Below are 117,366 nucleotides of genomic sequence, written 5' to 3'. Positions count from 1 at the left end.
TCTTGGGATGGCCTGGAGTTTCTGAGCTATAAACATTGCCATTTAAATTATTGAAATTACTGAGAAAGTTTGATATGTGGCAGCTCAGCCTTCAGGGGTTGAAGTTCCCAGAACATCTGCTTTCAACTCAAACCACTCATTAGTGGGATTGTGGCATGGAAGTCTGGGAAATGTTTCCTAAAAGGCCAAGTGTTGGAGAGAAAAGAGGACTGGACTGCGGGTTGGGAGACCTAGGATCCAGTCTGGGTGTCACTCCTCACTGGACTGCAACCCTGAGCAAATCTCTTTCTTTCTCTTGACCCTGTAAAATGGGGAGAATAAGGCCTGTGTGTGAGGGTCCCTGTAATCACTGAGTAATTATGACCAAGCACCTTTAATGAGCTAAGGAGTGTTCGAGGTTGCTGGGGGTACAGTGGCGGAAAAGAACGGCAAGGCAGTAGCAATCAAATCCACCAATGCACCAGGCACCTTTAGGTATTGATAAATACCATTAAGAAAACAAAATAGGGTGGCTCAGGGGAGAGTACTGGGGGCAGGGGAGTTAAAGGTGATCAGAGAAGGCAATTGTCCAGGTAACTGATGCCTCGTCCCAGCTGATAGCAATGGACATGGGGAAAAGTGGGTTGACTGCAGATAACGGTGGAGATAGAGCCCTTAGGATTTGCAGACTGGGAGAATAGAGTCACCAGGATGATGACCACCAGGGTTTCAGGGTTGAGCAACATAGTCAGTGACGCTGCTGAGTCATTGAGCTGGGGAAGAAGTAGGTCTAAGAGGAAAAATCGAGAGCTTGGTCTTGGACATATTAGGTCTGAAGCCCTAAGTTGACACCCAAGTGGCACCAAGTGAAGATGTGATGCAGACAGGCAGGCACATGACTGGGGAGCGTGGTGCAGAGCTATAGCCAACACAGGGACTCACAGGTGGTGAGGGGCTACCGGAGGCATGGCTGCAGGGCTCTAGAACTCTTTACTGTCTCCTCCCTGCTCTATTCCCTTTCAAATACACTCACACTCCTCTCTGCCCCCAGCCCCTCGAGCCTGAGCCTCTGCTGGCCCTTAACTTCCCCTGCAGGTGGCTCTGGGGCCATTCCCAGCCCTCTGCACAAAATCCACACATAAGTCCTGGGCCCAGAGGCCGGCTCCAGTTAGCTGACAAATAGGAAAGCAGCCAGTGGACTTTCTCCAAGGGCTCAGCCACACTGGGCATCTTATTTTCTGATAGGGCATTTCTGCCTTTCTTTTTTTTCTTTGAGGGGGTGCTGTTATGTAGGAGCAAGAGAACAATGTACCAATCCACAGGCACTATTGACAAAGTTCCTGGGATATTTTTAGAGTGGGGCCTAGCTTTGAGTAGTTGAGAAACCTCTGGAGGCCTCCAAATAGCTCAGTGTGGGAGCACCTCCAGCAGGGAGGGCTCCTTTCCCTGAGGGAGCTTTGGAAGACAACAGAGGGTGCCAGCTCCTGGGATGGGTGCCCCTGAGATTCCACATGGCAGCTCTTACACTTATATCAGGGCTTGAAAATGAGAAGTTTGGGTTCTGGTGATACAGCCATGGTTGGTGAACTCTGGTATAAAGAAACATCTTAGCAAGCCCCAGATACACAGAGACGAACTCCATTGTCCCCAAGTGACAATGGGGTCCAAACAATCAGGAACCCTAGTGAGCACCTGCGCCTTGCTCAATATTAGATCAGCTCATTGTTCACACACACAGTCACTCTGTCTGGTGATGATTGCTGTCTCTAACTGCAAATTGACAGGGCAGGAGGTCAGTAGGGAAGCACTCCAGATTGTTGGCTGAGTTGGCATCTGTATTAGTCCTTTCTTGCGCTGCTATAAAGAAATACCTGAGACCAGGTAACTTATAAAGAAAAGAGGTTTAACTGGCACAAGATTCCACAGTTTGTACAGGAAGCCTGGCTGGGGAAGCCTCAGAAAACTTACAATCATGGCGGAGGGCAAAGGGGAATTAGGCACGTCTTACATGGTGGGGGGAGCAGGAGGAAGAGACAGCGGGGAAGGTGCTACATGCCTTTAAGCTAGATCTCAGGATAACCCACTTACTATCATGAGGGGATATCCATCCCCAGGATCCAGTCATCTCCCACCAGGCCCCATCTCCAACACTGGGGATGACAATTAGATGTGAGATTTGGGTGGCGACACAGAACCGAATCCTATCAGGATCTTTATCTCAGGACAGGGCCTGGGATCTCTGCAGTTGAGTAGGTGAGCTACGACCTGTCCAAGGCCCTGGGAGGACACAGGCTCATCTTCAGGGACTTTGATGGGTCCTCATAGCCCAGCCCCATCTCAGTGCTGCCAAATGAGGCCAGTGCCTTCCACTAGAAAGCAGAGTAAAGGACATCAGCATCACTCTGTGGAGGGTGTGATCAAATAGGATGGATCTGCTGCCTTGTTCTCCCAGTGCTGTCACCGTGAACCACTCAGCGTCTGTCCATGACTACACACAGGACTTCTCCGTGTCGTCGGGAAAACACCCACCAGCAGCCAGAGCTTACTGACCTCCACGGAGGGTTTGGGCCGTGAGGTGGGGCTCTCTGGCTTGCCGCCCTGGCTCAGCCTTTTACTAACCTTGTGATTTTGGACAAGTCACTTAACGTCTCAGAGAACAGTAAAAGAAACTGCAGTATCTCACTGAGTTGTCTGAGAACTAGAGGAGATAATACCTGAAAAGAAATTAAAACAGCAGGTGGTCATAGTAACAGTGCAATCAGTGTTAGCTGTTCTGGGTATTCTCTGCATGGGAATCCCCCACACGGCTGTAGGGGGCCATGCTGGGGCCACAAAACCACTCCATGGAGCAATGCCTGTCATCAGAGAAGTGGGGCATTATAATCAGCAGGCGCCAGGTCATTAATGTCCCTTGTGACCAGGGAGCACTGTTCTTACCAGAGGAAGGGGGACGGGGAATTTTGAAAGGTGGACAAAAACACCAACCAAACAAAACTCTGAGGCAAAACTAAAAACAACAGCATCCACAGTCTTCTACAGATTGCCCCCAAACTATTTTGTCTACGGTCTCAGAGAGTAGGCAGTCGGCTTAAAGTACTCAGCCTATGGATGTCCATGGAACTCTGTACCAGTCTGCTCAGGCTGCCATAACAGAATGCCACAAGACTGGGCGGCTTAAACAAAAGAAGGTTATTGTCTTACAGTTCTGGAGGCTGGAAGTCCAAGATCAAAGTGCCTGCTGGTTTGGTTCCTTCTGAGGCCTCTCTCCTTGACTTGCAGACAGCTGTCTTTCCCCCTGTGTTCTCACACTGTCTGTCCTCTGTTCATACACATCCCTGGTATCTCTATACGCTTCCTCGTCTTATAAGGACACCAGTCAGGTTGGACACAGGCCCTCCTGAAATAACTCATTTTAATGTAATCACCCCTTTAGGGCTCTATCCCAAAGTATAGTCATTCTGAGGTGTAAGGGTCAGACCCCCAACATATGAATTTTAGGGAAACACAATGCCCTTCATAACAAACTCTATCCACAGAATTTCGAGATGTGCAGAATACAGACTTTAGGAGAACTTTAGAAATAATTGAGTTTCCAGCCTGGGCAACATGACGAGACCCTGTCTCTATGAAAAGTTTTTAAAAAGAAGCCAGGCAAAGTGACATGCAACTGTAGCCCCAGCTACTTGGGAGGCTGAGGTGACAGGGTCACTTGAGCCTGAGAGGTCGAGGCCGTGATGAGCTATGATCATACCACTGCACTCCAGCCTGGGCAACAGAGTGAGAACGAAAGAAAGAAAGAAGGAAGGAAGGGAGGGAGGGAGGGAGGGAGGGAAGGGAAGGGAAGGGAAGAGAAGGGAAATCACTGAGTCCCTCTGAGTCCCTCTTTTACCTCAGTTCAGAATAAAGGAGCCTTGGTTCCCTCCTGACTGTCATTCATTTCGTGTGTTCAGTCACCATGGCTACAGTGACGACGGTAAATGTCTCGTATGTTAGAAACTATTCTAAATGCTTTGTATAATTCAGCTTGTTGAATCCTCACAAAGAGATAGGTATTACTACTATTCCCATTTTAAGGCAAGGAAACTAACCACGGCTAGGTTGGGCAACTTTTCCAATTCTTGGAGCTGTTGAATGTCTGTGGCAGGGTTCGAGTCCAGGGGGTCTTGCGTTAGAATCCAAGGTGTCAACCATTAAGCTTTTTCAGAGACACATGAGGACACACATGTAAAGACCCACACTATTCATGCATCTTGCCTTTAATTGAAAAGAAAAGGCAATGAACATTTTCTGATTGCCTTTTGAGGGCAGCCACTTTACAGCCTGCTCTCACAAGAACTGTAGGAACTCTTGTAATCTCAGTTTTGGAGAAAACTGAGGCTCAGTGGTGAATTGACACAGCTGGAATCTCACAGCTGGTAAGTTTATGAAACTAAAATTGCAACTTTGAGATGCATGATGGTAAAGTGCTCATCCTGCTGGACTCAGTTGCTTCCAAGGCTGAAAAAAGTTCCTTCTGAACACTCCACACCAGTGGTTTTGGGGGGTTTATTTTTGTTTTTTGCCCTCTGAGACTTGATGCCTGAGTGGTAGTGAAAATCAACTTAGTTGGTCAAAACCAACTTTAGAAAATGAAATAGAGATGAAGTGGTATCAGCAAAAAGGCAGACTAGGCAGTCCCACCCCTGTTCACCCATAAAAACTATGATTTAACAACTACCCATGTATGAAAATGGCTCTGAGAGAACTCCAAAATGTAATTAGGAAGCTGCAACACCCCAGTGGATTGCAATAACAGAGGACAGCCACGTAGAAAACTGCTGGAAGCATTTCATTTGCATCACCCCAATCCCACGCTGGCACAGCTCAGATGCCAAGAGGTACACCCTTGGTCACAACTTCCTCCAATGGGAAAAAAGAAGAGCAGGACCCTGGAAACCTTTACAACTGAGGACACTAACAGCCCTTACTGCTGTTGCTTGCTGCAACAGGCACCCGCAGCCTTTGCCACTGAATACCACAGAGTCTTCGCCAATGCTCAACCTAGCTGACAGAGCTGCCCAAAGTCCATAGCACTGTGCCCCTCCAGAGCCAGAGCCATCACTGCTCCTTTCCTGGGACCTGAGTCACCACTATGCCTCCCCCAGGGCTGGAGTCACCACCATGTGCATTCTTGCACCCCATCCCATTGTATGTGTACCCACCAATCAGACCCATCACTAATGGTGGCCATGTGCCCACTGGCCAGACCTAGCATCACCATGTGCACCCAGAAATGGCACCTCTGCATGCCTTAGAATCAGCATCCCTTGACCTTGTGCCAAACCCAGCACTGCTCACATCCTTTCCAGCCAGTGCCCTTGTGCCCACCCATAGGTAAAGGCCTTTTCCTACCAAAGCTGGTTTGTAAAGTCTGGAAGAGGTGGCTACTCCTTTATGTGAAGGCACAAGGCAAGGGTAAAAGGTGCACCAAAAAATCAAGGAAACATGACAGCAACAAATTAACACAATAAATGTCTAGTAAATAACCCCCTCAAAATTGAGATCTATGAATTTCCTGACAAAGAATTCAAAATATCATTTTAAAGAAGCTCAGTGAGTTACAAGAAAACAGAGTTCCTGACAAAAGGAGATGTTCAGGAGATAGAAATAATTAAAAAAAAAAAAAAAAAAAAGAACCAAGCAGAAATTCTGGATTTGCAGGATACCATCAATGAAATGAAAAATGCAGTAGAGAGCTTCAACAGCAGACTTGCGCAGAAGAATCAGTTAACTCGGAGACAAGTAATTTGAAATTACAGTCAGAGGCATGAAAAAGAATTTTAAGAAATAAAGAAATCCTATGAGATTTATGGTATAGCATCAAGTGAACCAAATACACATTCTGTAAGTTCCAGAAGACGAGAGAGAGAAGTAAAAACTTACCCTCACTTCTAATTCCTGAAATTTCTGGAGATTCTGTGATGAAAATAGAATCTTCTCTTTTCTTTGCTGATAGCTAGTTTTATCAAGCCCATATTTGGTTTCATTGATTATATCTTTTTTTATTTGTCTTCTATTTCATTGATTTCTGCTCTAATTTATTAATTTCCTTTTACTTACATTGTGTTTCACTTTTTCTTCTTTTTCAGTGATTGTAGACCAACTTTGTATTTTTTCTAGTATTAATATTTATATCTATAAATTTCCCTCTAATTTTTTAGCTGCTGCCATAAAATTTTATGTGCTATACTTTCATTTTGATTCAGGTCAATATATTTCTTAATTTTTCATTTAATTTCTTCTTTGGGGTTATTTAGAAGTGTGTCGTTTAATTTACACCAAACAAATTTACACCAAATAAATTTAACGAAATTATTTCTGTTATTGATTTCTAATTTAATTCCATTATGGTTGGAGAAGATACTTTGTTTAATTTTACTCCTTTTATAGTCATTGAGACTTTCTTTAAGACCCTACGGCTTACATAGGGTCTATCCTGGTGACGTTTTCTGTAAGCTTGAAAATAATGGATATTCTGGGTGGATTGCTTATATATGTCAGTTTAATCAAGTTGTTTGATAATGTTCTTCAGATCTTTTTTATCCTTTCTGACTTTCTCTCCACTTGTTCTATCAATTACTGGAAGAAAAGTATCAAAATCTTCAACTATAATTGGTATATTGTGTATTGAACTTTTTAATTCAGTCAGATTTTGCCTCACACGTTTTAGGGCTTTTTAAAAAGGGACATGAACATAATTCTGACAGCTCTGGCTATTGCTTGCTCTTTTCTTATTATGAAGTCACCTTTTTTTCCCAGTAATATGTGTTATCTTAAAGTCTATTTTGCCTGATATTAATATAGGCACCCCAGTTGTAATCTATTTATTGTTCACATGGTATGTAGTTTTTTTGGATCCTTTTACTTTTAATCTGTTTGTGTCTTTGATTTTAAAGTTTATTTTTTGTAGCCAGCATAGAATTGGGTCTTGCTTTCTTTTCAGTCTAACAGTCTTTTCATTTTGATTGGAGTGTTTAATTCTTTTAAATTTAATAAAGTTTTTTATGTTTGGATTTAGATTTAGAATTTTGTTATTTTTTCTACTTGTCATGTCTTTTTTGTTCCTCTGTTATTTTTTGACTACTTTTATTATTTTATTTTTAATTTATCTTTGAGACAGGGTCTCACTCTGTCACTCAGGCTGGAGTGCAGTGGCACAATCATGGCTCACTGCAACCTCTACCTCCCAGGCTCGAATGATCTTTCCATCTCAGACACCTGAGTAGCTAGGACTGCAGCTACTCATGCCACCATGCCTGATTAATTTTTGTATTTTTTGTAGAGACAGGGTTTTGCCGTGTTGCCCAGGCTGGTCTTGCACTCCTGGCTCAAGCAATCCTACATTAGCCTCCCAAAGTGCTGGGATTATATACGTAAGCCACCATGCTTGGCCAACTACTTTTATATTAAAATATTTTTAGTATACCATTTAAATTCTTCTGTTTATTTTTTAACTCTTGTTTCTTTAAATCTTTTTTCCTTAGTAGTTGCTGCAGGGATTACAATATGCATCTTCAATTTATCATAATCTACTTTAAATTCATACCGATTTACTTTTTTCGGTGAAAAATAAAAACTGCACAATTATAGCTTCATTTCTTACCCTCCCTCCTCTGTGCTGTTATTGTCATGTATATTGTATTTATACATATAATGCCATACTGTGTTATAAACCCACAGTTATAAAACCACAGTATGGCATTATAATTTCTGATTTAAATAATTGTGTGTGTGTTTTAAAATAAGAGAAGAAAAAGTAATGTATACATATACATTTTATATTTTTATTATTATATTATATATTTTCACTTTACCTACATGCTTACCATTCCCAGTGCTCTTCTTTTCTTTCTGTGAACTGGGTTACTATCTGATATTATTTTCTTTCATTTTAAAGGACTGCCTTTAACTTTTCTTGTAGTGTAAGTCCAACAGAACTAAATTCCCTGTTTAGTTTATCTGGAAAAATATTTATTTCACCTCAATTTTTGAAGGGTAGTTTTATCAGATAGTAAATTTGTAGGTGAAATTCTTGTTCTTGTTTTTACTGTTCTTTCAGCACTTTAAACATGTCATTCCACCACCTTCCAGTCACTATTATTTCTGATGAGAAGTCAACCATCAGTCATGTTGTCTTTAATGTGATGTATCTCTGTTTCTCTCTCTTTCTCTTAGTGCTTGCAATGTTATCTCCTTTATTTGGCTTTTGGCATTTTGACTATGATATCTAGGTGTGATTCTCTTTAAGTTTTTCTTGTTTTGTTTTTGTTTTTTACCTTGGATTTATTCAGTTTCTTGACTCTGTAAGTTAATGGTATTTACTCACATGGAGACTTTTCAACTTTTTAAAAAAATAATTGTTCTGTGCCTCTTTCTCTTTCCTCTCCTTTTGGGACTCCTATTACATTTGTGTTTGAACACTTTATATTGTCTGGCAGGTCTCTAAGGCTCTGTTTATTTTTCTTAACTTTTCGTTCTCTGTTCTTTGGATTGCATAACTTCTGCTCTATCTTCAAATGTACAGCTTCTTTCTTCTGCCATCTCAGATCCGCTCTTGAACCCATGTAGTGACTTTTTGTAATATTCAGCTGTAGAAATCCCATGTGATTCTTTTTTTATAATTTTCATCTATCTATTGAAAGTATCTATTGGTTCACTGTTAACAAAATTTTCTTTAATTCTTTGAACATTTTTCCTTACTTCCTTGAGCATAGCTATAACAACTGCTTTGAAGTTGTGTCTTAATCTACTGTCTGTTTTGGTTTTTCTGGTCACACTTTCCTGTTTCATTGTATGTCTAGTAATTTCTGGTTAAAAACTAGACATTGCAGTGATTCTAGATTCCATTCACTTTTCTAAAAGTTGTTGGTTTTCTGTTTTAGTAACTTTTCTGGACTTAAATTGCAGAATTAATCTCCTCCATGGTGTGCAGCCACTGATACTACAGTGCAGTTTTTATTATAATATTTTTCTTTGTTTTTCAGTCTGGCTCCCTAAAGGTGTCCTCTATTCTTGTATAATATGATGATGAGACAATTATTTGGACAGAAGTTATGTTCAGATACCTTGAACAACTCAGCCTCCCACCTTCTGCTGCCAGAGCTGTGTGTGGCTGAAGAAACACATTCACACGTACAAGTCCTCACGCAAGGTGGGAGGGTGAGACAGCGGTGAGGGTTGAAAAAGTACCTATTTGTTCCAATAGGTACTTTTTGTGGCAAAACCCTGTCTCTACAAAAAATACAAAACACTAGCTGTGTGTGGTGGCATGTGCCTGTGGTCCCAGCTACTTGGAGGCTGAGATGAGAGGATCACTTGAGCCCAGGAAGTCAAGGCTGTAATGAGCTGTGACTACATTATGGCACTCCAGCTTGGGGGACAGAGTGAGACCCTGTCTCAAAGAAGGAAAAAAAAACTACCTATTGGGTACAATGTTTACCATTTAGGTGATGGGCACACTAAAAACCCAGACTTCACCACTATGCAATATATGCATTGTAAGAAACATGCACTTGTACCCCTTAAATACATAAAAACAAATAAATTTTAAACTAAACAAAAAAATTTTTGCACATCATCAGGTCTCCCTTGGCTCTCACTTTTTGCTGCCCTTTTTTTGGGGTTTCTTCCCTAGTCAAAGATGTGCAGGGAGTTTATTGTCCCAGCCCTCTCATGGCTTGCTTACTTCCAAGTTCTCATCACAATTCTGGCTGATCTCCTGTCTACCATGAACAGAAGCTATAATCTCAAGCCAGTAAAGCTGCAGATTTTTATTTTCTCCCTAGAACTGATTCCATGAACTTTAACCCATAAAACTGCAGATTCTCATCTCCCCCATCCCAGACCAAATCTACCAACTTCTGCTGGTATAGCTACTAGTTTTCTTTTTATCTATTTATTTATTCATTTATTTATTTAATTTATGTTTGAGGTAGAGTCTCACTCTGTCACCCAGGCTGGATTGCAGTGGTGCGATCTCAGCTCACTGCAACCTCTGCCTCCCGGGTTCAAGCGATTCCTGTGCCTCAGCCTCCCGAGTAGCTAGGACTACAGGTGCCCACCACCACGCCCAAATAATTTTTGTATTTTTAGCAGAGATGGGGTTTCACCATGTTGTCCAGGCTGGTCTTGAACTCCTGACCTCAAGTGATCTGCCCCGCCCTTAGCCTCCCAAAGTGTTGTGATTGCAGGCATAAGCCACCACTCCCCGCCTAGCTACTGGTTTTCAGTGACAGCCCTCAAACCAAGTCCACCATTCCCATTAGGTAACCTGTGCTTTTCCTCACTCAGGCCAGGGGCTGGGGAGCTTCAGGCAAGATGTTCATAGACTCATGGCCATACTGATGCAGGAGCAGCTTTTTAAGATTAAACACTTATCAGATCATTGTCTGCTTTTGGTTTTTCTAGTACCCAGAAACATTTTCGAGTACCCAGAAATTGTTGTTTTTGGCAATTTTGTCTAGTTTTATACTTGTTTTCTTCAAAAAGAAATTGGCCAACTTCTTAGACCCTTCTGAGGTGAATCTTGAACTGGATTGGTTTCATGTTTCTTCCACTTACTTTATTGCCTACAGCTTTTGATTTTGATCAGAGATGTACTGATATTAGGAGGCTGGTGAAGGAGAGCTGAATTTTGCATAAGTCACCTCAAATGTACAAAAATAAACGGCAGAACCAGTGATGCTGAACGCTGAACTGGGCGTTTTAGAGCTAGGGTCTAGTCTCAGTCCAGCCTTGAGAAAACCGCTTTGAGGTTTTCTAACAAAAGACTCCCCAAGCCTCCCCTAACAAGTGTCACTGTTCCCATCTTCTCCCTGGGGTCCTTTCTCCACCTCTCTTCCGCCTTTCTCATGGGCCCGTGACTGTGAGGGTGAAAATGGCTGAAATTAACTTTCACTTCTGCTCAGACATCTGGAACCCATGAGCAAAGTCATGTCCTTGTTTTCTCTCTGAGTGGCTGCTGGAATCGTGTGTGTGTGTGTGTGTGTGTGTGTGTGTGTGTGTCTGGTATTGTTATTTTCCAACCTCTGTCTGTTGGGGTGGGCAGAAAGGTGATGTTTTATCACAGATCACATAAGGGCCAGCACACCTCCCTGCAAACTCTCACATCCCCTCCCACTCTAACCTTGGGTAGACAGAACATGTATTTTCTTTGTAGGATGCTGGGTTTCCTGCTCTCCGCTACATTCTCTATACCCTCAAGTCCAAGTATATAAAAGTCGTCCAAACGTCAGCTATTTAGGCCCTATTGAAAGAATGTTAGAGGCGGTTCAGGCAACATCACAACATCCTGGTTCAGTAAAAGACTCAGCCTAGGGATCTGTCTCTGAGAGTCTGTAGGAGTCTTAGTCACGAATCATGTTCAAAGCCCTCTCCTTGGCAGCTTCCCCCAGTGACCCCTGATAGAATGATTGCCCCCGCCTCTGGTCTACCACTGTGCCCCGTTGAGGCCTCTCTGGCTACATCTACTACGCTCCACTGCAGTGATCTGCTTATCGGGCCCCTTCTCCAAGCTCCTTAGGCTGAGACTCTCAGAGGAGGATGGAGTGTAGCTACGTTGGTATCCCCAGCCTCCAGCAGGTGCTTACCACAGAGCAGGTGTTCAGAAAAATAGTGCTGCATTAATTGAATTGAAATAGGAAGACTAAGTTATCTCATCTCAAATCAGTCACTTTTTAAATCAGAAGCTCGCAGAGTTTGGAACTCATGTTTCATGTTTGGGTCCATGTAGTAGGTATCAGGAGGTGAATGTAAGAGTAAATTAACAGGAGCTGCCATGGACTGAGCAGGCCCAGGGTTCTGGACATTGTTCTGAGCCCTTTGCTACCACGTGGAGAAGATCAGCTTTGGGACTTAAAGCAATTAGCCACATTCACATCAGCTTCCAGGTATTTGGAGTTTATTATGTGCTAAATACTGTAATAGATACTTTTTATGCATGAATCTATTTATTCTCACAAAATCCCTTGGGGAAGTGAAACAGATTATTTACATAGTGTCTTAAAACCCCAGAACTCTGCGTTGCTGCGTCTATTGACATGAACACCTGTCAAACCTGCAACTCATAGCTCAGTATTGTCTCAGTCCAATCCAAGGAAATGAACTCCTTGAGAAAGCTGACATTCTGGACCGTGGGGTAGAAGCTGCCCTGTCTGCCTCCCACACCCACTCTCGAGGATCCAAGACTATGAAGGGAGAAGAGAGAGCCCACCGAGTGGCTTCCTCTTATAAGCCAATATCAAGACACTAGTGGAAAGGAACAAGCTGACCAGTGGCTCACTGTGTCTGGCTGGACCAGCAAGACTCTGAGGTCATCACAGAAGCCTTCTTGGTCCCATTGGTCCTTTGACTGCTGTGTACAGGATGCCACCCACCACTCCAGACACCACTCTCCACTCTAGATGTTGGGATCCTTCTCCTGTTACCTCCATTATTCTTGTTCTCTACTCCTCTGAGTTTTCATAGCCAAGCAAATTTCCACCACTGAAGAGGCTCTGAGATCCAAGTCAACTACTGGCTAGGGTACTGTAAAACACATGGGAAATTAGCTTTTACCAAGCACCAATTCTATGCCCACCATTCATACCCATTCCACCATTTAATGCTGATAGTATCCTGTGAGCTAGCTATTATTAGCATCATTTAAAGACAAAACAAAACCAGTGAGGCTGAAAGAACGGCTGCCCTGGTGCACACAGATGGCACATGGCAGAGCCCAAGCCCTCTCCATGAGATCTGCAGCGTTTGTCCACACGGCAGGGCAGATTACCTTGTAGAGTCAGTGTGGAGGTTTGCTAACTCTGCCGGACTTGGTGCAGGAAAAATACCAGCCGTGCTGTTAAACCAAAACCCCATGAGAAAACTTTCTGGTGACAGAGGGGCATTGTGACCCACGTTGCCCAGGGCCAGGGAAAGGGCAGCTGCTCATGGTCCTTCCTCACGAGTTTTCCTGGAGCAGAGGGACACCCCCAAGCCCAGGGAGCCCACAGGAGCTTCAGAAGGGCTCGGCTGGAGGGCGGGGCCCCTGTTGCACTTGCTCACTGGGGACTGGGGAGGCTCTGATCGCAAACCGGGGGTGCTGCCACCTCTGTCTGCTGCCGGCAGAAAGCCACAAGCCATGAAAACTGATTGAGATGAGAAGAATTCATCTGGGACTGGCTTTTGATTTAGGATGGTGTTGGAAGTTGCTCGTTGTCGCTAGGAGCCTGCTCCACTGTAAGGGTGTCGGGATCTGAAGAGCTATGGTGAAACACCACTGAAGCATTGCCAAGGTGAGGCCCTGCGTCTTCCGGGTTCTTTATCGTCTTCCTTTAAATTGTGCAAATGGTGCTGTAAGGCCTGTAGTGGGCCAAGCAGGCAAGGACATTGCTGTGGGTGCCACAGACGGAGGAAGAGGCATGAATGGATCGCTGCCTCAGCTATGAATAGATTGCTCCACGGTTTGTGCATTTCCAGTTTTGAGAATTTTTAATTTATAAAATTTCGTCCATCCAGGGTAGATTCTGCTTTTTGGAAAAGGCAGTGAATGTGCCACAGAGGAGAGAAGGGACGTGGGATGTAGAGAGGGGGTTGAGCAGGCACACACAGGCCACTGCTGCGCTCCCGGCAAATCATTAGGCCTCTTGATAGGAGGTGATATTGACTGCGCAGAGCTGACAGAGGTTAGTGGTCACAGGCGGGGAGCATCTGGCTCAAGGCAAATGACTGGTTGTTGCTTTCCTTTTATTTTGTTTGTTTCTGAATGAAGTTGTTCCATTTTTCAGGCGTTCGGGAATGGGGTAACTGAATAGATGTAATGATGATCTTCTTGGTTAAGAGATCTATTTCGCCAGGAAACACCAACTGTGAAAAGGAAAGCATAGTTGATCACATATTTCGAAAGGATTTGTTTGAATTGTAAGGTTTTGACAACGTTTCCACTTATCTGGTAATGTGGGTGGATGGAGTTCACCCTCATCCACCCACATCACCAAGGAACTAAGGAATTGTGTGTTTGCAGTAACAGAGAAGAAATTGCTGTGATATGTGCACATCCTCCTCCCTCGGGAGAGTGGGACTTAATTCCCCTCACCTTGAGTGAGGTTTGGACTAAGAGTATGGAAACGGAGAAATAGTAGCTCTGTAGAGGAGAAACCTGCAGATGCCACCTTCACCAAGGGACCCAGCTTAGCATCACCGGGAATAAGCTGGGCTGCTATTGTGAACTGCCACGACAGTGTGGTTCTTCCCGCCAACTCATAACCCCAGTCCAATCATGAGAAAACATCAGACAAATCCAAACTGGGGAAGATTCCACAACATATTTCACCTTCAAAAATGTCAAGGTCATGAAAAACAAAGAAAGACAGGCAAAGTGTCACAGATCAGAGGAGACATGATGGTCAGGACACCCAAACCCAGCATTCGCATCCTGTATTGGATCCTAAAGCAACACCGCAAAGGTCATTAGTGGAAAAATAGGTGAAATCTTAACAAGACCTGGGGTCTCGCTAATATTATGGCAACAATTACTCCTTAGTTCTGGCAAATGTACCATGGTTACGTAAGGTGTTCACATTAGAAGAACCTGGTGAAGGAAATATGGAAATTCTCTGTACTATCCCTTGTAATTTTTCTCCAAATCTAAAATTATTGCAAAATAAAGAGTTAAAAAAAAAATTAGACTCATTCTTCCTCAGAGCAGAAGTAGCCAAATCCTGAGCATTCTTGGGAAAACTGGCGTTCATGGCCTGGTGGTCACACCTTCTCTTTGAATATTCTGGAATATAGCAGGCCTTTTGAATTTTTGACCATCCATGATTCTCTCTCCCAACCCCTACCTGATTCCAGAATAGCTCTGTATTTGCCTCTCTTCATAGTATTTCTCATGGATGATTATGTTGTTGTTGTTCAATGGGTTTTGTGGGGGTTGTTTTTCATTTATGTTTTTTGTTTTTCAGAGATGGGGTCTTGCTCTGTTGCCCAGGCTGGAGTGCAGTGGCAACAGATCATCGCTCACTGCAGCACTGACCTCCTGGGCTCAAGCGATCCTCCCAACTCAGCCTCCTGAGTAGCTGGGACCACAGGTACGCCACTGTACCTGGCTAATTTTTTAATCTTATTTTTTGAAGAGATGGGGTCTCGCTTTGTTGCCTGGGCTGATCTCCAACCCCTGGCTTCAAGCCATCCTCCCACTTTGGCCTCCCACAGTGCTGGGATTGCAGGCATGAGTCACTGTGACTGGCCCAGCATGCATTTTTGAGCCTTTGCTCTGTGGCAGGGGCTGCAGGACTGAATACACCCTCATCTGCCCAGCCAAGCTCACTGCACTGGTGCAGGCTCCTGGCACCCCAAGCACAGGCCCAGCTACCCAGACCTGACTCCTCTCCAGGAAGGAAGCAGAAAGCCAGGAATGGAGGGAATGAGGACCCAGGCCCCTGGGGGAGTACAGAATTCCAGCCAGGAATCTGCCATCCTCTGGGCTCAACCAGCCCCACAGAATCTGGTCGGCCAAGTGGCTGTGAGCTGGGCTCGACAGCCCTTCCTCAAGAGTAAACTGTGGCCTCTAGGATGTAGAGAGGGGACTCAAAGGGCCAGATCCCGTTTGAGTGAGGATTCTGACCTTGTGAGCCCACCTGCAGCCTGGGGTCTGCAGCATTGGGGACTGGCCACCGGTGGCCAGCATCCTGGCTTCCAGGGTTCACGTGTGTAGAGAGGTAACAGCAAGACAGAGAAACCTGGCCCCTCTTGCAGGCCCAGCAGAGCAGGTGAGCCCTGCTCAAAGGTGATGCTGCGCCTGATTAGAGAAAAGCTTCCGAAGCAGGTGAGGAGGAGGAAAAAATGATGAAGCCGCAGGAAGACAGCACATAGATGGAAATCTCAACATACTGAGAAGGAAATCAATCACAAAACTCTTACAGGAAAATCACAGCTAAAAGGTGGTGATCACATGTGGGCCTGCAGTGCCTTTCCTGTCACATCTGCTACCCCACTGCCAGCCTGCTGCTACCCCACAGCAGCCCTCCCATTTGTGGAATGTTCCCTGGCATGCTCCTGCTTGCCTGAATCCCTTCCCCACCTTCCCACCTGGGCAACTTTCATTTGCTCTGACGTCCAGGGCAGGTGCGAATGTCTCCTCCCAGTCACAGTGCCCAAGCCCATTTGTGTGTCCCCAGCAACCACCAGCACACACCCAGGGCTCTGGTTTGCAGGCCTGCCAGGTTATGTGGACCAAAGCTCCTGAGGACAAGGACAGGCCCTACATGTGCCTCCAGGTCCCAGCACCCAGCACAGTGCCTGGCCCATCGGGGTATCTGGTAAAGTGGTTCTTGAGTTAAAGACACAAGGGCAAAACCTTAAATGAAAATCCAGGTTAAGACATGAGGATGAAAGCTTGAAAGAGGAAAAGCAAAGATAATTGAATGATCATCCCTAATCGTGGTGCACCCCAGTGCCATCAGCATGCTGGGGTTTTGACAGGACCCTTGGAAGAAAGAGAAGAGGCATCTGAGGCCTCTGGCACATTCCACTTCCTGCAAGACAGTGTGGTATAGAGGAAAGCACTGGGGCTTCCTGCCAGCCAGGTCGGTCTGGCTCTGCACCTGCCAACTGGGAGTGTGAAGTGGGAGCAGTTGCACCCACTCTCAAGCACAGACATAAGAACTGAACAGAACCACGGAATGGGGGTCCAGAGCCTAAGACATAGACGAGGCTCCTCCTTGTCCACTGTGGGGCTTGTGCAACCCCTTCATCAAAGCGCTGGTGCTTCCCACATTGTATTCAAGGAAGTTTTCTCACATTCCTTCTCATCACAACTAGCTGCTGGCCTTTTTGCACACTTTGGTACCTAGGATGCTGAACCTGGACCAGTGGGAGGCAAACAAGACACACCTGGGATGCAAAATGTAAGGAGGCTCCCATGCTCAGGTCGTTCAAGTGCAGGAAAAGTTTGTGTATGTGTGAAACGCACAATGCCATGTGGTGTCTATAAGGGCATTTGAGGTACTGTGCTTAATGGATGAAGTGGGTTCTGAGCATTGAGTCTGCGGATTCCTGATGAGTTTCCTGGTGCTCTGAGCTCCCTGAACTTGTAAACAAGCTTTTGTGTAGGTGGGTACTTACAGTTTTTGTCAGATTCCCAAAGGGGTCTGTGAACCCCAAAATATTTGGAATCACACAGTCAAATATCCAGGAAGAATACTTTAATTTTCTCTCTCAGTGTGTTGTGGATATGAGGAAGTGGAAAGGACTTGGACACAGAAGTCAGACAAAGCAGCCATATCCGAGTGGTCCCGTCCTGCAGTGTAGTGGTTAGATGGCTGGTGTTGTCAACCAGAGGGCTCCAGTGCAAGGTTCAGCCCTGGCAATGTGAGCAAGTCACTGTGTGCCTTCCTGAGATGACAATAGTTTGACCCCACTATATACTAGCAGCCTTACCTGTCTCAGGTAGGTTAATTATATCTTCTCAGTCTTATTTCTTCATTCACTGATAATAGCACACCACAGGATTATCAGAATTAAATTACAAAGCCCTAATTTTTAGGTGAGTTGAAGCTGAGGAGCACACAACTTTTCTTACAGGGTGCACTCAATTCTCAGTGTCAGAACCACCAGGGGGTCCTTGTACTTCAAAAAGACACATCTTCCATGACAACTTCTTTGATTTACTTTTATGCCCAATATTCATTTTGAAACCTCACAAAGGAGAGCATGGTGTTGTTGTTTCTCAGAAGAGAAAGTAAATTTAATAAGATTGAGAGCCATGAACCTAGACACAGTCATAGGGCACATAACAAGATTTCGGTCAATGACAGACTGCTTATATGCTGGTGGTCTCGTAAGATGAAGACACTGTATTTTGCCTGTACCTGTTCTATGTTTAGAGACACAAATATTCACCACTGTGTTACTATTGCCTACAGTATTTAGTACAGTCACAGGCTGTATAGGTGTGTAGCCTAGAAGCAACTGGCTATGCCGCAGAGCCTAGGTGTGGAGTAGGCTATACCATCTAAGTTTTGTATATGATGTTCGCACAACAACAAAATCACCTAATGACGCATTTTTCAGAACAGATCCCCGTAGTGAAGCAATACGTAACTATATTTTGGGAACTTCCCCTGTGTCCAGATAGTCAGTCCAAGAGCTGTGTGTTTGGATCTCACAGTGCTTGAGATCCTGAGAGAATCTCATTTCCTGAGTCAGATGTGGGCATTCTTTCTTGGCATGGGTACATTGCCGTGGCTTGTGCTGAAGGCTGCATAAGAAACAGAGGTTGGAAACTCACAGTGGAATTTATTGCTGAGATGACGTTAAGCTGTTCACATTCCACCCAGGACCTCCACAGGAGGAGCCCGGAGAGGATGACTCTCAGACTCCAGATCCAGGAAATCCATGCCTCTCTGGAGCAATGGATGTCTTACAGACACTGTGACTCTTCAGACTGATTATTTTCTTCTCTGTCCTTGGACTCCAGGACACTTAGAACCCAATTTGCATCTAACCACTAGCAGTTTGGTGACAGCATGTCACAGTTTGTATTTCCGTGCACCAGCTTTATATACATTTTTTTTTCTGCCCTAACTTACCCTTTGGTCTAATTTCTTTATCTGTTTTTCTTTCCTGTTGTATTGTATGTATTTTTATAAGCGGTCTCAAATCTTTTCTGGAAACACTAGGAAATGAATATATAAACAAATACAAGCAGGACAGCATTTCTGAAAGAGCCTGATATACAGTGAGGGTGCTCACTAAGGATTAGTTCCCTATCTGTGTACAAAAGAGAAAAATTCACTGAGGGAGCCAACCTGCAGTCAAATGTTCAGCTGTGAGTCTATTACAGTTATAGAAATAGCTTATTTTTACATATATTCCACCTTAGATTGATTTGGGGGGTTTTTGTTTTTGTTGTTGTTGTTTGAGACAAGGTCTCACTCTGCTGCCCAGGCTGGAGTGCAGTGGTTTGATCTCAGCTCACTGCATCCTCCGCCTCCTGGGTTCAAGCAATTCTCCCACCTCAGCCTCCCGAGTAGCTAGGACTACAGGTGTGCACCACCACGCCCTGCTAATTTTTGTATTTTTTTGATAGAGACAGGGTTTCATCATGTTGGCCAGGCTGGTCTCAAACTCTGGACCTCAAGTGATCTGCCTGCCTTGGCCTCCCAAAGTGTTGGGATTACGAGCATAAACCACTGCACCTGGCCTGTTTTTTTGTTTTGTTTTACTTTGTTTTTGTTTGTTTGAGATAGGGTCTCGCTCTGTCTCCCAGGCTGGAGTGCAGTGGTGCAATCATGGCTCACTGCAGCCTCCACTTCCCCAGCTCAGGCAATCCTCCCACCTCAGCCTCCCAAGTAGTTGGCACCACAGGTGTGCACCACCACTCCTGGCTAATTTTGGTTTTTGTAGAGATGGGTTTTCACCATGTCGTCCAGGCTGGTCTCAAACTCCTGAGCTCAAGCAATCTGCCTGCCTCAGCCTCCCAAAGTGCTGGGATTACAGGCGTGAGTGACCATGCCTGGCTCTACCTTTTATTGTTAAAGTTTATATAAATTATTTCATTTTAAGATTCTTTTATTCCTGCCATTTCTGTGGTGCAATTGGATTTTTACATAAAGCTAAATAATACTTTTTATTTTGGCCGGGCGCAGTGGCTCACACCTGTAATCCCAGCACTTTGGGAGGCCAAGGTGGGAGGATTGCTTGAGGTCAGGGGTTCGAGACCAGCCTGGCCAACATGGTGAAACCCCGTCTCTACCAAAAATACAAAAATTAGCTGGGCATGGTGGCAGGCGCCTGTAATCCCAGCTACTCAGAAGGCTGAGGCAGGAGAATTGCTTGAACCCTGGAGATCTCAGCAGTGAGCTGAGACTGCCGCTGCACTCCAGCTTGGATGACAGAGTGAAAAAAATTAAAAATTAAATGATACTTTTAATTTTATTTATTATTTTATTTGAATAAATAAAAGCATACTTTAAAAAGTATTACACATGAAAATAGGGTCAAAAGTCATAGCCCATTTTCTTGATTTTATTTGGTGCTTTATAGGAAAGGCTAAACTCTCTCTCTCTTTTTTTTTTTTTAACACATTAGCATGGAAAGGAATCATTTCTACTTTGTGGTGTCTGTCTGTCTATCTGATGGGCTCCCTGACACCTGCCAGCACACTGGGGGAAGTGTGAGGTCAAGATAGACATCTTGTAGATGAAGAGCATGGCTTGCTGGTAAACGTTTAACAACCAGCTTTCCAGGAAACAAATGTATTGTATACACACATAAGTTTATAGTAACATGTACTGATATAAAGGATGCATAGCACTTAATTTACAAATAATAACAAAACATGCAATAGTCTCTGTCCTAAATACCGCAGAGGCGGTTGAGTCTCATAGAAAGCTTTCGTGACTTTGCACTGTCATATCCGTAGCCAAGCAATGGTTGCAGCAGATGAGCAAGTGTGGTGTTGGCACAAACACTGAAACGTTCATTCATGTTAAGGAGCAGATCAAAGTGAAACAACAAAGACATCGGGCAGGCTGCAGCCTTAGTGCCATGAGAGCTTCTTTGTTGAATTGGATAATAGTTTTTCAATATTCAGAAAAGTTTCCTCAATGTTTTGTGCTAGCTACTCACAGTGTTCTAGCTGCAGACAAGGTGCTCTTTTAAGCATAGAAAACCCATGAAACAAATCAGTGCCGACCTGTAGCATTTGCCTGTTCCTGTTGTGTAAATACTCCCACCAGGGCCAATTTCAAGTTGCCAACATGACTTGCGTGAACATGGGTTTGAGATACGCAGTAGCACAGCACGATAGAGTACTTCTGCCTTATAGACACAGTCAATTAAAGAACCTCAAAGCATAGCTATTATTAAGATGCAGTAAAAATAATCAGGAAGTGATGAGGTTTAAGTATTTATAACCTTTGTTTTAATAGAATCCATTTAGTTATATCTTGTATAATTCAACATTAATTTTTTATCATTTTAATTTTACATAGTTTTTTTTTCTTTTTCTTTCTTTTTTATTTTTCTTTGAGAAGGAGTCTTACTCTGTTGCCCAGGCTGCAGTGCAGTGGCACGATCTCGGGTCACTGCAACTTCCGCCTCCTGGGTTTAAGGGATTCTCCTGCCTCATCCTCCCAATTAGCTGGGATTACAGGCACCCGCCACCATGCCTGGCTAATTTTTGTATTTTTAGTAGAGTTGGCCAGGCTGGTCTCGAACTCCTGACCTCAAGTGATCCGCCCACCTCGGCCTCCCAAACTGCTGGGATTACAGACATGAGCCACCGCGCCCGGCCCATATAGTTTTTATACCTTAATCTTGCATAATGATTTGAATAATTCAGCTCACAAAATTCCTGAGAATTTAACAATCGGCTCTTGCATACCGGCACAAGCTGGCCCCCAGTGCATCACTGACAGGGAGGCTGAGTGTCTTGAGGCCACACTGCAGATCAGGGTCCTGCCTGCAGCCAAGTGGGGACAAGTGGAGAATAACTTGCCTCCTGGGCTCTCCTGAGTCCCGAGCCTGACAGCGGAGGCATGGGTGGGTGACCCTGCTTTGGGCTCGGTGGCAGGGGAAGGGGGGGTGGGCCTGTGGGCCTGGATGGAGAACCTGTCCCCATGGCTGTCATGTCCCTACACCAGCTGCTGCCAGCCACTGTGGGGTTCGCAAGTCCCCACTCGCAAAACAGCTGCTGTTTTCCACAACCATGGGATACAAGGATGTCCCCTTGGGTGCCTTCTCATCTCTACTCTCTGCTGGCCTCTTTGCACAGATTGATACCTGGGATGCTGAGCCAGGACCAGGGGGAGGTAAAGACACACCTGGGGTGCAAAACTGAAGGAGGCCCTGATGCTTGAGGTTGTTCAAGTGCAGAGAATGTTTGTGTACGTGTGAAGCACACAACCACACGTAGCATCTAAAAGGACATTTGATGTTCTGCACTTAATAGATTAAGCTGGTTCTGACCTTCTACCCCTGGGCTTCTGATGAGTCTCCTGGTAGCCTGTCAGTTCCTGATCTCGGATGGGAGCTTGTGTGTACGTGGACACTCTTCTGCAAAGCGTGTTTATGGCTTTTATCTGGTTTCTTCTGATCAGAAAGATCTGGGGGTGCTGGCACAGGAGGGATTGACGACTGGTAACTCCCAAAGGGAGAGGTGCAGCTTTGTCTCCTGCCCCTGTGTCAGGTGGGACGTGAGATGCTCTATTTTTTTCTGCTCCATCCTGTGCCCAAGGCTTATGCAGGGTGACCCTTTTCAGAGAGGCCTTTGCCACCAGGTCAGTGTGAGCATGGGGCTGGGTGATTTCCTGCCGTGGACCAGGGATCTGTGTGCTGTCTGAAGTAAGCAAGGGTGCTCTTTCTTGGGAAGGTCTGAGGGCTGAGACTTGCAAGGAGACACCTGCTCTCTTGGTCACCAGACTGGAGGTTCCTATGTGCAGGTGTGGAGGATGGAAGGGGTCACTCTGCCCTCTTTCCTGCCTGGGCCCCACCTCTGCTGAGGCTGCTGGCTGCCCTGGGCTCGCAGTGAAAGGGACCGTCTTCCACCCTCCCCTGCTGGTCAAGTGCATCTTCCCAGGCTCCGGCACTCCACGTTGCCACCCAGACAAGTGTCCTGTGGGAACTAGCAAGTGGGACTCAAAACTACCCCCAGAGAGGCTCCTGGCCGGGAGATGAAGGGATCTACCCTGGGGCTAACGTCTCCCCAGCCTTTCTTGGAGCTTAGGTCCTGGCTTTAGAAAGATCCCATTCACAGCCAGGCACGGTGGCACACACCTGTAATCTCAGTACTTTGGGAGGCCGAGGCAGGCGGATCACTTGAGGTCAGGAGTTTGAGACTGGCCTGGCCAACATGGCGAAACTGTCTCTACTCAAAATGCAAAAATTAGCTGGGTGTGGTGGTGTGCGACTGTAATCCCAGCTACTCAGGAGGCTGAGGTAGGAGAATTGCTTGAACCCAAGGAGGCAGAGGTTGCAGTGAGCTGAGATCGCACCATTGCACTCCAGCTTGAGCAACAGAGCGAGATTCCATCTCAAAAGAAAGGAAGGAAGGAAGGAAGGAAGGAAGAAAGAAAGAAAAAGAAAGAAAGAAAGAAAGAAAATAAAAGAAAGAAAAGAAAGGAAAGAAAGATCCCATTCACCTGCACAAAAGCCACACCACTTTGTGGCCAATGAAAGGGTTTCAAACCTTTCTCTACAAGGCCCCCTGAAGAGGGATAGCATGGATTGCAGTGGGGGCCACATGCCATGCATTCATTGCAGTCACTTGGAACGGCTCCACACCATTCATCCTGGCAGCACAGAACCTTCTGTTTTGGAATGAGGTTCCCCTAATTGCTGTCTGCCATAAAGCCACCCTCTCATGATGGAGCTCCATCCTTCTCCGTCCCTCCTCCTATTTATTTTCAGACTGTCAAAATGGCCAATCTGTGGCCATTTTGACTGCCTGCATGTACGAAAATTGGCATCTTAATGTTTCGTCTTCCTTTTGTTGACTGAAGACCTGCTGACAAATGACTGAGTAAGAAGGCATAAATCTGAAGCGGGAGAAGTAGGCGCCTTCAGAAGCTGGTAATCCATGTGTAATGCCGTCACAGGGACGTGCGTTTAAGATCTTTTATCAATCTTCGTAGCTAAATACTTTTAGTTAATTGCAGGTGGGAGGGGCTGCCAGCTCAGGCTACATGGAGCATGTGCTCAAAAAATGTCTCCAATATGGCGACTTGCTGTTTGAGGACGGTCTAAGCGACTGAGGAGTGTGCCCCCTGTCCCCACCCTTGAGATGAGGCCTGATAAGGGTGCTTGCATATTTAGTGTTGGGCACCCTGGTGCTCTCCAGCATGTGGTGTTTGGCCTAAGTGGCCCATGTGGACTTTGTTTCAAGGATTTTACAACAAGAAACACCAAAATGAGGACATCTCTGTGGCCATGTTTCAGGCAAGGGGGTAATTGATACAGAGCATATGCACACACAGACACACATGCACAGAGACATGTACAGACACATACATGCACACAGACACATAGCTACAGACACACACGCATAATACACACAGAAATACACAGACACCCACACATATACACACATGCACAGACATGTAGAAATACCTAGACACAGAGGAACACACAAAGATACACGGGCACACATACAGGTACATCTACACGCTTATCAAAAACAACAGCAAAACCACCTACCATGACAAATACTATTGCAGCAAAACTGAACAAATAAATTCTGTGCCATAAAGTTTCCTAAACCTCATCTATTTTGTAGAAATCTATTCACTTGAGTACCATCCTTCACAAAGTTCTTTCTATTCTTTCTACTGTACAAAGTTTTCTGTTGTCAAATAGCAAGAGATCTCTGTTTTCTACTTGGAATGGGCGTGGAAAAGGGAGACAGAACCCGCTCCCTCCACCCCTTGTCCCTGAGCCCAGCATGGTGACCTGCCAAACCAGAGGGTGACCTGGACACTCACATCTCAATGCAGGGCCAACTGTAGCCTCTGGCCGGTGTCCCTGAGTGAGGGCAAAGTTGTAATAACACCTGTTCTCTCCTTTCTCCAATTTGCTCCCAAGCTCCATTGCTTTCATTCAGGCCCTCCTCCTTCTAGACTGGGCAGTTCCGCATCCTTGGAGCTCATTTCTCTGTCCAATTCATCCCATGTGTGGCTGGCAAGGTCTTTCTAAAACTCAAATGTGGCCCTATCACCCCCCAGGGTAAAGCCACCATAAACTCCTCTGTGTTTGAGAACAAGGGCCAAGTCTCCCATTGAGGCCTCCAGGGAGTGGACAGTCTGGGTCTCCTTTCTTCTCCAAGCATGCTGGGCCCATCTGTCCTGTCCCTGAGGACTCCCTGGCACACATGACACTTCAGAGCTTTTGCCAACTCCACTCCCTGCCTGAAATGCCCATCTCCTTCAGAGAGCTTCTATGTATCCTTGGAGGTCCAGTCCTAATGTCCCTGCCTCCGATAAGACCTCTCCCCATCTTCCTGTCGCCCTGCTCCTGTCCCCGCCAGGCATGACAAATCTCTTCCCACAGTGGGCCCAACAGGGAGGCAGATGGTAGAACAGGTTTTGGGCCAGGTGCCAGGTGCACGTGGCTCTTCATCCTGTTTCCCCACCACACACCTGGAGAGTTGAGTGCTTCTCCTGAGGTCACACAGAAGGTGACCAGCCTGGCTCTGGAACTGTCTCTTTGCCACATCGTGGGGTGTCTTTAAGGTGACATTGAATGTGCTTGAAGCTGTTTTATGTCCTGTTTGCAGACCTAGGGGAGGACAATGCCAGGGCTTTTTGCCTTCCCAAGGTCACAGCCTGAAGACACTCAGAAAGATGTAGTTGGCTAATTTATCATTTTTCAGAAAAAAAGAAAACAACAGAATGTGCTGAATCCTTGTAACTGTTGGCAACGGCACTAGTTTCATGGAAGGTGGAAAGGCAGGTTAGGCTTCTTATGAGGGCATTCCTGGCCGCTGGAGGGGTGTGGGTGGGCTCAGGTGAATGAATGACAGACTCCATTTACGTATGTTCAGTGTGAATCTCAGTCCACAGCTTGGTGTGCAAAAATAGAAAATCTATCTGGTAATAGCTACGTCTCTGTTGGGGAGAGGAAACTGACCTCTCAATTCAGGGTCTTCATACCTTTCTCCAGGGTGGGGTCTAAGTTCTGGGAGCCTCATGAGTCTCAGGAATTCTGGGGTGGCCTATTTGGTCTTTGTCATCAGTCCCTGCAGGGGGCCGCTAGGATGTCATGTCAGCCTCTGACCCTGGCCAAGCCCCCTCTCAGAGATTCCAGGCCACATCCCAGGTTGAGGGATGCATCCTCCCACTCTGGGGACCCCCGGGTGGGACTCTCAGGGAGGCCACTTGAGCCCCGGTTGCCCAAACTGACTCAACAAGATCTCTCAGTCACGGGCTGAAAGATCTGCATCACGGGCTGAAAGCAGGAAAGTTCTTTTGTCTCTCTTTCTGCTTTCCTGTGACAATGGGTGCAGAACCATCATGAATGGGTTCAGGTGTGGGTAGGGAAAATAATAAATAGGAGGAAGAACAATCTCAGAAAGGCAGGTAGCCTGTCCCATCTGCTGACAGAGCAGTGTGTAAGCATCACTGAGCTTGTGACATTGATGTTTTTTCCAACATGCAGTATAAATGTACACTGTGATTTTACAAGGCCAGGAGCCAAGTAACAACACCCTTGGCAGAGGAAGAGTGAAGTGGGGAAGGAAACTGAAGCAGGCTGGGGAGGACGGACAACTTGACAACTAGCTAGAATTGGAAGGACGATGGACTAGGATTGTAAAAGAATAAGGCAGAATGTCCTACCTTCCTACCTTGGCAAACCCTGCCCCTGGGAATGGTCCTGGATTTGCAGTGGCCCTGGCCTGGACCACCCTGTAGATGTCACTAATGGATCCTGCCAGGGGACGGGCCTGTCATGGCCCCCAAGAAAGGCAGGGATGACCACCCCAACTGCAGGGGAAGACACCACCCACCCTGAGGGCTTTTGGGAGCTTTTAAAAGAAGGCAAGTCAATACTTTAAAAGAACTTTGAAGAGACAGGAGCTTAGTGGACCCAGTGGAGATAAAAGGTCCAGGTAAGGAGTGGCCAAGCCCTTGGAATTTAGAAGAGGCCAATCAGAAAGTCCCAGTGGACCAGCTTGGGGGTTTGGGAGTTACTGGGTCCACGTCAACATACAGCTCAGTGGGTGCCAAAGATCAGCCAGGCCTAGGGTGCAGATGACAGTGAGACAGGATGGTGACCTAGATTAGGACTGGAGGGGGAACCTGAGGCCAGGAGAGCAGGGAAGAGATTGCTAAAGACAGTCAGCCCATGGCAAGCTAGCTTTCTCCCCGAGCCAGCATTTCTACACCTGAGCACTGGCCTTGCTGTCTGGCTGGGTGACTTCCTCTCTCTGGGCTTCAGGGCCCAGCGCTGCTAATCGGGGGTAGAGTCAATGGCCTTCCAGTGCGCCCTTTGGTGGCTCTGTGTGGCACATCAGGCACACTGGTCAAGTAGGGGGTCATCACCAGGCCTTGGGTGCTTCTCAAACCTAAAGTCATGTGGTCCTCACAACAGCCCCGTGATGTCATCAGGAACCTGCTCAATGGCCCAGGGCTGGGAAGGACCAGAGCCAAAGTGCAGGCTCAGGACTGTTTGACCCCAAAGCCAGTGCTCTGAACCCTCCATCTGTCTTCATTAACCACCGCCTCTGCCACTACTGTAAAGCAAGAGAAGCGTGTCACGGCGCGAAGGCTAAGCACATGCTGGGAAATCACCCGTGGCTTGCAGACACACGCACAGCTACTCGGGGGAGATCAAGAGCCAAGAACGGGTGAGCTCAAGCTGTGCTCACACAGGGCGTGTGCTAGGTGACTGTAGGCCTCAGAAAACCTGGGATCCAGAACAGCTTTCCTCTGCTAGGAGGCTCTGGCACAAGTTTGCCTGAAGACATGGCCCCATGGCGAAGCCATCATGTGTGGGACCTTCCTTGGCCCCCTCTTGGTGAGCCACATTCCTGTCCACGCAGTAGCTCCAGCCCCCACCTGTGGCTTTTCACTTCTTCCTTGCTTTCCACTTCTGACCACCCTATACCAGAAGGTACTTCATGTCAGTCCTCTCCCGCATTCCCTCTGCCTTCGGGTCTCCTGGAATTGGAACTGTCACTAGTCAATCGTTACTTACGGGGATATGCAGAAAGCCAGACACCGTGCTGGGCCTCGGGGGGCAGAAATAAGACAGCCACTGTAGTGTCAGCTGTGTGCACCCATCTCTCCTTCTGACCCAAACGCAACTGTGATGGGGGCCGGTCCTCCCCTTTGGGGCCATCAGATGAGGGAGCAGCTCACTTTTGCAGAGGCCAGAGGAGCCGTGGTGGAGGGGTTTTCTCAGGGCTCGAGGGAAGCGCCTGCCATCCACTGAGGGAAGGAAATGCTGGGGGCCTTTTGTGCCTCCTACTCATCACTTCCCCCCAGCTGCAGGCAAGGGAGGTCGTTAGCAGCCCAGCCTGTGGGGAGCAAGCAGGCCATGAGCTGCATGCAGCTGGCACTGCTATTACTTAGGAGGGAATCACAACACTGACTCAGGTGCTGACCATAACCCTTAACCAGGTCACAGTGGCTGCCTGACTGTTGAAGCTGCTACCCCTCCTTCAGGTTACACTGCACGAAAAGTTGGCAATCCTCTCTCGGTGGCTGCTGTGGGAGCAGCTAACCTCACAGCACCCGAAGGGATGTCATCAGGACCTCAGGTCTGTTTCCACCATCAGCTGATGCCAGCAAGAAGCCAGCCAGGCCTGGGGCTTGGCAGCCCAGGGACTTTACCACCCACCACCCACAGGGCTGTTGCCCTGGACAAGTCATTGATATCTGACTCACAGCCAATTCATGGATGACGTGAATCCAAAAATCAGAGGCCCACGTGGATTTAGACATGGAAATGCCTCATTAGCTTCCATGAGCCAGTCTCTATGCAGCAGACTTGAACTGCACGGGGGCTGATAGGAAGCAGGGTGGGCGCTGGGATGTGACTGTGCCCTTGCCACTGTTTCCAGTCACCCAGCTCGGGTTCTGTGGTTGTCTAAGCCTGGGGGTGATCTGCCGGGTCTGCGGCGGCCCGGCTGCCTTTTCAGCCTAATCACCAGAGAAGCCACAGAAAGAGCTGGACCACTTAGAGGGGCAGGCTGGCCACAGCCACTTGGAAGAACAGGCTGATTTTGTACAGATGTGTCATTTTCTCCTGACTTTTAAACTGTAAACATTATATAATACCCTAGAAAATTTTGAAAACAGATATAAACCATCAATAACACTGCCAACCTAACACTTTCACCTAAGAGCTACTCATTTTGATTTATCTGATGCGCAGTTTTCATTGCTGGAATCATAAAGACATAGCACCTTAGATTCTTCTCTTTTCTTTTTCTTTCTTTTTATTATAACATAAGCATCTTTCCCACTGCTACTTTTGATCGCTTTTGAGGACTCAAAATGATCATTTTTGGGCCTGCATAATATTTCATTGTGTGAACTCTATCACCATTTCAATCGGGTGTTTCGTTTGCTTCCATATTTTTGTATCACCATAGCAGGTGATGATTGAAAAAATAAATGCAGCTTGCAAAGTGAATTACATCGTGGAGCTGGAGAGTGTTCTTTCTTAATCCCTTCAAGGAATTACGATGATATGGGGAGATGAAACATTCATTTGGGGGCTGGCGTGGGGTCAGCTTTGAATTGCGTTTAAAGTCAGTGTGATAGTGACTTGAGTTTTTCATCTCTTTTCTCCAGCTCCTTGACGGCCATATTTGCTGGCCAGGGTTACTGGTGTGGTCTTTGGCCAGAGAGCAGACTTTCATCTCTGTGAAATGAAATGACTCATAAGGAAACAAACCCCAAGGCTTTGGCTGCATTTGTCCCATCATCTAAACCAGGGTTTCTAATCAGAAGTCCATGAATGATCGTGGGGCTTTGTTGGGGGAGAGGTCCTGAAGCTGAGCACAAAATTTGGCATGTTTGTGATAAGTATATTTTATAGGGATAGTGTCTGTAGTTCCATCAGGTTCTCAACAGGGGCCGTGGCCCCAAAAATGTTTTTTAAAAAACCCAGCTTTCTCTCTCTGTCTCTTTCCCCCTTTCTGGGAATCCGAGATTGAAATGAAAGGAATCGAAAGATCTGTGCCTACATGCAGAGGTCCAGTAATGGGATGGGGAATATATTATCCCCATTTTAAAAATGAGGAAACCGAAGCTCAGAAGTACTCACCAAAAAGCACATACATAGCAAGCATGTGGGGAACCTTGGATTTGAACCCAATCTGTCTTGCTGTCAAGTCTGTGTGCATGCACCCACTTTGCTAAAGTGCCTCTTTGTGGGCCGGGCGTGGTGGCTCACGCCTGAAATCCCAGCACTTTGAGAGGCCGAGGTGGGCTGATTACTTGAGGTCTGGAGTTCGAGAGCAGCCTGGTCAATATGGTGAAACCCCGTCTCTGCTGAAAATACAAAAATTAGTCAGGCATGGTGACACGCGCCTGTAGCCCCAGCTACTCGGGAGACTGAGGCTGGAGAATTACTTGAACTTGGGAGATGGAGGTTATGGTGAGCCGGAATCGCACCACTATACTCCAGCCAGGATGACAGAGACTCCATCTCAAATAAATAAATAAATAAATAAAGTGCCTTTTTGTTAAGGCAGTTGCTTCTATTTCTACTTTTTTAACCAAAGCTAAATGCTAATGTGTTAAAGTACGAGATTCTGCCTTGATTATGGCCGTCCGAGATTCTTAACTAAAGGAAATGCTTTGGCATTTTGAAACAGATGGATCCCCATAAGCTTTGCATTTCTCGCCAGGGAGTCAGACTGACACAGAAATATTTGTGGTTAGTTAATTGTTCTTTCCTGCTACAAACACTCACCATAGGAGGTGAGCTGTATTTACCAAACTGAAATGTTACTACTTGAGGCTGAAGGAGCCAAAGAAACCTTGAAATTCAAGAGACCAAACCCAAAAGTTCCACCCAAAGGAGTGGGAGACTTCAGCTCATTGACTTCCTGAATACAGCTCGGCCTTTTGGCTTCACACAGCAATGAGAACACATGGACACAGGAGGGGGGACATCACACACCAGGGCCTGCTGTGGGGTGGGGGGAGCGGGGAGGGATAGCATTAGGAGATATACCTAATGCTAAATGACGAGTTAATGGGTGCAGCACACCAACATGGCACATGTATACATATGTAACAAATCTGCACGTTGTGCACATGTACCCTAAAACTTAAAGTATTAAAAAAAAAAAAGTAGTTTCTATTAACAACAAACTCTGGCACCAGTCAGCGGCTTTGACTTCCTAAAAAAGTTTGATTTCCTTTCTCTCTTAGAAATTCTGTCTTAAATTTCCTTAAACGCAAGTGTGCTTACCTGGTGCAAAGAACATGGGGTGTAATTCAATTTCTCTTCTCCTTTCTTCCTCTGGGAATCTCTGCTAGGTTTCCCACTTATTTTTGCTGAAAACTGGCAGTCTTTAAAGGGGATGGACTTCCTGAAATACGGCAAACAGTCATGCAACAAAAAGGAGAAAATTATATTTTCATTTTGGGTGTCTTAGATGTAGTGCAACATTCAACATGAGATCAATGTGCCCTCTTGACCCCAAAGTATTGGCTAATGATCCATAATCAATATTTAGGATAACACTGGTTGGGAGTATGAATGACATCTTTCCACCATTGTCTTGGTAAATGAAACTATTTACTCTTTCTGGCAGTGGATGCTGTCGGGAGGTGGAAAAGTAAGCATTTTCTTACGTTTGGATTTCTGTGATTGTTTGATTATTTAATTTATTCGTTCAAAGAAGAGAAAGATTTACTGCATGTCTACAATGCATCAAGTGGTAAGATGGGGCCTGAAAATACAAAGATAAACAACCAAACAAACAAAAATGGCTTTTCCTTGAAGAGCTCAGGAGGAGTCTAGTTTAGAAGGCAGACACGCAAGTTCTATGCTACTGGTCTGTAAGAAGCGCTGTGGGATCAGAAGAAGGGATGACTTAATGGGTACAGAGTTGCTGATGTGTGGATGACCTTGTGAACGAAGACTAGTTCTTCAAGCAGACCCACGGAGGACACCACAGAAAACTGTGTTGTTTGTTTAGCTCTTTTCCAGAACTTGTTATGATCTCTTAAGAAGGTCTAGCCAATATCATTATAAACATGTAAAATTCCTCATCCTAAACCCCACCCTGAAATCACTCTGACGACATGTCAGCCATCTGACACAGATGTGGATAGTCTGAAAGCCCAACAGTTCTAATCATTTAGGTTCAATTTGGTCTCAACAGAGATTTTTATATGGGACTTCATGTTTTACAAATTATTTTAGTATTATCAATTTGATCCTTTAAGGCAGGCAGAAAACATATTTCCACCCTCTACTTTATAGATAAAGCCATTGAGGCTCAGAGAGATTTTAAAATTTTACTGCAAATTACACAGGCTTCTGGTTTGTTTGTTTGTTTGTTTGTTTGTTTGTTTGAGACAGAGTCTTGCTCTGTCACCGAGGCTGGAGTGCAGTGGCACAATCTTGGCTCACCGCAACCTCCCCCTCCTGGCTTCAAATGATTCTCCTGTCTCAGCCTCTTGAGTAGCTGGGACTACAGGCGCCACCCACCACCATGCCCAGCTAATTATTGTATTTTTAGTAGAGATGGGGTTTCACTGTGTTGGCCAGGCTGGACTCAAACTCCTGACCTCAAGTGATCTGCCCGCTTCGGCCTCCCAGACTGCTGGGATTATAGGCGTGAGCCACTGCGGCTGGCCAGATTATTCAATTTTAAGGTTTTATGGGCCACATAACATGATTGCCTTTCTAAAAGAATTATTTATTCATGGAAGTCTGAAGCGAGAGTCTCTTGAAGTTCTTTTTTGTCCTTGATAAAATATTTACTTTTCTTGTTTTATCCTCCTACGAGATCCCTCCTGTCCATGCCCACGGCCTAGATTGGTCTCTGGCCTTGAGCCTTACAGAGCATGCTGGGTCCCAGGGCTTGTCCTCAACGCACCACACACAGTTGGCTCATGAACTAGGACCTCTGTGTCTTGAAGTGGGAGTGGATGGTAGGAAGGGGGAGATGGAAAAGCAGGGGTACAAGGCTGATGCAGCAATGAAGACCTTGGTGATTCGTGGACCATAGTGGAGACTGAGAGGGAGTGGAGAGGCGAAGAGAAACCAGAGCATCATTCCTGATGGAGCCTTGTGTTACCCCCAGGCTCCTTTAGGGCGTGAGAGTGCCAGGGCTGGACCATCTCCAGGCTCCACACTCTTTCTCCGCAGCTGTGAGCAGAGCCCAGGCTGTCTGTCCCTCAGCATCGCCTAAATCTGCGATGCAATCATAGCCCCTGAATGTTAGGGCTGGAGGCAGCTCAGAGATCATCCACCCACAGCCCTCGCTGCACAGAGACAGAAGCAATGAGATGAAGTGACTCGTACAAGATTGCACCTTGGGCTGCAAAATTCATACCAAGTGATCCAGGGAGGCCTTTGAGGCATTGCATTCCCAAAGTGCCTTCTAAATAGTTAGCCAGAGTTATAGAGTGGTGCTCAGAACAGGTTGCGGACGTTTATTGAATTCCATGTGATTTAAGTGTGGTTGGCGGGCAGTCCACACCACCACCGCGCGCTGCATGAGGACCCTGTGTGAAGGGGGCTTGGGGTAACGGAGCAGCTGGGCCCGACCCGGGTGGATTCAGAGTCTCCCATCGCTCGGAGAAGCCTGCACCTTGGAAATAATTCAACTCTTTGGCCTGACTTTTGCAAGGGAAATGTTTGGGGCATTTTATAGGTCTCCATGGCTGTGGTGTTTAATGACATTGAACCCAATAAAACTCGTAATGACACAGGATCTGCCAAGGGGATCGGACCTTCCCTTCTGGCACCAGGAACCATTCTGTTTTGGTATCCCAGGAAATGAGTGGAGGAAAATCCTTGTTATTTCAAGTGAACAGGGTCTGGGCAAGGTCTCTGTCCCTGGTCACCTTGACCATGTGCTACCTGTCGCTGAGTCTAATGGTTGCTCCAATTCAGCCAAAAGACAGGACTCAGCAAATAGAGCCTTGATCTGTCCACGGGGTACTCCTGTCCACTGTTCCAGCAAATGTGAGAAAACCCACTTGTCCTTTGCGAGAGAGAGGCAATGCTGTCTTAGTCCCATCCTAAAGGCAGAAGGACGCTAAACAAGGGTGTCTGTGGGCTACAGGCAAGAGCCCCGCAATGGCCTCCCCGAGGGATCTGAGGCCCAGCAGGCCATCCCAGGTCTCAGAAGCCTTGTAAGAGCAGAGTGGAGGACCCTTCTTGCACGCTGAGCTCTGAGCAGTGAGGGGAACAGCTGGGAGAGAGGCTGGGGTACAAGTGACACTGTGCAGAGATGCTGCTCCCAGCCGAAGCTGCCACTGTGGGCCTTCTCCGTCCACCCAGCCCCTGTGATTGCACTGCCCCCACCTCTGGGCTCGAGTAGCCCATGATCCTGCTCTCTGGACCCATCCTGGCAAGTTGCTGGTGGATATGCCTATGCAGCAGGGCCACTGCAGGCTTAGGAGGGCTCCATTCCAGCGCTGGCTGAGCATCAGAACGGGGGTGAGAGGTAAAAAATACAGATTCCTGGCCCTGTTTCATACTTTCTGCATCATATGCAGGAGCCCAGGAAGCTATTACAGTCCCAGATCATTTCTGATCCAACCCACCAGCCAGCAATACCTGCTCAAATCTAGGAGTCACTGACCTCAGCCCCCTCCCCTTCCTGGGGAGCTCCCACTCCAGGGATGAAGCACGCACATGACTTTCACCTCTTCTGGAGTCCTCCCCCCGACATTCCCAACAAGCTGCTGCTCTGGGATTCTTCCCCTAGTCTCTCCACACAGGCCAGCAGTCACTGCAAACGCCCAGTTGCAATGCACCAAGAACTTTCAGGGTTTTGCCCTGTTTTGCTGGTTGGTGCCAGGAGATGGAAGCTCTCGAGTGGGGTGTGCTGTCCCCTGGGCTGGGTGGAGGTGGCCACAGCAGAGAAGGAAGATGGGTCCTGGAAGTACAGGTGGTCTGGGCTTGCATCCTCCCTGCGCCACTCCCGGCTGAGGGACCTCGAGCAAGCTTGACCTCCATCAGTCTTCATTTCTTTACCTGTAGAGTGGAGGTCTGGAAGCCGGCCTCCTGGGATGCTTTGAGGATGAACAGGAGCTGAGAGGTAGTGCCAGAGGTCAGCCATGTCAGTGGCTCCACCTGAGTCCTCAGGGCCTGGGGAAATGTCTGGGACGAAGTAAGCAGCCGGCGCACGGGGGTCCTCCCTGCTCCCCTTTAATTGCTTGCGTCTCTCTGGGGCATTCTTTTACTGTCTTTGGCTTCTTCCTTTGCTGCTGCCCTCATCTGGAAGCCCGCCTCTATTTCCCCTTTCCTTCCATTTTCTTTAACTGCATTATTTTTCTGTCTTTAGAGGCCAGTCACTTACCTCCTTAATTTTCAAAGTTTTCTCTTTTCTAATATTGTATCAGTGCTTAAAATGCAATTTTCCCCGCCACTGTAGTTTCTCATGTCGTATGCACTGCGCTGCATGTGGGGACGGCCCAGAGCAGCTTCCTGCAGTCTGTGTTCTTCAGAACAGTGGCTTCAAACAGGAAATCAAACAGGGAATTGCTTTAGTTGTTCATGAAATCAAGTGGGCTCCTGCTGGCATTTTAAAAACAAAATCATATAGAATAGAGAATACCCAGGGGCATTGCCTGTAGGAAAGGCTTTGGGAGGCTTTTGTATCCTGGTGTGGGGATGCGTGCGCACTCGCGTGCCTGGGATGTCAGGCACTGTAGATGGAACAAAAGTTCATGCCCAGATGAACTGATAAGCAGATTGTGGCCTGTACATTCCATGGAATATCACTGAGCCTTTGAAAGGAAGGAAATTCCTTCACATACTGCTACATGGGTGAACCCCGAAGACATGACGCTAAGAGGAGAGAGTCAGACACGAAGGAGAAACACTGCAATTCCATTTAAATGAGTCCCTGGAGTAGTCCCATTCAGAGAACAGAAAGCAGAACGGGGGTGCCAGGGCCTGACGTCTTTCTCACTGACAGCCACAGTAACAAAGAACAGAAAGCCCGACAGACACTGTCGTGGACGCTCTTAGACCACACCGCACAGTGGGGACTTCACAGACCCCGAGTCCTGCACTTGGTGGGTGGGTCTCACGACCGCCCTTCCCCCTAGCGGTGCAAAGAAAGTTCAGAAGGGCAGTGGCTGCCCTATTGCTGTCTCTCCCAGAGGATCTTTCTGACCTACTCAAGGAACATTTATTAATAATCTATTGAGAGAAAGACAATCTAGTAGGTCCTATGCATTTTCTATCTTCTCCCATTTTTCCATGAACTATATCTGTTATAGCAGCCCTATTAAACTAACTCGCCGACCCAGCCCCCAGCCCCTGACACCTGTTACTCTACCATCTGTGTCGATGAATTGGGCTGCTTTAGGGACTTCATTTAGGTGGAATCATACAGTGTTTGTCATTTTGTGTCTGGCTAATTTCACTTAGCACAATGCCTTCAAGGCTCGCCCATGTTGTAGCATGGGCCAGAATTTCCTTCCTTTGTAAGACTGAATTCCATTGTACATATAGACCACACTGGGCTTATCCATTCATCTGTCCATGCACACTGGCTGCTGCCACATTTTAGCCACTGAGCAACAGTGTTGTGGACACAAGTGTACAAATACCTGCTCAAGCCCCTGCTTTCTGTCATCCTGGGTCCACACCCAGAACTGGCATTGCTGGATCACATGGTAATTCTATGTTTAATTTGTCAAGGAGACTCCATACAGGACTTTGAATTTTACTCTGAATGAGAGGGTGACACTGGGGAGTTCTGAGTAGGGAAGCGATGTGATGGGACCTAACATTTTTATAGGGTCACAGTGGGCTGCCTTTGGGAATAGGCAGGTGGGAGGACAGGGAAGAGGAGAGCAGGGAGGAGTTGCTGTGTGTATCCTGGAAAGAATGAAGGTGGCTTAGACCCGGCTCTCGGCCGAGGCAGAGAGATGTCCATTCCTGGCTGCCTGTGGACGGGAGAGCCAACAGAAATCGGGGTTGCATGTGGATTTGTATGTGCAGAATACGAGAGAAAGAGCATGAGGAAGAGAAGATGGAGCTGCCATTCACAGGGATGGAAATTGACCAGGAACTCACCTCTGGCCATTTTAAGTCTGAGACATTTACTAGAAGTCCAAGTGGCCACATCACTTGGTGACATTGTCAGATGGTCCTCTGACTTCTACCAGCCACTTTCCCTGGCCCCTTTTTGGCTTGAGCCTCCCAGCTGCCAAGCACGCCTGGATGTTCCAGATATTTTCAGGTTCCCAGAGCCTCTTGCTGTGGCGGCTCAAGCCTTCCTCCCCGGCCTCATCTGCTTTGCCCGTGATGTATGAGAGCTTTTCTCAGGTGTGTGGGAGGAAACAGCATGTTGGGGGCCAGGAGACAGCCACCCAGACCTTGACAAGGCAGGGAACGGCTTCAACTCCCGAAGACCCTCTTGCGTTCCCAGCCAAGCCAGAGGCTTACAGGCTGCTGAACGCACCTGAGGTAGCACCCATGGTGCAGCCCTGGTGCTGCAGGCAAAGCTCTTGGTCCTGTCACAGGGAGAAAGTCTATGCCCCAAGGCCCCGACAGCTTGAACCTGAGTCAAGGGTCACCTTTCAGAGCTGAAATTGACTTCTGGAAAGCCAGAGAAATGCATTTTCCCATAGCATTGAGAGCACCCCAGCCCTGTGCCCACAGAGGGAGGGAAGGGGGCTTCTAGAGGCATCATCAGAGCAAGATGTGAGCTGGCTTTGCTTTGACCTCACTATCAGGGCCTGCCACAGATGCCAGCACTCAGAGCTCACTCTGCAGAGGAGGGAACCGAGGCTGGGAGGGGCGAGAGAGTGTGCAGGGTACACAGTGGGTGAATAAGTGAGTTAGGTAGAGAGCCCAGTTCTCCTGGGCCCCAGGTGTGCCAGCAGCCTGCACAGAGTGGCCTTGGCTGGGCGGTCTTTCCCCACAAAGCATGGACTCTCAGAATCAGACCCCAGCTGAGACGAAGCACCAGAGGGATTGCGTTTTAGACGGTGCATCCTGTTAGAGCTTAGGCTTCCCAGAGTGAACACGCACTTTCGTGTGAGTTTTTACAATGCATTCACTTTTTTAGAAAACTTCCCTGTAGATGTCCACTAGATACTGGGTTCTGATTCTAAACACAGACACCCCACTGTAGGTGGATTCATGGGGGGCAGAAGATTTTAATCTTTGGGAGGATTGAGGGGTGTCTCTTTCCCTTGCACCTCTGAAGGTCACTGTCACGCTGTTGCTGGCATCTCAGCATTTCCATCCACTTCTCTATTTCCACTAACAATGCCCTAGCTCTGCCATGGCCACCTCTCACCAGTCTCCTGTGGTGGCCTCCAATCTAGTGTCCTGCTTCACCCGCACCCCACAATCTCCTCCACACAACAGCTGCAGTGATCCCTTTAAAGGTAAGTCAGCTCCTCCTTAAAACCATACAATGGTCCAACACGGCATTTGGAAAGAAATCCCAACCCTTCCCCAGCCGGTCTCTGGGCCCTGCCCTCCTCTCGCCATCCCTGGCTGCTCTGCTCCAAGTGCAGGGAGCCTCTTCCTGCTCTGGGAACCTGCCAAGCCTGTGCGCTTTTAGAGCCGTCTCTCTGCTCTGCCCTCTGTGCTTTGCAAAGCCTCTCCTTGCCACTGAAGACTCCAGCATACGTCGCACTTTCTGGGAGAGGTCTTTCTCTTATCTAAATACCCCTGGGCCTGTGCGATGATTCTGTCCCGTCATCCTGTTTGAATTTCTTTGTGGCGCTTGCCTCTCCTAGAAATCAGTGGCCGTTTACTTTGCTAGTCTGCCGTCTGCCTTCCCCTCTGCTCTCCTCCCTGCATCAACTAGAATGTGGGCTCCATGGAGCAGGAGCTGCCTGCTGTGGCCTCCAGCATGGTGCAAGATCTATCTCAAAAGTTCTTGTTCAGGGGATAATGGATTCCTCAAGGGAAGGAATCAGACCGTCTCTGGGACTGCCCTGGGTGCTAGAGGACCTCGCTACCTTCATGTGGGGCTGCTGGGAGCCAACACTGTCACAGCCTTTCTGGACAGCAATTTGGCTGTCTAGACCAGAAGCTCCAAAGCAGTTCCACAGTATTGGACCAAAGCAATTTTTCTTCTTAGAGCCTAAACTGAGGGAAAAATTCTAAAATGTAGGCAATAATTCATACGCAAATATTAGGTGAAGCTATATACATACATCCACATGTGCTAGGGAAATGTCAAAAGTGGTATTTATTATAAGCTTGAATGACATTAAAAAGGTTTATGGTACAGTATTAAGTAATATGAAACATACAAAAGTTTATGTACAGCATCGTAACAGTTCATGCTTATTTAGAGGACTTGTGCCAGGCACAACATCGAGAACTTTATTTACATTTTCTAATTCTCTGAACAACCGTGTGAGGTAGTTATTATCTCAATTTTATTGACTGAGAAAATGAGACATGAACAGATCAAGGAAGCTGACAAATATGGCGTAGTTTGTAAATTGTAATGTGAGGATTTGAATCCGGAGACTCTCACTCCAAGCACTCCATTTAAACTCTACTGTATGCTGATTTGAGTTTCATAAACAACTTGAAAATGTGCATATCCCTTGCTGCCCCCACTACCAAGAAGACTAAGAAGAAATACACCAAAATATTCACAGAGATTGCCTCTGTATTGGGGTTCTGGGAAACGTTTTCTTTATAATTTCCTGTATTTAAATATTTTTCTGTAAAGAGCACACATCATTTTCATGTAAAGTTTTGAGTTTTATCAAAAGATTAGTAGTCACACACAAACCACAGATAACTTCGGCTAATTAATTTAGAGTCAGAAATGCTTCTAAAAAACAAGGAATTTCAATCAAACATGATGTTTAATATGATTAAGGAGGGCTCATTCCACTATGAAAAGACAACTTAGCATTAAGAACCATATAGCCGGGCACGGTGGCTCACAAGCGTAATCCCAGCACTTTGGGAGGCTAAGGTAGGAGGATCGCTTGAGCCCAGGATTTCGAGAACAGCCTGGTCAACATGGTGAAAACCTGCCTCTGTAAAATTTACAAGAACTAGCCAGGTGTGGTGGTGCATGCCTGTAGTCCCAGCTACTTGGGAGGATGAGGTGGGACGATCACTTGTGCCCAGAAGATTGAGGCTGCAGTGAGCCGTGATCATGCCACACACTTCCAGCCTGGGCAATGGAGCAAGACCTTGTCTCAAAAAAAAAAAAAAAAAGAAAGAAAAGAAAAGGAAAAGAAAAAAGAAAAAAGGAAACATAATCAAAGGCATCCCTGTAAAAGCTTGTTGTAACCTAAAGAAAAAGGAAACTTCCTAGATATCTTCTGCAAGCCTATAGCCAGATTCAGAAGTGAGAGACGCCTGGTAACATTGAGATAATTTAACTTTGTTTTGGGAATTCTTGCCAGTGTAATACAACAAGAAAAGGTAATACAACATCTACACATTTCGAAAAAAGGCATAACAGATGATCTGTTTGTCTTTCAGGGAAATCTAAGACAAGTAATTGAAAAGCTATTAGAGCTAATAAGAGAAATGAAATAGACAAAAATCAATAGATTTCTTTTTTTCAACAATAACCTTAGCAATGCCAGTTCTCCAAAAATTGTATATAAATTTAAATTTAATGCCAATGAAAATGAATGCAGGAATTTATAGCTTGTCAAAATTATAGCCTTAAGTTAAATCAGAAAAATGAATGAGAAAGAATAATGAAGAAAATCTTTTAAAAAAGAACTGAAACTGTATCATTAAACTGGAGTAATTAATTTATGTGGTTCTATGCAGGAAAAGACAGAGTCCAGAAATAGGCCCATGATTATGTGGGAATTGAGTAAGTGATAAGGAAGGCAATTCAAATCAGTAAGAAAAATGGCTTTTAAAAAATTTATTATCTAATATTTGATTTGTCAAGTCATTAAATAATTATCTATATCCTAAAGATATCCTGTATTTTTTCTAAAAGATTTAATTTTCGCCTTTGATTTACAATTATTAAAATTTTTTCTTGAGACAGAGCCTCACTCTGTCACCAAGGCTGGAGTGCAATGGCACCATTATGGCTCACTGCAGCCTTGACTTCCCAGGCTCAAGCAATCTTCCCATCTAAGCCTCCCGAGTAGCTGGGACTACAGGCGTACATCATCATATCCAGCTAATTCTTCTAATTTTTGTAGAGGTGAGGTCCCACTCTGTTGCTCAGGCTGGTCTCGAATTCCTGGGCTTAAGTGGTCCGCCCACCTTAGCCTCCCAAAGTGCTGGGATTGCAGGTGTGAGCCACTGTACCTGGACCATATTTATGTCTTTAATCAATTTGGATTCAATAGTCAAGAATGGTTGAGCAGTAAGGCCACAGTTTTATGTGACGAAAAAAGTTTTCTCAGCCTCATTTATGGAGTAGCTCATACCGCCCTGGAGACGCACAGTGCCTCCCCGGCATGTGCATGAGGGTCCGTCTGAGACTCTCCGTTCACTTCCTGTTCTATTTTTACACTCCCTGGTCCGCTGCATCTTCATTACTGCAGCTTTTAGTAAGTGTGGACATCTAGGAGGGGACTCCTCTCTATCTTGGTTTTTTTTGTCTTCTTAGATATCTTTTCCATTTTTGAGCCTTTTCTTATCCATAAAATTTTGAAAACCAGCTTGTAAAGTTCCTCAAAAACACCCTTTGGAATACAGATTGGAAACACATTTGATTTTTAAGTAATTTGGAGAGAATATGCCTCTTAATGATGAGTCCTCCTAATCATGGTAAATCCATCTTTCCTTCTGTTTCAGCCCTTCTTTAACATCGTTCAGTAAAGTTTACATCTCCATACAAGTTTGCACGTATTTTATTAGGTCCATTTCTATGTAAATTATGTGTTTAGTTGGCATTGGAAATGAGCTTTAAAAAAAACTACATTTTTCTAAATGGTCAAAATATATGAATAGGCCGTATACAGAGGCAAAGAATCCATATAACCCATGAGCATCTCAAATATAATCAAGGGAAAACAAATTAAAACAAAAAGATTTAATTTATTACCTATTCAACTAGTAAAACTAATGTTTGACAATACGAGTTTTGGTGAGAATATGGGGAAAATGAAAACTCTCAGGTATTGCTGGTGGGATGATAAATGGGTTCGATCGCTTTGGGGAGTGTTTTGGGAATCCATAGTGCCACTGAGGGAACATAGCCCACTGCCCTGTAAGTCCATAGGTAAATTAAATATCTAAATTCCCTGTGTTGTTCAGAGAAACTCTCACATATGTGCAAAAGAGGGAATGTATGAGGTTGCCCATCCCAATGCATTTCATCATTTTGAAACAGTGTCCCTTAGAAAATGAATGAATAAAAGGAAGTTTATTCACTTAATAGAAAAGGATACAGAAAAAAAAAAGCACTGGGAATCTATGTATTACAACAAACAAATCTCAAAAACACATATTTCTGAAAAAAAAAGCAAGTTGCAAAAAGGTTACATACATTATGAAGCCATTTTTTAAAAGTCTAAAACATACAGAGCAGCAATATATATTGTTTATAATTGCTTATACATGTCGTAAATGTTCAAAATCATACATGGTTAACACCTACTAACTCCATGATAATTATTAATTTTGGAGAGAAAGACAGGAGAAAATAATGACCAATCTTTAGTTGTATCTTCATATCTGGAACATAAAAAAAGAGAGGAAAAAAAGAGAAGGAAGAAAGTGTACCAAAATATGAATATCTGTTTGATCTTAGCAGTGTCACATTATTTTCTGTGTTTTTTAATACATTTAAAATATTCATAGCTAGTGGTGAAAAAATTTCTTAAATAGTTGTATATTTCTATCATCTTGGAGTGAGGAAGACATTAGCAAGTGTGAATGACAAAGGAAAGATTAATAGGAAAGATTAATAAATTGACTAGGTAGAAATGATAGCTTTTACTGCATAATACATACCATGTTGTAATACATAATACAAACACAAAGTTCAGTTGGCCATGGTGGCTCACACCTGTAATCCCAGCACTTTGAGAGGCCAAGGCAGGAGGATCACTTGAAGTCAGGTGTTTGAGTCCAGCGTTGCGAACATGGTGATACCCCGTCTCTACTAAAAAGACAAAAATTAGCGAGCATGGTGGTGGGCGCCTGTAGTCCCAGTTACTAGGGAGGCTGAGGCAGGAGAATCACTTGTACCCCGGAGAAGGAGATTGCAGTGAGCTGAGATGGCGCCACTATACACCAGCCTGGATGGCAGAGCAAGACTCCATCTCAAAACAAACAAAAAAAATTAGTAAGTTAAAAAGCAAAACCTAAATTAAGAAAAATATTTACATTTATGACATTAATGTAAAAATTAAATATATTTATCACATAAAGAGGTCTTCCATATCATTGAGAAAATGATAAATACCTTAATGTAAAAAGTGGTAGAAGACGTGGATGATCAAATCATAATAAGAGAAACACAAGTGGCTAATAAGTACATGATAAAATCAATAGAAAACTAAATTAATACTATGTTGTTCATCACTTTTCACTGAGCAGATTGACAAAGTTGTTTTTTTTTTTTAATTTGTTATAAACCATTGTCCAGGGACTGGAGAAATGGCTTCGTTCATCACGGTGAGAATGTAAACCAGTCTTACCTTTATAAACATTAATTTAGCTTCATAGATCAAGATCTTTAAAAATGTGCATATTCTCAAACACCGTAATTCCGGTTATGGAAACATAGCTTAAAAATACTGGACAATTGAATATTTACCTTACAACAACATTTACTGTGGGTTTATTTATAACAGCCAAAGGTTGAAAATAACTTATTTGACCATTAGAATAAGTTAATGGTAAATTTGTACAATAGCATGCAGTTATTCATATGGTTCAAAATTACATTTATTTATATATATACTGTACTGTTCACAGAAATAACCAAGTTATGACACAATATAAACAGTTTGGGCCATTTTTCAAGAGTATATGTATATGTAACACCTTTGAAAATGCATACACTGAATATTCACAATGATTTTCCATTGGTGGTAGGGTTGTAACTGATTTTTTTTCCTTTGTGTAGACGAGAATTTTCTGATTTTCTACATGTGCAGTACTCGCTTAATAAAAAATGAGACTGAAAAGTAAAAGACCACTTTTTTGTAAGCCAGCTCATAAAGGATGAAAACAATAATAACCCTTGCTAAAGAAAGTGTAGGGAACTACATACTTCCATACTGCTGTATGAAATGTCTGAAGGACAATTTGCCAAAATATATCGGAAGACTTAGAAAGGTTATGTATGCTCTTGAGCGTGGGAATTCCACTTGTGGGATTTTTAACCTCAAGAAAAATTAAGGGAAGATATGAGGAAAGAGAAAGGGCATGAGCGAAGGACATTTTTGTAGCAAGTTTATGATCTTGAGAAAATGGAAACAGCTGGGGTGTGTGGCAGAAGAAGTGGGGAAAATGACAACGGTTCATTAAACCTCACGATCAGATGCTGACAGCCCCTCACAGGTTGCTGCAGACAAAACAGGGAACGACAGGAAAAAGATGACCGTGATATGCTCTGCTAAAAGCAGGTCACAAAACAGGATGTAGATAATGATCCCATTTTGCTTTTTTACAAAAAAAAAAAAAAAAAAGGTCATGGAAAATTACATATCACGAATGTTCAGAGTGGCTGTCTCTGGATGATGGCGTTGGAGTTAATTTTTATCTTTCACTCTATTTTCTGAATTTCCTATATCAAAAGCAAATTGATGGTGTGAAGGGGAAAGCATATTTAATGTGATTCCTAAAATGCTCAGCCCTCCCTGCATGGATTGAGCACTGAAAGAATAGGGTTCTGTCACCTCTTTCGTCCTGACCCTTGCCTTTTCTAATGTTGCTCAGAGGCACGCAGACGTATTTGCTTTAAGTAATTGCTTGTCTGTTTTTAATATCACATTTTGAAAAGGTATTTAGACAACATGAGTTTGTTACTTTCTGTTTAACCCAAATCCTTCAGAGGTACTTAAAGCAAAATGTAAAGTCCTCTCATCCCTTTGTGAATTTCAGTCCCCAGAAGTCTCACTGTTAGTAGTTTGATTTTTACCAAAAATGTCCAGGCATTTTCTTTTCATCTGCAAATGTGTTAATAGACTCCTTTTTTTAAATTTCACACAACCAGGATTATATCATACAAAACATTCTGCAATTTACACTTTCATGTAACAATAATGTATCCTGGGTATTTTTCTTTGCCAGTTCAGATCTCTTTTATCCTTTTACTAATTTATTTACCTATCTATTCATTTGCTTAACTAGATTTTATTATTATACAAGTTATCCATGAATATTGGTTTCAAAAATTTAAACAGTCAGAAAAGGTATAAACTGAAAACTCAAAAGTTCGCCTTGCCTGCCACCACTGATGTGCCCTCCTCAGAAGCAAGCAATGGAGCAGCTTTTGTGGGGTTTTTTGTTTTTTTTCTGAGACAGTCTCATTCTGCCACCCAGGCTGGAGTGCAGTGGCATGATCTCAGCTCACTGTAACCTCTGCCTCCCTGGTTCAAGCGATTCTCCTGCCTTAGCCTCCTGAGTAGCTGGAATTACAGGCACCCACCACCATGTCCAGCTGATTTTTGTATTTTTAGCAGAGACAGGGTTTCACCGTGTTTTTATTAGAGACAGGGTTTCACCGTGTTGCCCAGGCTGGTCTCGAACTCCTATCCTCAGGTGATCTGCCCGCCTCGGCCTCCCAAAGTGCTGGGATTACAGGTGTGAGCCACCGCACCCAGCTGCAGCTTTTGTTTTTAAACATTCTTTTCATTACAGTTACAACTTCAAGAAATACTAATGCCAATATCTCTGAGCTAAATACACTGACAGATGCAGAATGCACTTTGTCATTCTGCCTCTTTTCTTACCTGTCTTTCACCTGCACACTCCCCTCTCCATGTCCTAGATTTTTATCAGCTGTTTTGTATCCTAGTGATTGGCTTTATGACTTTAAATAATATATTTAAATGTTTACATCTCAATTCATTAGCTTTAGGCAGTATCTAAAGTTAACACTTGCCCACAAACGCTGCTTTCAAATTCACATCCTACTTTTTTGTTATACTGTTATTTTTACATATTAAGGCTTATCATATTTATATTCTGGCTGGACTTGGTGGCTCATACTTGTAATCCCAGCACTTTGGGAGGCCAAGGCGGGTGGTTCACCTGAGGTCAGGAGTTTGAGACCAGCCTGGGCAACATGATGAAACCCCATCTCTAATACAAATACAAAAATTAGCTGGGCGTTGTGGCACATGCCTGTCGTCCCAGCTACTTGGGAGGCTAAGGCAGGAGGATCATGTGAACCTGGGAGGTGGAGGTTGCAGTGAGCTGAGACTGTGCCAGTGCACTCCAGCCTGGGGGACAGAGCAAGACTCTGTCTCAAAAAAACAAAAAGTTATATGCTGTTGTGTTCAGTGCTTATATAATTTTACTGTGTTTCATCAGTAGGTTAGTACTCAAAACTTTTTCAGTTGAAAATCAGGCACTACAATAATATAACTATGTAAATTTTGTTCTGTAGAATCAAGTGGGATAATTGAATACGTAGAGAAGGCCATCTGATACTACGTCATTAAAATTTGCCATTTGAGGGAGAATTTCCCAAATATCAAGGTTTTATGAAGCCTCTTTTGTTTTCTTTTATGTGCTTGGGGGTCACACTCGGCTATCCTTATTTCTTATAACTCATGTCATTCTTATTTGCAGTTTTGTTAGAGGATGTCCTAGTGTCACTTATTCTTTCCTGTATGCGCATGCTCGCAAGGGGCCTTTCATTGTCCTTAAGGCTGAATGTGGATGTCTAGACAGCAATAAGCTTTTTCTACCAGCTTACAAAACTCAACACACCAAAGACTATACAAAATTCAATACCCTTCAATGGCTTGCAAGTGCTCTTTTTAAAAGTCACCTCTAAGGCGGTGTAAATAACATTCCACAAAATTCTCCCATTTGGGGCACAATTATGCATTTTTGCAAATATATACTCTTGTATAAACTCCACCACAATCAAAATGGACAACATTTTCACCACCCCAATAAGTTTCCTTTAGCCCTTTCTGTTCATACCCCTTATGCTACCTCCAACCACTGATCTACTTTCTAGAACCATAGCTTTGCCTTATCTAGAACTTTTCTTTCTTTCTTTCTTTTTTTTAGTAGGGAAGGAGTTTAATTGACATAAGCCTAGCCCACACAGGAGAACTGAGTTGTCACTGAAATTAGTCTCCCCAAAGGTGTGAAGGTCAGGACTTTTATGGACAATTTGGTGGGCAGGGGAATAGAGAATGGATGTTGCTGATTGCTTGTAAAAGAAATCGTAGGGGTGTGGAAAATTGCCCTTGTGAGTGAGTCCTCATTTGGGTGGGGCCACACGACAAGTTGAGTCATGAGTTTTGAGTTTGGGTGGGGTCCATTGGTTACCAGAATGCACAAGTCTGGGTTTAAAAAAAAAAAAAATCTCAAAAGACCAATCTTAGGTTCTGCAATAGTGATGTTATCTACAGGACCAAATGGGGGAGTCAGAAATCTTGTGACCTCTGGCCACATGACTCCTGAGCAGTAAGGGATTACAGAAACTATGCCTACATTTTAGCAGAATTCAGGTCCCCCCATAATCCTATTCTTGTGGCCTTTCTTAGTCTTACAAGGGTGATTTTTGCTCCCTGAGCAAGGAGGGGGTTAGTTTTAGGGAGGGACTGTTATCATCCTTGCTTTTTCTTTGAGACAGACTCTCACTCTGTCACCGAGGCTGGAGTTCAATGGCGTGATCTCAGCTCACTGCAATCTCTGCCTCCCAGGCTCAGGTGATCCTCTCACCTCAGCCTCCCAAGTCATTGGCACTACAAGCACATGCCTCCATGCTTGGCTAATTTTTGTATTTTTTGTAGAGATGGAGTCTTGCTGTGTTGTCCAGGCTGGTCTAGAACTCCTGAGCTCAAGTGATCTCCCACCTTGGCCTCCCAAAGTGCTGGAATTACAGGCATGAGCCACTGCACTTGATGATCATTCTTGTTTTTAAGTTAAACTATAAACTAAATTTCTTCCAAAGTTACTTTGGTTTATGGCCAGCAATGACCAGGGACAGCTTGGAGGTCAGAAGCAAGATGGAGTCAGCCATGTCAGATTTCTCTTACTGTCATAATTTTGCAAAGGTAGTTTCAATCCCCCTCACACACACTTGGGCTTCAGCACCCCTCAATCCTGAGGTGTTAGCTATGGAGATGAGAAAAGGCTAACGATTGTTCTAACTTCTTCCTGCTGACAGGGGGCGTATTTGGGGGAGGGGTTGACCCCAGGGTAAAAGGAGTGGAAGTGTCTTGCAGTTGCCTGTATGTATTCAAGTGCAACTTGTTGGGGTCCAAGATGTGTATGACGAAAACATCGGTCTTCTTATCCACAGCTTTAGTACAGCATTTAAAGAAGAATAATAATGAGCCATAAAAAGGAATGAGATTATGTCCTTTGCAGGGAAGTGGATGGAGGTGGAAGCCATTATCCTCAGCAAACTAACGCAGGAACAGAAAACCAAGCACTGTATGTTCTCAATTATAAGTGGGAGCTGAACGGTGAGAACATATGGACACACGGAGGGGAATAACACACACTGGGGCCTATTGGGGAGCGGGAAGGAGAGCATCAGGAAAAATAGCTAATGGATGCTGGACTGAATACTTAGGTGATGGGTTGATAGGTGCAGCAAACCACCATAGCACACGTTTACATATGTAACAAACCTGCACGTTCTGCACATGTACCCCATAACTTAAAATTTAAAATAATAATAATAATAATAATTAGCCCTAATATAAGGAGTGAAAGTGTAAATCGCCCAGTGGGTTCACCTTGCCCGCTGCCTAGACAAAGCCAATTTATCAAGACAGAGGAATTGCAAAAGAGAAAGAGTAATTCACACAGAGCCAGCTGTGTGGAAGACCGGATTCTTACTATTACTCAAATCAGCCTCCTTGAGCATTCGGGGATCAGAGTTTTTAAGAATAATTTGGTGGGTGGAGAAAGCCAGTGAGTCGAGAGTGCTGATTGGTTGGGTCAGAGATGAAATCACAGGGAGTCAAAGCTGTCTTCCTGCGCTGAGTCCATTCCTGGGTGGGAGCCACAGATCAGATGAGCCGGTTTCTTGATCTGTGTGGTGCCAGCTGATCCATCAAGTGCCAGGTCTGCAAAATATCTCAAGCGCTGATCTTAGGAGCAGTTTGCGGGGCGGGAGATCAGAATCTTGCAGCCTCCAGCTGCATGACTCCTAAATCATAATTTCTAATCCTGTGGCTAATTTGTTAGTCCTACAAAGGCATCTAGTTCCCAGGAAAGAAGGAGGATTCTTCTGGGAATGGGCTGTTATTGTCTTCGTTTTTAACTACAAACTATAAATTAACTTCTTCCCAAAATTAGTTCAGCCTATGCCCAGGAATGACCAAGGACAGCTTGGAGGTTAGAAGCAAGATGGAGTTGGTTAGGTTAGATCTCTTTCACTGTCTCAGTTGTAATTTTGCAGCAGCAGTTTCAAAAGTCCTAGCTTCAGGAGTCCCTGTGGAACTGACCTGAAGCCTCAAGGAATCCAGGTGAATAACCCCAAAAACCAATAAAATATGGGGTCATGAGCAGAAGCTCAAGAACAATGGATGAGGCTGGAATCTAATAACAGGTGTGCTGTAGCTGTTTTGAAACATAATTTTTCTCTCTCCAGTTTATTTTTACTAAAGACAAGACCAATTTATTTGCAAAATAAGCTTGCCTTATTATACTTTGCCTAATTATTTACATAAAGTGCAGCAAGAATAATTATTGGCCATATAGGCTCTTTTTTTCTAACTGGCTTTGCTGGAATTTTTTTCATAAGGAATCTCAGATTAGACCTTTTAAAAGTCTCTTGAGCCCAGCCAAGGATTTATTTGTGCCTGCAGATACTTGTATGAATTGGGTGAATTCCTTTCTTCTTGAGGTTCCAACAAAGCTTGGAGTTCCTGGGCCTGTCAGAAAGTGACATTCTTTATTTGCCACAGGTCGGGAATCCTGTACAGGACAAGGTAGGAAGCCAGTTCCTCCAAGGGGCTTTCATCAGCTCTGTAGGTCAGCCTCGATTTCTTAAAGCAGTCTGAAAATATGTCATTTCAGTCAAAGCCTTGGTAAAATAAGCAGTGTCTCCAACTGTGTCTTGCTACAAAAGAAAACAGATTCTTATTGAACTTACTCAAGTAACTATATTGCCTTATGTTAAAAATACTCACAAATAATTTCCAAATTCTGGAGAAGGCAGGTAGAGAGAAAGAAATATGCTCTAAATTTTGTTTACAGGAGTATATTTTGCTCAATTGTTAAAAGTTGTAAATAGCTCAGTAGAAGTTTTCTTTACTCTGAAAAACAAAACAAAAAGAATCAGCAACATTTTAAGTGAAAAGTCGAAAAGATTTTTCCAGTTACTGAACATTTTGGTTGTTTCCAGCTGGGAGGTAATTAATATGAGAAACAATGCTAAGAACATATATGTCAAGTCTTTCTGTGGTCATATGTTTTTATTTCTCTTTGATAAGCAACAAGAAGTGAAATATCTGGGTCACAGGTTAAGAAGCTCCCAAATTGTTTCCTAAAGTTGTTTCGTTTCACCTTACCATCAGCGTCATGTGAGCATTCCAGTTTCTCCATATGCTTGCCAACACTTGGTATGATCGGTCATCTAATTTTAGCATCTGCGTGGCTGTGTGGTGGCATTTCACTGTGGTTTTAGTTGCCATTCCCCTAATGACTGATGACACCAAACACCTGTTCATGGGTTTGTTTGCTGCTCAGCTGTCTTCTTTGTTCAACTGTTTGTTAAATTGAATTTTTGGCTTCTTTTATAGAGTTTAAAAGTTAATTATATATTATCATATAGATACATGTTTTTCAAAAATGTCCTGCCTGTCTCTGGTTTAGCTATTTCTTTTCTTAATGGTGTTTTTAAAGTGCAGAAGTTCTTAATTTTGAAAAGTCTAATTTATCAATTTTTATTTTATACTTTATGATCTTCTATTCTAAGGGAATAATCTATTCTAAGGGAATAGAAGATCACATTTGTATTCTTGTGACTCATATTCTTTATATCCTTTGTGACACCAAGGTCACAAAGATTTCCTTCTATGTTTTCTTCTAAGAATATAATGTACCTCTTTAAAGCAGCTTTTAAGATTGTTTTTATTTATCATTGGTTTTCAACAATACGATTATAATGTACCTTGGTGTGGTTTTTTTCATACTTGGGGTTGATATTCTTGAGTCTTCAGGTCTATAGTTTCTATCAAATTTGGAATTTCCATTTTTGGTTTCTTTAAGTTTCATAGTCTTTCTGGTAGCCCAGTTACGTGTCTTCTGACTGCGTGCTAATTTCTCCCCAGTCACTGATGCTCTGTTGTTTATGTTCACCTTTTTCTCCTTGTGCTTCATTGTGGGTACTTTCAATTACACTGTCTCCAAGCCCTCTGACCTTCATTCTGCAGCACCTAATGTGCTATTCATCCCATCTAGAGTTTTGCTTGTTTGTTTGTTTGTTTTTGAGACAGAGTCTCGCCCTGTTGCCCAGGCTGGAGTGCAGTGGCACCATCTCGGTTCACTGCAACCACAGCCTCTCGAGTTCGAGTGATTCTTCTGCATCAGTCTCCCGAGTAGCTGTGATTACAGGCACCTGACACCACACCCAGCTGATTTTTGCATTTTTAGTAGAGATGGGGTTTCGCCATGTTGGCCAGGCTGGTCTCAAACCCCTGACCTCAAGTAATTCACCTGCTTCGGCCTCCCAGAGTGCTGGGATTACAGGCATGAGCCACTGTACCTGGTCATGTTTTTTTTTTCCTTTTATAAAAAATTTTAATATTTATTTATTTATTTATTTGAGACGAAATCTCGCTCTGTTGCCCAGGCTAGAGTGCAGTGGTGTGATCTTGGCTCAAAGCAACATCTGCCTCACAGGCTCAAGCAATTCTCCTGCCTCAGGCTCCCGAGTAGCTAGGATTACAGGCACGCACCACCATGCCCAGCTCTTTTTTTTTTTTTTTGTATTTTTAGCAGAGACAGGGTTTCACCATGTTGGCCAGGCTGGTCTCGAACTCCTGAGCTCTAATGATCCTCCTGCCTCAGCCTCCTAAAGTGCTGGGATAACAGGCATGAGCCGCCACTTCTGGCCTCTCTTTTTTCTTAATTTCAGATATTGTATTTTTTTTTATCTCTAGGAGATCCATTTAATTTTTTTAGGTCTTCATTTTCTCTCTTCATTGTCTTATTGCTTTCAGTTATATATTTGAATCAGTTTATATACTTTGTCATTTCTGTTTTAAGGCACTAGTCTACTAATATCAAAATGTGTGCAATTTCTGCTTATGTTCCTATCAATTAACTTTTCTCCTAGTTGAGAGTCATGTTTTTCTGTTTCTTTGCATGCCTGGCAATTGTTACTGGATGACAGGCACTGTGAGTGCCGAATATGATTACTGAGTGCTGAATATTATCGTGTTTCTTTAGAGAGTGTCACACTTGCATGTGGCACACTGTTAAGTCACCTGTGGATAAAATTGGTTTTTGAATAACAGTTCTGTGACTTACTGTACCTTCAGCAAGCCCTTAAGCCTCAAGGAGCCTGAGTTTCTTCATCTGTAAAATGGGAAGGTATATGTCTGCTGTCAGGGCTACATATAATACATGAAAAGCATGCAGGAAAATGCCCAGCCTTGAGTCAGAAGGTGTACTAGGCACTGTGCCAGCATCATTAGTATTCATGTTTTTATGTGATACGCAAATCCTGCAACAGTTTTATGAGTTAATTTTAAATCTCTGCCTCTCTAGCAGGACATCTGTGTCTCTAGATCCACTCAGTAATTACAATCAACCCAAGTATGTTAAAGGCCTGAGATCTTTTCTTTTCTTTTTCTTTCTTTGACATTTTCCAATCTCATGTTTGAAAGCATAGAAGAGAACCTTTCAGTCTAAATGTTCTCCTGCACCCTCAAACCCGATGGAGGTGCTTCTCACTGCACGCTCCGTTCTTACACATTCCACCTCTGGGTTCTGCCAAGGAAACATTGGAGAAACAGCTCCAAAGGATTGAATGATGTCCAGAGCCTTTTAAGAGAGGTTCAAGTAGTGACCAGATGTGTATCTGGGTAAGATACGTGTGAACCTCCGTGGGAAAGACCAAGGGTTTGAAGTCAGAGATGTGGCTCAAATCTCTGTTCTGTGCTTCAGTTTCTTCCCTGTCTGCAAGAGAAGGAGGAGGAGGAGGAGGAGGAGGAGGAGGAGGAGGAGGAGGAGGAGGAGGAGGAGAGGAGTAGGAGGAGGGGGAAGGGGAGGTGGAGGAGAGGGAGGGGGAGAGGGAGGGAGATGGGGAGGGGGAGGATCTGTCTAGTTTACAGGGTCCTTATGAGGCTCATGTGGGAAAATGCTTTGCAGGCTGGAAAGTACCACAGAGGTGTGAGTTATTATAAAAAGGGAGGTTATTTCCCTCTGTCAAAAAGCTATGCAGAAATATACTAATATGTAAGAAATGTTTGTATGGAGGACAGAAATGATTCATTTCATGGAGAGACAAGAGGATCACTGGCGGTAAAACTGCAGGCATTATTTATGGGAGACTCAAAGGAGGGAATGCCCCGTGTTGGCGGGCCTGCCTTTCAATCCTTGTCACAAGTCATGATCCAGAAGCTCCGCCAATTGAAGAAAGGGTCTCCATGAAGTGGAGCTCATGACCTGTCTGCATCAGCATCACTGGGGGCATTTTTTAAAAATGCAGATACCAGCACTGCTGGGGCTGGGGCTGGGAGTCTGCAAACTCCCCTGCTGGTTAAAATGCAAACTGAGGATTCAAAACTATTGTGCCAAAGAATCATAACTGACTCCATCGGGAATTAATGACCCATGATTTGATTTCTCATTTAATTTTTCAAAATGCAAACAATGCAAAAAGTTAAAAATTGAAAAACAGGTTAAGGCCCATAGTCTCATCAATACAAGACACAACTGTAGTTGGATTAACATTTTGGCATATTGCTAACATATTTTAGTAATCACTACTGTGAGAGTTTTTTAAAACATAAATTTACATGGTGTTCCCCCCCCCAAAAAAATTCACTCACATAAAAGAATTTTATCCATCCCCAGAATTACCTAATGAATTTCAAGCTTCTCTGTTAGCAGAATCAAATGTAGGTGACTCGATAAACAAGTGTCTGTCTTTGACTTAACACAGCTTTATAAAAATGCCTTCTTCCTTCCTTCCTGAAGGTCTGCTCAGCACCCTCAAACTTTTTACCACCTGAAAATCTTTTCTATCAATTTTACCACAATGGGGGGAGGTGAATTTCCACAAAAGATCTTTTCACTTTAAAAAATTGAAATGGCCACATAATTTCTCCTCCTAACTGTGCCGAAGTACCTAAAACTCACATGTTGGCATTGCTAGGTCAGCCTTTTGCAGGGGCCACACGTGCCCAAGGCCCTTACACACCCAGCCAGGTGTTACAGAGCAGCCTCTCACCATCAGGCTCTGTGCTAGTGCTGGGAAAAGATTCTGCTGGTATTTAAAAGTATTGCACAAGGAGGCCAGATGCAGTGGCTCATGCCTGTATCCAACCCAGAACTTCGGGAGGCTGAAGTGGGAGGATTGCTTGAGTCCAGGCATTCAAGACCAGCCTGGGCAACATGATGAAACCCCACCTCTACACAAAATTGTTTAAAAAATTAGCCAGGCATGGTGGCGCGTGCCTGTGGTCCTAGCTACTCGGGAGGTTGAGGTGGGAGGATCACTTGAGCCCAGGAGTTCAAGGCTGCAGTGAGCCATGATCATGCCTCTGCACTCCAGCCTGGGTGACGAGAGACAGACAGATGAATGAAAGAAAGAAAGAAAGAAGGAAAGAAAGAAAGAGAGAGAAAGAAAGAAAATGAAAAGAAGGAAAGAAGGAAAGAAAAAGGAAAGAAAGAAAGAAAGAAAAGGGAAGGGAAGGAAGGAAAGGAAAGGAAGGGATATATTGCACAAGGCATTAGCTGTGAATGACTGTAGCACACACTCTACAATCCAGCAATGGAAAAGCTTTGTTTTCTGAACGTGTTTTCTATCTTCATGTGTTTGGAAAAACACCTATTTCTCAAATACTACCCAACCCTGTTGGGAGTATGCCTGGTATTTTTTTCTGGTGTTCCCAGTTTCTCATCCTTTGCTCTTTCAACTCCCAACTAACAAGTGTGGAAGGATTGATGGAATCAGAGCACGTCCATTTGTAACCACTAATGGGACTTTTAAATGTTGGTGAGGAACTTGTCAATGGAGGAACCGGGACGCCTGAGCCTCGACCTATCTTAGCATCGCTAAAATGGTGCAGGTAAACACCGTGAGCCTCCTGGTAGGATGCAACACGGAGCACAGATCACCCCCTCGACAGCATCTCTACCAAGAGGGGCTGAACTTGAATCTAATGGAGCCTACCGAGGTAACTCTATGTGTAAGAAGGACGAGAGGGAAGAGCAAGTGATGAACCATCACAAGGACGCAAAATCCAAAATGGAGAACATTCTATAGGACTGGCCTTTGCAAATCAAAGGCTTGAAACTAACCAAAGTCAGAGCAGAATGGACTCCTGTTTAAAGGAAACCTAAGAGGTTGAGTTATATACTAACCTTGTTTGAATCCTGAGTAGGACAAACTAAGCAAGAAGCTATTTTTGAGACAATTGTTAAAATGTGATTATGAATTGGGTTCCATGGCTAGATGGTTAGATGATACCATGGAAATATTGCTAGTTTTGTTAGATGTGATGAAGTAACTTTGGGGTTATGTGAGCAAATGTCTCCATGCTTTAGAAACAAATGCAAAATATGGAGTGGTGAAATGACTTGCTTCACTACATTGATTTCATGTTGTTTCCAAGTTTCATTCATTTAGAGGAAACAAAACGATATGATGTAAAATACTTCAACCCAGAAAACAATTTTAAAGATATTTATTGAATCTGGGTGATGAGTGTAGAAGAGTTTTGTTATTATTATTATTATTATTTTATTTATTTTTTGAGACAGTCTCACTCTGTCAACTAGGCTGGAGTGCAGTGGCAGGATCTTGGCTCACTGCAACCTCCACCTCCTGGGTTCAAGCGATTCTCCCACCTCAACCTCCCAAGTAGCTGGGATTACAGGCATGCGCCTAGCTAATTTTTATAGGCACGTGCCTGGCTAATTTTTGTATTTGTGGTAGAGACGGGGTTTCACCATGTTGGCCAGGTTGGTCTCAAACCCCTGACCTCAAATGATCTCCCACCTCAACCTCGCGAGTGCTGCGATTACAGGCATGAACCACTGTGCCTGGCCAATATTCTTGACTTTAGTATATTTTGGAAGGTTTCATAAAAAATAGTTTTCATCTAAAAAAATCTATTGTAGCCATCCTTCGCAGGTCTGGCTAGCGTTTTCTCCCAGGTGGAAGTAATTTCTTTTTGCTGAGCTCACAAAACACTTTATCCAGGCCTCTCTTTGGTACAGAATCGTGCCCACTCTGAACTGATGGAATCGGGTGCATGCCTTTCCTCCTTATTTTCCTGTGAGAGCAGGCTCTGTCCTTGTTTCATGCCTGTACCTTCCGCTATGCCTGACATAGTTCATGGTTGACAGCAACTGAATGTCTGTGGCTGAATGAATAGAAGAACCTCGGTGCTAAGAACTGTTATTGGGGCTGTTTCAGGTTCACATGTGGAGAGGTCAGTATTAGCGCAAAGGTGAGGAAGCCTCATTTCAGTGGTGTTGTCCTGAGTTGAGACACGAAACATGAATTTTAACTCAAATTCTTTGGCCCCTTCTTTAATTCAGAGCCATAGGCCAATCACTGTACTTTCTTCATTTACAAGATGAGTATAGCATTGGTGGTTTGTACTGGGAGAATTTGGAATTCTGGACGTTGGTGAGATGCTCCATATGGGATCTCACGCCGGCAGCTAGCATGGCATTGTGATCGCGACACCCAGGGTGAGTCCCAGCTTTGCCAGTAGGTACCCCTGTTCTACCTGGATGCTACCCACCTATGTCTGGCAGGTCAAATCAGAAAGGCAAAGCTTCCAGCGCATAACATGGCAAGGCTTCCAGATACAAAATAGAAAAACTATTTTGCCACAGGGGAGATGATAGGGAATCTGAACTGTCCCCTCCAAGGGACATAGAGCCTCAGGCAGGGCCACAGGTGCACCTGTTTTGTGCAGAGGGCTCAAGCAGCCCTGGAGACAGTAACACCCTCCAGCTGCCAGCTCTGCCACCTTCAGCATGACCTTAGCAAGCCACCTCGCCTCGCCTCCTTCAGTGGTAAAATGAGGATAACTGTAACCAATTTATCAAGGCCATCATGAATTAGAAAAAAAGAAAAACTCGTTATCTGTCAAGTGCTTTTCAACCATGACATGCTGGCCAAGTGCAAATAAGGAGTTTCTAGTTTCTCTATTTTTAGTTGTTGCCTCCACCACACCCCTTGTTTGACTGAAGCTGTGTTTCAGGCTTTGAGCATCTCCCAAGGCAAACATTGACTGCCCTGCTCTGGTGAAAGTCTGCATTAGAGGGCCTAGCTGGTTTCAAATAAACAAACAACTCCCCTTTCCCACTTCCCCTCCTCTTGCTAACTCCCCCCGACTAGACACATATGCACACGGTGCACATGCATGCTCTCTCACACATGCATATACATGTGCACACATAGACACACACACACATATATACACACACATATTCAAGCACATACACACGTGTGTATTCACACGCATGCTCTCGCTCTCAGACACACACAGGTGCACATAAGTGTGTATGCTTCCTCTCCCACTCTCTCACAAACATACACAGACTCACACCCTTCCCACAATGCAGCAAAGCCATCTGGAGCCCCAGCCAGTGTGTGATGCGTTTTGCCTCTGTCTGGACTTCTGCACTTCCTGGCTTCACCCAACCTAAAACTGCTGGGTGCAGCCCGATCACCAGTGACAGCCCTGGTTGTCCCATGGCCTCTTGAGTAACCCAGGTCTCCAGTCAAAGCCACTGGAGTAGGGGGACCCATAGAGACCTGAGGTACTCATGAGAGCCATGGAAAATCATCTGCACACACACTGCTAAGGAGTCAAAGGACAGAAGTGTAAGTAGTGCGTCATTTAATCTTAGGAATTTCACTTTCTGTCCGGTTCTTTGTTCAATAAATTGAACAACCAATGTTCAATTATGTTGTCTCAGTGGACACAGGTGTTTGCCAGGAAGCTTAAAGTCAATGGCAATATGGCTGGCCGGAATAAGAAAGACAAGAGGGCTGGTCACCTGGGCAGATGCGGAAGTATGAGTCCAAGTCTGGGGAATACACTAGGAGCTGCTGACCACTGGCCCTTCATTGAGTCAGGGAGGCTGAGAGAGGCCACGAAAGGCCTGAGGTTCAGGCAGCCCTGGCTGGCCACTTAACGGTCATTGTCAAGAACTGCAGGCTGGCCCTGGTTCCAGGCCTTATGCCCCTCTGTTGCCGAGCAAATCACTCAAATCCTCCTTTTATTTTTCTGCTTGTATCAATAATATATGCTTAGTATTAAAGAATTTAAGAAATATATACAATTAAAAGAAAGAAAGTCAAAGTCACATGAAGTCTTATAATCCAAAATCCATTTAGAAAATACTTTGGGGGGCACTGCTTTGCATTAGCACACACACCGTTTTTTAAGTCCGCTGGTTTTTTTTGTTTTGTTTTGTTTTGTTTTGCCTTACACCACACCTCTGTTTTGTACTCTCCCTTCCTCTAACAATAACCACAGTAAACAACTTGGTGTTCATCCTCCCCAGCCTCTTTCTGTGTAATATGCAAACATATCTACACGCCTGAATAGAGGTTTCTTTTCATTTGGTGTTTGCAAATATGGGATTCCCTCATGCACCTCTTTGGGTCTTACTTTTCTCATGTAACAGCATGGTACCGAAATTCCTCTTGACCTCACTGGTGAAGATCCAGCACATTTTTTTTAGTAGTTGTATAAGAGATTTATAGAGTGTAGATTTATTCAACAAGTCTTTAATTGCTGTGCAGTTACATTGTTGTTTTCTGTTTGGGATTTTTTTTGGGGGGAGGGGATTGTTTTTCCAACTATTACTACAACAAACATTTTCATCTCTCACATATGTCTATATAATGATGTTTTATTAACCTTAGATAGTCCAGAGTGGGACTGAAAATCAAAAGGTGTGTGTGCTTTTTTATTTTAACAGAATTTAAAAGATTGCCCTTTAAAAGAATTTAAAAGATTCCTTCTTCCAATAATATTTCATGTTTTGTCTAATAAATATTTATTAAGCCCACACTCTGTGCCAGACATTGGCTTAGCAATTTGGATTCAGCAATGAATAAAACAAAGATTCCAGCCCTCATGGAAGATTAATCCTAGAAATGGAGTGTGAAGGAACAAATGAAACAATAATCATAATAAACACTTTACTATTTGGGTTTGTGTTGCACTAACTTCCTATTTCTTATCTTTACACATTTTTCTATTGAATGAATTATATGCTGCAATATACTTCTTGCAAAATTTTATGAGCTTTGTATATATTATGAATAGACATTTATCTGATGCTTTGCAATCTCTTACCCAATCTATTGCTTATCTACGAACCTCATGAGTAGTTTCTTATACCATCTAATATTTTTAATGTTTATGAATTTGTACTTTTTTTGTTCTCTCTTCGCTTCTGGCTATTTTATCTTTGTTAGTAGTTGTCTCCAAACTCTGGGTTATATACACAGTTTCTTACATTTCTTTTAATTACATTTTTGTTTTTTATTTTTTTCAGTCATACACCTAGAATTTATTTTTTAATATCATGTGAGGTAGGGGTTCATTTGTATTTTCCTTAAGGTAAATAGTCATTTTCCTAATGCCATTTATTAAAATAAACTATCCATTTTCTACTGAATTAAAATGCTATCTTTTTCACACATGCGATTCCTGTATTTACCAAAATCTGTTTGTATGTTTTTTATTCTGCTCTGATGATTGTTGTCTACTTTTATTATTCCAATTTCATGTGGTTTTGATTACAATCTTCTATTTCATAATTATAAAGCTACGTTAAGACTTAATTTAGTCATGTAAAGCTTCAGATGATTTTATCCAATTACAAATTATAATTTTAATTAAAAGAACATTCAATTTATATTAGGAACAAGAAAAACACCACAATCAAAAAAGAGAACAGAGTATAATAATTACAAGACAATGCTACATAAAACTATGGCAACAGATTGAAAAACGTAGATGAAATTAAAGATCTATAAACCATATAAATCATCAAAATGGCACAAAGAGGAGAAAAAATGGGAATAGATCATTCCTATAGAAGAAATTGGAAATGCCTTTAAAGATTTACTATTTAAAAGGGCCCCAGACACAGATGGCTTCACAATTGAGTTCTATTTAGCCTGTGAAGAACAGATAACCCCACTGTTATGAAACCACTCAAGACGATAGGAAAAAAAAAAGAGAGCTCCTCAATATCTGTTACAAAGCCAGTGCACCTTAATGCTAATGCCTCATAGACAAATCTCCCTTGGGAATATAGATTCTCATTCTAAATAAAATATTAGCAAATAGGGCCGAGTGTGATGGCTGACACCTGCAATCCCAGTACTTTGGGAGGCTGAGGTGGGCAGGTCACTTGAGCTCTGGAGTTTGAGACCAGCCTGCATGACATGGCAAAACCCTGTCTCTACCAAAAAATTAAAAATTTAGTAGGGCATGGTAGCACATGCCTGTCATCCCAGCTACTCGAGAGGCTGAGGTGGGAGGATCACCTTAGCCTGGGAGGCAGAGGTTGCAGTGAGCCAAGATTAGGTCATGGGACTCCAGCGTAGGCAACAGAGTGAGACACTGTCTCAAAACAAAATAAAATAAAACAAAATAATTAGCAAATAAGAATCCATCCATGTGCCAAATAGACTAATATGCTGTAATCAAATAGTATTTTTCCAGGAATGTACAGATGTTTCAATAACAGAAAATTTACCAACATAATTTATTACATTGACAAATTAAAGGTGAACATGTATCATATTGATAGATATTGTATAGGCACCTGCTAAAATTCAGTAGCCATCCGCAATACAAACCCATCGTCTCTCTTTTTTTTTTTTTTTTTTTTTTTTTTGAGATGGAGTCTCACTCTGTTGCCCAGGCTAGAGTGCAATGGCATGATCTTGGCTCACTACAACCTCCGCCTCCTGGGTTCAAGTGATTCTTTTGCCTCAGCCTCCTGAGTAGCTGGGATTACAGGCCTGCACCACCACACCTGGCTAATTTTTGTATTTTTACTAGAGATGGGGATTCACTGTGTTAGCCAGGCTGGTCTCGAACTCCTGACCTCAAGGGATCTGCCCGCCTCGGCCTTCCAAAGTGCTGGGATTACAGGTGTGAGCCACCATGCCCAGCCAAACCCATAATCTCTTATCCAAACTTCCGAAACCCTAAATCTCTGAAAACTGAAGTGATACTTGTAACCCTGGCACTATAATTCACTTAGTGGTAAAGCTGATCTGAGCTCACATAAAGAAATAATTAGATATAAAAAGTGTTGTTCTTTAAAACTGTGAATTATTATGTGTTCTGTATGCAAGGCATACTTAAAAAAACATACTTGTGAATTTTTCGCTTCTGTGGCTTGCTGTCCTATATCGAAATTTGTTATAGTGTTTTCTTTTTCACGGTGGGTTTGAGGAGCAATGACATGAGGAATGTGCTTTCAGCTCTCTGGAAGAAATGCATGACTGTGTTTCACTTAATCGAAGACGCCACTGATAGGAAGGCTAACATTTACTTATGTATCACTAAAAGAGAAAAAAAATGCTGCTACTAATTATACTGCAAAGCATCCTCCATTGTGAGACACCTCCCAGTTCAGACATATTGAAAAGTGAAAAAAGGTCCATCTTAGAATTGATGAAATATGGTGTGTACGTCCAAAGGAAATCACCACTAACAACACGCCCTTCTGACACGCGTGGGGACTTGGGTGCTTCCTCTCTATGATGTCTGCATCTCGGGGAAGAGCCCGATGAAAGTGCAGGAGTGCAGTGGTCTCAGGTCAGACTGGACTCCAGAGCTGGCTCTCACGGGCCAGTTGCTTGACCCTGAGCAAGCTCCTTAACATATAAATAGCAGCCCCTGGAATGAGGATGGTGACAACATGGTGGTGTTGATGGTGTCAAAAGGGCCTGTCCCACATCTGCCATCCTAAAATTCTTTACCAAAGAAAAAAACCTGACCACATCTTCCCCCCTTTAAGGAGACCCCTGATATTACTGTGAGGCCGCAGCTGGGCCTCGATGCCTGTGCTATCAATCTGTCCTAAATGTACATAGTGTCTCACCCAAAAATCTGAGAGGGAGAGAACGTTAGTCATCTTCTAACAAAGCCCCTGCTGTTTACCAAAGAGCTAATGGGTCGGAGAGAAAATGTCACTTTCCCAAGTGACACAGCCAGCGACAAACTGAAGACTAAATGCAGAGCCCCAGACACATTGGTGGGCTCTTTCTAGAACACCACGTGGCCTCCCACGCAGGCTCCTGTCACCTGAGGACCGGGATCCACCCCAGCGGTTTCTGGCGGTTATCTCCAGCCAGAGGATTTCTGTGTCCTAAATGCACTGCTTTCTGCTGTATGGGCCCCCGAAAAAAGATGGACACCCATTTAGCTCACCCACCCGCTTCTACCCACATTCTGACTTTGAGGTCTTTGCTGCACCCACTTCCACCCCACCTTTCTAACCAGCCTCCCGGAAGGGGCCAGGGATCCCCTCTGTGCAGAGAATCTGAGGCCCCGCTCTCTCACGTCCTCTGTCTGCTGTGTGTCTCCGACAGGATGGGGCTGGCAAGCAGCAAAAAGCTGGACAAGGAAAAGCCGATCAAGGAGAAGGACAAGGGCCAATGGAGCCCCCTGAAGGTCAGCGCCCAAGACAAGGACGCCCCGCCACTGCCGCCCCTGGTGAGTGATTGCCCACCCCCACCAAGAGCAGGTTACTTACTTCTCCTATGCCTTAATGTCCACATTTGTAAAATGGGTATAGCAAAAGTACCTTCCTGATAGGGATGTAACGATCTGCAACGTATAAGCAGGTGTGCCATGCAATATAACACGCACAGGACCCGGCCTGGTTAGCTTCCAATAATTTTTAGCCAGAGCTCATTTCTAGAGGGCAGCCTTGAAAAGAAAAAGAAATGTAGAAAGGTCAGCTTGGGGAGAGGGTGTCATAAGGAAGGATCCGGGTATCTAGCTGCAGCTACTACCTCTCTTCTCCCCAGCAGCTCCTGGAGACCCTTGTCACCTATGTGGCATTGCTGCTGGCATTCCAAAGAGCCTGCTTTCCTGGGATAAGCATCATGAAACAGGAGGGTGCTCACCTCCTGAGCAGGCTCTCAAGTTTTCCTGGAATCCCATGGGCATTTTAAATAAGGAAAACTTTCCAAAGGAAAAAAAAAAGTGAAATTTCAAGTGAAAAGGTCTTGTTGCTGGGGAATGCATTTTCGTAGTCATGCAGTTTGATTTGTTTATAAAACAGTTAGCTCCTTTTGATGGCTACAGCATGTCTGAAGATGCATTTTTTTTTTTTTTTGAGACAGAGTCTCGCTCTGCTGCCCAGGTTGGAGTGCAGTGGTGGGACCTTGGCTCACTGCAACCTCTGCCTCCTGGATTCAAGTGATTCTCGTGCCTCAGCCTCCTGAGTAGCTGGAATTACAGGCACACATGCCACCACACCTGGCTAATTTTTGTATTTTTATAGAGACAGAGTTTCACCATGTTGGCTAGATTGGTCTCGAACTCCTGACCTCAGGTGATCCACCTGCCTTGGCCTCCCAAAGTGGTGGGATTACAGGTTTGAGCATCCGTGCTGGGCCTGAAGATACATTTTTAGATGATTCTTTGTGTTCCCCCCACTCCTTGACCAGTGACCCCCTTTTGGTTTGGGGCAGTTGGGAGCCTTGCCGCGACCCCCTCTCCTGTGCTGTCCACATGTCCACGTGGTCATCTCTTTATCCTAACAGGGACCTGATGGGGAGATGGGGATTACTAATCCCACTTCCTAGATGAACCCAGGCATCTTACCTATCTGTGTCCCAGTTTAGTGCCGGTCTCAGCACACAACCACAAGATGTTTATTGAATAAATAATTGATCAAATGGGGAAACTCGGACTTAGACTGATTGAGTAATTTCCCCAAAATTATATGATAATAAGTAGTAGCACCTGGAATTTTTTTCACTTAAAAGAGTCACATAATACGTATATGGAAAAAATTATAATTACTCATTTTTCCACTATGTAGAGTCACCAGAGTTGCCTCGAGACCCTTCTTCTGTGTGTTCTTTATTTCATGTGTTCCTATTTTTAAGAGAAACATACATGCATATCATTTTTGCAAAATGCTACTTCAAAATTGTGTTCAATAAATATGGAATTAAGAAAAGAATATTTATAACATATGTCAGGTTGAAAGAATACACCAAAACGCACACTTGTATAGCCACCTCCCAACTTCAGACACAGAAAGAGACTCGTTCCTTTGCATCTCCCTCCTCCCTCCCCTGTTTGTACACTTCACCGCAGGCCCCAATACCCAGAATCTGTTTATCATTCCTTAGCTTTGCTTTTTAATATTATCACATATGTATTACCTCTAAACAATATTTAGTTTCATTATTCATGTTGTAAACTTTAAATCAACTACATCAAACAGCGCATATGCTTCTGAGACTAGGGTTGTGGCTCCGTGTTACGCATGTGAAATGTATCGACGTTGATGCATGTGGCTATAGCTCATTAATTTTATTGCATGAGTATACTGTAATTTGTTTATTCTTCTGTCATGAGGGTTAGTTCCACGTTTTAAAATTGTTTATGTATTGGTCGGGCATGATGGCTCACGCCTGTAATCCCAGCACTTTGGGAGGCCGAGGTGGGCGGATCACTTGAGGCCAGGAGTTCAAGATCAGCCTGGCCAACATGGCGAAAACCTGTCTCTACTAAAAATACAAAAATTAGCTGGGCGTGATGGCGGGCACCTGTAATCCCAGCTACTTGGGAGGCTGAGGCACGAGAATTGCTTGAACTGAGGAGGCGGAGGTTGCAGTGATCCGAGATTACGCCACTGCACTCCAGCCTGGGCAACAGAGCGAGACTCCATCTCAAAAAAAAATTGTTTATGTATTATGATTTTTGCTAGGAGCACTCTTGTACGCATTCCCTGGTATACATACACAGAAGTTTCTCTACAGGATATATACCTACAAATATGTTTGTTGAGTTTTGGGGAAATATGCTTTTTAAATATTTTTTCTTGTCAACAAATACCCGTTTGCAGTTTGATCTTGTAATGGTAGAGCCACGATGTTAAGCCTAAGTGGTTGGGCTTTCCCTCATTGTCCACAGCTGCCTCTTATCCACATTGGAGCATCCCCCAGTGCGGTCAGGGCAAAGGCAGCAGAGGGCGGGGGTCTGTCTGAGGGTGGTGCTGGTCCCTGGGTACAGAATGTCCCTGAGCAGCCCTCACAGGCAGCTGCCTCTCCTCCTACAGTAGGTCCCTGGAGATACCCTGGCTGCCCGGCTCAGCAGTCTCAACCCCCAGGCCCCACCCACGCAGCAGGGACTGAAATAACTCAAGCGTGTGTTTTCTACCCAAGGTTGTCTTCAACCACCTTACTCCTCCACCGCCCGATGAACACCTGGATGAAGGTAAGAAGGGTGGTTTGGGAAGCTGAGGCTCCACAGCCCTCTCCCCTAGGTCGCAGCTTTATGGAGGTGGAAAAAGGTTGAGTCAGGAGCAGCTTGAGGGCTGGAGAAGAGAAAACAGGGAAGCTGAGAGAGGCCCCGGCTCTGTGCCTCTTGGGGGGTCTCTTCAGGAACCAAGAACAAGTTTCTTCAGTATGCCTGAGCCTGGGCGGGACTTTTAAAAAATGAAAGACTTTACAAACTAAACAAGAACAAAAACAAGAGTCCCAGGGAAGACACAAAGCATCATCAAACCCAAGTTTTCAAATATGCTAACTCTCAAACGTAAAGGGCTGGGCCAGTGGCTCCAGGCCCTCGCCTCCAGCCCCAGTCCGCTCTGTGTGGAGGGCACCTTCTTGTTTCCCGCTCCCAGCCACTTCGAGAGTCCCGCTGCTGACCACCTAACCACCCACGCCCCCTCCCTGGTCCCCACATTCCACTTCTTTATTTTTGAGACAGAGTCTCGCTCTTGTCACCCAGGCTGGAGTGCAGTGACCCAACCTCGGCTCACTGCAACCTCCACCTCCCGGGTTCAAGTGATTCTCCTGCCTCAGCCTCCCAAGTAGCTGGGATTACAGGTGCACACAACCACACCGGGCTAATCTTTATATTTTTAGTAGTGAGGGGGTTTCACCATGTTGGCCAGATTGGTCTTGAACTCCTGACCTCAGGTGATCCGCCCGCCTCAGCCTCTCAAAGTGCTGGGATTACAGGCGTGAGCCACTGTGCGTGGCCCCTAGACTCCACTTCTGCTCTGGTGGGCTGGCCTGCTGGGTACTGTAGGGAATGAGCTCGGCCTTTCTGGGCCAGAGGCTCCACCCCTGGGGACTCCCAAGAGGGTGGCCTCGTTCAAAGTGACTTCCCGCAGCCTCCTCATCATCCATGTCCACACAGCATGGCGAAGGGATGCCTCGGCCAGCCGGGCCCCACCCATTAACCTGCTCATATCATGTGTACTGGGCATTCAGCACACAGAGCCCAGCTCTGTCCCAGGAATGGCAAAGGGGTGACAACAGGTAGATGTGACGCCTTCCCTGGAAAAGCTCAGAATCTGTCACACTTGTGAGCAGAAACTGAATCTTAAAACTTCAGGGAACCACTGTCAACCATTCTGACCCTCGCTTTCCTGCTGAGAAGAGGTGACCAGCCCAAGGTCACAACACTCAGCTCAGTGACAGAGCGGAGCCACCCCACCCGGGGAAGCTAAGTGCTCTCCAGGTGACCTTCACCAGGTGGGTCCTGTGGCTCCCAGAGCTGTGCAGAGAGCCTGCGTCACAGCAGGGCTCACTTGAAGATGGTGCTCCAAGCTCCTGAGCCCTCTTCCTGCCTTCCATCCAGGGCCGGCCAGCAAGGTGGGGGGCCCGGCAGGGTCACTGGCAGCCACAGACAGTGTGGCTGGGGCTCTGGGCACAGACAGTGGAGAGGCCAGGGCTCCAGCTGCCACGTGGCAAGACCACCCCTATTGGGGATAGAGGCAGGCGGGGCAGAGGAGGAAAAGGATGAGAGGAGGCTTACGGGCCTCCGAGGGCAGGTGTAGAATAAGAAGATGAGGGCTCCCAGCACTATGTCCGAATGTGGGCCTGAGGCCACCAGCAGCCCGGCAGTGGCTGCCTCCCTGTGGCTGACCTCTGGCCATCAGCTTCCTCACACATGCCTTGTCCAGGTCATAGGGCTTCTTAGTGGGTCCAGAAAGGAGGACAGGATGGGCTCTGGGGGGCAGCCCATCCCTGGTGGGGTCACAGGGCTGGGGGTGGGGGCCTGTGTTGGGTGAGAACATCATTTCCATCATGGGCAAGCAGAAGCCTGTCCTCCTTGGTAGCCAGGCTCACCCCTGCCCCACCTTCCCGCTTGTGGGCCTGAGAGGTGGTCATCTCTCCCTTGTCCATTTTAGACAAGCATTTCGTGGTGGCTCTGTATGACTACACCGCTATGAATGATCGGGACCTGCAGATGCTGAAGGGGGAGAAGCTACAGGTCCTGAAGGGGTGAGGTTCCAGGACACCATCCCCTGTCCCTGCAGGACCCCCCTCCCCCACATCTCTCCTTTCTCCACCCACCACATTCTCCATGGCTGACCCTGGAAGTCTTGTCCATTGCCCTGCCTCCAGCCCTGGCCCCAGCATTTTCTTGAACTTGGCCCTTTTGTCTTCCTCTCCAAAATCTTTCCGGTGAATTAATTTCCATTCACAACCTCCTGCTCATCCTTCAAAGTCCACGTTCCATGCCACCACCTCCATGCAGCCCTCCTGACTCTTCTGGGTATGCGGACCTTGTCCTTTATGCAGACTGGTCTGGCTGTTCCATGACAACCTTGCATTTAAGCCAGTTGTGTCCATGTTTGTCTCCTTTTCAAGACAGGAGCCCACACTGATTACACACACCAGTCCCACTTTAGCTCATTTCCCAGGTCCTTCTCAGAAACTCCTTCTAAGTCAGCTCTCTCTCAGTGGCCAGGCTTGTCCTGTGGAGCTCTGAGGGTCTGATTTGGTTCTTGAAGTTCTCCAAAGGCGTTGAGCCAAGCTCACGAAAGTCCTGACTGCTGATTCTATACAGTCCACGCCAACCGTGTTTTTCTCAAGCCTGTCCCCAGTCACTCACCAAGCTCTGAACACGTCCCATTCATCAAGAGGAAGGCTGCTGGCTGGATCCTTGTGCCCTCTTGGCTGGTCAGGCTGTGTAGATAAGCTCTTCCCCCTAGAACTTGCCCAGATAGCCACTGTACCACTGAGCAGTGGGCACAAGCCCCTTCCTGCCTGCCGTACTGTCTACCCCTGCGGATTCTCTGCCCTCCAGGGAGAGATGACTTTGAGCAGGCCTGAGAGCTGCCCAGTGATGGGCCTACAGGGGCCATGATCTCATCTCTGTTTCCCCTGCTCCCATTAGAACTGGAGACTGGTGGCTGGCCAGGTCACTCGTCACAGGAAGAGAAGGCTATGTGCCCAGCAACTTTGTGGCCCGAGTGGAGAGCCTGGAAATGGAAAGGTAGGTGGGCACGGGAACCCCCTCGAGCCAAGATGCAGTCACTGTTTCTGCTCCCTGGGCTGTTAGGCAGGGCAGGGCCAGAATGGGACTGACCAGGGAGCCTGCAGGCACTGGCAAAGAGGGGACAGGAAATGAGCTCTGCTGGGAAAGGCCTCTCTGCTGGCTCCAGACGACATTCAGACCGCTGTGTGACACTGAGCAAGCTGCTCTTCCCAGCTAAACAAGAGCGGTCCTTCTCCTGGCTCCCCTGGATGGAACCGTCCCCAGTGTCTGATGGCCTCGAAGGCTACCAGGGAGGCTCTATGACCAGCAACCCCTCCCCTACAGCCTCCATGGGCAGGACTCAGGGCTCAGCCCTCGGGGGCTCCCAGGTGGGTGGCCTTGGTCAGAACTGATTAACACGAAAGCAAGATCCCAATCTTCTAATCCCCCAGCCCCCATCTTCCCCCATGTCCCCATGGCACTGGGAATTTCGGACTCGGCCAGCCAGAGCCCCCATGAATCTGCTCACAGGGACTAGCTCTGCCTGAGGACTGAGGCCCAGCAACGAGTCTTCTCTGGGCACTGTGGGCCCCGCTTCTTTTCGTGGAACAGTGTGGGGAACCGTGGGGCTGTCCTGCACAGAACAACCCCATACTGAAGGGGACATACTGGGGTCCCTGCTCAGAGAGTCTCGCAGTTTGCCTAATTCAGATCTCAGACCGCAAGGAGGAGGCACGTGCCTGTGATACGCAGCTGTGCTTTGGAGAGAGTGATCGGGGCATTTTTCCAAAGCAAAATTAACAAAGGTCAACCCATTAGTGTTCTTGTTTCGTTCTAGGAAAACAGTGAGTCCAGGGCTGACAGGAAGTGGAACTGGAAGGGCAGCGGGGCACGGGGCACTGACTCCATCACGGTGTGAGGAGCAGCAGCTCAGGGCCGACCGGGAGCAGAAATGCTAGATTTTTATTTCTTGGGACAGGCAGTGCAGGAGGGAGGCTGTGTGGGAATACTCTGAGGAGCAAGGTCGCTCTGAGTTTCACCTGTTCCTGCCGTTTTCCAGGTGGTTCTTTAGATCACTGGGTCGGAAGGAGGCTGAGAGGCAGCTTCTTGCTCCAATCAACAAGGCCGGCTCCTTTCTTATCAGAGAGAGTGAAACCAACAAAGGTAGGCTTGGTGGCTTTGCGTGCCTTCCTTGCCCTGCTCCTCCCGGGAAGGCCCCTCCAGAGGCCTGGCCCTGGAGTGAGAGGGGAAGGGGTGACTGCCAGGAGAACCAGCAGCTTCCGGGCTTGTGTCCCTCCCAATTCAGGCCCTGCCCGGGAGTTGACATGGGGGCTGTCCACACAGTCCTCCCTGTCCAGGCTGGAAACCACCTGGGCACAGGAAGCCGGGTGGACAGGGGTGGTCCCATGCCAGACTGGCCCTGCTGCCCAGTCAGCAGGAACACCGAGGCCAGTGGGGGCCAGGGAAGGGGGAACCCTGAGCCCTCAACCACCAGCCTCTTTGGAATCAAGGATTAGGGGGAGCTCAAAGAATCCTTCAAGATCATCTCAGCCAGAGGCTGCAGGTAGCATATGTTAGGAAGTGGCCTGTGCCGTGATGTAAGAGAAGAGGGTGGTGATTGTGGGGAGCCCATGCCAGTCTAGACACTCATGAGTTCAAATCCACTGACTGAGCAAAACAGCTGCCATCACCCTCAGGGGTTTTCTCTTTTTCTCTGTCATTCAGCTTTCTTTCCTTCTTAATGTTTTTTGGTGTAAAATATAAAACACATATAAAGCTTGCATGAAGTATGAATGTGTAATTCTAAATCATATAGGGTAATAATAAACAAATCCCTGTGTAATCACAGCCAAGAGAAAGAGCATCCCAGACCACCAGGAGCCCCCTCACTCCCCCACTTGGGCTCCTTCCTGATTCAACCCCCACCCTCAAGAGCTACCTGCTGTCCTGACTTGGATGGAAATCCTTCCTTGCTCTTCTCTGTGGTTTCGCCACCATGTCTTGTCTGTTTTTTTAGCTTGATGTAGATAGAATCACTGTTTTTGTTTCTGTGTGTCTTGCTCCTGTCACTCAGCAGTGTTTGTGGGATTCTATGTTAGTTTCCTGGGCTGCCGTAACAAAGTGGCACAGACTGGGTGGCTTCCACCACAGAAGCTTTTTATCTCACAGCTCTGGAGGCTGGAAGTCCAAGACCAAAGTGTCAGCAGCGTTGGCTCCTCCCGAGAGCTCTCCCCTTGGCTTGCTGATGGCCGTCTTCTCTGTGTCCTCACGTGGCCGTCCCTCCATGCATGTCTGTGTCCTAATCTCTTCTTGTAAGGACACCTGTCAATTTGGATTAGGGCCCACCCATATGACCTCATTTTAACTTAATCACCCCTTTAAAGGCTCTGTCTCCACATATAGCCACATTCTCAGGACCGAGGGTTAGGACTTTAACATATGAATTGGGAGCGCACATGATTCAACCAGTAACAGATTCATTCATGTGGTTGAGGATGGTGAGCCTGTTCATGTTCATTGCTATACAGAATCCCGGGTGTGACCGTTCCAGAGTCAAGTTAGCCATTCTCATGTTGTGGGCATTGAGTTGTTTCCAGTTTGGGGCCGTTAATGCATGTGTTGCACCGAACCCTATTATGGTCCCTGGTGCTCACTGGCCACTAGCTTTTCATCTGTAAGATACTAATCCACTTGACAGATGAGGAAAGGGAGCCCCTGAAACAGGAAGTGACTTGCTGGGGGCCAACAGTAAGCATCAGAGCCCAAAGCACCAGTGACCACATCATCTAAGAGGCTGAGAGGCTTCCCAAGCTCTACAACGTGGCAAACTAGGGTGACCCAGGGGCTTCCCATGCAGTATGAAGAATGCTTTGCTCATCAGGAAGCTGTCCACAGGGACGAGCTACAGCCTTGTAGCCAATTTTAACTGGAGAGGAGATGGTGACAGTGACATCAGAGGAGGAAAGGGAGAGAGAGTGTCTGGAATATGAGTCTGGTTCCCTGTGGTTGGGGCAATGAGAATGGACAGAGGTGTCACCTGGTGGGAGCACCCTTGGGCTGTCCATTGGTTCCATCTGTGGCTAAAGAACAGCAGCCAGAGTGGAAACCCAGAGTATGAAAAGCTGTCATAGCACCCTGTGATTCTCTGGGGACATCATGAGGCCTTGGTGCCCCACAAAGGGGCAGGACCAGGTTGGGGAGAAGGAAGGGTGCATTGGAAAGCTGGGGTGCTCTGTGCAGGATTTCTTGGAATATGCCAATGAATGCATATACATACATACACATACAGATAGATATATGCATTGTATATTTATATTCATATTGGATATTGTCACTATTTCATTTTTGTGGCAGAGCACCTCTGTACAAGAAACAATTTGGGAATCACTGGAGATGACATAAGTGTTTTATTGTTGTTCCAGTACATTTCAAACATACACAGAAGTAGAGAAAATAGTTTAGTGGAACCCCTGGTACCCAACAGCCACCTTCAACAATTATCAACTGAGCCAGTCTTGTTTCATCTGTATCCCCCGCTCCACCCCTATTCTTTCGAAGTAAATCCCAAACATCATGTCATGTCACCCTGGAAATGATATTTCAACCATTGCCTATTGCTAAGGTGAAAGCCTCCCCACCCCCCGCCCAATCTGGTGTGGAGGAAGAAGGGGTTCTCTATGAGTCTGGCATCTTTTCCTGTCCATGTCCACCCCACGAAGCCAGTCCAAGCTGGGAATAGGCCAGATGGGACCAGGGCTGCAGGACTGTTCAACCATCATCACCACCACACGCACATACACATGCGCACATGAACACACATGCACATATGCACAAATGCACACATACACACGTGTGCATACACAGGCATGTGCGCGCACATACACATGCAAACACATACACATGTCCACGCATGCACATATACACACACATGCACACATATATACATATGCACAGATGCACAGATGCAATGCACACGTGTGCAACACATGTACACACCTTACACGTACATATGCACACACACACAACTCCAAAGCAAGACCCCTCTGCTTCTGGGAGCCACAGCAGTGAATGCAAGACAGGGATGGAAGCAGGGGAGTGAGTTCTACCCCTTGTGGCCTCCGGGGTGTCCTTGAGCCTCTCAAGCCTCAGTTTACTTGTGTCTATGTGAGGACAGACTAGTTTCACAGCTCAAAGGCAGGTGGTCCTTCAGTGCTGAGAAATCTTCATCTCAGAGCCAGGCCCTGCCTGCCCAGGGCAGTCCAGACATACCACAGAGGCAGGGGATCCAGGTTTTGTGAAACTGAGCTGATAGGATCTGAGGTCGTCTTTACAAAGGACACCAAATTGTCAGAAGCCATCAGGGACACGGCCTTAGAGCAGCCAGGCAAGCGAGGGGCCTAAAGCACCAGCTTGGGAAGCGTCACTGCGTGGAGAGCGGGCTCCTGGGCTCATCGCCCGAGGCACCTGACACAAGTGCAGCCTACAAAATGGAGAGAAAAGCCCTTGATGAATGAACTCCCTAAGGCCAGGCTCGGGTTCCTTAGAGACTGGGGGCACAGCTGCACCCAGGCAGGGTCGGGGAGACAGTTTGCAGCCTCTGGGCTGAGGCTGGGGTGGGGGTGTGGAGGGGCTGTGGCAACAGCAAGGCGTAAGCCTCTGGGCGTCCTTTTGCAAGTAGGTGATGAGAGAGGCACATTGGCTGAGGGAAACTGGAGGATGGAAGGGGGTTGAGGCAGGGGAATTGACAGGAGAGGAAAGAGCCTTAAGTCAAACATAACCGCGGAAAACCAAGCGTCCACAAGGAGAACGAGGGGTCCGTGCCTGACCCCTGGCGGGGAGGCGTGGTACTGCTCGCGGTAGGCGCGGACTCGGGGAACCGGGAGCCCCCCAGCCTGCCGCGAACTCTGCTGGGCCCCAGCAGCGTCCTCATCTCCCAAATAATGGGTAAGGGGCGGGGTGAGGTCATGGTACCCACGTAGCTGGACAGACGCATTTTATAAAAACATCAAGTTCATGGAAAAGCGTTTCTTACTTGGAAACTCTTACCTCCTAAATTGTCCTTAACCCTTGACATCTGCTACCACTTGCCTGCGGGAAAACATTAACCTAGAAGACAAAATAACAGGTGTATGTAACAGGCAGCAAATGACTTTGAACTGAGCCCCTGGGCGTAGCTTATTACGGTGTCCGTCATGGACACGGGTACTTGCAGCTGTGACTGGCTATCTGCTTGTAGGAGTAAGAGATACCCTCTTTAGCCAGAAAATAAAGCCCCTAGTCACTCCAACAAGCCTAGATTTCTCAATAGTCCATGACAGAGGGTCCCCGAGTGACCAGATGCCCAAGTGGGGACCTACATGATTGCTGAGAAACTGTGCTGCCTGCCGCAGGGCTCTGTGATTCCCTGGCTGAGTTTTGCAGGACAGTGGGGGGATGTCAAGGTCAGAGTCAGATGGAACTTACAGGGGAGGCTTCCAAAAGCGTGGAGGTTGAGATGCAGGGAAAGGAAGCTTGTGGAGGGAGTGGTGATAATGAAGAACAGAATTGGGGAACTGTTTTCAAAGCTTTAAAATGAGGCCCAAATCCCAGTCCCGTTTTTTGTCTTTGTGCCTTACTTCTCGTGTGTGTCTTCATGAACCCTCCAGGTGCCTTCTCCCTGTCTGTGAAGGACGTCACCACCCAAGGGGAGCTGATCAAGCACTATAAGATCCGCTCCCTGGATGAAGGGGGCTACTACATCTCCCCCCGGATCACCTTCCCCTCGCTCCAGGCCCTGGTGCAGCACTATTCTAGTAAGAGGGGGCGTGCAATGGGGGCAGGGACTTGTGCCAAGAGCCCCTGGATCTCTCGCTGAGATTCCCAATTGTGTGAGTCATTGGTGCCACCTTGGGGGATGGAAAGATTATCCCAAAGTTAGACCTAAGGAGGTAGCAACTCTGAGCACCGGGAATTGGTGGCCCTAATTCCCTCTCCCGGCTCAGCAGGGAACCCCTTAGAGAGTAGCAAGCATTTTCAGTCTTAGAGTGAGCAGGTCGATTTTAGAGATAGCATGCCCTGCTTTGCGCAAACGAAGAAAAATAGTTGAGTGTGTGTGCATGTGCAGGCGTGTGCACACACCCATGCAGGGGGGTGGCGTGGCTGGGAGTGGGGGGCCAGCTAGGAATGATACAGCTCCCAAGGTAGAGCCTGGCTGCTCTGGTAACCCCCAGCCCTGTCTTTTCTTCCCTAATGCAGAGAAGGGGGATGGTCTATGCCAGAGGCTGACCCTGCCCTGTGTGAGCCCGGCCCTGCAGAACCCCTGGGCCCAGGATGAATGGGAGATCCCCCGGCAGTCTCTCAGGCTGGTCAGGAAACTCGGGTCTGGACAATTTGGCGAAGTGTGGATGGGTGAGTGTGTGCACACGTGGGAGCATTTCTCCCCCCATTCCACCCGCGCCGCATCCTGAGTCCAGGTTCAGCGCTTTCATAGCGTGTCATCCCTCCCCCAGCAGTCTTGAGAGGGAGCGAGGACAGAGGCGAGGACACCCATTCATTTTACAGAGGAGGCAGTGGAGGCACAGAGCCGCGTTGTAACACCTGGGGCAGCTTATGGTGGTGGCAGAGCAGGAACAAAATCCAGCTCACCCAGCCCCCAAGTCGCTCCCTCCTTCATTCTCTGCCTGAAGCTGGCTTTGACATTGAGCTGCAGTGGCGAGTTAACTCCCCTTAGCTTTTCATCACCCAGATGGAAACAGGAGGTTAAACGTGATGAGCCGTGACGTTCCAGAGCCTGAATGCACACCGAGGGCAGCCGTGGGACTTTGGCCAAGTCACTGAAGCTCCAGGCCTGGTGTCCTCACATTTCCATCGCTGCTGACACCTGCCCCCTTCCCCCCCCCCGCCCACCAGGATATAAAACTCGTGTTCCGTTTTATCCCTGGACTGGTCCATGAGCCCTCCCTTACCTGGGGCTGGTCCATGAGTGCTCCCTTACCTGGGGCTGATGCCCAGGGTGCTTTTGGCAGGAGCTGCACCCAGGTCCCTGCCAAGGCCCATGTCCTCTAGAAAGGCAAGTAGAGTTGTCTTTTGCCCTTCAGGGGACTTCATGGAGTACAGGGAGAGTGTGGAGATACAGGTAGTTTAAGGAGTGGGACAGGCTCGCCATGGGGCTTCAGAAGGAGGGAAGGAGACCCCCATGCCTCATCCTCCTGCCCAGTGTACCCCAGGCTGTGTGCTTATTTCCACCAAGGAGTTATTGTGTGATAGAAGAGATTCATTATGTGGGGGAGGGGTGGGGGAAGGACATAGGTTCCGTGCAGTACAGAAGGACACAGGCCCAGGGTGTGGGGCAAATAGGTGAAATGCCCCTCAGGCAGGGTACATTCCTCCACTGCCTGAGGCCCCATATAGAAGGGATCTGGAACACAAGGTAGGCACCACACAACCATGGCCTCCGGAACTGCATGTTCCAGCTCTGGCACCTGGAATGGGGTGGCACCTGGGCACTTACCCCGATTTTGGTTAAGGGATCACCTCCGAGCAAGCTCTCTGTCTTCTGAGTGGCTTCTTCACTCCCCTGGGCTCAGGTTACTACAAAAACAACATGAAGGTGGCCATTAAGACGCTGAAGGAGGGAACCATGTCTCCAGAAGCCTTCCTGGGCGAGGCCAACGTGATGAAGGCTCTGCAGCACGAGCGGCTGGTCCGACTTTACGCAGTGGTCACCAAGGAGCCCGTCTACATTGTCACCGAGTACATGGCCAGAGGTGGTGCCCCCTGCAGAGCCGCATCCTCAGAGCGAGGCAGGAGGGCCGGGCTTAGCAGGAGGAGGAGGGTCCGCTGCGGTGGGTTCACCAGGCCAAGGGGTCCTGCAGATCTAGGGCATGGCACAGTGTGGGGGCAGGGAGGGAGGGGGAGGGACAGAGGGAGGGTGAGAAACAGGAGGGTGAAGTGGTTCTGACAGAGCCGTGTTCTCAGCCCAGGAGCAGTTCAGACAGCATTTCTGGAGTGCATCTTCTGTGCCTAGCACTCTTTGATGCCTGCTGGGAGGGACAGAGCATCGCAAAGTCAAACGAACACCAGGCCAGGTGTGCAGGGACAGTACTAGATCCAGGTCTCCTGCTTCCTGGTCATGCAGCCATTTACAACTGTGTGAATATTTTACAAGGATGGCCAGAGAGGTTGGGCTTGATGGCCTCTGAGGTCCACGGCATGGCCAAGTTCTCATGCCACTTTCTCACCCCTCCTATGACCCTGACCGCACACTGCTCCTATAGGATCCTAACATGCCCATGTTGATATAGCTCCCTAACAACTGTCACCAAGGGGGCCCCGGTCGGAGGCTGTGCTGGGGGTGCCTCTAGCCTGCCCCTAGGGCAAGCATCCATCCCTCCCAGCTTTCTGATTCCAGGGGGAGCTGCATTTGTCCCCTGCACCAAACCTGGGGGACAGTTCTCTCCATTCTGGTGCTTTCTTGCTGATGCCTGGTCCTCAGAGGCAGAGGGTGTCTGCCAGCAGGGATCAAGGGAGCGAGGCCAACACGGGGGGAAAGACAAGAAGGGGCATGAAACTTCGAGTCAGAACTGGGGTCCCACTCCCAGCTCCCGGCTGGGTGACTTCAGACAGGTCCCTGCACCTGGCTGAAACCTAACTTCTGGGCAACTGCTGGTATATTGGCTGCCTCCCGGGGTGCTGAGACTGGCATTTTGTAAAGTGGAAGGCACTCGGCAGCAGTAGGTAGATCCTTCCTGATGCACTGAGAGATCTGAGGGTGCAAACTCCCACTTCCCACCCCCATGGGGAGCCACTCACACCAGAGAGAGGCTGGCATCATCAGGGGTGGGTCACTTTGCAGAAGGGCACTTGCAACTTCTCTTTTCTTAGGATGCCTGCTGGATTTCCTGAAGACAGATGAAGGGAGCAGATTGTCACTCCCAAGGCTGATTGATATGTCGGCGCAGGTTGGTGAAGTACCAGGTGCAGAGGAAGGGCGGCATGTGCCACCTGCTGCCCACAATGGCCGCTCGTGCCTTACCACCCCATCCTCTCCTCAGCCAGCAGGAGAAGTCAGGGGGTACTGAAGGCCACCTTCCTCTAGGCAGATATCCCAAGGTCACCCACTGCACTTGGACTTGCAAACCCTGGCCACTGTGCCTCCTGCCCTGTGCAGCTGTGAGGGAGCCCAGGGAATGGAGCCTTAGACCCGGGCAGCTGTGTTGGAATGAGGCTATTCTGTTCCGAAGGAAGAGAGGGCGAATGAATGTCATGGGAAACACACAGAGTTAGCAAGAGTTCCATTGAACCCGGCAGGCAAGTGTGTTCTGTTGTGACCTCATCTCTTCCTTAGATGGTGCCCACAAACATCTCCTGTAGGACTTCCCATCCCAGGGGCCCTCAGCCTTTGCACAGCCCTGGCGTCGACCCCAGGCTGATGGGCAGGCCTGAGCTACACACAGATACCAGGGACATGACTTCTCTGAGCCCTGGAGGACAGCCCCACCTTCTGCCACCAGGGAATTGCGAGTGCTGGACCTCCTCGGCTACCCGGGACTGGTCCTCAGTGTCCCTCACGTTCACATGCAGAACTTTCTGGACTCCATGGGGTGAAGAGCAGAGTGGAGAGGAGGGTTTTAGTCGAGAGCTCTAGCTGGCAGGAAGCACATCTGGTGGCCCTGTTAAAACTGGAACTCTCAGCAGAAAAGTTTTGGTCTGTGGTCAGCCTGTGAGGCACACACGTGCGTACACATACAGCTGCCACCGAGAGGAAACGCTCCCACCCACCACCCACGTCAGCCCTCCCCCCTCGCCCCTCGCCCAGCCTTACCCAGTAGCGCCGCTGCAGGAACTGATGCCACAACGCCTTTTTCCACTGAGGTGGGCAGACAGCCATCTGGGCAGGCTGGTTTTGGAAAATGAGTGCTGGTAACCGGCTTCAAACCCCAGGGCAGTGATAAGCCTGCCCACTGCTGCTGCTTCCTTTCCCCTTTCTTCTCTCACCCTCCGCTGTCTCCTATTCAATCCCCACTACACCCCCTCGGGAAATCTCGTGTGACCCAGGGGCAAAGGATGTGAAAAGCCATCTGAGTTTAATACCTGGATGTAGCCACAGAATCGGGGGTGAGGAGCCAGAAAATCAGAACTTCCCAGAAGGGCAGCCTCTAACCACATGCTGACCACGCCAGTGGCTCTCCAAGCACACATGTACACACACACACTCTCACACATAAAAACACAGACTCACACACAGACAAACACACAAACACATAGACTCACACAGACACGCAAACTCACACATAGACACAGACTCACACACACAAACTCACAGACACACAGACACACACACAAATACACAGAGTCAGACTCACACAAACACAAGCACATTTACACAAACTCACAAACACAAACTCACACAAACACAAACACGCAAACTTACACACACATGAGCAGACACACACCCGGCCCTTCTGGGCTCTTCTTTTCTTACTCCATAGGAAGCCATGCAAAGTCTCGCCAGACCTTTCCTCCAAGGCCAGATCTGGCCAACCCCACAAGAACCCTGCAATCACAATCCCTCGGGCCTCACTTTGCAGCCAGATGCCACCGGTTCCCATGCCCCATGCCTCGCCACCCCTCTGCCTCCTCTGCCCAGGAAGCCTTGAACACTTCCCACCTGGCAGAATCCTTATCATCATCCATGGCTCAAGTGTAATGTCATTTCTATGACGGTTTCTCTGGACAAGAAACTGCTAGAGAGCCCTTAGCTCAGGTGTTCCCGGAAGCACTGTTCTTGCTCAGCAGATCTGGGCAGCTTCTTCCTGAAAGCAGATCTGGGCCCTACTCAACATTTTTTTAAATATATTTCTGGTACTGCTCAATAAATACTAGTTATCAGAACGAGTACTGTTAGATGCTGCCCAGATATATTTAGTACTCAGTTTTATATTCCCCACGGTCCCATACTAGTAAATGTGTATTGATTGAATGGTGTAGCAAGGGGATGGATGGATGCATGGATGGGTGGATGCATGGGTGGGTGGGTGGATGGATGCATGGATGGATGGATGGGTGGGTGGGTGGATGGATGGATGCATGGATGGATGAATGGATGGATGCATGCATGGATGGATGGGTGGGTGGATGGATGGATGGATCCATGGATGGATGGATACATGGATGGATGCATGGACGTGTGGATGGATGGATGGATCCATGGATGGATGGATACATGGATGGATGCATGGACGTGTGGATGGATGCATGGATACATGGATGGATGCATGGACGTGTAGATGGATGGATGCATGGATGGATGCATGGATGGATGGATGGATGGATGGATGGATGGATGGATACATGGATGGATGCATGGATGTGTTGGTGGATGGATGGGTGGGTGGATGGATGGATGCATGGATAGATGGATTCATAGATAAACCAACGAAATGCAAGCATAAGGAGAAGTGGAATCAATTCTAGTGCTGGCTTCTTGAAGTCGCATGTCTGAAGAGGTAAATGGGGTCTCTGCTTTCTGCCTCAGTTTCTTCATTGATTGGGTGAATAAAGCCTTAGTTTCCTCAGCTAAAAGGTGCCAAGTAGCACCAGCTGCTATCCCTGGCCCAGGCTGGTGATCAGGGGAGGAGAGACAAGGCTCTTCTTCTTCACAGCCTCTGTCCACCTGGATCTGCCAGTGCTCCCTGGGTGCCCCCACGGGGCAGGCGCTGGGTGAGGTCCTTGGTCACAAATCACCTCGTCTAATGCTTGCCTCAACCCCCTGCCCTGGAGACCACATCCCTCACGTTCCAGGTCAGGACTGTGGCCCCTCGGGGAGGTTAAGCAGCTTGCTAGAGGTCAGCGACTTCAGCCGAGGGCCCCCAGCTCCAGGAGCTGTGCTTCCAGCCAGCCAGTGAGAGCTGCCTGTCCTTGCCTCCTGCTCCCCCTCCCCCTCCTTCCTTACCATTTCTTCTCTTCTCCCTCCCTCTCCTTTTCTCCTGCCTGTGTTCTTCTATCTTCCGTCTCTGCAGACCCTTGGACACAGCTGTGTGGAGCGAGAACGAGGAGGGGGAGGGGCACAGGTAGCCCCTGTGTCTCTGATGCCCACGTTGCTGCGTTGCTGTTCTGGGCTTCTAGGAGAGGAGTTTATTCGGCTGAGGAGCAACACAGCCACCTTTCTACTCCATCCAAGAAACAGCTCCTTCCCCAGCAGCCCACAGGGGCTGTGCGGGGGACACAGTGTGGGCTCGGTCTTGGCGAGGAGGCCCCCAGGCTGTCCTTCACCATGTGCCTGTTCCCTCAGATTGCTGAAGGGATGGCGTACATTGAGCGCATGAATTCCATCCACCGCGACCTGCGGGCGGCCAACATCCTGGTGTCTGAGGCCTTGTGCTGCAAAATTGCTGATTTTGGCTTGGCTCGAATCATCGACAGTGAATACACGGCCCAAGAGGGTAAGCACAGCCCCTAACCACAAGGGAAACCTAGGGCCTTATCTTCCCCAGCTCCTCAAAGCCCCCTTTAACTTCTCCCAGCACAGCCCTGAGGGAAGACTTCTGAGGGCTATATGGTTTCTACAGCTCTAGATCAGCATTTCCTTCATTTACCCAAATGTGTTCAGCAGAATGGTAGTTCCTCCCATGGAGGAACAGCTTTAGGATAAGGTAGGTTTGGAGAAACAGCAGTCCACCCTACTCCCCGTCTTGGAGATTCCCAGTGCACATCAACATATTAAAGGCACTGAGAAGTCCTGCAGCAAAGAAACAGTTTATGTTTGCCTCACCTAGTGCCTCCCAAACTAATTTGAGCTCCAAATACTATTTTTTTTTTTTGAGATGGAGTCTCTGTCACCCAGGCTGGAGTGCAGTGGCACAATCTTGGCTCACTGCAACCTCCGCCTCCTGGGTTCAAGCAATTCTTCTGCCTCAGCCTCCCAAGTAGTTGGGATTACAGGCATGTGCCACTACACCTGGCTAATTTTTGTATGTTTAGTAGAGATGGGGTTTCACCATGTTGGCCAGGCTGGTCTCGAACTCCTGAATTTAGGTGATCTGCCTGCCTTGACCTCCCAAAATGCTGGGATGACAGGCGTAAGCCATGCCCAAATACTATTTTTATATAGTCCCTATTAACCTTCCACGGAATTAGGCTTTCACAGAGCACGCTGTGGGAAACAGAGCTCTCATGTGCGAGCAGCAAACCAACCTGTATTAGGGTGTCCACGGAGCACTGTTTTACTCTGTGAATATAACTGAGGTGGAAATCTATGTCACAAGAGAATCTGAAGGGGTCACATATATTTATCAAGCTAGCAAGCAGTGTCTGCTGAGCCTATGAGTCAGATGACAAGCAGACAGGATATGGCTTGTTCTCTCGGGGACTTCAGGCTGGCTGGGGAGACCGAGAAATGGAGGCCAGGGGAGGCTGTGAAGTGCCAAGCCCTGAGGTCTGCTCCAAATGCTGGCAGGGGCTGCAGCCATTGAGGTGCTTCACAGGGCAGCCGGATGTGAGTTCTTCCTCCTAGCGGCCCTACTTGTACCTACAAGTGTCACTATTTCCATTTTGCAGGAAGGGACTAACGGAGGCGTGGGCAGGTTTAAATGGCTTGCCCAGGCCATGTCTTTTCAATTAAACAAGGCCCCTGTAAGGTGAAACAGGCCCTTTCCATCCCAGGTGGAAACGTGGTGGCTGCCCATTGAGGCCATCGCTCTCTTTTTAAAGAACCAAAGTGGGTGACTATGTGGTATTGGTGTCCATATCGTCTTTCTGTGCTGCAGATGCCGTGTCTGCACTCACCTGGTCATGTGTCCTGGTGTGTGGTAGTGGCTCCCCTGCCATGCCTGGCCGCCCCGCCCTGCGAGGCCCCGCAGTGGGGGCTTGATGGAAGGACAGCAGGAGCAGGGGTAGGGGTGAGGATGGAGGGTGGGGGCCACCGTCCGTGGCCTCCCAAAGCTTGCATGGCTTTTCCCGCAGGGGCCAAGTTCCCCATCAAGTGGACAGCCCCGGAAGCCATCCACTTCGGGGTCTTTACCATCAAAGCAGACGTGTGGTCGTTTGGAGTCCTCCTGATGGAAGTTGTCACTTATGGGCGGGTGCCATACCCAGGTAGGTGGCTCACCCCGCAGCTCGCGGCTCCCTGCTTTCCCGGCCGGCCCTGATGGCAGGTCGCCTGTCCTTGGTGCCTGTGGCTGCCCTGTTCTTTTCAGAGTGAGTCCCAGAGCACAGACGGAGACCCAGGCATGGCATCTGCGGTGGAGCTCTGCCCCCTGCATCACTATTGCTCTGGGCCACAGGGCTGTGTCTCCTTCCTCCAGCAGAGGTCAAATGAGTCCCACAAACTGAAATCAAGACAAAGGGCACATCCGAACTCAAGTTTACTCCCAATGGCTTGTTCTCAGTTGAGGACAGGTTGTGCCTACCTTGGCTTTGCACTCATAGTGGATTCCCCAAAGCCCCTTCCTGTGTGGCCAGAATCGTGGACGACAGCCCCCAGCCCCAATCGAAGGGCTCCAGCCACTTGGCCCCCACAGGTGGGCAGGCTCCGGGTCACCTGCTGCTGTGTGCACCTGGCAGCTGCCCATGAGTGATGGGCTTGGCTGTGCCCCTGGTGGTCACAGGTAATCAAGAGAGGGAGGGTCCCATCCTCAGAGGACCTGCCCCGTACTCAGGAGAAAATCTGCAGCCTCATTTCTAGGCATTCCCCAGGCAATAAAAAGTAAGTAAAGGGCTGTTTAGAGACCGGGCAGCCAGGCAACGCACGAGGCTGGAGAAGTGGTCTGGGACTGTGGGCACTGCTGTCCCCTGCCTGGGCCCACTGTGCCCGGCGGGACGCTCAGGGCCCCCCACCCACCGAGGACCCCAGCCCCTCACCCCCGCTTGCGGTCTCCTCTGCCACAGGGATGAGCAACCCGGAGGTCATCCGCAGCCTGGAGCGCGGCTACCGCATGCCGCGCCCCGACACCTGCCCGCCGGAGCTGTACCGCGGCGTCATCGCCGAGTGCTGGCGCAGCCGGCCCGAGGAGCGGCCCACCTTCGAGTTCCTGCAGTCGGTGCTGGAGGACTTCTACACGGCCACCGAGAGGCAGTACGAGCTGCAGCCCTAGCCGGCCGCGCCCGCCTGCGCCCCGTGCCCACCTCTGCGCGGACGACCCCGACTTCCGTGTCAGCCCAGAAGGGCCGCGAAGGCGGGGTGTCGCCTGTGCCCTTTTCTCAGACCCGGAAACCAGTGGGCAGAGGCAGCTTCGCAGGGGGTCCCCGGACGGACTCCTTCACCGACTGTACCCTCGGGCGAGTTACGCGGCCTCTCTGTGCCGCTTCATTTGTAAAGAGGGCTGTAACAGTGACCTCGCACGGTCATCCAGAGTACTAAGCCCCAGTAAGGTGTTCAGGACTGGTAAGCGACTGTCATCAAGTAAGGCCCCCGTGCTGGCCGCGTCCCCGCCTCTGCGCCCTGCGTGGACCCCGCCCTGCCCCGCTACAGAAGCCAGACTGGGTCCCGCGGACGCCAGCAGGGACAGCCCCAGCCTAGGCTGCGCTCCAGCACTGCGGGGCTTTTCTGCAATAAAGTCACGAGCGTTCGAGCTGTTCCGTGTCGTTACCTGTGACAAGCTGGACATCGCGTGCAGGACGAGCACGGGGCGCAGCCGGGGAGTCCCGCGTGGTCTGGGCTCCCGGCGGTTGAGCGGGGCCCGCAGGGGGCGCTGTGGCCTCATGAATCCGTGGCTCGGGCCCGCGCCGGGAGCTCTGGGCCGGGAAAAGCGAGGGGCTGACGCTGTGGGCCGGCGCTTTGGGGACCGCTAGGACGAGAGCCCAGCTCCAGAGGCTCCGAGTCCCCAGGCCAGGTGCATAAACAAGGATCGGGTGACGATGGGGCTTAAAAGCGAGGAACGTCGGCGGCTCCCACTGCATGGAGGCTCTTCACTTGGCATGTTTTTGTTTTGTTTTTAATAGACCGAATTTTTTTTTAGCAGTTAGGTTTACAGAAAAAAAGAGTGGGAATTAAGTAGACAGTCTCCATATCTCGCCCATTTCCCCTATTACTAACATCGTGCAATGGTGGTGCATTTGTTATCACTGATGAGCCAATACTGATAAAATATCATTAACCGAAGCCCACCTTTTGCATCCAGGTTCTCGCTGCCTGTTGTACATGCCGTAGGTGTAGAGGAAAGTGCAGAGACTTGTACCTAACGTTCTGGGTCGCCCACTTGAAAGCCCCCTGGCTCCACCTGTGCACCCCCTTCCTTCCCCTTGAACCCTTGCCACCCAGCTTGTCAGTGTTGACTCCTCTGACTGTGAGAACACCCCGAGGTAGGACTGTAGCCACCCGGAGTACAGAGGTGGAAACTGAGGCACAAAGTGCTCACACACACACCTCTTAAGCGGTAGGATGGGGGTGTAGGTGGGGGAAACTGCAGGTCTGGGCAGCAGAGGATGAGAGTGGGGACTTGGTGGGAGAACCCCCGGAAAGGGGGCAGTCGCTGCAGGGGTGCTGGGTGACGACAGCCACCAGCCAGGAAGGATGCAGTTCACATAGCGTGATCACCTACAGTGTGTGGATTCTCCAGCAGCCTGGGGTGGGTGCATCACCATTACTACCACGAAGCTGTTACTGCAGATGATGAAACGGACAGACTCCATGACACCAGGCTCCTCTCAGCCAGTTCTTGGCCCTCACGGTCCCCACTGGCCGTGGGCAAGCACTGGATGGGAGCACAGCACTTTAAGGAGGAGGTCTGGTGGGGGCAGACCTGGGGCCTCGCTGAGGAGCCCAGAGGGACAGGTCCCCAGCTGCTCCAGGATGCTGGAGGTGGAGGAACCTAGAGGTGGAACTCTGTCCCAGACAGTGGGGGCTCCAGAAATTGTGGGGCCTCTGACCTCCCCTAGGACCTGTTCACACCAGGGTGCTGGAAGGAGGAAACTGCCTGGCCAAGAACCTGGTGCCAGGGGACGTGGTTGGTGGGGGGTAAACAGGAGCGTGGGACAACAAGGTCAGTGGGGGCTCCTGCCAGTGGGGGCCACTGGGACTCATGAATGGGAGGGCCAAGCTGACCTGCTGGGGCTCCTGTGGGGTGGGGCTGAGGAGGGAGCTAAGATCACAGGATGAGGAATGAGCCCTTCCTTCACCTCATGAGCAGGGACCATATGCCAGGGCACCACCTCTCCGGCCCCTACAGCCCCTCTGAAGTGGCTGCCATGACTTGGGAGCTGTCCTCGAGTTGCAAGGCTTGAGACTGTCTCCTCACCTCCCTGGACCCCACTGTCATCTCCTAAAGATGAGTCACCCAGTGCTTTGCCAACGTCACCTCAAGTTTTTGTTTTAAAATGCAGGCTGGGCGCGGTGGTTCATGCCTGTAATCCCAGCACTTTGGGAGGCCAAGGCGGGTGGATCACCTGAGGTCAGGAGTTCGAGACCATCCTGGCTAACATGGTGAAACCCGTCTCTACTAAAAATACAAAAATTAGCTGGGCGTGGTGGCAGGTGCCTGTAATCCCAGCTACTCAGGAGGCTGAGGCAGGAGAATCGCTTGAACCTGGGAGGCAGAGGTTGCAGTGAGCTAAGATCGTGCCATTTTACTCCAGCCTGGGCGACAAGCATGAAACTCAGTCTCAAAAAACAAAAGTAATAATAAATAATAAAATAAAATGCAGGCCGAAAGCCTCTCCCTCTCCCATGGAGATTCTGATTCAGTGGGTTGAAGTCTGGATCTGGAAACGTCCTCTTTTAGAAGCACCCTGAGTGATTCCTGTGCAAGCATTTCCGGCTTGGACCAGCAGTTCTCAGCCCTGGCTACTCACTAGGGTCACCTTGGGTAGAATGGGGTTGGAGTGGGGGGAGGCACATTGCCAGGGTTCCAGGTGAGCATACTTTATCCAGGGCCTCAGCAGACTTTAAACATCCCCAGCTGGTGCTAATGTCTATCCCAGATTGGGAACCCCTGGGCAGGGCTGTGTGAGGTTGGAAGTGCTCCATCCCAGCGGGCCTGGCTCCAAGTACGTGGCGGCCAGGCTGATGTTCAGGTCCTGAAACTCCAGGACCAGCAGATGCCTGTGGCTTTTTCCAGCTCTGGTATGCAAGTGGCAACCTGCGGAAATTAGAAAAGAAACCCAGAAGACCAGCACATTCTCAGAGGCACGTTCTCAGGCAAGGACACCCACCTCTCCTCTGGCTTGGTTTTCCTGGGAAAGGTGAGGCTGGAGATCTTGAAGGACGAGGGAGAGTTTCTCCACTAGGGGTCGCACTTGCCCGAGTGGTGCCTGGAGCTGAACCCATGTCCTGGTGTGTTCTTGTTCGGGACATAAATATGTCTATTAAGGTTGAGGAGCCCAGTCAATCCTCAGCCAGAAAGTGAAATGTGAGAGTGTGGGGGGGGAAGAGAGATGGAGAGAGGAGGCAGAGAGCGCGTGAATGGACGAAAGCATCATTTCCTGCTCTGGGGCTTTGCCTTCCTTGTGGGAGGGAGGGTATTTCATGGCCTGGAGTCGGCCTTCTGCCAACCATAAATCTGCACACATGAGGACATTGCCGGGGAGCCCATGCCTGAGCCATCCGGGGCATATGATTGTTGTCCCGACACCCAGAGCTCTGGTGAAGGGGGCAGCCCAGGTCTGGGAACCCCAGACCTCTCCTTGCCTGTGAAGGAGCTGGTGCCTTTCCCTTTGCCTCCATTCCTCCATTCCAGAGCCAGGACACACCCTCAGCGTTGCTGTGAAGTGAGCAACAGCAGGGTCTCTGAGTCAGACAGACCTTTCAAAATCAGGCACTTCCTCTCCCCGGATGTTTGACCTCGGAGACTTTGCTTCATTTCTCTGAGCCTCGGTTTCCTCATCTGTGCAATGGGCACAATGCTGACACCTGCATTGTAGGCTTGCTGCGAGGTTTACACAAAGCAGCACACAGGAAGCATTTACCAGAGTGCCTGTCTTATGCTAAATGCTCAGAAATGTTAGCTCTCATTAGGGCTATAATAACCCCCAAAGAAGGGCCTCCAGAGACCCCGATCCCAGCTAAGCCCCCTTAGCCAGGCTTCCCTGGCCTCTGCCATACCTCCCCCGCCTCGGGCTTCTAGCTCTGCGGTTCAGAGCTTTGTTCTCTCTTTGCTGCTGTGATCTGTTTTGTCTACAGTAGTGGCCCCTTATCTCAGGTTTCAGTTACCAGCGGTCAACTGCGGTCCCAAAATATTACATGCAATAAGATATTTTGAGAAACAGAGAGAGAGGGAGGCCACATTCACAGAACTTTTATTCTAGTATATTGTTATAATTTTCTATTTTATTCTTAGTTATTGTTGTTAATCTGTTACTGTGCCTAATTCATAAATTAAACTGCATCATAGAGATGTGTGTATAGGAAAAACAGTGTATACAAGGTTCGGTACTATCTGCAGTTCAGAGCATCTAGATAGTTTGGGGGTCTTGGAATGTATTCCCTGTGGATAAGGGGGACTCCTGTACTTTCACGCTCTTCCCACCCTCGGGGCAGAACTTCCAAAATAGCACACGGGGTCAGAAGCCAAGGACCTAGGCAGCTTGGCACTCTCCAGCTGTGTGACTTTGAGTGAGTGACTCCATTCGTCTGAACCCTGATTTCCTTGTCTATAAGCAGAGGGCAGTGAGGCCTCCCTTGCAGGGTTGCTTTAAGGATTTAAGGAGTATTTTGGAAATGGAATAGTGTATTCGTTTCCTAGGGCTACTGGAACAAATACCACAGGCGAGTGGCTGAAAACTTAAAAGTTGATTGCCTCACAGTTCTGGAGGCTGGAAGTCTAAGATCAAGGTGCGTGCAGGGTCGGTTTCTCCTGAGGTCTCTCTCCTGGGCTCATAGATGGCCACCTTCTCCCTGTGTCCTCATGTGGTCGTCCCTCTGTGTGTGTCTATGTCCTCGTTGCCTCTTCAAGAATACCAGTTATATTGGACTAGGGCCCACCCATACGACCTCACTTTACTCATCGATTTTTAAAAAGCCTATCTCCAAATACCATCATATTCTGAGGCAGTTGGGTTAGGGTTTCAATATAGGAATGTGGAGAAGAGGAGATACAGTTCAGCCCTTGAACCATAACACACAAGCATATGTGTTATTTCTGCTTTTGTTTCTTTCACTCTACCTGCCATGTGGTAGGTATCCATGTATTCTTGTGACTCATTGATTAGTTTCAAAATCAAGAATATTTGGTGTGAATAAATGTCCCATCTACAAATAAGAAAGACCCAAAGCTAAGCTGGAACACCAGTAGAGCAGCCTTAAGCAAATTCACATATGAAAATCCGGATTTCCTCCAAAGATAAAACTGCCTCTAATGAAATATTTTATAAAAGTTTCCACCACGTATTCCATTAGGTACTAAAAAACCAGGACTCGAGTTTCCCCAGGACTCATGATGTCGTTTGTTTTTTTTTTTAAGGTAGTAAAATACATACACATAACATAAAATTTGCCAGCATAGGCATTTGCTGAGTGTTCCATGCAGTGGTACATTCACACTGCTGTGTAGGTGCCACACCATCATCTCCAGGACTTTCTCATCTTCCCCCACTGAAACTCTGTCTCCATTAAATGCTAACTCCCCATTCCTTCCCGCCGCCAGCCTGGCAACCCCCACTCTACTTTCTGTCTGTAAGAATTTGATTCTCTAGGGACCTCAAGAATCATGCAGTATTTGTCCTTTTGTGACTGGGTCATTGCTCTTAGCATAGTGTCTTCAAGGTTCATCTATGCTGTAACATGTCAGAGTTTCCTGCCGTTTTAAGGCTGAATAAGACTCCCCTTTATGGATACATCACGTTTTGCGTATCCATTCGTCAGTCGATGGACACTAGGGTCGTTTTCACCTTTTGGCTGTTGGGAATAATGCTGCTGTGAGCCTGGTGTGCAAATGTCTCCATGAACCTGCTGGACCAGATGGCAACTTTAGGTTGAATGTTTTGAGGAGCCGCACACTGCTTTTCCCATCGGCTGCACCATTCCGCATTCCCATCAGCTTTTCACAGCTTCCAGTTTCTCTGCCTCCTCTGTTATTCTCTGTTGCTTGAAATAGTTGCCATCCTAGTGGGTGTGAGGCTTGTGGTATTGCTTTAAAAGCAATAACTGCATGTTTTTAACTTTGGTCCCCATGGCACCTCAGCCCTCTTTGAAATGCCCTCACGCGTTTTAGGGGTTCAGGGATGTTCGCTTCAGGGCCTGGCTGGGAGGAGCCCGCTCACGCTGGGGGCAGGAGTCCTTCCCTCTGGAAGAGCCCCTGGCTCTGTTCTTGGGAAAGAACATTTTTCTTTCTTCCCCTGGGCAGGTCTGCCCTGTGCTGCCTCAGGGTCAAGGGGAAGTTGGTCAATATCTTCACCAGGCATCTCCAGGCGGGTCTGCATCCCAGTGGGCACATGCTCGGAACCCCCACCCCAAAATCCAGACATCTCCAGACAGGTCTGCATCCTGGTGGGCACGTGCTCAGACCCCCACCCCAAAATGTTCACAAAGACTGGCTGGACACACAGCATCTCGGGCAAAGCAGGCAAGAACCATGCCTAGCTCCAGGCACTCAGTCTCAGGTGGCAAGGACAGAGAGCAGAAGGCAGCACCACTATGACCCACGGGCAGATCAGGGAAAGTAGAAGCACCGGGCCCCTGACCTGGGCTGTGGGCACTCCCCACAACATCGCTGGGATTGCAGAGTCACCTGACTTAAAGGTTGAAACTTCATACCATGCTTAGAATCTTTAGACAGCTAAAAAGACCTTCATACTCAGTCACCGTGTATTGAGTGTAAAGTGCTGATGACTTGAGCAATCCCCAGAGGTAGGCTTCTGATCCTCATTTTACAGAGGAGGAAGCTAGGGCTCAGAGAGGGTAAGTAACTGGCCCAAGGCCACACAGCTGATAAATGGCAGAGCAGGGACCCACTGCTCCCAGCCTTTCTTCCAGAATGGCATAGCCACTGCCCTCCACATTTTACAAAGGGGTTTCCCGTGCCTTGCCTCAGGGGCTCCTCACAGCAGCCCCTTGAAGGTGTGGCATCTTCATTCTGTTCAGTCTGGACAGAAGAAAGGCAGAGATGCTGAGCCTGTCGCCCACATCACATCCCTAGAAATGATGGGGGGCAGTCCTTGAATCCTGAGCTCAGCTCCATGGCCAGCACTTGAGGGGCCCCAAAGGGCAGTGAGATTAAACGTGCTCTTGAGCACTTGAGGAACAGGCAGACATAACCCACGGGGCCTGTCCAGTGGCCCTCAGGGGGCAATCCTTTTAATAAGGTTAAGCAAACTGCTGAGAGGATGACAGGAAGGTTCGTGAAAGCCTGGTGGAAAAGATTCCAGGAAGAGAAACATCTGGTGCGGATGGGGCCACCAGGCTTAATGGATCCGCATTCTCATCTCAGTATGGCAGCCCCTGGAGGGGTGAATTGGCCAGTCCCCGTGCAGGAGGCCAGGTGCTCTACTGATGATTCAGAGAGAGGCAGCTCCACCTGACATCAGTCAGAGACCAAAAAAATAGCCCTGGGTGAGTATTCAGGAGATCACAGGGAGATGTTAAAATTTGTGGGTGCACACAGAAAATTTCCAACTGGCACCGTGGAGACTTCGTGGCCTCTCAGGCTTTCACTTGACCCTGCGGAGATAGCAGAGCCCCACTCCCAGGGAGCTCTGCCATGCACCCTATTTGACGGAAGCAAAGGCCTCCCCACGCTCACAGACACAGATGCTGATGTCAGTTCCCCTGCCGGTCACACCACCCAGTTGTGTGATGTGCTGGGGACTATGCTCACACGGCAGGTGCATGGTCCCATTAAGCCAGCACGACCGCCCTTAGGAGTAGATCGTTACTGGTCCCATTTTGTAGATGAAAAAATGGAGGATCCAAAAACGGAGGCCATCTGCCAAGCCCACGCAGCTGGGACACAAGCCCAGGTCAGCCTGGCCTCCTGCCGGGCCTCAGCAGAGCCGCCTCCAGCCAGAGCTTCTTGGGAGGGGCGGGGAACAAGGCTCTGAGGCTGCAGGTCACACAGCAAGCAAGAGCCAGAGCTGGAGCTGGCCCCAGGCGCCGCCAGGCTTGTGCCCCGCCCACACCCCTCTGGCCTGGCCTCCTTGCCAGTTGCAGGTCATGTCGTAGAAGAGCAGGCTTTGGAGGAGTCAGGCAGGGCTTACTTCACCTCTTGGTTCTGCCTGCTATCAGTTATGGGATTCTTGGCAAATTTTGTAACCTCTCTAAGCCGCAGTTTCATTACCTTTAAAATGGACATAAGCATACCTGTCTCAAAGGGAAGCTGGGGATGAACTAAGATAATGTACACAAAGCTTTGGCCACAATGGGGTGCACACAGCAGGATGTCAATATATGCACACTCCCTTTCCCCATACACCCTTGACGGCAGAGGCCCAGGCCAGACAGCACCTTCCCTGGGGGCACCTAGGAGCCTGGTCTGCCAGTCCCCTGGTCTCCATTCCCAGTCTGGTCCCATCCTCCTCCATTTCCAATCAGCAGCTTGGCCCCTGGGCCACCAGGCCCCTGTGGGCTGCAGAGGCTGACAGGGGCTGATGGGAGCCAGCCCCAGGGGGGTTGAAGGCTGATTACTGAGGACTAATGAGGTGAAGAGGGACTGCTGCCCAAAGCTGACAGCCTTGCCTGGGAGGAAGGACAGGCAGGAGGGCAAGGAGAACACTCCAGTCTCAGCCTGACATCTCTGAAAGGGCCAGGGGTCCATCTAGGGGCATCTCTGTTGGTGCCTTCTTTTCTGTGCCAAGGTCACTCCACTGCTCTTGGTTAAAATTAGCCTCCTGCTCACTGCTCTGGACTGAGTGGCCTTTCCTCATGACCAGTAGGACCTGGTCTTGCACAGGCAGGGCTGGGCTACATGCCCTCGGCTCTCCAAAGAGCAGATACAGTACATGCCCGGCGCCTTGGAGGCTGGAGCAGGGTGGGGTGTGTGCATGCACATGTGTACCTGTGCCTGTGGTGGGTGTGCCTACAAGTCTAACTAACCAAACCAGGGTGTCTAGGAAGGTAACAGTTGTGGAATTGTGCAAGCATTTCATCATCAGCATCATTCCTAGGTTGTGTTATTTCTTGCTTATCTCCAAGGCTCCCATGTAATGGCTGATGGCCTCAGCTTACTCATTTCTAGCCCCAAGCATTAAACACCTGGCCCAGCTCCACCCACACATCACCCCAGAGATTAAGAAAGTGCTCTCAAAGGATATTTGTCAAATACACAAAGGAATGGGGACAAGTCACTATCTTATTCTTTGTCCATATCCCATACCTGGTAACAACTTAATCCAAAACGACACACTCAGTCAGGGCTCAGGCAAGGATGATTTGAGCTGGAAGAAAAGCCAGCTGAGGTTGAAAGGAAGAGAAGCACAGTGGTCAAGGCTCTGGGGCCAGTTGGATGTGGGCTCAAGTCCTGCCCAGCCACATGGCCTTCTGCAAGCAGTCACCTCCCTAAGCCTGTTTCCTCACTTGTCAAGCACATTTGCTAAGCAGCAGCCTTGCCCAGAGTGGACGAGACGGTGCCTCTCCAGTGCTCAGCAGAATGCCTGGCACAGTTAGGTATACAACAGAAGGAAGTTGTTAGTATTTTTACTGGATGTCAGCGAAAAAAAAAATGTGGATTAAACCCTTAGAAACAGAGGATGGCATTGTTGCTAATCCTGCAGAGGGAAACCTGATGAAGGACGTTGTGAACAAAGTTAAAGCAAGTGTCAGGCAGGAAGATAATATTTGCAGTGCCTGTATAACAAAGGATTACTGCAAAGAAAACTGAAGAAGTTCTTCCTGTTCCTAAACAACCAAAAGACAAATGAGCCAACGATAAGAATGGGCACTGCACAGAAAGAGGATTAGAACAGCTAATAAATAAAGCAAACAGTGCTCAGCCACACCAGTCCATGGAAAAATGCAGTTGAAATAGTAGTGCCAGATACTTTTACCATCAGGTGGCAAAATGGCAATACTGCTTATATCCAATAATGTTGGTAAAGATATGGAAAACTGTTGCTCTCATAAAGGTTAATGGCAGTGTAATTCGATAAAGCCTTTTGGGGAAGCATTTTTGGCATCCAAAATGTTGACGCATACACGCACTGATGAAGCTATTGCATTTGTAGAAAACTATCCTACGGTAAGATATGCCCTTATTCCCAAAGATAAACATACGATATTCTTTACTGCAACTTGTTTGTAATTACAATGGGAACAACTTAATGGTACAACAAGAGGGTAGCTGAAAGAAGTGGTGCACAATTTTTTTCCTTGTTTAATTGTCCGAAGGGCCAGCTAGAAGGGCATAATTATTTTATAAACTACTATTCTGCCATTAAAATGAATGGGCAGGCCAGGGATGGTGGCTCATGCCTATAATCCCAGCACTTTGAGAGGCCAAGGCAGGAGGGTCTCTTGAAGCCAGGAGTTTGAGGCCATCCCCTGGAAAACATAGCAAGACCCTGTCTCTGCAGAAAATATTAAAAAAAAAAAAAGAACTTAAAAAAATGAATGGGCACGTCCATAGATTCTGATTTTGACACATGGCCAAGACTATCAAGTGAGGGGAAAGGGTGCAGAAAAACACATACATGCGGCATGATGTACACACACACACACACAATTTTATGTTCATCACACACATGCATATTTGTGTAAACATGCAGCAAAGGGATCCCAGTGATACCAACCAAAGAGAGCCCCGTGACCTCTGAGGAGGGAGCGGCTGGGGCTGTCAGCGCAGAGGGATAAGGAAGGGCGCTGGCATTTTACCCGCATTGCTGGAGTCTTCTGTAGTGAGAGTGCATTAATGCATTCGGAGAAGAAAAAAGCCAGGCCGGCAGGCAGTGATGGATGGTCCGGTGCAATTGTGCCTGGTGGCAGAGAATGGATGACGCGACCCCTGGGGTTGGGTCCCGCCCTGGGGCTCTAGCGGCCCCCTCGGCCCCATCCCTGCCCACTTCCTCTCCCGATAGCGCCCTCCCCCAGGTTATCAGTGGGGAGGCCACCCCACACCACACTGCCTTCCCTGTGCCCGCCACGGAGCCCTCAGAACAGTCCATCACCGCTTATCGTCCCTGTCCCTGCGCCAGAGAGGCTGCTGGGGGGTCCAGGCTGTGCACCCACCAGCCGAGAGGACTGGCCCCTCCCCTCCACCCAGGCCTGCATCCTAATTTGGGGGAGGGGACTTCTGGCCACTAGGGACAACTCCATGGCTATGACATCCCAAGGAGGGCATTCTTCAGAACCGCCACTTCCTACAATAACAGTCACGGCACCTGGCATTGATGGCTGCCTACTAGGGCCAACCACTGTGCCTGGCAAGGGATGTTCTTTTTGTTCCTTTTCATCTTTTTTTTTTTTTTTTTTTTAAGACAGGGTTTCGGTCTTGTTGCCCAAGCTGGAGTGCAGTGGCGCAATCTCAGCTCACTGTAACCTCCACCTCCCGGGTTCAAGTGATTCCCCTGCCTCAGCCTCCTGAGTAGGTGGGATTACAGGCGCTCACCACCATGCCCAGCTAATTTTTGTATTCTTAGTAGAGACGGGGTTTCACCATGTTGGCCTGGATGGTCTCGAACTCCTGACCTCAGGTGATCCGCTGACCTCGGCCTCCCAAAGTGCTAGGATTACAGGCGTGAGCCACGGTGCCTGGCTCCTTTTCATCTTTACACAATCCTAACTAACTTCAGAGATGGGGACACACTCAGAGATAGTAAGTAACCCAGGTCACCAGAAGATACACAGCAGAACCAGGACCAGGTCACCAGAACCCAGGTTTGTGCTGTGACTGCAAACACAGTAACAGGTCACTGCAGAGTCTTCTGCCCGGAAAGCAGGGGTCCCGGTGAACCGAGTTAGTGCCACCCTGGCTCTCCCACAGTGCCCCTCATGATAAGTGGTGACACACTCTGCCCCCTTATCCTTGGCAGTGAGCGAGGGACCCTCTCCATTGCGGGTGGTGAGACGTGGTGCTCACAAAGGCATCACTAACTTGAGCCCAGTAACAGAGAATGGGAGTCTTCCCGGCTTTCCCGGTAGTGGGTCAGGTGGAAAGAGCCCTTCATGGAATCAGAGCCCTGGCAGGGCCCACGGCCTCTGGAGCTCAGCTGTGCGGTTTCCCAGCCTCACTTTTCTCATCTGTAAAGCAGGTACAGGAGAAGTCCCAATGGGAGTAAGGGAGATGTCAAATGTATGCCAAGCCCTGAGATGCCAAGTACATGAAAACCAAGCACCTCGAAGCAAGCTGGCCCGAGCGCCAGGAACTGGGCACTGTTGTCATGGAAACCAAGCACCTAGAACCCAACCGGCCCCAGTGCCAGCAACCGGGCACTGTCCTCATGGAAACCAAGTACCTCAAACCCAGTTGGCCCCAGTGCCAGGAACCGGGCACTGTCGTCATGTAGACCAAGCACCTGAACCCAGCTGGCCCCAGTGTTAGGAACCGGGTACTGTCGTCATCAGCATCAGGGTCAACCTCTGGACCCTGGCTTCGTCATCATTAACAGGAAAGGTTAGAAGCCCTGTTAGGTCTCTTCCAACTTTGTCTATAACTCTGAAAAAGCAACGTGGAGTTTCTTTGGCACACTCTTTGAGGAAATAGAATTCGCCAAACCAATGCAAATGGAGAAATATATTTCACCTGAGTAGGGAAGAAAAACCTTGTAAAGGCTTCCAAGAACCTCCAGAAACCTACTGGATGTGCTTACCACTAATCTCTTTTAAAGCAATTCCCTGACAACACTCTGTTTATCTCTCCTGAGCTCCTTAGTACCCCTGAAAGTAGCAGGACAGCCTTACTTTCCAAATCTTCACCTTTGCAAGAGTCTAGTCTGTGAGTCCAGGCTCACCTGAAGTCTGAGATTTTGGGAGCTTTGGAGAATTCTGGATAAAATCCCTTACTGAACTTAGACAACAGGAATCTCCAATCTTTGGAGAAGTCTCCCCGGTTTTCAGAGACTGAGCATCTGTTCCTAGCTCCCTCCGGGCTCTGATGCCATTAATGACTGCAGGAAGCTGTTCCAGGCCTCAACACAGAAAGAACCCTTAGATCCTCAGAGCTGGAGGTGTGCAGACTGGTCTCTGCCTGGGCTCAACCTCTGTGATTTCTGGCAAGTTACTGAATTTCTCTGTGCCTCAGGTTTCTTTTATGAAAATTATAACAGTTTTATCTCCTAGGGTTATGGTGAATACCTAGGGCAGGACCTGGCACTTAGAAAGCTCTCATCAAATGTCCCCTAACTCTTGGAGACAATGATCAAGACTTAAAGAAACTGACTGGGGGAAACTTCAACACTTTCTTGGTTCTCCCAGAGGCCGGTGGAGACGCTGCTCCATTCTGCCTGGATCATTTCCCAGGGCAGGTAAAAGTGGTGGGACCCCTACCCGGGAGGCCAGGAAAGATGCAAAGATGGATGGGTGTGTTCCCCAGGAGTGAGTGTGTCCTGGGGTGGGTGGGTCATGGGGAGTGGGGTGTCATGAAGACGGGTGGCTATGGTACCATGACGGGGGTGGTTATGGGAAGTGCTGTGGAAGTGTGGGTGTGTTATAAGAAGTGGGGTTTCAGAGGGCTGGGTGGGCTGTAGGGGTCTGTCCAAGAGGAATAGGACTAGAGTTGAGGGGAGCAGTCTTTCAAGTCCAGAGCACCCTCAACCCAGCAAGCCTGAACAAGTGTGTAGGGCCTCTGGCAAAATAACAGCGAGGCAGACGGGCAGAAGAGATGGAGCAGGCCAAGCGCCGGATGGAGAGAGGTGAACATGGCCAACACAGTGTCTGGCAGTGGCCTAGGCATCTCTAGGGCCCAGCAGCGGAGCTGGGGTAGGGGTGGCTGATCCCGAAGCATTCTGTTCTGGCCGTGCATCTTCATGGAGACTTTCTGAGCTGAACTTGGTTCTTGGGGATTCCAACTCACTCCCCACAGACTTACCCGGCACTGAGTGCAGGCCTGGAGGGAGACCCTTCACTTAGATCCTTTCACTGGATGGCATGATAATGCTGTGGGAAGGTACAGATGAGGAAACCAAGGCTCAGGGAAGTTGTGTGAATTGCCCCAGGTCACAAGGCTTTTGAGCTCCAGTCCAGCATCCTTCCTGCGTTCCCCCCATTGGCAAGGTTTGCCGACAGGGTGGGCCCAGCTGCTCCCAGCACAGCTGGCCCTGGAGAGCACTTTGCAGGGACAGAGTCAGCCACGTGAGAAAGGACTTGGCATACTGTAGGATTTAAGGGTTCTAATCAGGGCTTCCCAGCAAATTCTGTTGGGCCAATGTGGACCTCTCAAGTATGAGGTTGGACCATATAAAACTGCAATTTTGTAGATCAAAAATCATTGAATATTAGCAATTTCATACAGTTCACCCTAACAGTGTTTGGGGGGAAAAGCCCACAAAATGCATGACTTGCCCTTTTCTTGCAGTATGAGACAGGCCTTCATCAGAAAGGCCCGGCCTGTGGATGGAGGCAGGGGGCTGATGGAAATGACCTCTGTGCAGCTAAGGATGCTATGCTTTGTTTCTTGAGCTGAACTGCAATTGTGCCCAGCCTTCCTGGGACAAGGGTGGGAACTCAGGAGTTACTACAACCACTGCCACCCCACCCTGGGAAGGCCACTTGTGGTCTTGGACAAGTTCCCTCCCATGTGGATAGACGAGCCCTCAGGCGACAGCTGCGTTCTGTCGAGGAAGCCACGTAAGGCGGGCGGGGCTGGGGTGGGATGGGTGGTGGGCCTTGTACCCACTGACCATGAAACACTCCACCCTCTTCCCCCTCGCTGTTCTGAGTGCCTGTGTCACACCGGCATTCCCACCGCAGATGCAGCTGGAAAGGCGCCAGTGGGAATTTCAGTGGGCTCCCGTCCCAGGCAGTGGAGTGAGGCAGGGCTCCAGGGGTCCCTGGACGCAGCCACGCCTGGATGCAGGTCCTGGCTCTGCCCCTCCCCAGGGCGTAGTAACCTCAGGCATGTGGCTGACCCTCTCTGCTGTGCCTCAGTTTCCACAGCTGCACAATCTGGATAGTAACAGGCCTACCCCGCTGGGCTGTGGTGAGGACACTCGAGATGGTGTTTGTGAAGTGTTCAGTCGAGGTTGGCCAGTGTTTTGGTTGCCATCCACTCAAGCACTGGGCATTCAGTACACACCCGTGTGGAGCCAAGAATGGACTAAGCCTGAGGGGTCCTTCCCCCTGGCTCCCCCTTTGCTTCAACTCCACCTTGTCTGGCTGCATCGTTGGTGGTCTGGGCCCACCGCATAACTGTCTCCCTGGGACAGCTTTGGGGTCAGGGGGGTCAGCCCGGGGCCAGCAGCTGGTCCGGTATGTCCACTCTCCCCGCTGCTGGGAGGGGCTGTGTTGGAAGCTCGGGGCTGTCACCCAGTGAAGATGGTGTAAACACCAGGCATCCGCAGCCAATCTGGATGAGCTGGGCATGTCTCCCTGGGCTGGGAGCCTCAGGCTTGGCTGAGAATGGCAACATCCCAGCCTAGGAGGGCCTGATCCAAGGACCCAGGGCCTCACAGGTGTGTTAACACACCTTGTGCATGTGGCATGTTCAGGGATGTTGTCTGAATGCTACCCATCTGGCTTTCTACTTACTCCTGGCATGCTCCCATATTGTCCTTTGAATTTCATGGAACCTCTATAAACCTTAGTCTTCTCTTCTACAAACAGAGAATAATCCTCCTACCTCCCTACCATGGCCTGGAACGGTCATGAGCATTCAGTTAGTTGCACAGTGCACAATGCAGTGCCCAGGCACAGAGAAGCACTCAATACTAGTGAGCACCCAGAAGTTTTGCCCTCTCTGATAGTGTTTTTCCAGATGCTAAGGTCCCTAGGATGAGCCACAGGGGCAGTCCAGCCTGTGGCATCTGCCAGTGAGGAGAGTGTCACAATGGTGTCCCAGAACTTTGAAGCTGAAAGACTGCTGTTGAACTGGGCTGGTCCAGTCCTCAGTCCAGTCCTCTACTTTATGAAGGACTCCGGGTGGGTCAATCAGTATGGACTGCTATAATGAAGTGCCAGAGGCTACACAGCTTATGAGCCATGGAAATTTATTTCTTGCAGCTCTGAAGCTAGAAGTCTGAGGTCAGCTGCTGGCATGTTTTGGTGGCTGCACACTGCTGACTTCTGGCTGTGCCCTCAACTGCCAGAAAGAAGGCAAGAGAGCACATTGGGTTCCCTTTTATAAGGGCAGTAATCCCATTTGTGAGGGCTCCACCCTCATATCCTCATCACCTCCCAAAGGCCCCATATGAATTCAGAATTCGATGTGTAAATTATAGGGGGACACAGACATTCAATTTCAATGAAACAGGCCTCAGTTAAAGAGCCCAGGTTGCATTTCACCAGCCGTGTGACTGTGGAGCAGGCACTCAACTGCCCTGAGCCTGTGTCCCGGTCTTCATGTGGGCATTGGAAAAATAACACCTGCTCCACCAACCTCACACAAATGAGATGAAATACAAGAAAATGCTTCATGAATTTAAAAAGTTCTTACTAGTTATTTGCATTGTTTTAAAGGCGTAGGTAGGTGTTTCCCCTACTTAATCTGGGATTAGACTCACCCTGGACTAATGCCCATGCTCCTGCCTCCAGGCCCATAGAAGAAGGAGGCAACCCATCTGGATGTCTGGAGGAGGTTTTGATCTCCTCTCCTTGGTCAGAACTGCTCATAAGATCTCCACTGCAGGATCGATATTTGCTGCCATCTCTTTTCCTCTGCACACACATTCTAGAGTAAGCAGCAAACAGAGGTGACCAGAGATGCTAGGATGGGAACATGAGGGGTCTGGAAAGTCCCCCACTGAGCGATCAGAAGCTGGGTTTCACATACTCACCACGGCTAGTCTAGCGAGTTTGCAGAATTCAGAAATCGGATGAGACCCTGAGGTTTGCCTTTCATTAGCCTGGCTGTCCACTTATGGGACAGTCTCTGCAGGAAGGAAGGAAACAGGGGAGGCTCCTACCTGCCCCATCAGCTCACTTTTTAAAACATGCTCACCTGGCCTCACCACGTGAGGTGGGAGGAGAGCCCGAGGTCGGTTCACTTTGTGCTTCACATGTCCTTCACATGTCCTTCACATGTCACCTCTCTACTCTGTGAACTTGCAAGGCTCACCAGGGTCTCTCACTTTCCATTCCCTGTCTCTCAGATCTACTAGAACAAGGCTACAGCCACAAAGCACTTATATAGTCAGGCCTCTTTGCTGACACGTGACATGCAATTCAGGGATGCCTCCTCCTCCCCCTAGAAGTAATGAGTGCCTGCAGCTATTGTAAATGTTAAAGTAAAATTAATGTTGGTTGTACACCCATGTTCATAGCAGCATGACTCACAATAGCCAAATGTAGAAGCAATCTGTATTAGTCCGTTCTCAAGCTGCTAATAAAGACATATCTGAGACTAGGTCATTTATTTAAAAAAAAAATAGGTTTAATGGACTCACAGTTCCACGTGGCTGGGGAGGCCTCACAATCATGGCAGAAAGTGAAGGTGTAGCAAAGGCACATCTTACATGGCAGCAGGCAAGAGAGTGTGCAGGGGAACTCCCCTTTATAAAACGATCAGATCTTGAGAGACTTATTCACTATCATGAGAAAAGTATGGGAAAAACCTGCCCTCCCACGATTCAATTACCTCCCACTGGGTCTCCCATGACATGTGGGGATTATGGGAGCTACAATTCAAGATGAGATTTGGGTGGGGACACAGCCGAACCATATCACAACCCAAGTGTGCATTGGCAGATGAATGAATAAGCAAAACATGGTCTATCCATGTAGTGGAATATTATTTAACCTTAAAAAGGAAGGAAACTAGGGCTGGGTGCAGTGGCTTATGCCTGTAATCCCAGCACTTTGGGAGGCTGAGGTGGGCAGATCACTTGAGGTCAGGAGTCTGAGACTAGCTTGGCCAATGTGGTGAAACCCTGTATCTACTAAAAATACAAAATCAGCCAGGCGTGGTGGCAGGCACAGGTAATCCCAGCTACTCAGGGGGCTGAGGCAGGAGAACCCTTGAACACTGGAGGCGGAGGTTGCAGTGAGCCGAGATCATGCCATTGCACTCCAGTCTGGGGAAAAAGAGTGAAACTCTGTCTCAAAAAACAAACAAACAAACAAAACAAAAGAAGGAAGGAAATTCTGACCCATGCTACAACATGGATGAACCTTGAGGACATTATGCTAAGTAAAATAAGCCAGCCACAAAAGGACAAATACTGCATGATTCCACTTATAGGAGGTCCCTAGAGGAGTCAAATCCAAAGACAAAGTCGAGGTTGCCAGGGTCTGGGGGAATGGGAATGGGAAGTTAGTGTTTAACGGGTGCAGAGCTTCAGTATGGAAAGATGGAAAAGTTCTGGAGATGGATGGCAGTGATGATACAACAATGTGAATGTTCTTAATGCCACAGAAGTGTACACATAAAAATGGTTGAGGTGGTCAATTTTAGGTGTATTTTATCACAATAAAACAAAACTTTAAAAAAATGAAAGTTGGTGCCTAACTTGGCAAATTAGTAGCCCTCAAAAGTGTTCACTGAACAAGTTATTTTTGTTTTGGACTCTGGGACAGCCATGTGGATGCCTGGAGAGAGCTGGCATGTCACTTGCAGCTGAGTCCCCTGGGTCCGAGGCGGTGCCTGGCACATGGTAGGTGCTCAGCAGATGTTTGAGGAGGGAATGAATTGAGAAGGTCAAGTGGAAACCCCTGCTTGACCCTGTCTTCCCTTCCCCATCGCCATCACAGAGCAGACTCAGCTCTGATGCCCCAAGTTGCAGAGACCTTGAGGAGTCTTGTTGTTCATCCTCCTCCCTCAGGAATAAATGTAGCAGACAATCAGTGTCTGTGCTTTTTAAATCCCTCTGGGTCGTGTTTTTAATGCTCTGTGATTGATGGGACATTCCTCCATGAGTAATCCCGGTTTCTTTCACTGTGGTTGAAACCTCCCACATCCACGGTCCAATTCTTTCCCCATGAGAAATGGGAGAGGGAGCTCTGAGAGCAGATGGGGGCTGCCACCAGGGCTAGGGTGAGGGAAGTGACGAGAGTGGGACTCAGCCACCTCTCAAAGACTGTCAGCCCAGGCACTATGTTAACGGAAGTAAGGGGACCACTCCTGGAGGCAGGAGATGGGTTATGTGACCTTGGGAGGACCCCTTCCCAAGTTGCAGGGATTCCTGGAGTCTGTGAGGCTACCTGCAGATGCTCCAGGGCCAGGCTGCGTGAGCGGCCACTCGGGAGCTTTCCCTGCTGAGTGTGTCCAGAAAAAGCAAAGGAGGCCAGTTAGTGACTGCCGAGTCTCATGGAAAACCCAGAGAAATAATTGTACAGCAAAAGAGCACAGAGGGAAAATATTAACAAATATGCAAAACTCACAAATTAGTAAAATGAATCCAATCTGCTAACCAGAAAGAAGAGAATCCCTGCCTAAAAGAAGGCCTCGCTTGAGGTTCAGTGAGTTTCCCACACATCTTAGAGATTATGAATAACTAGTATGATTAGTATAAGAAGGCAATGTAAGTGCAGCTGATGCATGGCTAATTAAATATGCAAGCAGAACATACATCACCGTGGCCATGATGACATTCTCCCAAGTGCCATCCCGCTGCTGTCTTCCAGCAAGCATGCTTCATAGGAGAACTGATAAAGAAATTTCCCAAAAGCGTGCACCCTAGAACCCTATGTAAAGATGGACTTTTTTACTAAGAGAAAAGATGGCAGTGATCAAATGAGTTTGGGAAATGCTTAAATTTATATCTGCCCCTTAGATATTAATACATGTTAGCATAGTCAAAGATTTTTAAAACACTGCAATAAAGATAGCTGTTTTATTTGCTTCATCTAGCATTTCCCCAAATTAATTTTGTACAAAAAACACTTGTCCGCCAATATCTATCATTCTGTGGAAATGGAATTTCTTGGGGGCATATTTGGGAAGCACTTAAGTACATCATTCGAATGCACATGAATTATTCAATGATTCATTAAACTGTGCTCATTCACTGAGACTGGCTGTGCTGTCCGGCACTAGGAATACAGAGATGGGTGAGACATGGTCTATGCCCACCAGAAACTCAGTGTCTAGGGGGTGCCATGGGCAACTGGTTTAGCATGGGCTGTGTAATGCAACCTAACAATTGGATAGGAGTTGGAATGGAGGGAAGGACACAGGAAGTCACCTGCCTCCCAGGCCAGACAATCAGGGAAGGCTTCCGATAGGACATGCTGCTTGAGCTGAGCTTTGAGAGCAAGTAGAGGGTCTTGCCAAGCTGATGCTGGGAGAGGGACATTCTAACAAGAAGCTCATGCAAGGACTCAGAAACATGAGCTAAAAGAGGCTACAAGGAAGGGTGCACATTAAAAGAATGTGAAGAGGAGAGGCCAGAGAAGACTGGGGAGAGATCAAGAAACCCACCACCTTTGGGAGTTTAGACTCCATCCTAAAGACAATGCAGTATCAATGGAGGTTCTAAGTGTGTAATTGTCACTTACTGTCACTCTACATGACACTGCCAGATGGGCAGATCACTTGACGTCAGCGGTTCAAGACAAGCCTGGCCAACACAGTGAAACCCTGTCTCTACTAAAAACACAAAAAACTAGCTGGGTATAGTGGCACTTGCCTGTAATCCCAGCGACACGGGAGGCTGAGGCAGGAGAATCACCTGAACCTGGGAGGCAGAGGTTGCAGTGAACCAAGATCGCACCACTGCACTCCAGCCTGAGTGACAAAGCGAGACTCCATCTCAAAAACAAACAAACAAAAAAACACAGTGAACTTCAGATCAGACCTTTGCTCCCATATGGGCATTCTCTCTTACTCCTGTGTCTCCCCTGAGCTCTCACCCAGTTGTCTCAGAGAAGGGCTCCCCCGACCCTACCTTGCTTTCTCTTGCTTTTTTCATCATTTTGTTTTGGAGTAGAGGGAAATTTTTTAATGACCTCAATCATAAATGTGAAGGGTCTGTATTAATGAAAGGAAAATGTATTCTGTTTGAAGTGGAGCAGTGTAAAAAAAACAAGCAACAGACTGGATTAAGAAAATGTGGCACATATACACCATGGAATACTATGCAGCCATAAAAAATGATGAGTTCATGTCCTTTGTAGGGACATGGATGAAATTGGAAACCATCATTCTCAGTAAACTATCGCAAGAACAAAAAACCAAATACCGCATATTCTCACTCATAGGTGGGAATTGAACGATGAGATCACATGGACACAGGAAGGGGAACATCACACTCTGGGGACTGTTGTGGGGTGGGGGGAGGGATAGCACTGGGAGATATACCTAATGCTAGATGACGAGTTAGTGGGTGCAGGACACCTGCATGGCACATGTATATGTATGTAACTAACCTGCACAATGTGCACATGTACCCTAAAACTTAAAGTATAATAATTAAAAAAAAAAAAAAAAAAAAAGCAACACCAGGCACAGTGGCTCCGGCCTGTAATCCCAGCACTTTGGGAGGCCGAGGTGAGTGGATGACTTGAGGTCAGGAGTTTGAGACCAGCCTGGCGAACATGATGAAACCCCATCTCTACTAAATATACAAAAATTAGCCAGGTGTGGTGATGCACACCTGTAGTCCCAGCTATTTGGAGGCTGAGGCAGGAGAATTACTTGAACCCAAGAGGCAGAGGTTGCAGTGAGCCAAGATGGCAACACCGCACTTCAGCCTGGGTGACAGAGCAAGACTCCATCTCAAAAGCAAACAAACAAAAAAAAAGCAATCCATCTTCACAGTACAGCACCTGCACGTTCTTGGAAGCGCCCTTGGATGAATGCAAAAGTCTCTGTATGTATCTCTGCATTCTTTTGATTAAATTAAATTTTCCTCAGGAACTAGTATTTGGGGAAAGGAAATGATAGCTTCATCAAATTGTTTTATTTTATTTAAATTAAAGGTTCCCAACCCCTGGGCCACGGACTGGTACCATTCTGTGGCCAGTTGGGTCACGCAGCAGGAGGTGAGCGGCAGGTGAGCGAGTGAGGCTTCATCTGTATTTGTAGCTCTCCCCATGGCATGCTTTACTGCCTGAGCTCCGCCTCCTGTCAGATCAGCGATGGGATTAGATTCTCATAGGAGCAAGAAGCAGCAGTGTTGCCGAAAGCCCCTATTGTGAACTGTGCGTGCAAGGGATCTGGGTTGCATGCTCCTTATGATAATCTAATGCCTGATGATCTGTCACTGTCTCCCATCACCCCCAGATGGGACTGTCTAGTTACAGGAAAACAAGCTCAGGGCTCCCACTGTTTCTACATCATGGTGAGTTGTATAATTATTTCATTATATATTACAATGTAATAATAACAGAATTAAAGTGCGCAATAAATGTAAAGTGCTGGAATCATCCTGAAACCATCCCTTCTCCCCAGTCTGTGGAAAAATTGTCTTCCACAAAACTGGTCCCTGGTGCCAAAAAGGTTGGGGAACTGCTGATTTAAATTACATACAAGTTTGCAACAGAATGTATTTTTTGCTGGAAATAGATGGCATTTTAGGAAATGGGCTTGGGAGATTTTTGGATTTGGAAGCATTCCATTGTTTCCACAGGGAAGCGTGTGACTAGCTCCAAATGAACCCATCCATATGAAGGCACTCCCCACATCATCACTTCCTTAGCTTTAAGGTTGAAATAAGGTTGAAACGGGCCCACTGGAAGAGATGGATGGATAGCAGCAGACCGGTGGATCCAGCCTACATGGCTCTTTCACGTGACAAAGATGGAGGACTCGCTGACTGAGCTTCTGGTTCTAGAAATAGTACCATGGACCCTGTACTGGGACACTGAGGGACACAGCAACAGAGGAGCCGAGAGCCCAAGCCACTGTGAGGCCCAGTGACCTCTACAGCAACCATGCTGTGCTCACGGCGCCGGGCAGGACAGCTTACAGAACTGAAGGCAAGGTTTCCCTGGCCATTCAACAGACTTCCACGCACTTGCCATTTGCAAGTGAGACTTGCAACATGAAGCCAGATATGACTATCCAATGAGGCCCTGCAGTCACCGTGAGGCTCCGCGGGAATGCACTCAAGTTATGAAACTACAGGAATATCACTGACTCACATTGCAGGCTCTTGGACCTATGAGAGGTGCTGTCTGTGCTACTGCTCCCAGGAGAAGCAGCAGGCATGGCTCCTGGGTGCCGCACCCCCACCCCCCATGCGTGTGTGTGCACACACACACACACCACCATTCTCACTTAAGCCCTCCCCTTATTTGGGGATGAACAATGGTCTCTGCCTTCCCGGGATCAGGAGAGCTCCTGGCCGCCTCAGGGACACTTTGCTCCTCTGTGTATGGATCTCCCCCCAGTAGGATCCGGGGAGCACACTCCTGCCTGTCCCGGAAGAATTGGGGCACTCCATAGCAACCATGATGGCAACAGGCCAGGCTGCGGGTGAATTCTACAATCCTGTGACTTTCAAAGGAGAATATTGATGATCTTCAGTTTCTTTTCTTGCCTGCTTTTTTCTCATTCCTTTTCTCTACCCTCCTTTCTCTCAGGCATTCTCATTCCTTTTCTCTACCCTCCTTTCTCTCAGGCTTTCTCATTCCTGTTCCATGCCTGCTTTCTGTCTGTCAGAGGTGATTCCAGGATGTCCACATAGAAGGGCCTTGAGGCTCTTGCCAGCTACTTGGGAGGCTGAGGCAGGAGAATCGCTTGAACCTGGGAGGCGGAGCTTGCAGTGAGCCGAGATCGTACCAGTGCACTCCAGCCTGGGCGACAGAGCGAGACTCCGTCTAAAAAAAAAAAAAAAAAATTTGAGAAAACAATTGTCCATATCAAAGACGTAAGGGTGCTGATGGAGGCCGGGGGCCCGGCTCTCGCTCTCCTCTCAGCTCCCGCCACTCCCTGGCCTTCTCTGTGCCTGCATCCGTACAGCCAGTGTCTCCCAGCCAGGCCACCTCCTCGCAGCCCTCCAGTCCTCAGGGTGGCTATCTGGCCACCCCATCAGCTGGACAAAGCATTTGTCAGCTCTAATGGATGTAAAACTCCCTGCCCTGACATGTTTTATGCATCCCCAGGGGCTTTGATCTCCTTGTCTGCGTACATAAATGAGAGGATTACTGAGACATCCCGAACGCGGCACCAAAAATGTCTTTCACGGAGGCGCTTTTGCCTCCAGGAGATAAGGTAACAAGCTGCCACCCCCCGGGGCCATTACGGCCTGTGCTTTGGGAGGGACTTCACTCAGGGAGAAATGTTGTCAGGAGGCTGGCCTACAAGGATCTCCCTGTCATTATTTCCCCATATTGTTTATATCTGGGCGATGTGGATAAAGAAACCGGCCACTTCTGGCACCGTCTCACCTCCCTGAAGATTACAAGCGACTGCGGCTGACATTTGCCAAGGTTTCTCTGAGTGACGTGGAGGCAGCACATGGTTACTGTCAGGGATTTCTGGGGGTGGGGGCTGGGGTAGAGCACTGGGGCGGGGACTGGTATTTTTAGGACACTCGGAGTCCTCTACTGGATTTAGGCCAGCTGTCCAGACCATTGCAGAGTGGCAATGTCATTCCTTTCATACTCCGTCTCCTGAGGGAGACAGGAAGGACAAAAGAGAGACTGGGGGCTGCTGCCCTGACCAATCCTCTGCCCCTGGAGGTAGAAGGCCGGTGTTGGAGATGGGGACTCTTTGATGCACACCTAGAGTTTCAAGATGGCAGCCCAGATTGGGGAACCATCTGCAAGGCGAGATGGGGCCCCACAAGTCATTTGGCTAAGCAGATTACAGCTCTGATCCCAGTTCTCTGTCCCCCACTTGTTCAATAAAGCCCATTATATGTATTAACATCATTACCATATGTGCCGCTAGGGACAGGAGATGCCAAAGAAGGCACATTCCGGCTGGGAGCAGTGGCTCACGCCTCCAGCACTTCAGGAGGCCAAGGTGGGTGCATCACCTGAGGTTAGGAGTTCAAGACCAGCCTGGCCAACACAGTGAAACCCCCTCTCTACTAAGAATACAAAAAATTAGCCAGGCATGGTGGCGCACGCCTGTAATCCCAGCTACTCCGGAGGCTGAGGCAAGAGAATCGCTTGAACCCAGGGGGTGGAGGTGGCAGTGAGCCGAGATCACACCATTGCTCTCCAGCTCAGGCAACAAGAGCGAAATTCCATAATGGAAAAAAAAAAAAAGGCACATTCCTTCCCTCAGTGAGCTCAAGAGCTTGACGTCATTTTCCTCTTAGTAAAATAGCTGTGTAGGCTCTATAGGTTGGAAGGGAACCTGAAAGTCTGTCCAACCCAACACCACCTAATGTTTTAGGACTTTCTACAGTATCACTAACAAATAATCATCTGCCTCAGCTTGAATACTTCTCGTGACGGGCACCTCACTGTCATAAATCTCTGGCACTGTGGTTCCTGTAGAGCTCTTTCTGTGTTGGACTCACACTTATCTGCCCGCACTGGCTCAGAGCAACGCAAGTATGACCCGCCTCTACAGATCTCGTGTGGAGTAGCCGCTAACCCAGGGGCAGGTCATACTCCACAGCGTCAAATGCTGAAGTAAAGTTAGGTAACGTCTAAGCCACACCCCTCATTTTACCCCAAGCCACCACGAACCCAGGCTGGGCATGTTGCTGAATTAGAAAAAGGTGCTATTCCCCAAGACCCATTACCGCCACCTGCTGGAGGATTGCCGTAATGACCTTGCATACCCCACAGCCCGCACAGCAGCCCTGGGGGGCCCTGGCTCCTCCCAGCGCCCAACACTGCGATTCTGTCCCCTTCACTTCACCATGAGGAGGGAGAAGAAGGGATGCTCAAGACCCTCAACACTGGACGTGGATCGGTGATGTACAGGCAAAAGCCAAAGTGTATTTTTTTTAAAGCAAATAAAAAATTACTAAGCCTCTAGAGCAATCCTGCAAAATTTCAGAAAGTCTCGCACTCCTGGCTGCTTGTGGCCTCCTTCCCTGCCTCCTTTCATTTTCTTTCCTGTGTTCATTCCTCATTCCCAGGACCTGACCCCCACTGCCTCATCCTGTAGTAGATGGAGAGGCTCTGAGGCCGTGGACAGGCGTGGGCCACACAGACATCCACTACAGGAGAAACCAGGTTACAGTTCTCCCACCCTGAGCCACCCAGGTGAGCTCCCAGGAGCATCAAGCTCAGTCATCCTCTGTGTCCGAAGAAGTAGAGGCTCAGCTGGGGCTGCACTGGGGGCAAGAGGCCCAGTCATTGCCTTCCAGTGGCCTCCAGCCCAGTCGAGAATCTGACTTGAACTTAACACAGACATTTCCTTCTTGAAAGAAAAGGTCACTCTATCAGTCTGATTCTTTCCGTTATTTCCAACAGGTGAATTTCAGTGCCAGGAATGTGACAGCAGGCTCCAAATCGGCAAAGACTTTGAGCACCATGTGACCTTTGCTTTCTCTCCTGTTCAAGCCACCTAGGAATGCTGGGGTGGGAGAAGGGCTGTGACCTCAATGCAAGCCCCCTGGTGACACCAACCCTCCATTCCTGGATGTGCTCAGCAACCCTGTGCAGTGCAGCTTCGTGGAGGAGGTGACATTTGCACTGGGCCTTAAAAGATGGGTAGATTTAGAAAAGTGGAAACAGCCCAAGTGGTCATAGACCCATAAATGGATAAGCAAAATGTGGTCTATCCATGCAGTGAAATAGTCCTCAGCTTTAGAGAGGAATAAAATTCCGACGCATGCTACAAGGCTGGGTGAACCTCGAGGACATCATGCTAAGTGAAATAAGCCAGCCACAAAATGACAAATGCTGCATGATTCCACTTATAGGAGGTCCCTAGAGGGGTCAAATTCATAGAGATGGAAGTAGGACAGGGGATGCCAGGGCTGGGAGAAAAGGGGATGGGAAGTTAGTGTTTCATGGGTACAGAATTTCAGTTAGGGAAGATGGAAAAGTTCTGGAAATGGACGGTGGTGATGGTTGCACAACAGAGTGAAGTAATGCCCCTGAACTCTATTGCTTAATGCCCCTGAACTCTATTACTTAATGCCCCGGAACACTATTACTTAATGCCTCTGAACTGTATATCACTTAATGCCATGAAACTGTAGTTAAACAAGGTGAAAATGATAAATTCCATGTTATTTTTATTTCACCATAATAGTAATTTTTTTAAAAACATAGGTAGAGATTGGAGATTGGCAGGAACAGCATTCCAGGAGGTGGGAACAGCCAGTGTGAAGGCATGGAGTATCCCATTCAGTACTGAAGCAGAATTTGGTCTCCTTAGTGTGATCGCTTACCTGGGGAAAGTCAGCCAGTAGCTCTAGGTCTCATGGGTAAAATGTGGAATGCGAATCCCGGCCGGGCCGGGCCGGGCCGGGCCGGGCCGGGCTGGGCTGGGCGGGGCTAGTGAACTGGTGGTGAGCCCTCGGTTCCATCAGAGCCTGATGCTCCACCCTGGTGATGCGGGCCCACCTCAGCTTTGCTAGGAGTCTGACTCTGGTTCAGTCCCGGCTAGGGCAACACCCTGTGGGTCACTTCACCTTTAGCCTCAGCCTGGGCTACCTCCTTAGCCACTCTCAAAGCTGACCTCGGCTCACTCCCTGCCCTGGGTCCTTTCCATGCCCCAGAACCACGCAGGCCTCTCTGCAGTCACCCTGCCCTGCCTCCAACTTTTCTCTGACGTGGCTTCTGCGTGCTGGCTCAAGGGTCATCCTGAGAGTGGATCCCTACAATAGCTCCACGAGGGAGGCAGGACTGAGGCCCTGTGGCCCCGATTCCCCTCCACCTGCCCACCACACCACCCTCCAGGATGCTGCCTCGCCCGCCGCTCCCGGGGGCCACATCCCCTCCATCCTGCCTGCCACCTGCCTCCATCCCCAGGAGGGTGAGGTTAGGTGGGGGAATGCAGGAAGCATTTCAAAGCATCAGCTCCCACAGGCAGGACGGGGCATTTGAGCTGAACCTTGTGGAGAAACCTTGGGGAAATTCCAGGTGGCTGGGGTGAGGGAGGCCGGCAGGGAGTAGAAGGTACGTCCAGCGTCCAGTGATGGGAGGCTGAGCTGCGGGGCCAGGGGGGCCAGGCCAGCGCCGCCTGGCCGGTGAGAAGTTACAGCTCTCCCATGTGAGGATTTCGAGCTGAGAGTCCCCTCACAGGGCCTGGGAGCTTTCAGGGAGCAAAGTCAAGGGGTCTTTCTTGGCTTCAGCTTCAGAGATTTAAATTGTGCTCTTTGGGCCTGAAAGCCTTGAGCAAGGGATCTCTGTTTTCATGACGGAGCGGAATCTCCGTGGAGGAACTTGCCGGACCAGGGATTAAAGGCAGCCTTCTGCTTACCAAGGACCTTTCCCCATAAACACCTATCAGGCCCAGCTGAACATACTTTCCTGTTGCCTGAATCCCAACACTGACAGGGCCCACCCATCTCCCCCTCCTCCCTGCCCTCATCGCTCTCTCCCTGGGCCAGTCCTGCACCTGGAAGTCTCTCCCTGCATCCGAAGCGAACTTCCTCCCCTCTAACGGTTTGCAGGCTGAGATCTACTCTGAGTGGGACCTTGAACTAGGCTGTCTGTCCCTTAGAAGCTGTGCCAACAACCCTCGCTGGGGACCGCCACAGCGAGCATCCACCTGAGTCTCCTCTGCGGAGCGGACCTCCCTGTTGGTCAGCCCACGCAGATTAGGAGACCGGGGTCTGCGTCGCAGCTGCAATGTGGTGTCCCTGAGCACATCGCAGCCTCGCAGGGCTGCTGTGTCCTCGGTCGGTAACACAGGGAAGGAGCTGTCCTTCCTCCCTGATGGTTTCAGAGATCCAAATGGGACAATAGACACTACAGGGCATCGTTGATTACAAACAGCTGTGAAGTTGGAGGGGTTACTGTCACCCTGGGTACTTTCACAGAACCAGTATGGTCGCTTCTAAAGGAAAGTTCTAAAACGTGTCTCCCCACGACCCCTCTCGGCCTAGCTGCTGGACCAGCTCTGTCCTCGAGTGCAGGAATACATTAGAAGCGGCCTCCAGATGCCCAGATGCTTTCAAACACATCTATTTCAGTCCTGGGATTACTGTTTTAAATTTCTGAGATGCCGGAGAAGCAAGAGCCGCCCTGACCACGTGCTGCTGCCTCCCGCCTGTCTCCCGGAACCTTCCTCCCATGGCTGCCCCTCCAGGACGAGGGCAGTGGGGGCAGCCCCACACTGCGCAGCCTGGTGCTTGGACCCCGGCCAGCCCGGAGCCAGGATAACGAGGCAGCTCTCCTCCCAGCATTTGAGCCAATTAAAAAGACAAATGACCGCAGGCTTATCTTCCCTCCTCCTCAGCCCCTCTCTTCCTTTCCATTCCCACCCCGACAGGGAAATGGCCTGGGGACCTCAGGGCTTTGGGCCTCGGCTGCTCTTCTTCTCTGGAACAGCCAGGCTGCTCCACCCTGCCTAGGCCTTTCAAGGCTGCTGATGGATGAGGCTTCTCCAGCCTCCTCTCAGAGCTTCTGAGTGTTCCGAGACCTCGGACTAGAAGGGAGGACAACGGGAGGGATGGGGTGGATTGGGAGAAAGTGAAGCAGAAAGGCCACAGGCTCAAAGACTTTTTGTAAAAAATGTCAAAAGCCTTGGAGCTTGTTTTTCAGCTGTGGCCTTGGGGCCCAGAGCTTTAGCAGAAGGCTCTGATTCTGAGGGCCATTTGCTTCATGTAACCCGGTGGTTAGCGCAGCTGGATCTCATGTCTTGGAGGAGGGCCAGCTGCAGCTGGAGGAGCTCTGAGACCCAAAGCAAGTTCCTGGGGTCCTCCGAGCCTGCACCCGAGTTTGTCCATGCCTGTCATGGGATGGTTGACAAGTGTGAATGCCTGTGAGTACCTGGCACAGCACCAGGCACAGACAGGCAAGCTGCTAATGTTTGTCAGTTCCCTTCCCCGTGCCAACCTCGAGACACTGATTCCAATTTCTCCACGGCTCACAGCTGCGCCTCCCACCTTAACTTATTTACAGGTCTTACAGGTTTCATCAACAGAATGTTTATCCTTAAATCTAACTGAAGAAAACAAACAAACACTTCTGTTCTCATCGCTCCCTGATAAAATCCTATGCATCTTTCAAAACCCAGTTTGATCGTGGCCTGTCTGGTTTTAGCTTCTCCGAGGTCCTCCCAGCACCGTATCCCTTCCATCCTCACCCTGTGGCATCGTGATTGTTCCATTAAGTTAATGAATATTAACTATTAGGTCTGAGTAACACCCTTGTAAACAGGATGAAGGAAATCCCCCCTCCTGCAGTATATATTCAAGATGGAGAAAAGAGGCATTTTAAAAATTCTAGAAATGAAACTAAAAGCAACTTGTGCCTCCTAGACAGCAAACTCCGTGCCTTCCTTCTCATTATGTTACGAGAATCTGCGCAGCCAGCAGAGCGGGGCACGGCCGATGTTCACCCTCCACACCACGCTTCGTTCTCGATGCTTCTCTTCTCTGGGAAGATGACCAAGGGTCTTTCACAGGCCCTTTTAGTGGTCAAGGTCCATTGTTCCTTAGGTCTGGACAGCTCTGAAGCCCATCTTATGGACACGCTCGTGGGCTCAGCAGCCGGCCCTGGAATAGATAAAGCTCCCTAGACCCTCGCTGCTTCCGAGTGAGAAGCACAGCAAAGAGGCTTGGCTGAGTCTCACTCCAGGCTGGGACCCCGGATGCGTGCCAAGGGCTCTCCCCCAGGAAGGGTTGTGTGTGCAGGCTCAGGGGAGCCCTGCCTACAATCAGGAGCTGCCTGCTGAGCTGGGAGCTGCTTCCCAGAGGACCCCAAGAGGCAGGAGCTGCCTTCCTTTCTGTTCCTGGCTGGAGCCAGCTCACTGGAGAGAGGCATTTCGGGTAATGTTCAGCTCAGCCAGGGCATGGAGTCTCAGAGTCCTCGAATTAAGGAGCTACAAAGAAATTCAAGGATCAGTCAGCCCAAATTCGTCATGCATGGAGAAGGCAACCGAGACCCCAAGTAGAGAAGAGACCAATTTTAGACTAATGGGATCTCAGAGGTCATCTACTTTAGGGAGGGAAAATTCATGGGTTCTATGCTCCTGATCCACTAGTGAATCAATAATGGTGCACATACCACTAATCAAGGATGCCACTCCCTGTGCTGAACCCAGACAAGGCCCTCAATCCATTCGACGTGGCTGTCCAGACACTGACCACTGAACACCACTTGAGATGGTGGTGATGATGATGGTGGTGGTGGTGGTGGTGGTGGTGGTGGTAACAACCACTCATACATGCTGGAAGCCTTCTCCATGTTGAGTCTTTACCTGCATGGCCTCATGTGATTCTCACTGCGCTGTGAGGAAAGTATTTCTATTATCCCCATTTTGTAGATGAGGAAAAAAAGATTTTGAGAGGGAAAATAACTTGCCCAAGACCCCACAGCTGGTGATTAAAAAGCTTGCCCAGCCTCTGGCATGTGGGGAGGACAGGTGTGCAGGGAGGCACATGGGTCAGCCTGAGGCTTGTCCAGAGACACCAGGACATATTATCAACTCTTCCCGGCCTCTGCCTGTGCCAGGGACTCAGCCGTGCCAGGATAATCATAACAGGAGTAGCTGATATTTATTTAGCATCTGCTGTGCTACAGGTACAGTGATGGAAAATTGACACACATTTCTCATTTAATCTTCAATGCGGTCCCACCAAGCAGGCATTATTGCTTTCACTTTACAGGTGGAGAAACTGAGGCTCAGAGAAATTAATTCACTTGCATAAGGTCATGCAGTCCATCCGAGGCAGCATCAGCATTTGCCCTCAGACCTTTCTGACTCCCAAACCCATGCTGTTTTTCTGTGGCATTGCGCTTCTCCTCTGGACTGGTCACCACCCATGGAAGTTGTTGGTGAGAGCTCAGGTCTTCCCATGTTTGTGGGCCCAAGTGCTGCTGCCGGCACGTTTCCTGGATCGTCGAGGAGCCATGGCACCCAGGGCAGGGGGCAGGTGACCCCATCCTCAAGCCCGTGTATAGGTCCCCACCTGTACTCCCCATCCTGCCTGCCCACCAGTCTTTCAAACAGCTAGATTGGAAGCACATTGAGGGCAAGTCTTGGTCCCAAACCTACCCGCACCCCCATCTCAGGTATGGTGGCATGATGGAGGAAGAAGTACTCCAGATCTGATTTCGGGAGAGTTAGTTGAAGTCAACTCTGCCTCCAAACAGCTGTGTGATGTTGGGCACTCATGTAACGTCTGACCACCAGCTTCACTTGAGAAATGAAAAGCTCCAGACCTTCCTCTCAAGGCTGCCAGGGGACCAGCTGAGTTCTCAGATGCCAGAGGGCTTGTCCTGCCACCTTGGGCTGAGCAAGTCATCCCACCTTGCTAAGTTCAGTTCCTTCATCAGCAAGATGGGCATGTGAACAACAGCATCTTCCCCACTCTTTCCCACCGTGCAGATCAGATGCAGTGGTATGAGGGGCGACCCTGTAGACTTTACAGCACTATGCAGATGGTATTTGCCACATGCTTGATAAATGGCCACTGCCTGACAAAACAAACCCTATTCCCAAAGTAGCAAGGTTGATGGCACAAAACCAGCAGTTATGAAATGTTGCCGGCTGCCTTGGTCCTGCAAGTGTCCTTGTGCCTTTCCTAGACAGTTGGGCTCTCGGGAAAAGGGCCCCTTCCCAGAGTGGGCTGTTTCTCAGGACCATCTCCTCCAATGCACAACAAACTAGAACTTTCTGACACTCCCTGGCAGCTGCAGCTGCTGCCTGAGACATCTCCGTGCCCTTGAGAAGGTAGCTTATGGTGCAAGTTTAGTCTGAAATTCCATCCCGGGGCCTCCCCCTGCCCTGGATCCCAAGGCCTTGAAGATGTTGCTCGCTGTGTGGGCTGGACCCGGTGGAAGCACCAGGGCAGGAGCAATGGGAGCAGGGCTCGGAGACCCTGAGCTCACAATAGTCAGGGGTCAAGGTCAGAAAACACAAGCACAGACCAGAGGCCCCAGAATCCTCTTCTGGCTGCAGCCATTATTAGTGGTGATAAATAAAAGCCTCTTCCATGGCTTTTATCATCTCACGACCTCAGATCAGTTTCCTAACACAAGTCACTCTCACATCCTTTGTCTTGGAAGACAGCAACACCTTCAAGTCTCCAGCCTGGACGTGCCCAGGAAGCTGCCTGCATTTCACCTGCATCTTTTAAACGGTGGAGGCTTGGGGACATTCTCCACCCCCAACCCCTCCTTATAGCCTGACCTGAGCTTTACAGTCAGCATGATCTGCCTGGGCTCTGTTAAGGAATGAATTGTGTCCCTCAAAATTCACATGCTGAAGCCCTAAGCCCCTGACCTCAGAATGTGACTGTACTTGGTCTTTGGGGGTAAAGTAAAATGAGGTCATGTAGGTGGGCCCAAATTCAATATGGCTGGTGTCCTCATAAGGAAAGGAGATTGGCTGGGTGTGGTGGCTCATGCCTGTAATCCTAGCACTCTGGGAAGCCGAGGTGGGTGGGTCACATGAGGTCAGGAGTTCAAGACAAGCCTGGCCAACATGGTGAAACCCTGTCTCTACTAAAAACACAAAAATTAGCTGGATGTGGTGGTGCATGCCTGTAATCCCAGCTACTCAGGAGGCTGAGGCAGGAGAATCGCTTGAACCTGGTAGGTGGAGGTTGCAGTGAGCCAACATCTCTCCACTGCACGCGTGGGTGACAGAGCAAGACTCTGTCTCAAAAAAAAAAGAAAAGGAGATTAGGGTCTGGGTTTCATGGCTCAAGCCTGCAATTCCAGCATTTTGGGAGGCCAAGGCAGGCAGATCACCTGAGGTCAGGTGTTCGAGACCAACCTGGCCAACATGGTAAAACCCCATCTCTACTAAAAATACAAAAATTAGCTGTGCATGGTGGTACCTACTCGGGAGGCTGAGGTAGGAGAATCACTTGAACCTGGGAGTTGGAGGTTGCAGTGAGCTGAGATCAAGCCACTACACTCCAGCCTGGGTGACACAGCAAGACTCTGTCTCAAAAATAATAAAAGAAAAGGAGATTAGGCCACAGAAACACAGAAGGATGACCATGTGAGGACACAGCAAGAATGTGGCCATCCAAAACCCAGGGG

The 117,366-nt window shown here is 48.0% G+C and overlaps 1 protein-coding gene and 1 long non-coding RNA gene across 5 annotated transcripts; both read left to right on the top strand.

Moving 5' to 3' along the window:
• Positions 1-13,117: 13,117 nt before the first annotated feature.
• BLK (BLK proto-oncogene, Src family tyrosine kinase) lies at positions 13,118-83,969 on the top strand. Of its 4 annotated transcripts, none has more exons than XM_031014147.3 (13): positions 13,118-13,289; positions 62,549-62,672; positions 65,366-65,417; positions 67,345-67,438; positions 68,337-68,435; positions 69,478-69,581; positions 74,063-74,209; positions 74,652-74,804; positions 75,983-76,240; positions 77,280-77,356; positions 80,689-80,839; positions 82,359-82,490; positions 83,283-83,969. In XM_031014147.3, the coding sequence occupies exons 2-13, from the start codon at positions 62,550-62,552 to the stop codon at positions 83,486-83,488; spliced, it is 1,596 nt and encodes a 531-aa protein (XP_030870007.2). In that variant the 5' UTR covers positions 13,118-13,289; position 62,549; the 3' UTR covers positions 83,489-83,969. The 4 variants fall into 4 exon arrangements, with proteins under 4 accessions (XP_030870007.2, XP_030870006.2, XP_055205035.1 ...); XM_031014146.3 differs by having other exon boundaries at positions 75,983-76,162; positions 83,283-83,965; XM_055349060.2 differs by lacking the exon at positions 83,283-83,969 and adding an exon at positions 82,592-82,684.
• Positions 83,970-95,923: 11,954 nt separating this feature from the next.
• On the top strand, positions 95,924-100,747 carry LOC101147857 (uncharacterized). The gene is made up of 3 exons (XR_002007060.4): positions 95,924-96,716; positions 97,766-98,037; positions 99,865-100,747. It is a non-coding gene; the product is annotated as an uncharacterized lncRNA (long non-coding RNA).
• Positions 100,748-117,366: the final 16,619 nt, after the last annotated feature.

The sequence above is a fragment of the Gorilla gorilla genome, chromosome 7, assembly GCF_029281585.2.
Source record: "Gorilla gorilla gorilla isolate KB3781 chromosome 7, NHGRI_mGorGor1-v2.1_pri, whole genome shotgun sequence".
Classification (NCBI taxonomy): domain Eukaryota; kingdom Metazoa; phylum Chordata; class Mammalia; order Primates; family Hominidae; genus Gorilla; species Gorilla gorilla.
The sequence above is the reverse complement of the archived record's forward strand: the minus strand, read 5'-3'. Positions and strand labels throughout refer to the sequence as shown.

What these genes read in the sequence shown, in the direction of transcription:
- BLK (XM_031014147.3), top strand. Translation starts at nt 62,550, where the DNA reads ATGGGGCTGGCAAGCAGCAAAAAGCTGGACAAGGAAAAGCCGATCAAG. An exon ending in CGATGAACACCTGGATGAAG is followed by an intron (nt 65,418 to 67,344) that starts GTAAGAAGGGTG and finishes TGTCCATTTTAG; the next exon opens with ACAAGCATTTCGTGGTGGCT. An exon ending in AAGCTACAGGTCCTGAAGGG is followed by an intron (nt 67,439 to 68,336) that starts GTGAGGTTCCAG and finishes TGCTCCCATTAG; the next exon opens with AACTGGAGACTGGTGGCTGG.